The sequence below is a fragment of the Chrysemys picta genome, chromosome 17 (assembly GCF_011386835.1).
Source record: "Chrysemys picta bellii isolate R12L10 chromosome 17, ASM1138683v2, whole genome shotgun sequence".
NCBI classification, from domain to species: domain Eukaryota; kingdom Metazoa; phylum Chordata; order Testudines; family Emydidae; genus Chrysemys; species Chrysemys picta.
The window spans coordinates 7,566,649-7,707,254 of NC_088807.1; the positions used below are offsets into that span (position 1 = coordinate 7,566,649).

At 53.1% G+C, this 140,606-nt stretch overlaps 3 protein-coding genes across 14 annotated transcripts in view; 2 read left to right on the plus strand and 1 right to left on the minus strand.

Moving 5' to 3' along the window:
• Positions 1-1,062: 1,062 nt before the first annotated feature.
• On the minus strand, positions 1,063-42,720 carry CLPTM1 (CLPTM1 regulator of GABA type A receptor forward trafficking). Of its 2 annotated transcripts, none has more exons than XM_005295691.4 (14): positions 42,564-42,720; positions 41,925-42,040; positions 35,462-35,585; positions 30,014-30,172; positions 27,931-28,048; positions 18,726-18,811; positions 16,254-16,374; positions 14,423-14,667; positions 10,885-10,978; positions 9,843-10,033; positions 7,984-8,079; positions 6,495-6,630; positions 2,276-2,443; positions 1,063-1,759 (listed from the first exon to the last, which is right to left on the minus strand). In XM_005295691.4, exons 1-14 carry the CDS (start codon positions 42,612-42,614, stop codon positions 1,470-1,472), a joined length of 1,995 nt encoding a protein of 664 aa, XP_005295748.2. In that variant the 5' UTR covers positions 42,615-42,720; the 3' UTR covers positions 1,063-1,469. The 2 variants fall into 2 exon arrangements, with proteins under 2 accessions (XP_005295748.2, XP_042700404.2); XM_042844470.2 differs by having other exon boundaries at positions 41,925-42,037; positions 42,564-42,695.
• Positions 42,721-55,564: 12,844 nt separating this feature from the next.
• RELB (RELB proto-oncogene, NF-kB subunit) lies at positions 55,565-87,310 on the plus strand. Of its 2 annotated transcripts, none has more exons than XM_042844473.2 (12): positions 55,565-55,822; positions 57,293-57,373; positions 58,301-58,790; positions 61,048-61,562; positions 62,213-62,370; positions 69,871-69,962; positions 72,594-72,725; positions 74,769-74,873; positions 75,650-75,865; positions 77,717-77,785; positions 83,805-83,882; positions 85,934-87,310. In XM_042844473.2, the coding sequence occupies exons 3-12, from the start codon at positions 58,562-58,564 to the stop codon at positions 86,248-86,250; spliced, it is 1,911 nt and encodes a 636-aa protein (XP_042700407.2). In that variant the 5' UTR covers positions 55,565-55,822; positions 57,293-57,373; positions 58,301-58,561; the 3' UTR covers positions 86,251-87,310. The 2 variants fall into 2 exon arrangements, with proteins under 2 accessions (XP_042700407.2, XP_065426771.1); XM_065570699.1 differs by lacking the exon at positions 55,565-55,822 and adding an exon at positions 56,403-56,697.
• Positions 87,311-97,285: 9,975 nt separating this feature from the next.
• CLASRP (CLK4 associating serine/arginine rich protein) overlaps positions 97,286-140,606 on the plus strand; it is a 45,033-nt gene continuing 1,712 nt past the window's right edge. For 2 of the 10 annotated variants that reach the window (XM_005295694.4, XM_065570696.1), the window contains exons 1-21: positions 97,286-97,359; positions 106,443-106,523; positions 107,024-107,100; positions 108,779-108,892; positions 110,424-110,521; positions 114,318-114,419; positions 116,604-116,683; positions 117,293-117,377; positions 118,154-118,299; positions 119,102-119,198; positions 120,155-120,233; positions 120,606-120,679; positions 124,232-124,273; positions 124,624-124,851; positions 127,075-127,329; positions 127,728-127,907; positions 128,202-128,241; positions 131,770-131,830; positions 131,924-131,982; positions 132,374-132,420; positions 132,501-132,583. In XM_005295694.4, coding sequence (XP_005295751.1) covers positions 108,794-108,892; positions 110,424-110,521; positions 114,318-114,419; positions 116,604-116,683; positions 117,293-117,377; positions 118,154-118,299; positions 119,102-119,198; positions 120,155-120,233; positions 120,606-120,679; positions 124,232-124,273; positions 124,624-124,851; positions 127,075-127,329; positions 127,728-127,907; positions 128,202-128,241; positions 131,770-131,830; positions 131,924-131,982; positions 132,374-132,420; positions 132,501-132,583 — 1,855 coding nt within the window. In that variant the 5' untranslated portion in view covers positions 97,286-97,359; positions 106,443-106,523; positions 107,024-107,100; positions 108,779-108,793. Of the gene's footprint in view, positions 97,383-106,442; positions 106,539-107,023; positions 107,101-108,778; positions 108,893-110,423; positions 110,522-114,317; positions 114,420-116,603; positions 116,684-117,292; positions 117,378-118,153; positions 118,300-119,101; positions 119,199-120,154; positions 120,234-120,605; positions 120,680-124,231; positions 124,274-124,623; positions 124,852-127,074; positions 127,330-127,727; positions 127,908-128,201; positions 128,246-130,700; positions 131,831-131,923; positions 131,983-132,373; positions 132,421-132,500; positions 132,584-140,606 lie in introns of all 10 variants that reach the window. The other 8 variants (XR_010593355.1, XR_255873.4, XR_010593356.1 and 5 more) reach the window with 8 other exon arrangements.

Below are 140,606 nucleotides of genomic sequence, written 5' to 3' on the forward strand. Positions count from 1 at the left end.
CTCAGGCAGCACATCTGCTGACTGAACTGCCCTGGACTCCTGCCAGCCCTGCAGAGCCAACACAACAAACCAGCAAAGCCAGCGTGGCTCTCGGAGGGCAGGCTGGGTTGGCACGGCTGCAGTTGGCACCTCTGCCCTGGCATCACCTTCACCCAGCTAGCAGGGGGCTCCCGAAACTCAGCCTGTTCAGACAGAACTGCATGCGCAAGGTGATTTTTGAAAACAGGGTTCTGGGTGCTGAAGTTAAAAATGTCGTTCCTGACACTGATAACATGCCAGTCACCTGGCTTGACCTATTTCTGGGAGATGCTCAGATGGGGGAGGTCTGAGAACATTAGCTAATTCTGGCTTGCATAAGGAATGGGACAGCTTTAAAATGTTCTCTGTATTGTTTATCTTACCATAACTCAGTGGCGCGACCTAATTTGGACGCTGTGTGATCATCCCATTTTAGAGGACAGTGCAGAACTAGTGGGGAACTGAGAATGATCAAGGCCTGGAGAACTCTCAAATGAAGATACGAAAACAAACAAAAAAACCCAACAACCCAGATTGTAACCTTGGAGGAGACAAGATAAATGTCTATAAAACAGTGACAGGTCCCGGCGAAGGTGCTTCTGTTCTTTCTGCCTCCTAACACAAGAACAAAGACCTTCCATTGAATTACAAGGCGGCGCATTCAAAACCGACACAAGGAAATAATTTTTCACACGATGTGTAATTAAACTGTGAAAGTCATTGCCACAGGAAACCACTGAGGCTAAGAACTTAAGATTCAAAAAGGGACTGGACATTTATGGGAATTAACCAAAAAAAACCCCATACATGTGGGTGGGATATTAAACCTTGGCTTCAGAGTTGAGACCCCAGGATGAGACCTGATGAGGAGAGGAGATTATTTCACCTCTCTTACTAGGGGTTCTTACACCTTTCTCTGAAGCAGCTGGTGCTGGTGGCTGGGCTAGATGGGGCTCAGTTCTGATCCAGTCTGGCAATTCCTATGTTCCTAGAGGAGCCTGCATCCAGGGCAGATGTGCAGAGAGATGAAAGAAGAGGGCAAGGTTTAACTTAACACCCATATGAATTTATTCAATCCAGAGTCCATAGTAGAGTGCAATGATGAGAAATGGGACTTGTTCGGATAATCAGCTCTCTTTATGAAACAGAGACACAACTCTGAGAAACTCCTTAATGTCCTAAACACCTGCACAATGGAACGGCGCTCACAATGATTACTGGATGAGTTTGACTTTAAATACAGAGATACGGGGGTTCTCTCCCATGGATACAGCACATCACATGAATGCCACCAAATTCTCAATCCCTACCCGCCCCAAAGTTACTGGAATAGAAAATAAAAAGCTTTGGAGCCAGAGGACCATAGCAGCTTCCCCCCTTCGCTTTCTGTCCAGTATCCAAGGGGGAGAGTGGAAAGTTAGGCTTTTTTTAAAAATTAAAGTTAGAGCAGGTTAGTCCTTTTTCTTGTCCTCTACTGTTTTCTCCGTCTGGGCCCCAGGGGAGCCATCGGCCACGTTCTCTGTCACTGGGGCAGGGGAGCCATCAGCCAGGCCCTCCTTTATCACCCCCTGGGTGCTTGTTGCCTCCCCATCGGGTAGCAGTGCAGGGGCACAGTCCACTGGAGTGGTACCTTGTGTTAGCTGAGGGACTTGGCCCTCCCCACTTATCCCGAATTCGTTGACGCGTGTCAGATCCACCCGGTAGATCCAGCGCTGATACAGGTAAATGAAGAAGACGACATCTGTGGGAAGAGAGCAGAGCGAGCGTAAACAGCAGGCAAATCCCAGGCCAGATGCCCAGTTCTCTGAACTGCCCAGTTCTCAGTCCCCCATGGCCTATAAGTGCCTCGTGAGCTGCTTGGCAAGAGACCCCCAGGCATGAGTGACAGCATAGCTCAGCTGCAGCCCACAAGGGAGATGCTGAGGCCCTGGGGCAGAAAGGAGGAGGAAAGCTCTCTTTTCTCATGCTGCATGGGGAACTCACAGGCCAGCCCATGGAGCCATCACTGGACTCCTGGAAGGCTCAGTGGGAGAAGGGCCATGCAGCTGCAATATGCCGAAAGAAGTGGGGTCTTGAGTGCTGGGATCAGACACTGGTAGGGTCCCAGCTAAGCCTGGGCGATCCCCACACTGGCTGGGGAGAGACAGACATGCTACACCCCCATCCCCAAGTAGCACGGCATGCTCCAGGCCTGTACGACACATTTGTAAAGACGACGCATTGGCAGGGGATGGGAGGCTGGCACTGAGCCCCTTACCGTCTCGGAGGCAGCCTATCCTGTACATCATGGGCATTTTGATCACAAAGGCAAAGAGGTCATCGATGAAGGTGTTGAGTGCTTTGTAGGTGAGCATCCTCCAGGGCAGGTGGGCTACTGACTTCAGTTTGTAGTTTATGAACAGCTGCGGAGTCATTGTAATAAAACCTGGGGAGAAAGAGGGAGAAGTCAGGCGGTGGGCCCCTAGGCTAACTCCAGCCAAGGAACGTACAGCGTGCGTCTGGGGCAGGCTGGATGCCAACAGAGCTGGCCCGGGCCATGGAGTTATATCCTGGCAGAAATAAGGGCAAACCTTGCGCACAGCTGCTCTGCCATAAAGCAGGCCCCAATCTCTACGGAGCTCACCACACTCAGAGTCCCAAGAATAAATTGCTAAGGCAGAGGCGGGGAGGAGAGACCGTCTCAGCTATCTGAAATGGCAGTCACATTTTTTGCAGCGAGGCCAATCAGCCACGGAACCAGCTACTGAAGGATGGGGGGACATTCCTCATGATGTGAACCCAAGCCGATGTGCAAGTTGCTGGGCTGGACAGGATTCTCTGGCCTGTGCTGGGCAGGTGATCAGACTGGATGTGCAGAGTGGTTCCTTATGGCCTTAAAATCTATTAAATACAAGAAGGCTGCTCAAAACAGCAGGCACTGCAAGGAAGAAGGTTCCTGAGCCAGTAGTGGTGAGATTACATGAAGGGCCCGAGGCAGCCGATGCTAAGAGCAGGACAGTGGGAGGCAGAGAGGAGGAGGAGGCAGGCTGCCACAAGCCCAGGGAGTGCTTTAAAACAAAGACCAGTTGGCCTGGAATCCGAAAGGAACAGGGAGCCATAGCTTTGGGAGGCTGGTCAGCAGCCAAGCAAGTGAAAACAACGGGAGTTTGGTTTTCAATGCAGGTCGGGTGTTCTGTGGGTAAATTGCAACACGTTAGCGAAGGGAGGTCATGGCAGCCTTGCAGAGATCAGGAGACTGCAGGTCAGGGTGGACTGATTTAAATCACCTATCAGGAAACCTTGATTTAAATCACTGATTTTAATCTTGCTTTGCATTGGCACTGTTTAGTTCTTTTCCTAAAGAAAGGTGAATTCTCACTGGTTGGTAACAATTAAAACATGCTGATTTGCAACTAACTATACAGCCTTTACATTCCATCAGTGTTTCTATTGGCTAGCCTGGAGGATACACTATATTTATACATATTTTAACCAGTGATATAGCTTAACATACATTTATTCAGATTCTTAATTTTTATTTTATTATCTGAGAAAATGGTGAATGATGTTTCTTATTTACTACAGGATTAATTTTTACTTGTGATTTATCTCAAGCTGCATTTGCATGGAAAAAAATGCAAAGAAAAAAAAATCAAAGCATTTAAAAATTGTTCCAGTAGTTAAATAAAACGACCTTAAGTGTACTGGATATATAAGGGGGGGAAATAATTTTTACCAAACGTGTTATGCATTTAAAACTGATTTACTGAAGAAAGGAAGTATTATCTGTAGCTAGTAAATTGAACCAATTGTTTCTAGTCACTATGGCCTTCAAGACTTTAGAACTAATAGATCTCATCCTCTCACCTCTGTTTTATTCATCGATTGGAAGAGGAAAACAAGTTTTCCTGCTTTTCAACTCCCAATCGGTTTCTCAGCTCTGAATTAACCAGTTGAATAAATGGGGACAAAGGAAAACTCTCTGCACTTGCAGAGGTGACCACTGCTGTCAAAATCACTTTGGTAAACTCAGGGTCCAGACGCTTAGCCAGAGACTTCCACCATTTCAGTGGCTTGACTTTCTTTAAAACTTTGGCAGCACACACAAACTGCTTAATATTATTAAAATCACTACAATTAAATTAAAAATAGAGTGTAGATTTAGTCCTTAATACAGGCTGTCATAACTGCACATTGAATTTTAAATAATGTTGGTTTTAAGAAGAAAGATGTATTGTATTTAAATTAAAAAAAATCTAATTGAAAATCTGATTAAAAAAACAAAACAACTGTTAGCCCCTGCTGCAGGTGGGACAGCCAGAGGCCCCCTCACGGGCTCCATCTGAAACAAGCAGCAGTCACGGACTGCGAAAGCTCCAAGGTGGCAGCATAATGGGGAATGTGCGGGGCCTAGTGACAAATGCAGACATGGCCTTAGTGTGAATGCTCTGCTCTGGAGGAGAAAACGAACAGCTAAAGTCACTGGAAGAGAAAGGAAACAACTGGATACAGCAGGTTCTTTCAAGTGTTCAGGGAACTTCGCCCAATGGGAACAACCCACACATTGCCCAGAGGGGGGAGATGGGAGAAGATGGCATCAAGGAAAACAAGAAGATGTGGGAAAAATCAATCGGGAACTTTAATCTTCCTTTCCCATTTCCTCCCCCCGCAGACAGTCTCTATCCTAGACACAGAAGGAAAACGCTGAGGACTTATCTACATGTCAAGCCAGGACATGCATCTACAGCCCACCAGCTTTCCACATAGTAAACTCACCACATTGTCACTGCTACAGTTGCTTCGGAGTGCAGTGTGCGAAGCTGCACTCCGGCACTTTCACTGTGCTATGGTAGTGATCACATGGGACTCTAGTGTGCAGCAAGCTGGTGCCTTGCAGACAGGGCCGGTGCAAGGAAGTTTTGCGCCCTAGACGAAACTTCCACCTTGCGCCCCCCCCCGCCCCAGCCCTGCGGCAGCTCCCCGCAGTGTAGACTAAGCCTATGTGAGGAGGAGACACTGCAAACTTGGGAACAGCCTCTATGATCACAGCCTGCTTGGATTTCATCAGTTCATTTAGGCAGAAGAGGTTCCACCCGAGTTCACACTAGCAAGGCTGGATATTGACCCACACAGAAAAGGCAGTTGCCCAGCAATTCACCAGCATGCACTGTCAATACGCGGGATACGGCAGGAAACAGAACCTCTCTAAACAGAAGCTGATGATTAACAGTCTGAAGTTGCTACAGTAGCTTCCCCAAGAGCAGGGAGTATGGCCAGGAACAGACTAGAAGTGTGACTAAGTGAGGGACAGTGAAACCTAATCACTGCAGCCGAAACCCATGGGGAATGTCAATACCCAGAGTCTGAAAGGAGATTGGAAGTGCCTACACAATACCGCAGGGCACGCTTCCAAGTTGGGGTTAGGAGACAGGAACGAAGAAACAAGGAGACTGCAGCCACCTGCTCTGGATCGTGAGACAGAACACGAGAGTGAGACATGAGAACATAGAACATAAGGGCCATACTGGGTCAGACCAAAGCTCCATCTAGCCCAGTATCCGGTCTTCTGACCAGTGGCCAATGCCAGGTACCGCAGAGGGAATGAACAGAACAGGGAATCATCAACTGTTCCATCCTGTTGCCCATTCCCAGCTTCTGGCAAACAGAGGCTAGGGACGCCATCCCTGCCCACCCTGGGATAGACCTATCCTCCATGAATTTATCTAGGTCTTTTTTGAACTGTTACACTCTTGGCCTTCACAACATCCTCTGGCAAAGAGTTCCACAAGTTGACTGTGCATATTTTCTGTGAAGAAATATTTCTTTTTGTTTGTTTTAAACCTGCTGCCTATTAATTTCATCTGGTGACCCCCTAGTTCTTGCGTTACAAGGAATAAATAACACTTCTTTATTTACTGTCTCCGCACCCGTCATGATTTTATAGATCTCTATCATATCCCCCTTAATCGTTTCTTTTCCAAGCTGAAAACTCCCAGTCTTATTAATCTTGCCTCATGTGGAAGCTGTTCCATACCCCTAATTTTTGTTGCCCTTTTCTGTACACCTTTTGTAATTCCAATTAATCTTTTTTGAGACGGGGCGACCACATCTGCATGCAGTATTCAAGATGTGGGTGTACCATGGATTTATATAGAGGCAATATGATATTTTCTGTCTTATTATCTATCCCTTTCTTAATGATTCCCGAACAGCAGATGTGAAGCCAGACCCTATGCATGCAATATCAGGAGCTGGAGGCCTCCTTACTAGTACGTGCAATTCAGTATCTCTTCTCCCTGCTGAAAGCTCATCCCAATTGCAGCCATACATATGACCAGCCTCTAACAGGTGCAGAGCACTATTCATGGCCTCCCCCGAGTGTGGGTGGACCCCGAAGCTGGGCGCGAGAGGCCTGGAGGGGGTCAGGAGGCCTCGGATGGGGCCCAGCGACTCCAGCAAACTCAGGCACCTAGAACGCTGCCTTGTGCACTACTCACCGAATGTCAGAAGGAAGCCATAGAGCATGCTCAGGACCCACGAGTACCAGCCCTTGTGCTCCATGTACAGCAAGCTGTACACGGCGTAGCAGCCGAGCAAGGGGAAGAGAATCCACGAGAGATACCGGAATGCCATCTGGGGAGGCAATATTCAAAGGTGACCAGTCAGCTGGGAGCTGCACAGAATCCTGCTCAGGATGGGGGGGGTGGAGGGGAGGGAGAGCTAAGGGTACTGGGGCCCGCTAGTCACATACCCACCTCTTTGCAGGCCTGCTGCCTTGCTGGCTCTCCAGCCCTGGCTTCACAGTGGGGGACTCTGGTTAGAAGGGGGTTTCTGAACAGCACCTTCTGTGCATGGGGTCACAAGGTGCTGGACACATCCTTTCTCACTCACTTGCTAGCGCATCACAGCAGGGCTGGAAGCAGGGTCGCAATCCTTGTTCCCTTCTGCCACCACAGCCACCAAGGAGTGAGTGTGCTCCATGCCCCTTGAACACCGGTCGCTCCCGGGGCTCCACCTCTCAAAGACAGAGGAGGGGGCCAGTAGAGCTATTAGAGGTTCTCAAACTGGGGTCATGACCCCTCAGGGGGTCACAAGATAACCACTGACAGCCCTTAGCCCCCATTAAATTACGCACCCCCCATTTTTAATAAGGGGGAGAATCACCTTCAGAGACTTGCTGTGTGAAAGGGGTCACCAATACAAAAAGTTTGAAAGCCACTGAGCTACACCCATACACCGCCTCCCTGGCTCTGGGGATCAGACCAGCAGAGCGGCCAAGAGACGCATCTTGGGCACCCTTTAGCAGTTCATGACTATGATGTTTTGCTGAGATTTCCAGCTGCGTGAGGGTGGGACTGCACCATCACACACATGTGGCTTAATGACAACTATGCCTCAACACCTGCAGCCATGCCAGAAGGAAAAAGATAGAAGGGTGCAACTTGGGGCAGCAAGGCCTAGTGTGGGCACTGGGCCACACACTGAGCTGATGGAGGGGATAACGTGGCTGCAGACAGGCACATGGAGGGCATGCATCACTCAAGCAGCTGCCAGGAGTCAGAGGTGAGATAGACCAAGGGGAGTAGCGAACTGGAGACATGAAGACCCACGCGTCCATCCAGCAGAGAGGAGAGGAGGAACAGAACTCAGGACAAACAAGCCAACAACTAGAACGTGCTGTGGGTTCAGCTCTCTTGCAGGCCCCAGTGTAGCCCAGCTTAGCTAGGGAGCTGCTGTCCTGCTGGGAGAGCAGCAGCTTCCCAAGGAATAACCTAGAAGGGATGACCAGGGAAACGCTATCCAGGGCACCTCTCCTCTTTCGGGAGCAGGATCCTAATGCAGGGTACACCTGGGTCCCCTCTTCCTGGTCAAGGGGTCCCATGTCCAATGGCGTAGGAAGCTAACCCATACTATCCTGGGCCCCCACCTCCCAGAGGGATCCTACCATGCGCTGAAGGAAATCCCTCTGCCAGGCATTGGACTTACATCATCGTAGACTTTAGTAGACGATTCTATATATGTTGATTTATCTTTGAAGGTTAAACGTGGAAAAATCCCAGCGACTTTGTTGTCTCGATCCAGCTGTTTATCGACAAGAGCAGAAGTTACAGGGGAGGCAGTACATAATAAAGGCCACCAACCTGTCCCCAAGGGGGACCCTCCTGAGAAGACAGCCTAGCTGGGAGGTGAGCTCCACATGATCACTAAGGACTAGTGTCTATTGTCCACATAGCAGATTATGTAGCTCCCTCCCCCCACAAGCCTCGTGTATCAAGGCCTACTAAGAGGGCAAATTATCAAGCAATGGAATGGCTCCAGCATGACCTAGCGCATCCTGTATCAGGCCTGGATGGGTCTTGGAGGATGGACACACCAGTTGTGTGAGAAATACCCTGCGTTCATGAATCAATCCTTTCGGTAATCAAATGCTCATGTGCAGAGACCAGATGCACCACCTGCCTTGTGCAAGTGAAGTGTACACAAGGATCAGTGTGTCTAGCAGTGATGCCCTAGACAGAGACAACACTGAAGAGAACTACTTTGATGAATAAATGTTTTCAGTCCTACATGTCAAGATTAACTTCCCTAGGATTATCAAAGATCAGTGTCTTTTTATGGAAGCAACACATCCCCGTATTAATTAAAACACACTGATTTTTAAGCATTTTCTTGAATCTCTCTCTACAAAAGTGTTCACGGTTTGTCATGTTTGGCACCACCAGGTTCGTGGGAGAACGGGCTTTTGAATGATACTCAGCTCAACCCATTTCCGATGACACTATTATCAACATTTCCACTGACCATAGGACCTGAGCTGGGAGGCAGCAAGTCCCCCGGCCAAGCGGCAGGGTGACACCACTGAAATGATGATCCTGTAGATTTTTATCTCCCAGACCTTTCTATCACTAGCTTGCCCTTGGGATGCGGTTTTACTACTCCCAGACTAAACAGGAGATGAAGGCAGGCCTGCTGCTTTGAATAACTATCGTTTGTGTCATGTCTGCAATCCACTGGCAGTTTTTATCAGCACACACTTGTTCCAGATAGACCCCCATCTCTCCAGCTTGCAGGGTCACCATAGTGAATAAGTCACCAGGAGTGAACAGAACAGTCACACTGTGAGCAGAGCATGGAACAGAACCTGAGTTGCCACAGTCCCACTGCAGCGCTGGGGTGAAATCTATTCATGCAATCCCTCAGCTACGATCCTTGGACGCAGGATGCCTATTGGAACCCAGAGAGATTCCTCAGGCAGTGGAGCCCTCTCAACAGCAGACCGAGGCTCCGGCACACTCCCAGAGCAGATCAACCGACGACCCTCTCCACCTTCAAGTCATGCAGCAATACTCACCTCTTCTCCACATCATTTCCCAAAGGGCTACAAAGGAAGCAACTGCAATGGGCCACTCAGAAATCGCAGCCCGGAGCAAACCGGGATGGATCTCACACTCACTAGCTTTCTGCTTACACTGGCAAGGTGGAGAATTGGGTCTTCTACACAGGGCACCCCTTCAGTCTGAGCATATGCGGCCCACAGTGTATTACCTGGGCCGCAGGGGCCGGGTGGCAGGGGAACGGCAGCACTGTACCTCCAATCCCGTGGGGCCCACACGGCTGCCCCGGACCCTCAACCCTGCGCAGCTGCCCCAACCCTGGACTCCCACATGGGGTTGGCCGGCGGCCCCAACCCCTCCCCACGAGGAAGCGGGGAACCCGGCGGACCCTTGGAATATGGACCGGCCTTTAGCACACAGCTGAGTCGGGTCGCAGCTGTGTGCTAATTGGGCCAAATGCGGCCTGCAGGCTGAGAACTGCTGGTCTAGTGCAACGAGCCACGTGCTTACCCTGACATCCATGACTTTTGTGATTTTCCAGAGGTCTATGAGGAGCCCGATGAAGACGCTGACTTGAACCACAAAGTTAGTTTCGTTGTCCAGGATGTAGAGAAGAACCACAAGTGACTGAAATACCCCGAAGAACACAGAGCGGACGGAGAGCCCCTCCAGAGACTGCCTGCTGTTCCAGAACTGGATATCTAGGAGCCAGAGAGAAGAGCATAGAGGGAGAACTTCCTGAGCATAGGGGGGCCCTTCGGGGGCAGCTAGAGCCCCACTGCAGGGAGGAGTTTCCAGCTTTCTCCTTTACCCTATGAAAGGAGCAGAGCACAGGTCTACTTGCAAATGCCTTTCACTTCCATGAGTGGGAGTGAGTTGTGTTTCCCAGCTGCATGAAGAAGAAAATGGTCAGGCCAGCTCTGTGGGCCATGAAGGTGGTTCAGAAGAACCTGGCTAGAAAACCATCCAGTGTTGGCAGCACACTGACTTTGCCCTCTCCATTACGTTGTGGATACAGACTCTCCTGTGGCCGGTAGGTGTGTGGCTAGTGTGTGATCATTGTGGGGTCATTATACCGACTAAACTCCCAGCAGTGCCAGAGGCATGCCGCTTGCTGCCCACAGACTTTGTAAGGGAAGCACTTGAAGTTTGCAAGCCCCACAACAGCTGAGGAGTCTTATGAAACTGGTGGTTGGCAGAATGGAGAGAGTGCTCCTCCTGCCCTAAAGCACATTGGGGGGAATGGCAAGGAGCAGAGTGCAGAGAGTTAGGGCAGGTAGCAGAGGGACAGGTCAGCTGAGTCAGCCCTGTGGGGCCTCAGCAATTCATCACTGGAGAACCTGGGCCCAAGTGACAGCAACTATGTTTTCCATTTAGTCACATCCGTGCTCTTCACCTGCCCCAGGTGTTCTTCCTCTTACATTCATATTGCCACTAAGAGGGGCACTGAATAACTCTGCAAGGCCAATGCAGACCCAGGTTAAAAACCCTTCCTAAGAGGAGTGAGGACTGGCGCCAGAAGAGGAGATCTTCACTGCACTGCAGAACTTACCATTTTTGAAGGCAAGAAACTCAAATATGCTGTGAACGATGGAAACGACAATGGTCAAAGCCAGCAGATATGGATTGGTCTCCAAAAGAGCAACCTGGAAAAGAAAACAAAGATGTGAAGAGCCTATCCTGCCCCTCCAGCCAGGCCCCACCCAAAGGGACCCAGAGAAGGCAATCCAGACAGAACTGAGGGTTTCAGGTGGACAAACAGGAGCCAGAACGTGTGTGGAAAAATAACCCAACCCAGAGATGCTTTAGTAGGAACAACTGGGAGAAGCAGAAATGACAACAGATTTCAGAGTCACAGGAAACAGGAAGTTACATTACATCTAAGTGTGTGGGGTACTGTGGATACACTCCCAGGGACTGAGCAAAGCCCCCTGTGTCTGGCTTGCACTCCAGCCACGGTGATGGAGCGAGGATAGGCCCTAAGACGGACAGCTCAGAATAAAACTGCAGTGAGTGGCACAATCGAACTGTTATTGCCTGCGCCAGTCTCAGAACTTATTTCTGTAAGAAGGGATACGGCATTAATAGGATTAATTTCTAAACTAAAGGGAAAAGCTTTTAAAATAAACAAGGCACTTACATCAAAAGGTACACATGTAATTTTAATGGAAGCCTTTTGTAAAACTGCATATACCGAACACTGTCTCTTGAAAACACTGTTAAAGGGGACCAGCACTGCCCTGGTTCCTCATGCCCTTCCAGAATGAGGGAGGCCAATTCCTTACACTCGGACACTGCTAGATTAGGAAACGCAGATCCCTGCCCCCATGGGCCCCTTGGGGAAAGCACAGTACCCGTCTCAGACCTCACCAACTGACTGCAAACACTGCCCAGATTAACAGTGCTGCCCAGAGCACAGGGAGATTCGATACGAGCAGCAGTGCGGATCTGAACCCCTGCTGGGCACAGAGAAAGTGGTAGGCTTTGTTAGGGAGGGCTGAGGTCCTGCTACAGGCCCAGATCCTGCTGCCAGCCTCACAACGGAAGAGCTACGGGAGTTTGGGGGATGACGCCCCACATTAACGGCAATGCCCCAGGCAGCTGTTGATGGAGGGGGGGATGGGTTGCAGTGGCAGAGCCAGAATTTAAAGCCGAAAGGGAACAGTCTGACCTCCTGTCAGTCACAGACCACCATCCCCCACACCAGAACCCGCACACTAGCCCAGAAACCAAAAGGAGACCAAAGCATCACAACCCACAGGCGACTGGACAGGTTGAGAACAGGAGGGACCGAGGGGCACAGTGCCCGAGGCCCCCCGCAGTGGCAGGGAAACAATCAAGTGAGATACACCCAGCTAATCTTGACAAGTGACCAGCACCCACACACAACAGAAGGCAGAAAACACTCCCTCTCCCAACGTCCCTGCCAATCTGACCTGGGGCAAAAATTCCTTCCTGACCCCACATACAGCCATCCGTTCAACCCTGAGCACATGAGCCAGAACCAACCAGCCAATTACCTGACCGAGAGAATGCTCGGTACCACCTCAGAGATCTGGCCACCCCCACAATGTCCTATCTTCAGCTATGGCCACCTCTGATGCTTCAAAGGAGACAAAACCCTCCCAGAATACATTGAGGGGCGGGGGAATAAATCTCTGTCTGACGGCCAACTGAAACCCTGTAGGACAAACCCCCAGGTTGCTGAGCCCTGCCCCCCACCATCCCAAACAACCCCCATCAGATATTTGCTCTCAAATTTGTTCAGCTTTCTCTCAAAAATAATTTGTTAGTCTCTAAGGTGCCACAAGTACTCCTGTTCTTTTTTCAAAAATAATTGTTTGCTCCAGCAACTCCGAACCTCACCCCTCTGATGTTTAGAAACCTTCTTCTAACTACCAGCCTGAATTTGTTCCTGGCCAACTTATATCTACTTGTTCTTGTGCCAACACTGTCCTTTAGCTTAAAGAGCTCATCACCCTCCCGGTGTTTACCCCCTTGCTGTATTTACAGGGAGCAATCACATCCCCTCTCAGCCTTCTTTTTACTAGGCTAACAAACCAAGCTCTTCTGGTCTCCTCTCAGAAGGCAGGCCCTGCGTTCCCCTGAGCAGCCTGGTAGCTCTTCTCGGCACCTGTCCAGTTTGAATTAATCTTTCTTGAACATGGATGACCAGAATTGCACACAGCCGTCCAAGTGAGGTCTAAACAGTACCTTGTACAATGGCATTAGTACTTCTCTGGACGTACTGGAAATGCCTCGCCTATTATCCTAGCATCGCATTTGCCTTTTTCACAGCCACGTCACACTGGTTGGTGACTCAGCCATCCTGCAATCAACCCACACCCGCAAGCCTCTCCGCGGCCGCCCCGCTCCCCAGTCGCTTCTAACTGACGCACCCCCAGCTTGCAGCACCGATTCTTATTATTAGACTAGAAGTGCACGACCTTGCACTTCATATTATTGAATTTCATCCCATTTCTGTCACTCTAGTCTTCAAGGTCATCCCACTGCCAGCTCCCCAGAGCCCCACTGATCTAACAGCTCCTGTCTTGAGCTACAGAGACAAGATCCAAGAGTAAATCCTGTGATGGTTGACACCATTTCCACAGAGCATTCTTCAGAGCAGTACAGCGCTGCCTACACTGGCCTCGGTTTCCTTGGCAAGAATATCCTGGGGCGTGTCCTGTTGTACCCAGTCACAGGAGGCACCGATACAGCTTAAGGCTGAAGCCCTTCATACGTCCCAGGCTGAGTTCACCCCGCCACACCGGAAGCACTGGCTGAGAACAGGAGCGCTCAAAGCTGCCCTCTCCAGGCAAGGAGTGCTCAAAGAAACATCTCTCTCAGTCCTTGGTGAGGCCAGTTCAAGACTGGGCCTATGCATACTTAAAACACTTCCTAAAGCCATGCAGTGGCTGATTCTCTCTCTCAGAAGAAGAAAGGTGGGTGTTGGGCAGAGAAGGCAGGAATCAAAGGAAGCCAAGGGGACCTGGGCAAGCCCACCAGTTGCAGGGCCAGAAGGGAAGTGCTGGATCTTCCAGATGTGTGCAGAATGCAGCAGCACGATCCAGACTCTGCTGGGGTTTGATAGAAAAAGGAAACTGAAAGGGATCCCAGATGGTGGTGATGTCTGGGCCAGAAGAGAGGGATCAGGAGGGGGTAGGTCATTTGGGAATGTTCTGAAAAGTGCCTGAATGACTTAGGGGCCTAAGATGCATTTTCAAAAGTGACTTTGCTATTTGGCATTCAGGCTCCTAAGTCACTTAGTCTTCTGAAACTCTTAGCCAAACCTGAGCTGCTGAGGCATGTTAATATTAAGTTGATCGTATGAAATGAGGAGCTGTTGGAAAGTCAGGCCAAGACGGGGCTGGATGGAGGGGGACAGGTCAGGAGTGGAGAGGTACATTTGGGAGTCATCCACACAGGAACAGCAGCTGAAGCTCTGCGAGTGGGTCAGAAAGGGTGGAGAGGTGCGAGTCTAGGACAGAGGTCTGTGGGACCCCCATGGAAAGTGGCAGAGAGAGGGACCCACCAAAAGCAAAGCTGGAGAAAACCCACCCAGAGGAGATTCGTCAAGGCTGTCTAACCTTTACAGAATCCTGCTCCTCATCCGATTGCTCGTACAAGTCCTCGCCCAGGAAGTTCCACGGGGACTTGGAGCTCTGTGCGGCATAGAGCTGCCAGCGCCACAGCGAGAGTGGGCAGAAGGAGAGGCGGAAAGGCAGCTGCTCCACTGTCTCATTGATGGGGAAGTAATCCTTCTGCAGGTTCCAGTAATCGTTGAAGTAGAGGATGGGGTAGTAGTCACCACTGACCGCATCGAACTTCACATCTGCAGCAATGGGAGAGAGCGCAGAGACAGGGATGGGATAGCACAAAGGAAGTGAGTGAAGGTAGCTAAGACAGACAATGGAGACCCACCTCATCCTGCAGCTACCGAAATCATCCTAGACCAGCACCAACAGGAACCCCAGGCCAGCAACTGCTTCTATACAGCGGGCTGCACACGGAGCCTGAGCCTCCCGGCCTTCCCTCGGGAGAAAGATGCCAGCTCCTGCCGCACACAGGGTACTCCCAGCACTAAACGACTGCCAGAGTGCGATGGAGGAGGTCTTGCTTTGCCACAGAGGGACGGGAGAGTATAGCACTGTTCTCTCGGTGCCCAGAACTCAAACCCCATTCCCTCTGTGTATTACTGACCAAGCTCAGACTCGGGTATTGAAAGCAGTCTGAACACCATCCAATTAAACCAGGCCATTTGCAAAATTCCAGTAGATCAAACTGACTTCCAGGGAGTTTATGGTGCCAGCTATTTTCTTCTAAAGAGCGTTTGTGATTTGAATCTCAAGCTGATGGACAGTGCCGGTCTAACGACCCTGGAGACGGATGTTCATTTAGCCACAGAACAGATAGTGCATGGGGCGCAGCAGGGAAAGTCTGCCACATACATCCTTCCCTGACAGCGTAACAGAGTCCTTACTTAGGGGGCCACGTGGTGAGAGTTTACGCTCCATGACCCATTCAGTCCTGGGCTGCCACTGAGACAGGCAACACAGGGGCCCAATTACAAGGGTGAATTGGTTTGTGTGGGTTTTTTTGGCGCTGTGGATGCCTGCCTCTTAGACGCTGCACTGAAGCCATTAACTCACTTCCCGTAAGCAGGCTTGGCAGAATTCAATTTGCTTTTTAAAAAATAATTTTGACAGCTATCAATGCTTATTTAAGTATTTATCCAATTTTTACCTATTTATTTTTTCACAGTTGCAAGATATTATGGAGGGGGGTGTCTGACAGACGTTGAGATTAAGAAAGTTAAAGGTCCCTAAAAAGGGGCAGTGCTCTAGCTCTGCTAATGCCGGCATTATAACACTCTCTTATGTACCTTACGGGCGGAGTCACATTTTCAAGCAGCATTTTTCTTACCTTGCCTACCTAACAATACCAATCAGCACTGATGGAAAAGTGTGTGTGTGTGTGGTGAAATCAGTGTTTACCAACATTTATTGCTAAAAATCCAATCCTTCCAAGCCTACTCACAAGGCAATGAATAGATGGTAATAATTTAGTTACTACCAATTTGGGAGAAATGTATACTACGGAACTAGAGGGAAAGTCTCCAGTATTCCATTCCCAAACCCCTCAACTGCCCAATCCACAAGCATGCTGAAGAAATTAAGCTGGTCCAAAGCAGACAAAACCAACTCCACTCGCATGCAATTACTACGTTCCAACAAATGCCCCAAACTGGGCAAATAACATAGGAAAACTCTGCAGAGAGCTGTGATGGGAGGAGATGGCAAGACCAGCTAGAAGAACCAGACAGATTTGCTGTGAAGAGATGAGTTCTTGGAGCAAAAGCACACATTCCAAAATGGCATCTCAGAGAATGGGAAGTGCTGGCATATCCGAAGTTCTTACATTGGTCCAGAGGCGGTGGCACGCTACCCTTCACCCAGGGAGTATGATCGTCCACTATGTTGATGGTGAGATTAGGGTGCCAATGTGAGATCACCTCCACAGGGCCAAAGTCTTCTGCTCTCTGCAACAAAACACAAAGTCACATTTGGTACAGAGTGTTGGGGAATTTCACTGTTCTAGCAATAGCAAGAGGGCGCCACAGACAAAAACAGCCAGTGCAGCTCATTAGATTTGGGAACTGTAGGTAATTTTGGATTTGGTCGTGGGGAAAGAGTGCATAGATAAAGGCACTGGACTTCCACAATGCAGCTAAAGACACCACCTGACAGGGATGGAAGGACCTGAGGGGTTTAGGACCATGAGGGAGGCAAAGGAGAAGACAGTGTCATCCAAATCTCGGCCAAACATGGGCAGATGTAGATCAATTAGAGGAGAAACTTACTCCTGGAGGAATTCTGTGCCATTACACAATGCAGAATTTCCTTCCCCCACCCTGCAGAAATGAGCTGCAATGCTAATAGCCACCACTAGGGGCCACTGGACTCTGCAGAGCCCAGCTCACACATAGAAGACACTGTTAGAGGGCAGGAGAGGGAGCTAGAGGGTTCCTGGCAGCTGCAGTTCCCAGCATGCCGTGGGAAGAAGAGGGCAGCACGTAGGAAGCATTGTACAAACCTGGGACCGAGCATCAGGCTGTTTCTCCCTCTGGATCCCTGGGCTTGGGGAGGCATGATTATGTAGTGTTATTTTGACAAATAAAATGTGTAGAATTTTAAAAGATTGTGTGCAGAATTTTTAGTTTTATACTAGGAGATTTTTTACAATTTAAAACCCATAAGAACTTGATTTGTTTTGCTAGGTTTTAGGTAGCAAGGGTCTTCGTAATGTTAGTTAGTAACCCTTCCAAAGGCGCCACTTTGACAGGGCAGCTCCAGCCCAAATTGAAAATTTCTGAACCAGGTCAGAGCAGGTGTCTGGGAGCTCACTTCATAGGCCTTTGGTTCCACGTCTTTCACTTCAGCCAGTCAACCCCTTCAAGTGTCCATCAGTTTTCCCCCTCCTATCGGCTTTTTTGTGTCTTGTGTTTTTGCCATCTTTGTTCTCCTCCAGCCAGGAGGGAGCGAGAGATTAACACAAGTGCATAAGAATGACTGGACTGGGACAGGCCAATGGTCCATAGCCCACTAGCGACCGGCAGCAGAGGGAGTGAACAGAACAGGGCTATTTATTGAGCAAACCATCCCAGCTTCTAGCAATCAGAGGTTTATGGACACCCAGAGCTTGGGGTTGTCAGCACCAGCCAGTCACAGACAGGAAACAAGGATTAGATCAGACCAGACCACAACCAGCAGGGTGGCCTCTAATAATGCTTTTCTGCCCCTCACAAGGCTGCATGAGGCTGTAAATCAGCATCACCTGTGATCCAGTCTGGCACCCCCCAGCAAATAGCGCTGGGTTGTCCTGGGCCCAGAGACCACTCAGAACAGGAACACGCATGCCTTAGGGGTGAGAGCGCCAGGGCATTACAAGGGCAGGAGGAAGCCTTCTGTAGCTGGTTTCTACTTCTCTATCAGATTTGTATCGATTTTCAACAGAGGGTTTAACTGGGCTCCCTTTCTGAGTTAGCCCTTAACAGAGTTCTGCCTGGGACCCTTCTCCTCCTCAGTCACAAACTGCTCTGTCACAGGACTAGAGAGCTGAGGCGAAGAGGGGAGTTCCACAGGAGAGGCAGAAGTGACAGAGCAGCAGCACACGTATAGGAGCAGGAAAAGGTAGTTGAAAGAGCCTGGGAGGTCACAGTCCCCCAGTGCGATCGTCTGATAAAGGGGTGAAGGAAAATCTTGTATCAATACATCAGAGGGAGAACCAGGTAACGGTTCATTAAAGAGATGGAGCAAAGAAGTACCCTGTGTAGGCAGGAGAGTTCCACAGAAACATCTCCGCAGTACCAAGGATCAAGGAGGGTGAACCAACATCCATCCAGGGAACATTTTGGATGTATTCACTGCTGAGTCTAAGTTCTACTTCCCACTGGTTGGGAAAAGCATTAACCCACAGCAAACAAAGGGATACAGAGATGATTTAATCAAAAATCTGATTTAATTTAAATCATCAATCCACTTGTCGCAAAGCAGCTATTCCCGGGGTAATGACACCTGGGATACGGCAAATTCTGCGGATGTCCAGGTTCTGCTAGGGAGTGAAGATGTACTTTGAAATGTCTTTACCATGTGTTTTACAAGTCAATTTGCTTCACAGCCTCTCTGCGAAATGCTGTAGGCCAATGTAATCGCTCCAACACCCCACCCCAGCAGAGATCCTGAGCATTCATCCTATTCTTTCGAAGTGGAAGTTAGTACCCAACTGCACCAAAGCCTAAACTTCTCTCCAAGCACAAAGACTCATCTGGGTGTGGAAGCAGAGGTGAGAGAAAAGCCAGGGCCTCGCTGAATGAGGAAAGCAGTTAGTTACCTTTATCATTTCTGGATCTGCTTCCGTCTCCCCCGTCAGAAGATTCTTGGTTTTCTGGAACCGTCGACGTTTATATTTATTTATCACTAGAAGGATAGAGACAGGCAGGCAGACGTGAGTAACGCTGAATTCTTCCACTTATCAGTAACACACTCTGCAGGAGGCAGCCGCCCAAAACAGATCCACTTCAAGCAGCATCTCCCTGCTTCTCCTGACCTCATGAATTGGGACATAAAGTGGACCACTGACCAGGTGAATGAAAAGCATCAGTTCTTGGCACTTCCTGAACATCCTTCGTTCAAACTGGACATCTCGTGACCCCCATGTAATAACCTTGTGACCTCCTGCGGGGTCATGACACCCAGTTTGAGAACACCTGCTTTAGATTTATACAAATATTAAAAAACCCTATTCAAAGCTCACAGTAAATTAATATAAGAAAAGCATCCAATGGGGACATAATACCTTCTTAAGAACATGAGAATGGGCATACTGCATCAGACTAAAGGTTCATCTAGACCAGAATCCTGTCTTCCAACAGTGGCCAATGCCAGGTGCCCAAGAGGAAATGAACAGAACAGGTAATCATCAAGTGACCCTGTCATCTATTCCCAGCTTCTGGCAAACAGAGGCTAGGGACACCATCCCCGCCCATCCTGGCTAATAGCCATTTGAACCGTGTTATAGTCCTGGCCTTCACAACATCCTCCAGGGAAGAGTTCCACAAACTGACCGTAGATTGTGTGAAAAAATACTTCCTTTTTTGTTTGTTTTAAACCTGCTGCCTATTAATTTCATTAGGTGACCCCTGTCTCTTGTGTTATGAGAAAGAGTAAATAACACTTCCTTATTTACTTTCTCCGCACCAATCATGATTTTATAGACCTGAATCATATCCCCCCTTAGTCGTCTCTTTTCCAAGCTGAAAAGTGCCAGTCTTATTAATCTCTCCTCATACGGAAATCCTCTGACTCCCTGTATTACACAGGACTTCACCTAGTTACTCCGGCATCGAGCCCAACGGTTTGTTTGGCTAAAGCAGACCATCCAGAAAGGCGGTCAGCTGGAGAATCTGCCCCTTCCCTTGGCAGTCTGCACCCATGGTTAAAAGTGTCTGGCTTTACGTCAGTAGCAGCCTTGCATATTTCAAAAGATAGTCTCTGCAAAAGCCACATTGGGGAGATTTCTCTAGACCTCACTGAGATTATGCTCAGATGACATTCTACCTAGCTTCATGTTACATGACAAAAGACAGCCACATTCCCATCCTACGCAGCACAACACACTCCCTTTCCAACACAAAATTGCACCCACTCACTTCTGATTCATAGCGCATCGCTTTTCGGTAATCCTCGAGGATCATCCCAACTTCTTGGAAATAAGTTTCACTTACCATTCTCCAGAAGCCAACTCCTAGATCTGTTGATGCCCATCTGTGTGTTCTTTTTTTTTTTTTTTTTTTAACACACAAACAGGTCCCTTTCCAAAGGGCATTTATTCAAATTTGTATAATAAAGATAGAGACTACGTTTAAAGCCAGAAAGGATCAATGATCTCTAGTCAGACCATAACAGGCCCTTGAATTAATTCCAATCTTGATTTTAAGAGAGTCAGTGATGGAGAATCCATGAAAACCTTGTGACTTAACTAAAAGTAACTGGGGGAAAGGGGGGGGGGAGGAGAGTGCACGGAGGAATGACCGCTGGAGCCCCATGGGGGAGCACCCCTCCACCACAGGGAGGCACAGAGCCCCTGCTCCAGCCCACAACCGTGGTGCACAGTCCTGGCTCCAACTCCAGCTGTAGCCATGGCAGGGGGTGGGAGGGAGGCACATGACCTGGATGCAGCCCTGGAGGGTGGGGGCACACACAACCTGGAGCACATAGCCGCGGCGGGGGGCCAGCAGGGCCACAGCCAATGGGGCGGGAGGCGCATGCCCCAGCTGTAGCCATGGCCTGGGGGTGGGGATGTGTGTGGTATGTGCACAGCCCCGGCAGGTGATGGGGTGGCATGTGCAGAGCCCCCGCTGCAGCCGGGGGTAGGGGAGGCCACAACCCCGGCAGGTGGGGGAGAGGGGTAATGCTGAGAGCTGAAGAGCCATGGAATCTGTGACCTCCATTACTAAATCATATCCTTACTTATAAACTGCGTTCAAGTCACCCATTAATCTTTGCTTCAAGCTCAACAACTCATTGACTATCCTGATGCTTAAATTAATGAAAACAATCACTAACCCAGTCAGTTTAATGGCTATCGATAGAGTAATGGCCGACAAGCAGGACACTTCCAGTGTGAGGGCATTACCAGTGGGGAGGCACATGACCAGTGGAAGCACCTACACAAAGAAGATTCCAGACCCCTCTGGTCCCATGGCAATAACCAGATGGAGCGAGTCATTCAGAGGAGAAGCAGATTGAGGAAAATGCAGGGTAGCTGGAACGGTGACCCCTTTGTGTGCATTCAGTCCATAGACAAGTACAAACAATTTGCAGATAGTTGTGTTCAACAGACCACAACAAAATGAAAGTGAACAGCCTATCTTACCAGCTGCGACCTTACGGGAATTCTGCAGTGACTCTTGTTGCAGGGATGATCTGACAACAAAAGATCAAGCGGGTGGTTTAAAATAGCAATTCTAGTTTTAAACTCCCTCTACCGAGAGAGAGAGACAGAGAGACTGATTCAGTCCTTTGCACCTCGATGAAAGGACAGAATCCCAATTATTTTATTGCCATTAATGAAGCAACCCATTTAAAAAGCATCTTAGGGCTTTTCTACATGGCAAGTCAGGGTGTGAGCCTACAGCTCACTAGTTTGTGACACAGTAACTCGAAGTGTGGGCCCTCTTAGAGGGCACTAAAAATTCCCCCATGTGCTTTAATGTGCTCCTGTTTAACAGCAGTATGCCATAGCGCACTATGGACCTTTCCGTGCAGGGCCAACCTGGCTTAGAGAGGAAGTGAAAGCAGCTATAAAAATATGGAAGAAAAGGGAACTCAATAGTAATGAACATAAATCAGAATCTAAGAATTGTAGAAAACGGATAAGGGAAGCAAAGGGACACAAGGAGAAATCTATGGTCAGTAGAGTTAAGGGCAATAAGAAGGAGCTTTTAAAAATTATCAAGACCAAAAAGAATCCTAACAATGGTACTGGTCCATTACTAGATGGAAATGGTAGAATTATCAATATAATGCAGAAAAGGCAGAAGTGTTCAATAAAGATTTCAGGCTTTTTCCCAAATAAAGAACAGATGTAGTTATGTTATATGATGACACTCTTTCCATTCCAATAGTAAATTATGAGGATGTTGAAAAAACAGTTACCTCCTTTTTCATAAAATGTTGTTCTTCGAGATGTGTTACTCATGTCCATTTCACGTCCAAGCTTGCAGCATCCAGCAGGCATAACTGGACACTGCAAGACTGAGGTTCCTAGGGTTGTGTCTGGGACAGGAGATATTGGCTAGTGTCATTCGGTTGCAAGTAACTGGGAGCAGCTTACATGCCAGAGGCTGTGCGTGAACAGCCCAGAAGTGGGGGTTCTCACAGCAAAGCAGGGGAAGGCTGGCTCCCAGAGTCAAGGATTGGAGTGGCCTAGCCGATCACCGGTCCAGATAACACCAGAGGGGAACGTCACAGTAGGTAACCATTTTTCTTTGAGTGCTTGCTCATGTTGATTCCATTCTAGGTGACTCACAAGCAGTATCCTTGGAGACAGGCTCGCAGTTCAGTCTTGCAGCTTGTAACACTGCTCTACTGAAGTCAGCATTGTCCTGGGCCACTCTGCCTTTCTCCACTAAGGCGGCGAACTCCTGGGCTCGGTCCCATGGAAGGGCATCCTTGAACTTGCTGATGGAGTCCCACAGACTGAAGTTGTACCTGCCTAGGAGGGCCGGATGGTTAGACACCCAAAATTGAAGGCTGGCTGTCCAATACATTTTCCTGCCAAACAAGTCCAGCCTCTTGGCGTCTAATTTTTGGTGTGCCATTGGGCTGGCAGCGAGTGTCCCGCTCAATTGATAGCGAACACGACCAACGATGCTGCTGGAGGGTGGGTGTACAGGTATTCAAATCCCTTTTCAGGGACCCAGTACTTCTTTTCTGCCTCTTCGGAGGTAGGCAGAATGGAAGAGGGAGTTTGCCATACTGATTTGGCAATTTTAAGGACCTCCGGGTAGACGGGCAGCACAACGCGAGCCGGGGTGATAGAAGATATAACGTTAAAGAGGTCATCAGACTCCTTCGCTAGCTCCCCGACCTCCGAGTTCAGATTGGCAGCTGCCCTTTTGAGGAGGGCCTGGTGCTCCTTGAAGTCGTCGGGGGTGTTGCTTGTTTGGGATGGGCCCACCACCATTTCATCCGGAGAGGACGACACTGCATCGCAGTGGGAGGGGCGGCTTCCCCTTCCTTGTCTGGGAAGGGCTCCTTGGGTGTTGGAGCCTGCTGTGTTGCCCCCACCTCAGATTCGGCACCATGCTCCAATTCCGGTGATGCCGGAGGCAGCTTGTCCGATGTGGCCAGGGAGGAACGGCGGGAGTACAGGACCGGCATACAAGTATGCCCCACAGGTTCCAGTACTGCCACTGAGCGGGCCACTCTCTTTGCTGCCACACCACCACTGCAGGAGCTGTGCCAGTCTTGTGGGTTGGTGGTGACTCACCTTTCCTTGGTGAGGGGCTGAACTCCCCCTCTAACTCAGACCGTTGCCCGACCAGAGCTGTAGAGGCTTTAGTCTGCTGACTGACCCTCGTTGGTGACCGGTAAGGAGAGGGCGAGGATCAGTGTCTGCTCGAAGAGCTGTACTAGGGAGTCTGAGAGCAGTGCCGCGATTGGGAACCGGAGGGGATCGATGCCCAGGAGACCACCTAGGCGATGGTGACGTGTGCCATGGTGATCTCTGGCGGGAAGTCCAACGATACCGTGGGTTTGGGGATCTGCACCTTAACTCAGGTGTCCCACGTCTCATAGGTGGAGATTGTGGCATGAGGAACCTGGGTCTTCTAAACGGGGACCGGGACTGTGGTGGTGAGATCCAAGGCCACGGCGATGGGGATTGGCACCTGCGGTCCAGGGACCAGAGATGTTCCACTGATTTAGAGGGCAGTCCCATACCCGGCTTGCCCTTGGATGCCGCAGGCCTTAGCCGGGCCCGTTGCCTGGCTTGGTGTCTGCAGTGCCAGCCGGCCTATTTGATCTGTGGCCACCAGGGCCGCTTTGGGCACCGAAGGTCCTACGAGGAGCTGGGGTCCCTTGCCGCTCCCAGGAAACGGATCCCTGGGTGGGCTGGGGGGGAGGGTCGGACCATAATGGAAGCTCCAGGGCGGGCACATGGCCTGACAGGTCCTTTTCCTGAAGCTCCCTTCCCCTCTGGTGCTGGCGGGCCCTTGGTCTGCGGCCGCTTCTTAGGCACCGGTGGGGGGGGGGGGGGGGGGGGGGGGGGGGGGGGGGGAACGGTGGTGGGCGGATTCCGGTGTCAGTGTTGCGCTCTGCATCGATATCAAGGTACTAGGCGTAGAGTCCAATTGGGAGGGCTCCGAGGCAGGACAAAGCGTAGCCTCCATGAGGAAGGGCCCTCAACTGGAGAGCCTGCTCCTTTTGAATCTGAGAGTGAAAGTTCTTGCAGATTCCTGCTCTTGTCCCCCAAACACTTTAAACAACTATTGTGGGGGTCGCTAATGGGCATTGGCCTGCCGCACAATGAACATGGCTTAGACTTGGAGCGGGGCATGTCCCGTTCCCCAGGCTCTAAGGCGAAGCCCCAGCCAGGACTCTTAACTACTAAACTATACTAACACTTAGACCATTAAGTTAAGTACACCTCTACCCCGATATAACGCGACCCGATATAACATGAACTCGGATATAACGCGGTAAAGCAGTGCTCCGGGGGGGCGGGGCTGCGCACTCCGGCGGATCAAAGCAAGTTCGATATACCACGGTTTCACCTATAACGCAGTAAGATTTTTTTGGCTCCCGAGGACAGCGTTATATCGGGGTAGAGGAGTACCTATAAACTAATACAAAGGAGACAGAACAATGGGTTGTAAGAACCTCTAACACTTACGCAATGCAAGACAAGGCACTCCGACCAGCTGTCACTAGCCGTAAGAAAGAAATGAGAGCGCGTAGGGCTGACAGCGCCTAAGATACCGATGCACGAGCACGGCACTCAAGCGGGTGCCACAGTTGACCCTACGGATACCACTAAGGCAAAAATCTTCGACACTGCATGTGGGCGCGCACACACACCCACCCACCCAGAATGGACATGAGCAAGAACTCACAGAAGAACAGCAGCTGATACGGGTTACTTGCATCCAAGAGTTTAAAAAGAGCTGGAGGAGAAGCTTACTGGACCATCAATACTCATTTTTCAATAAGTCCTGTAACTTCCACGGTGTTTCCAAAGAATGGAAGAAAGCAAATGTGCCAATATTTAAAAATGGTAAATGTGATGACCTTGGTAATTGTAGGCCTGACGCTGATCCTCGGCAAGATAATGGAATGCCTGATATGGGACTCGATTAAGAAAGAATAAAAGTAGAGTAATACTATTCATGCCAATCTACACAGGTTTATGGAAAATAGATCCTAACTTGATTGTTATGAGATTATCAGCAAAATTTGTAAAGATAATATTTGTAATATACTAAGACTTCTGTAAGGCATTTAATTTAGTATCGCACACCATTTTGATTAGAACCTAGGAAGATACTAAATTAACATGATACAATTACTTTGAGACCTATCAATTTAAAGTAAGGGGGGCCTCATCAAGCAGGTGTGTTTTTAGCAGGGCTCTGCAAGGGGCAAGTTGCTGATTTAAAGACCTGGATTGCTCGGTAAAGTGGGTGTCAGCAAACGGTATTATTTTAATACAGGTAAATGTATACACCTAGAGAAAAAAGAATGTAGGGCACAACTATAGGATGGGGGACTCTAGCCTGGGAAGCAGCAACTCTGAAAAAGATTAGGGGGTCATAGTGGATAATCAGCTGACCATGAGCTCCCAGTGTGATGCTGTGGCCAAAAGGACTAATGCGATTGATCCTGGGATGCACAAACAAGGGAAAGTACAAGTACAAGTAGAGAGGTTTTTACCTCTGTATTGGCACTGGTGCGACCGCTGCTGGAATAGTGTGTCCAGTTCTGGTGTCCACAATTCAAGAAGGACATTAATCATTTTCATGGCTCTTCTCTGACCTCTCTCCAAATTATCAAAGTATTAGAAAACCTGCCTTTTAGTGAGACTCAAGGAGCTCACTATTTAGCTTAATAAAGAAAAGGTTAAGGGATGACTGGATTACAGTACCTACCTGGGAAACAAATATTTGATAATGGGCTTTTCAGTCTAGCAGAGAACAGTTTAACATGATCCAATATCTGGAAGTTGAAGCTAGAAAAATTCGAATTGGAAAGAAGGTATACATTTTAACGGTGAGGATAATTATCCATTGGAACAACTAACAAAGGGTCATGGTAGATTCTCCATCACTGGGAATTTTTAAATCAAGGTTGAATTTGTTTAAACTAAGATGTTCTACTTCAAAAGGAATAATGTTGAGAAAGTTTTCTGGCCTGTACAGGACATAACAGTAGTGGTCCTACTACAGACAAAAAGAAGGGGGCGCGATCAATTAAGTTTGAGAGCCACTGCTGTAGAATCACACCATGGCTTGCCATCCACTAACTCACCATGTAGACAAGCCCTTAGTTAGAAAGCGCAAGACACACAAAGGGTACATGTCACCAACACAGCACTATGGTAGCCTCTCAGTTAGTTCTTCTAGTATTAGAACACTTCTGTACTATGACACCAGTTATCACACACCGCTCAAGCACTATATACCTAATCAGACAGTCATGGAGTTTAAGGCCAGAAGTAGGGTGACCAGATGTCTCGATTTGACAGGGACAGTCCCGATATTTGGGCTTTTTTCTTATATAGGCTCCTGTTACCCCCCACCCCATCCTGATTTTTCACACTTGCTATTTGGTCACCCTAGCCAGAAGGGAGCACCCGTATTCCCTGTAAGCTGCGCACTTGGGCGGCTGCACAGGAGAGATTCAAGTGCCGCCCAGCTGATTAGCAGAGTCCCCACAGCCAGCAGGATGTGTTCAGGTGCCACTCCCCCAACGTTGATTTCCCCAGCAGCCAGCTCACACAGTCTCTCTCTCTCTCTCTCACACACACACTCTCTCTCTCTCTCTCCCCCCCTCCCCATGTACCCCATCTCTGCAGAGCTGGGGAGGGGAGACAACAGGGCTCAGGACAGAGCAGGAGAGCTTTCCATGTGTGTCTTAAAGAGATAGTGCATGGTTTTCCCCAGCAGCCAACACACACACACACACCTCCCAACACATACTTGTATTATTGCTGCTGTTACTCCTTGGTACTTCCTGCAATGTACATATATTCTCTGTAATTTTATTCTTTCAAAGTGTGATATTTTAGTGTTTTGACTGGTTTATGCATTTCATAATTTTTATTTCTCTTTAAATTTGATTCTTTGAGTAGTGAGTTCTAAAATGCGTAGCCTGTCCCGGTGGAGTAACTATCCTTATGGCAACTTTTTAAAAATATATACAGATTGTCTCTAGGTTTTTTGTTTTTACTGGTGGTGCACAGCCGCACATACCTTGGTACACATAACGTTTATTCCGCACATGGATAGAAAAAGTTAGAGGGAACATTGGGGACCACCATCTCAGAGTCTGACCTCCTGTCTAACACAGGCCACCAACAGTACACAGTAAACTCAACAACCAACATTAGACCTAAGCATTACAGCTCACAGGAGCCTAGACTATTACGTGACACAGGCAGAGAACAGAAGGGACAGAGAGGCACCAGTGCCCAAGATCCCCACAATTGCACGGAAATGATTACGTGAGATACACCCAGATAATCTTGGCAAGTGACCAGCACCCACCGCTGCAGAGGAAGGAGAAAAATCCCAAGGTCCCTGCCACGCTGACCTGGGGGAAAATTCCTTCCCAACCCCATGTATGGCAACCAATTCAACCCTGAGCATGTGAGCAAAAACCAGCCAGCCCAGCACCTAAGAATGCTCGGTGCCACCTCAGAGCCCTGGCCCACCCCAGCCAATGTCCCATCTCTAGCCATGATCATCCCTGATGCTTCAGGAGAAGGAAAAAACACTGTTGAACCCCACCACTCATGCCTGCAGGAGCTGTCTTACTTCGTGATGTGTGAACCGTAGCAAGTCTTCTGTACAAGTTCTTCTGTTTGGGATCGGGATGGAAGCCACTCTTCGTAAAAAACACATGGACGTACATGGAGCCGTTATGCTGCACGCTCTGAAATCACACACACCAACAGGACGGTTAGCCAGCTCATTCCCTGCACTGGAAAACCAGGAATGACATTGCCTAGGCCATGCAGAGCAGTATGCATCAAGAAGTGTACTGTGCCTGTCATGATCACTTCAAGACACACTGCCTTCCTCTTCTGGATGCACTAATAGCATCCATTATGCTCCAGTGAGTCCACTGGCCAATCCAAAGTGATATGGCTATTCCCTGTGTAATGAAAAGGCTTAATACATAGAGCCTGTACGAGGGGAACATCACAACACTGGTTTTATAACTAGTTTTACAGATCTCTACAATTCTAAACAAAGCTTCATCACCACACGACCGTTGCTCTTTCCATGTAAGTACCACGCTTCCCTTATTTCAGTCTGATGTTTATTTATACTGCCATAGGGCCGAGGAGCCCCAGTCATGGACCAGGACCCTGTTGCGCAAGGTGCTGTACAAACCTGGAACAAAAGACAGCCTTGCCCATAAATTAGCTCTGTGCAGAATACGTATGAACAGTGGGAATGGTTGCTCTTGGAATGCTATTTGTCTAATCATGAATGGATAAAGAAGGTTTCCCACGCACCGTCTGGCCATAAGAAAGGCAGGAGCCCACTCTTAACCATACAGAGGCTGCCAAGTATTAAAGCTTTTGGGTTACTCAAGAGATGAACCCCTGTGACGGATGAATAAGGCTGCTCCAAAGACACTTTTTTATCACGGTAATACCATGGGGCCTGAGGGAGATGAAGCCCCATTGCGTGAGAGCCGTTCAGACATGGATGGTTTGGAAAAACGTGCAGCTTAATAGCAGACAAGACCAAGTGGGCATAAAAGAAAGAATGTGGGTGAGAAGTTGAGAACACCGATGGGATCATGTGGCCCCACCACCTCAATGGCTCCACTCGCAACCTGGCCCCACCCCATCTTATCTTTGGCTCTACCCACAGCCCAGCCCCCTCAGCGGCACCGAGTAACTTTTTTTTTTTTTTTTTAATGTTTATAAGATTAAAAACTAAAAGACAACCAAGCCAGGCCTCGGTAATCCCCAAGGGCCATCTGTCTGCCATTGCAGTGGTCAGTGTCCTGCAGCAGCAGATTTTCAGGAGGGGTTTGGAGAAAGCTTGGGTAGTGGCTTTACAGACCAATTTCGAGATGATGATCCATGCCTACTTACAGCCCAGAAGCAAGCACTAAGGGAGCTACAGGCAAGCAGGCTGTTGAGGGAGACACTGCAGGAGGAGTAGCAGGAGACCACTTGCTAGCAAACAGTAACAGCTAGGAGGAGGGCCCTGAAGAGTGATCGCATGCAGCTGAGGTCTGACCCAGGGGAAAGGGGGAGCTAGCGGAGCAAACGGAAGAGGGAGAGTACAGGAACACTATCTCAGCAGTGGCATTTTGAACAGGCCAGAGGTAGCAAGGAGCCAGAATCAGGATGGGACATGAGGGGCCTGGGTGAAAGTTTTAGTCATATGGGCAGCGAGAGATGGCTGGGTCTGAATAAAAGGAGATGTTCTAGACATCACCCTAACTGGCAGAGCAGCAGCTCGCCACCACCCGAAGACAACCCTCCTTTGCAAACAAAGAAAAGGGGCTGGTTTTGCAAGCTGACCAATGCCTTGTTCCGGGACTCCTGCTCTGGAACACAAGGCCAGAAAGGACATTGCAGGCAGGGCGGTTTATTGCTGGCCAAATCAGGAGAGAGAAACTCAGGCTTGCGATAGAATGCCAGCTACACCTTACTTATGGAAAGATCAGTCACTCCGCAAGATCCCTGAAGGCTGCAGAGGGAAAGCCTGCAATGCCTTAGCGTTTCATCTGAGGCTTTAAAAGGAGGAGGACACAGAGCAAAAAAAGGGAGAAAACAACTCATCTCCAAGTCAGTGCTCCATTCTATGGCCCATTATCCAGCGTCAGGAGAAAAACCACCTAGGAAGAGAGAAATCACAGTTATGTACTAACCTCAGGAACGTCTAACTCTGCATAGCGTTCATAGCACCCATCTGCATTCTCACCACTGGTCCAGTCACCATAGACAAGGTCCCGTTGCTCCCAAAACAGTGCTGATGTGACATTAAAATCTGTAAAGTGCTCATGCTCTGAGATATACACGTGAAGATCCTGCAGGGAGAAGAGAGGAGGGTTGCTTCTGGCAGACAGCTCAGCGTGATGGTGACATCAAAATACTGAAGGGAGGGTGGGTGAAAGGGGATACTCCCAGGAGCAGATAGCCACCCCTGGATGGAACTCCAACTGAAATGCTGTTTTACTTACTTGTGAAGTGCGGTTCTGCTCTGACAAGCGGCCCCTTTTGACTTAGCAGATGGCTCACAAGAGAACAGAGTTAGCACTGCTGGCTAATGTAAGTTTCTCCTGCTTTTGACTCCTGTTAACCATGCAGAGGCAACACAGGAATGAGAGGAGAACTGGGAGTCTGTTGTGGCTCATGTGTCATCAGGATCTTTAGCTGCATGCCAACTGCCAAGTCCTGCCCTCTGTCAGACATGTGATCCACGCAGGGCAACAGGGTTGCAAAAGTTTACATGACTGTACAATCTTTATTGCTGTGCCAGAAAGACCCCAGCTTGACTCTCAGATCCCATGATGGGTTTGCAAGGAAAACAGCTCTATATCTGTAAGCTGAGCAGGTTAGCTATGCAATCACTAAGGGCTTGTCTGCATGGGAAAGTTATACCAATATAAGCTAAGGTCTGAATCTAAACAGCTACAGTTATACCAGTATAACTCCCTGTGCAGACACATTCATATTCCCATAGAACAGGGCCTTTTAAAATTTAGCTTATGTTGCTTGGGAAGGGGGTTTAAACTAAACTGAAAAAACCCCACTCTTATTCCAGAATAAGAGTGTCTGCACAGGAGTTACACAGGTATACTTATACAGGTTTAATTATACCTGTACAACTGCAAACACTTTCCTATGTAGATAAGCCTTAAGGGCGTCTACGTAAAGCACTTCAGTGTAGACACTACCTTCACTGACAGGAGGGATTCCCCCATCGGTGTACGTAATCCACCTCCCCCCAAGAGATGGGATCTAGGCTAGAATTCTTCCATCGACCTGGCACTGTCTACACTGGGGTTAGGCTACGTCTACACAGCGCACCTTACAATGGCACAGCTGTGCTGCTGCAGCTGTGCCGTTGTCAGATGCACTGTGTGGCCGTTCTTTATCACCGTGAGAGCGCTCTCCTGGTGACAAAATAAAACCACCCCCAACGAGGGGCAGCAGTTTCGTCGCTGGGAATAGCGCTGTCCACACCAGCTCTTTTTGTCGTTAAAACTTTTGTTCTTTGGGGGTGTTTTTTCACAACCCGAGCAACAAAAGTTTTAGCAACAATGAGAGTGCCAGTGTAGACATAGCCTTATGTCGGTATAGCTATGCCTTTCAGGGTGTGGATTTTTTACACCCCCAAGACACACAGCCACACCGATGTAAAATTCTAGTGTAGACCAGGCCTAAGACAGAGAATGTGGAATAAGTTCTGTGATGTGACAAATCCATCTATGCTCTGAGGCCACAGAGCCACTCAGAAGAACTGCTGTAAATCTACATGCTTATGACACTGTCAAACAACAGACTTCAAAACGCGAGCAAGCCAACCTACAGCGGGAAATGCACTAGTGTTACCTGGTCCCTTTTAAAGTTAAGAAAACGGAGACAATGAATGAGCACCTTGCTTCAGCTGCACCATGGAGTAGAGGGTTAGGGGCAGGGCACCACATATTTGATATCAAACTGGGACAACCCCCATGGCATCCACCCCCCTTCAGGCAGAAGGGGACAGAGCTAGCTTCAGTGGCTCATCTCCCTGGGTCTCAGCTGCTGCACCATTCTCCAGACAGCCCTGGTCAACACCTGCACTTCCAGCTTCCCTGCTGCCAACTAGCCCCCAACTCTGGCACCTGACCCCTACAGCTTGGTTCCGTGGAGCAGTGCAGGGAACACGTGCTGGAATCCAACCAGCTCTCCACTCATGGGGAATGCTGCAGAGCAAGAGGTGGGTGCAGACAGGATCCAACAGGACAGGGAGACAAGACAAACATCAGCACTCAGCCACAGCAAAACACAACTGCACAACATCTTGGAAACATGCCAAGTTTGCAGCTGCAGAACCGTGGAGTCCACAGGGTCCTGACTGAATGGGGGTTCGCACCTTAGAGCTAATTTGTTGGCTCTCTGCAGCCTTGCACCAGCAGCACAGCGGCAGTTTCTGTTTGTCTCACAGTTTTAAGGTTATAGGACTAGAAACATACATTTAAAAAAAAATTGAGAGCTGAGATTCTGAGCCCAATTCTGCAGCAAGAGGCAAATACTTGGGGCCGTGGTTAGAGGTACAGGCCTAGGAGACCAAAGACTGCAGTTTGACACTGGTCTGCCACAAGTTTCCCACGTGACTTTTGACAAGTCCTCTTGATGTTTTGGTTACCCAGTGTGAAAATGGGGGAGGAGGGGATGATGTGTGGGCAGGAAGTGAGTGCAGCTGCACAAAACCGGGGTGACATGCATGGTCAGTCAGTGGAAGAGAACGGTGAACCTGCAGCGTCCCAGCCCCACAGCAGAGCCTGTTGGCGCGGACCCATCTGGGAAGCGCTGAGCCGTGAGAACCACGGAGCGGACAGGGAGCAAAGTCAGCTGGTGAACGCTTTACAAACTTCGCTGGACACGCTCAGCGTGTGATGTCCAAACCCAGTGTACTCTGGAAAGAGGCAAGACGCTGCTCCCTAGCAAGGGCTAGCCCAGCTTTCAAACCTCCACTAGTTCGGCTCCAGGGCTGCTCGAATAAAGGCCACAGGACACATGCTGGACAGTGGCAGGTTAGGGTTCATTTCCCAGAATTCTATTTTCACTTCCCTCCCCCTCAAGCTGCTCAAACTTCAGAGCTCGAGCCCCCAAGTCTCCTAACCAGCACCTGGCTGACTGCTGGGGGAAGAATGTTTCCCTACCACATCCTTCTCTGCGTCCCACCATGGATGGGAACTGGAAAGAACTCTTTCAGACTCCTATCCTTTAATGGAAGGAAGTTATTTCAGAGCTCAAAACCACTAGCCAGGAAACCATGGTTTGGGGACCATGGTGTCCCTTGCACACACAGGACAAGATTTCTCCACTGGCTCCCATTAAACCTCTCACTCATTTCCCCCATCCCCACATGTTCTCACTCTTCCCCACCCGTCTCTTCTCATTCCCACTTTACTCCTGGGGGAATTCTGCGCCACTGCACATGTGCAAAATTCATGTCCCACAATGACTTGAATTCCCTTTGCTTTCTGACGGGGAGGCAAAGGGAATCCACAAGAGCGGTCATGCAACCCTCCCCAGCAGTATGTTTTGGGTGCCCAGGGCAGCCAGCAGAGGTAAATCACTGTGGGGCAGAGGGCAGGACTGGGGAAGACCCAGCTGGTGGCTCCCACCCTGTGCTGGGCTCAGCTTCTAGTCTCGGCTGGGCTGGGGAGGATGGGACTTCCTCTTCCCCGGCACAGCCTCCAGGGCGGGGTCAGACCCACCCCCAGATTTCTCCCCAGTCTTCAAGAAGCTCTGCAAACACCTCCCCCCCACCCTTTTTGCGCCCACCGCTCGTCAGCTACAGGAGGAGGGATCACTGTACAAGAAATCTGCTCCCCCATCCACCCAACCCCCATGCATCCAGACTCCCTCATACCCAGACCCTCCCTCCGAGCCTCACCCCCCCACACACACACCTAGATCCCCACCCCACTGAGCCGCACTCCCCCAGCATCTGGACACCCCACTGAACCCCTTACACCCAGATCCCCCTGCTGAGCTCTATTCCACACACACCCAGACCCCTCACCCCCACTGAGCTCCAACTACCTTCACCTGGACCCCCCTGCAGAGTCCCTTTACCCTTGCACCCAGATCTCCCACTGAGCTGCCCACACCCAGATTGCCCTACACAGAATCCTCTCAACCCACACCAGGATCCCTCCATGCTAAGCCCCTCCACACTTGGATCCTGCCGAGCTGAGCCTGCCTGCCCACACCTGGTACACCTGGCACAGAGGGGCAGGCATGGTCCTTGCGCTGTAACAGTCGGGTGCAGCCTCACCACTGAGTCCATGTCACGGTGGGAGCTGCAGAGTGATCGCCCACCTCTATGCAGCCAGTGGCCTGTGCTCCCCAATGCCATGCTGGAGCCGCCACATTTATTTGACAAATAAAATTTGCAGAATTTTAAAATACTGTGTGCAGAATTTTTTTTGGCACAGAATGCCCTCAGGAGTACCACTTCAATTCCCCATCTGAGAGCCAGGCCTGGGTTTTCCCAATCCCTAGCTGCTGCCTGCAAGTGCTGCTCCCTTCAACTCATCATTTAGCCCTGTGCAGCAGCTGCACTGCTTGCCCCGTTGGCTACCTGCCCACCTCTCAGGTGCATTGATACTCAAACTGCCCTGCCCTCACAGGGACGATCCCAGTAGTTGCAGCAGCTCCCACCTGGCCATGCCCAAGAGAGACAGGAAGGTATCTGGGCTAGTTTATATGCAGGAGAGGAAGAGGTTGCTAGCTTCCCTCTATGCCAACCTTCAGCACCAAGGAAAACGGCTGCTCAGGAAGGGGCCCTTGCCCCGGGAGAAGTCCAATACGGAGAGAGAGGAGCAATGACTATGTAGCAGGCTGGGAACTGGAGACACCCTTGGGAGCAGAAGAAAGGGAAATGAACTCCCCACCCCTAGATTCTATCTATGGCAAAATCCCAGTGGGACCTGGAACTAGGCCCACATAACTCAGCCCGAGTTCATCCAATCAGAATACACTGAAAAAAAATGCCCTTGCCTTTGGAATTCATCAGCTGCACAAAGTTAAATGTACCAAAGCATGACCTCCCCCCCTCCAAAAAAAACCTTCCCAGAAACAAACACTCTCCCTACCGTGTCCCCCTTCCCAGAATTAGTCCTCTCCTCTCCATTGCATCGTTCGCTTTTTCAAGGTTATTTTCACAACCACAAGCGCTAGAAATTTTTTTAAGGAAAGCTGAGATTCTGGAACAAGTCTATGATACAGGGTGGATTCTGCAATTCTGGGCAACATAAGAGACCCATGTTGCCCTTCTAGAGCATCTTGAGGATTTTGGCCTGTGTCATGAACACATTGACCCATTCAGTCCTCCCATCCCTGGGAGATGGTATCATTTTCCAAGGTCACACAGTGGCAGTGTAGGGTTCATTTCCCAGAGTCCTAGTCTCAGTGCGCTGCCCCAAGCACTAATTACTATCCTTCTGGGACAGGATGATACAGACACCTGGACCACAGGCCATATTTGCCCTACCTCTGAGACTGGCCGTCACAACTGTCTGATACCCATGCAGTTGCAGTGGCTACCCCTACTCAGAACCTGGGTCAGCTAACAGGCCTGCTCCTTTCATCATTACCATTAAAGTGTCTTTAGGGAAAAGGTTGCGGCTCGGAACGCGGGGTGCTCCGCCAGCGCTAATCTGATCCTGTGGTGCCGGCCCACGACGGAACCAACTGCTGATGGCCCAGATGATAAAGATCCTATGGAAGAAAGAGGGGGAGTGAATTAACACTGACATTTTACCCAATCCTTTCTGCCACAGCCACGTGCCCCCCATAATCACATAACAGAAGCCCCGTGCCCCAAGCCTTCAACTGAAGCGATGGCAGATGTGTTAAGACGACTGTGCTCGCTGTATGGCCAGGCAGCTCTGTAAGGAAGCAGCTTTCACTGGTTTCTCTCAGTCACATCGCTTTCCCAGACTTGCAGCCTGTGGTCATGAGGCCCAGCCAGGGCGAACTGGTTCTGTGCCAGTTCACGGTTACAGACTCCTGCTGAGCAACTCTATGAAAAACTGACTAGGTCTGTGCTGGAAACTAAAACCAGGTACGCTCAGTACGTGCCATCAAGCCAAAGAGCTGAGAGAACACCCAGGGAGATGAATGGGCCATTTCACACCCTTGCAAGCCTCATATAGGGGTCCATGTTCTGCACACCTATGTCAGGCTCCAATATGGGGTCCCAAGTGTCTCCTCCCACTCGTTGTCTCTAGCTGGTAGATGTACTCTTCATAGCCCCTCTACCACACCACCTTCCCTCCTCCCTCTGGCCCTTCTAGGTCTACCATGGAGAGGCTGGGCAGCGTTGGTAGCTGAGAAGCAGCAAGATGTGCCCAGCAGAAGGCTCCCATATGCCCCACCCTCGCAGGTGCCCCATAGTCATAGCCTCTTCACGGTCACCATCACTTCAAGATAAGACCAAGGGAAATTCACTGTAAAACAACTTAAAAGCTGAACAGTTTCCTCATGCCCTACAAGACCCTGAACGAGGGGCTACATTTGTAGCTCCTGGTTTTCAGAAGTTTTAAGTTTAGCTTTCCTCCACATTCTGGAAGGGTACAAGGCAGCATTCACCAGGCAACCTGAGCTCTGCGTTAACAAACCTCTTCGGCCGTCCAAATAGTCCATGAAAAAGCCACGTACGTGAGAGGTGCCCAAAGAATTCTCACACCGTTCGACAGGGCAAGGCGATAGAGTAAGTGAGAATTTACTGGGATACACAGACCACAGAAGTTGGCAGTGAAGTCAGCTTTGAGTTAAGTACCCCAAACCTAAATGCACCTATGGAAGGCTGTGCTGACGCTTGAAAATAAACCATAGCAATACCAGGGACTGAGAGAAGCCCTAATCACACAGCGAAACCTGCAGTACTGGATCCCCACATAGTAGATTCCCAGATTCCAAGGCCAGAGGAGACCAATGTGATCAACGAGTCTGACCTCCTGTATAACATAAGCCAGAGAATTGCCCCCAGATAATTCCTTTTGAACTACAGTCTATCAAACAAACGCTATTCAGCCCTTTGAGCTAAGAGAGGGCATGCCCAGGGCTGGCGCAACTCATTAGGCGACCTAGGTGGTCGCCTAGGGCACTGCAATTTGGGGGGGGGCGACCGCGGCGGTATTTCCACCGCCTCTGGGGGGGGGGGCGGCATTTCGGGGCGGAACCTTCTGCCGCCTATGGCGGCGGAAAAGATGGCGGCGCTCCTGGGCATGCCAAGTAGATATTACAATGGATTTTGTACATTTAACACGGAAACAGCTAACTATGTGTTGCACATTTCCAAGTGGACAGTTCTTACTGCCAGCCCTTCTGCAAGCTAATTTGCCTTAAGTTGAAAAGTTCAAAGTTCCAATCCTTTCAAGGTTCAGTACCGCAGAGGTATGCCAGTTACAATACTAAGTGCCATAGCCAATAGTTACACCGAAGACTACACAGGCAGGAATATTCTAGAGCAGTTAGCCACAAAAAACTTGTTAAAAATGTGTTAAGGACACAGAACCAAGAGCGGCAGGACATTTCAGGCACTGAAGATGCGTGCTGAAATCTGTGTCCTGCAAGTCTCGCATCTACACGGAGTGCCACATTCCAAGCTCAACTTCTTTATCTGACCAGCCCAAGTCAGCCCCCTCCGAGTCACTGGGCTGAATTCCCACATCTGCTCTGTTGAATATAAGCTTTCACCCTTGCCCCTCTAAGCCTCTGCTCTACTCTCACCTCACCTGCTGTCCCCACCCTCACTGCAACAGCGCAAGCCCCAGAGTACACCTCCACCCTGATAAAAAAAACAACACCACCAAGTCTCAGAGCTCAGGTCAGTGGGCTCAGGCTCATGGTCTCAGGCTGTGGGACTAAAAATAGTGTAGGTACACAGGCTGGAGCTTGGGCTCTGAGACCCTCTCCCCTTTTGGAGTTTTATAGCCCTGCAGCCCAAGTCCCTGAGCCTAAGTCAGCTGATGTGCCAGTGGAGGATGTGCCATGGGTCTTTTATTGCAGTGTAGACATACCCTCAGAGCCCTTACTGTTCCACATGCCAGCCTGGCCCATGCATGGAACAACCCTCCAGCTCTACTACCCCTGCGACTAGATAGGTTTGTTCGAACCCCGGGATTTTTCAGGAAAGCAAAGGGGCCAAAGTTTTAGTTCTCTCTCCTGGCTCAGTGAATCTTTTCCCTGGCCCACGGGCAGGAATCGGAGTTGTGATCACTCCCGAGAAGAGTCTGCCAGAGCGGACGAGAGTCAGAGCACCCCATGAAAGAGGAAGAACATGATCCTGTCAGGGCAAAAAATAAATTCCTCCTATTTGAGAAAGTGGCATGGGAAGATGGCTTATTTTGACGAGGCTGGGTGCTTTGTAGAGGGAAGGCCAGGGCATGAAGGGCCTATGAGACTAAAAAAGGATGAGGGTGGGGCAGATGGGGGAGAGCTCCTTAGAAAGTGGTGGGCAATGGAAGCCACAGGGGAGTTTGGATTCTGCCACCTCTGGTGGAGATCCTTAGTCTGCTGTCCACTATAGCCATGTCATAGTCACCTTAAGGTGGCTGAGAGGGGAGCATAACGCTGCCATGCGCTGGATATACAGAGACTCGAGGGCAGGGTGGAGAGCAAGTGAAGTCCTCAAGCCTGTGGGTTGTAGCAGGACAAGTCAAAGCACAAAGGAAATGCGTACAAGACGAAAAACAACAGCTGTGTCCACTCCTCATCCTGCTGATCAGAATTGTCTCTCTGGTCCCTCATGCTTCTCCATCAGTTTCTGGAATCCACCATGTTGTATCATGTCTGTCTTTGATTGTAACCTCTTTGGGGGCAGGAAGATGAATCGATTCCAAGGCCAGAAGGGACCATTGTGATCGTCCAGTCTGACCTTCTGTATACCACAGGCCAGAGAACTGCCCCAAAACCATTGCTAGAACAGAGTTTTTAGAAAAACATCCTGATTTTAAAATGGTCAGTGATGGAGATCCCCAACCCTTGGTAAATTGTTCCAATGGCTAATTACTCTCACTGGCCCAATCTGAAAGTGTCTAGCTTCAACTTCCGGTTATTGAATCACATTAGACCTTTCACTGATAAACTGAAGAGCCCATTATTAAATATTTGTTCCCCATGTAGGTATTTATAGACTAATCAAATTGCCCCTTAAGTCTCTCTTTATTAAGCTAAATAGATTCAGCTCGAGTCTCATTACAAGACACGTATTCTAATCCTTGAATCATTCTTATGGCTCTTCTCTGACCCCTCTGATTTATCAACATCCTTCTTGAATTATAGACAACAGAACTGGACACAGGGTTCCAGCAGCAGTCACACCAGTGTCAAATAGAGACATAAAAGAATCTCTACTCTGCTTGAGATTCCCATTTATGCATCCCAGGATTGCATTAGCTCTCCTGGACACAGTATCATACTAGGAGCTTACGGCAGCTGATTCTCCACAATCCCCAAACCTTTTTCAGAGTCAGCGCTTCCCAGGATTGAGTCCCCCATCCTGTAAGTATGGCCTAAGACTCAGTATCTTTTCCAATTCTAATATCTCTTTTTAGTGATGGGGCGACCAGATTGGCAAACAGTATTCAAAACATGGGCATACCATAGATTAATATAGAGGCATTATAATATTTTGTTTTATTTTCTATCCCTTTACTAATAGTTCCTAACATGGTTAATTTTTTTTGACTGCAGCCATACACTGAGCAGATGTTTTCAGAGAACCAGCCACAATATCGCCAAGATCTTTCTTGAATGGTAACAGCTAATTTAGATCCCATCATTTTGCATGTATAGTTGGGATTATATTTTCCAATGTGCATTACTTTGCACTTAACACTGAATTTTACCTGCCATTTTGTTGCCTGGTCATTCAGTTTAGTGAGAACCCTTTGTAACTCTTTGCAGTCTGCTTTGAACTGACGTATTTTGAGTAATTTTGTATCATCTGCAAATTTTACCACCTCACTGTTTACCCCTTTTTCCAGATCATTTATGAATATGTTGAACAGGACTGGTCGCTGTACAGACCCTGCAGGACATTGCTATTTACCACTCTCCATTCTCAAAACTGACCATTTATTCCTACCCTTTGTTTCCTATCTTTTAACCAGTTACTGATCCATTGGAGGACCTTCCCTCTTATCCCATGACAGCTTACTTTGCCTAAGAGCCTTTGGTGAGGTCTCTTGTCAAAGGCTTTCTGGAAGTCTAAATACACTGTATCCATCGGATCCCCCATATCAACATGTTTGTTGATCTCCCTCAAAGAATTCTAATAGATTAGTGAGGCATGATTTCCATTTATAAAAGCCATGTTGACTTTTCCCCCAACAAAGCACGTTCACCTATATGTCTGATAATTCTGGTTGAAACTATAGTGAAGAACAATCTGCCTGGTACAGAAGTTAGGTTTTACTGGCTGTAATTACCAGGATCGCCTCTCCAGCTTGGAGTTTAATTTAAGAAGACTGTTAGCCTGGGAACCTGTCTTAAATAGAGGCCAGTTCCAGTCTTGAATGAATGAAGTTAACTTAGAAGCATGGCAGGGGGCTACGCCAGCCTGGAAAGCTTGTCTAGTCTGTAAAAGACTTGTTCTAATTCTGGGGGCTGGGAGCTAAACAGCATCAAGCTGTATGGGAATCTTTAACCTAAGTTATTTCAGTTCCTATGGGACTTTTATTTTATTTTTTCCCTGTATTACCAATGCTCCTGACTCTCCACATCTTTCCTCTTCACAATATTAGAGCCCACGACTCTCAATTCACACCTATTAAACTGCTCTCATCACCATCACCACCACCAGTGGTAGAAATCTCATCTGAAGCTGATCATGTATGTCAATTTAAAAAAAAAAAAAAAAAAAATTTCACATGGGCCGTGCAAATGTTAAAGAAATTTTTTTTGACTCTACCACATCTGCAAAACCTCCACCAGCAATTTCTTTCGGGTTAACAATTAACTGATTAATCCACATTCTTTCCACACACTGGCTGCTGTGAAGCCTTCCTGTTGCCAAGAAAACTGAGCAGATTTAGCTAGATCTGTCTGCAGCCATAGAAGCAGGACAATCTCTGAAGGAAACGGACTCTTGGCTCTCTCCAGTCACATTTTGACCAGCGTTGTTCACTCAGATTCTGGATGTCCTGGGAGGACACTCTACTCAATCCATACTTTATCTCCTCCTTCAGTGCTGCTGAAGGCTAGTTGAGAACATTAACATCTACTTAGAGAAGAGCATGATGCTCACTGCTCTAGTGGAAGCATCTCTTCAAACTCTGCTCAAAAGCTCTCACTTGATGCTGATAGTCTCTCCAGTGATGAACTAATACCTACATTTCCATTTTTGGTTATGGCAATGGAAAAGCTGTGATGAGACATTCTGAAGTATCTCGATGCCTCGCACTTCCCACTGACAACCAGGGCTGTGATCTGGGTATGTCACAGAGACTAGGCTGACTATCTCCTTTCAGTAATGGATACAGATAAGGTGCCTGTGCCAATACTAGATCATGAGGCATTAGTCTCTCAACTGCAGTGCATGGTAGAGTGAAAAAGCTGAGCTCAGGTGGCTTTGTTCTTCTCCCTCCCACCTGGAGGAGTCCCAGAGGTTAGTGTTAGGCAATGCTCAATAGGTGACCCAAGAGATCTCGGATGTGGGGGACCGCAGCATTCTGTGTGATATGAGACTGGTGGCAGAGCTGATGGGTGAAGCGCTGAACTGTGGGTGAAGTGCTGTCAGTATGCAGATGACCCCAACTTTCTCTCTTTGTCTCAGCCCGGAACATGTCTTGCTCTTACAGCGGTGGCTGCGCTGTGGGGTTTCTCAGGAGAACAGAGGAGTGGGAGTTTTTAGATGTCAATGTTTCCTTGCTGAACGGCACTTTTTAATATAGGGTGGGATCTGTTGAGGTTTTGTTATTAAATGTATTTGTAATAACGGTCAGAGCACCTACAGCCAAGGGCAAGGGACTCAGAGGCCAAATTGAAATTAACATCAGGTTTTTAATACGTGATGAAAAGAGGGCAGCTGGGGAATCAGCCAGGGCTCACCTGAACAACACTCCTTTGATGACCTGCCAGGCATTGGGAGCTGGCTGCTGCGGCTGGTTCTGCTGCTGCGTCTCTGCAGTCGGGGCCCCTGCCACGGTTCCATTACTTGTTACCTGCTTTGGAGGGAGGAGCAGAGACGGGCTGGTAAGTAGTGCACAGGGCAGCAGGTTACCTGGTATTGCTGGTGGGAAATGGCCCCACGTTGGGCAGTGCCAGGTGGTTCCCCCAGCTGGCTACGCAGGACAAGCCCCCATCCAGGGCCGCTGGGGGAGCCCAGAGCCCCAGTCTGGAAATAACACGAGGGCTCCCATGGATCCCAGGACTGAAGGACCCGGGCCATACCAGAAGGGAGGGGGCAGTCCAGGGAGACGAGGCAGCCTGGCCCCGGCGAGGAAGGGGCCTGAGGGAGCGGAGCACGAGGGGAAAGGGAGGAGGCGGGGAGCTGAGCTGGGACCGGCCTAGGGACGAGTGAGGGTAAGGGGGGCCCGGCTGAGCGGAGCCGAGCGGCTCGGGAAGCCGAACCCGGCCAGGGCAGGGGAGCTGAGGCGGCCGGGGAGAGCAGTTGAGGGGCCGGGGAACCGACACCGGCCCAGGAAGGGGAGGCTCGAGGGTCCCCGCGACACGCCACAGCGCCGCTACCTGCTCCGGGCTGGAACCAGGAAGCGCCGCCTCCGTCTCCGGCGCCGCCATCTTGCTGCGCCGATAGCTGCGTTGCTCTCGCGAGAAGCGGCTCCCGGCCCCGCCCCTTTTGCGGGTCACATGATGCTCTGGTCATGTGACTGGCGCTCGCGGCAGGCGCCACGCCCACTTCCTGCCGCGGGCCTGAGCTGCGGCCGTGACGTAGGGGGGGGGAGGAGCCGAGCTGCGGGGAGTGCTGCTGAGCCAGAGGGGCAGCTGACGGGGGGGCATAGTGGATCCTCGGGGGACAGTTGAGCCGGGGGGAGTAGTGGGGGGAGCTGGAGCTGAGGGGGAGCTGAGCCGGGGGAGTAGTGGGGTGGGGGGAGCTGAGCCGGGGGGGGTAGTGGGGGGAGCTGGGGCTGATGGGGAGCTGAGCCGGGGGGAGTAGTGGGGTGGGGGGAGCTGGGGCTGAGGGGGAGCTGAGCCGGGGGGAGTGTAGTTAGTGGGGGAGCTGAGCCAGAGGGCGAGTAGTGGGGCTGGAGGGAGCTGAGCCGGGGGGAGTAGTGATGGGAGCTGGGGCTGGGGGGGAGCTGGGGCTGGGGGGGAGCTGAGCCGGGGGGAGTACTGGGGTGGTGGGAGCTGGGGCTGAGGGGGAGCTGAGCCGGGGGGAGTAGTGGGGTGGGGGGAGCTGAGCCGGGGGGAGTAGTGGGGCTGAGGGGGAGCTGAGCCAGAGGGGGAGTAGTGGGGTGGGGTGGGGGGAGCTGAGCCAGAGGGGGAGTAGTGGGGTGGGGTGGAGCTGAGGGGGAGCTGAGCTGGGGGGAGTAGTGGAGTGGGGGGAGCTGAGCCGGGGGGAGTAGTGGGGTGGGGGGAGCTGGGGCTGAGGGGGAGCTGAGCCGGGGGAGGGTAGTGGGGGGAGCTGGGGCTGAGGGGGAGCTGGGGCTGAGGGGGAGCTGAGCCAGGGGGAATAGTGGGGTGGGGGGAGCTGAGATGGGGGGAGTAGTGGGGGGAGCTGTGGCTGAGGGGGAGCTGAGCCGGGGGGAATAGTGGGGTGGGGGGAGCTGGGGGGAGTAGTGGGGTGGGGGGAGCTGGGGGGAGTAGTGGGGTGGGGGGAGCTGGGGCTGAGGGGGAGCTGAGCCGGGGGGAGTAGTGGGGTGGGGGGAGCTGGGGCTGAGGGGGAGCTGAGCCGGGGGAGTGTAGTTAGTGGGGGAGCTGAGCCAGAGGAGGCATAAAGGGGCAGGAGGGGTTGGGGAGCTGAACTAGTGGAGGGGGTGGTGAGGTGGGGGAGGAGAGAGTTTTAATCTCTTATTTTATGTGCCATTAAATGTGTCTCTGCTGCTACAGCTAAAACCTGCAGTGTGGGGCCCCTAATGCTGGATGCTCAATCCAGAGCATCCTGTTCACAGTCTCTGCACCTTGGATCCCCATCCCCACACTGTGGATATAGCACTTCCCTATCTCACAATGCCCTTGTGAGGCTCCATGCAGAGGTGCTGATATTATAGTGCTGTGGGTCAGATAAGGACCTTAGGTAAACAGGTTACATTGTTTTAAATCAAAGCCATTTAAATCACTGATTATAACCATGATTTACATCAGCAAGCAGGAAATCTTTATTTGAATAATCAATTTTAATCTTATTTTGCATTCATACTGTTCAGTTCTTTTCTTAAGGATAGGTTGAATCTCATAGGCTGCTAATCATTAAAACATGTTGATTTGCAACTAAGTATAGTTTTTACACTAAAATTGGTATTACTTGTTGCTTTCCAGGGAGATGTACTATATTACTCATAGACTTTAAGATACACATTTGTGCAATTAGATAGCTTAACATATATTTATTCCATTTCTTAATTTTTAAATTTTTGTTTTGTGAGAAAATGGTGAATGACACATTTTACTAGATTAGTTTTTTATTTGTGATATGTTTCCAGCTGCATGTGGATGGAAATTAGAATTAAATTCAAAAATCATAAAACAGCATTTTAAAAAGTTTAAGAATATAAGAACGGCAATACTGGTTCAGACCAAAGGTCCATCTAACCCAGTATCCTGTCTTCCGACAGTGGCCAATGCCAGGTGCCCCAGAGGGAATGAACAGAACAAGTAATCATCAAGTGATCCATCCTCTATCACCCATTCCTAGCTTCTGGCAAACAGAGGCTAGGGACGCCATTCCTGTTAATCCTGGCTAATAGCCATTGATGGACCTATCCTCCATGAATTTATCTAGTTCTTTTTTGAACCCTGTTCTAGTCTTGGCCTTCACAACATCTTCTGGCAAGGAGTTCCATAGGTTGACTGTGCATTTTGTGAAAAAATACTTCCTTTTGTTTGTTTTAAACCTGCTGCCTATTAATTTCATTTAGTGACCCCTAATTCTTGTTTTATGAGAAGGAGTAAATAACACTTCCTTATTTACTTTTTCCATATCAATCATGATTTTATAGACCGCTATTATATCTCCCTGTCATAGACTAAGGGTAGCATAAAATCCCTCTTTACCCTGTAAAGGTTAATTCCTCTTTTACCTGTAAAGGGTTAAGAAGCTCAGATAACCTGGGGGCACCTGACCAAAAGGACCAATAAGGGGAAAAGATACTTTCAAATCTGTGGGGGAAGGTTTTTTGTTTGTCTCTCTCAGAGCCAGCCAGGAAACAGGGCAGGGGAAAATACATCTCCCTAGCTATATCTGAACTAAGCAAAGAGGGAGGTTTGTTCCTGTTTTTGTAACTTTAAAGTTTTGCCTAGAGGGGAAATTCTCTGTGTTTTTGAGTCTTTTGTTATTCTGTAAAGTACTTACCATCCTGATTTTACAGAGGTGATTTTTGTTACCTTTTCTTTACTTAATTTTTTTTTAAGAACCCAATTGATTTTTCATTGTTCTTAAGATCCAATGGTTTGGGTCTGTGTTCACCTGTACCAATTGGTGAGGATATTATTCTCAAGCCTCCCCAGGAAAGGGGGTGTAGGGACTTGGGGGGAAATTTGGGGAATGTAGGGCTCCAAGTGGCCCTCCCTGAATGTTTGGTTAAATCACTTGGTGGTGGCAGCGATACTAAGGCAAGGAAGGAATTTGTGCTTTGGGGAAGTTTTAACCTAAGCTGGTAAAAATAAGCTTAGGGGGTCTTTCATGCGGGTCCCCACATCTGTACCCCAGCGTTCAGAGTGGGGAGGGAACCCTGACATGGTGGCAGCGCAGTGGGATCATTTCGAACCAAAAGCCCAGTAGGATTTTAAAAGGACAATTTTTTTTTCCTTTTTGGCTGCTTAGAAAGCAGAGAGGGTTTTTTTTTTTTTTTTAAAGCTGTGAGCAGCTGGAGATTTTTTTTTCTCTGCCTGAGGGCAGGGTAGTTAACTTCCTGCAAAGGAATTCACAAGTGTTTTTTTTTTTTTCTTTCTAACTCTCGCTAGGATGAAAGAAAGTGACGTCCAGAAAAAAATGGAATTAGCCAGATTTGAAGCTGAGGAAAGAATAAAAGAACATAATAAACAGGTGGCCAGGGAAGAAGCTGCTCATAAGAGAGCTATGGAGACCAAAAAAGTCAGGGAAGAAACTGCTCACAACAGAGCTGTGGAGGCAAAAAAAGCCAGGATGGAGGCAGAAAAAGCCAGGGAAGACACTGCCCACCAGAGGGCTATGGAGGCCCAGAGGGAGGCCCAAAAGCATGATTTTATAGATCTCTATTATATCCCCCCCTTAGTTGTCTTTTTTCCAAGCTGAAAAGTCCCAGTCTTATTAATCTCTCTTCATATGGCAGATGCTCCATACCCCTAATAATTTTTGTTGCCCTTTTCTGAACCTTTTCCAAGTCCAATATATCTTTTTTGAGATGGGGCGACCACATCTGCACGCAGTATTGAAGATGTGGGTGTACAATGGATTTATAGAGAGGCAATATGATATTTTCTGTTTTATTATCTATCCCTTTCTTAATGATTCCCAACATTCTGTTCGCTTTTTTGACTGCTGCTGCACATTGAGTGGATGTTTTCAGAGAACTATCCACAATGACTCCAAGATCTCTTTCTTGAGCGGTGTGACAGGGTCTGCTTACCCCGCACTAGCCCAGACAGGGTTAAGGCCATATTATTGATAGGGGAAGTCCCGCCTCCCTGGTGAGACTGGGCATGCGCCAAATGCTCTAGCAGTATAAAGGGAGGGAGCCCAGCTCATTCTGGGCTGGAGGCCGCAGGGGAAGGACCTGTCTAGGAAGCTCCTGTGGAGGGCCAGCCACAGTCCCTGACTGTGCCAGGAATCAGAGCCGCCCTGGGCCCCCCTACCGGGGCTGCTACACCCCTTAGTGGGTGCCCCAACTTCACAGACTTTGGCCGCTAGGCCATGCTGCCCTGCACCAAAGCATGGCTCTATAGACTCTGGCCGCTAGGCCACGCCGCCCTGCACCGAAGGGCTGCTTCATAGACTGTGACCGATAGGCCATGCTGCCCTGACCCTAGGGGCGTGGACCGTCACAAGTGGCAACAGCTAATTTAGACCCCATCATTTTATATGTATAGTTGGGATTATGTTTTCCAATGTGCCTTACTTTGAATTTATCAACACTGAATTTCATCTGCCATTTTGTTGCCCAGTCACCCAGTTTTGAGACATCCTTTTGTAGCTCTTTGCAGTCTGCATGGGACTTAACTATCTTGAGTAGTTTTGTATCATCTGCAAATTTGGCCATCTCACTGTTTACCTCTTTTTCCAGATCATTGATGAATATGTTGAATAGGACTAGAGCCAGTATACACCTCTGGGGGACACCACAATTTACCTCTCTCCATTCCGAAAACTGACCATTTATTCCTACCCTTTGTTTCCTATCTTTTAACCGGTTACCAATCCATGAGAGAACCTTCCCTCTTATCCCATGACTGTTTATTTTGCTTAAGAGCCTTTGGTGAGGGACCTTGTCAAAGGCTTTTTTTTAAATCTAAATACACTATATCCACTGGATCCCCCTTGTCCACATGCTTGTTGACCCCCTCAATTCTAGTAGATTGGTGAGGCATGATTTCCCTTTACAAAAGACATGTTGACTCTTATCCAACAAATTATGTTCATCTATGCGTCTGACAATTTTGTTCTTTACTGTAGTTTCAACCAGTTTTCCCAGTACTGAAGTCAGGCTTACCAGCCTGTAATTGCCAGGGTTACCTCTGGAGCCCTTTTTAAAAATTGGCATCCTCCAGTCAGTTGGTACAGAAGCTGATTTAAATGATAGGTTACAGACTACAGTTAGTCCTGCAATTTCACATTTGAGTTCCTTCAGAACTCTTGAGTGATACCATCTGGTCCTAGTGACTTATTACTGTTTAGTTTATCAATTTGTTTCAAAACCTCCTCTAATGACACCTCAATCTGGGACAGTTCCTCAGATTTGTCACCTAAAAAGAATGGCTCAGGTTTCAGAATCACATCCTCAACCACGAAGACGGATGCAAAGAATTCATTTAGTTTCTCTGCAATAGCCTTATCGTCCTTGAGTGCTCCTTTAGCATCTTGATCGTCCAGTGGCCCCACTAGCTGTTTAGCAGGCTTCCTGCTTCTGATGTACTTTAAAAAAAAATTGCTATTACTTTTTGAGTCTTTGGCTAGCTGTTCTTCAAATTCTTTTTTGGCCTTCCTAATGATATTTTTATACTTCACTTGCCAGAGTTCATGCTCCTTTCTGTTTTCTTCACTAGGATTTAACTTCCACTTTTTAAAGGATGCCTTTTTGCCTCTTACTGCTTCTTGTACTTTGGTGTTTAGCCACAGTGGTTCTTTTTTGGTTTTCTTACTGTGTTTTTTAATTTGGGGTAAGTTGAGTCATTTAAGTTAAGCCTCTATTATGATGTCTTTAAAAAGTTTCCATGCAGCTTGCAGAGATTTCACTTTTGCTGCTGTTCCTTTTAATTACTGTTTAACTAACCTCCTCATTTTTGTGTAGTTCCCCTTTCTGAAATTAAATGCTGCAGTGTTGGGCCACTGTGGTATTTTCCCCCACCACAGGGATGTTATATTTAATTATATTATGGTCACTATTACCAAGCGGTCCAGCTATATTCACCTTTTGGACCTGATCCTGTGCTCCACTTAGGACTAAATCAAGAATTGCCTCTCCTCTTGTGGGTTCCAGGATTAGCTTCTCCAAGAAGCAGTCACTTAAGGTGTCAAGAAACTTTATCTCTGCGTCCCATCCTGAGGTGATATGTACCCAGTCATTATGGGGATAGTTGAAATCCCCCATTATTATTGAGTTTTTTATTTTAATAGCCTCTCTAATCTCCCTGAGTGTTTCACAGCCACTATCACCATCCTGGTCAGGTACTCAGTAATATATCCCTACTGCTATATTCTTATTATTGGATGAATTAAATGTATTAATTAAATAAAACTGCCTTAAATGTTCTGGATACATAAGAAAAAAATAAATGTATCAAAACATGTCTTGCATTTAAAATTAACTGATTTATTCACCAGAGGAAGTATTATCTGTTGTTAGTGAATTGAACTGATTGTTTTTGGTCACCATGTCTTTCAAGATTTTAGATCTAGATTTCATCTCCTCATATCTCATTTTTATCTGGGAGAGGAAAACAAGCTTTCCTGTTTTTTTTAAGTCCCAGTCAGTTTCTCGACTTTGAATGAACTAGTCATTAAACTGAACTAGTTGAATAAAGTAAAGTGAGGAAAATATTCTCCGTGCACTGCAGAGGAGGCTACTGCTGTCCAAAGCTGGTTTAGCATATCAACAAACTTTGTTCCAAGTGTAGGCGCCAACTTTCCCAGCGCTGGTGGGTGCTCGCGCCACCCCTAGCCCCGCCCCCTTTCCCTGCCCCGCCCCATTCCAACCCCTTCCCCAAAGTCTCCACCCCTCCCTGCCCCTATTGGACCCCTTCCCCAAATCCCCGCCCCAGCCCCACCTCTTCCCCGAGCACGCAGTGTTCCTCCTCCTTCCCCTCCCCACTCCCTCCCAGCACTTGCCGCGCGAATCAGCTATTTTGCGGCACAAGCGCTGGGAGCCGGGGGAAAAAGCGGGCCCGCGGTGCGCCCAGGGGAGGAGGCGGAGGCAGAGATGAGGAGGAGGTGAGCTGGGACAGTGGGGCCAGGAGCTGCCAGTGGGTGCTAAGCACCCACCAATTTTTCCCCGTGGATGCTCCAGCGCCGTAGCACCCACAGAGTCGGCGCCTATGATTCCAAGTACTTAGCCAGGGACTCCCCCAGTTCAGTGACTAGACTGTCTTTAGGTCTTTGGCAGCAAACTTGTTGCTTGAGTGTTATTTTTTATTTAATTTAAATGATAATAGACCATAGAAAGTTTAGACCTTAATATAGGTTGTCATAATTTCATTTCAAATAGGTTTATTTTAAAAAAGAATAATGTAATTAAATAAAAATCCAATATTTTTCAAAATTTTATTTTTATCCACCCTGACAGATGGCAGTCACTAATTTTTACTAGCTTCTGAACACTACCAAGTCCCCAAAGGTTCCCGTGAGATTAGCAGGTGATTAGCCCCTCTGAATACGGTTCAGGTGCCTAGAGTCTGGTAATTACAGCCTGTGGCTGTGATTTTTGGAGGGGGTGAGGGCTGACGCACCCATTGATTCAAACCAACTGGGGGGTGCTCAGCACCTCTTAGGAAAAGACACAGGATCTGATGTCAGTTTTCACCATCATGTACCACTGCCTTACATAGCATTTTTGTGTGCTGCACGTGTGGGATCAACAAGCAGCCACCCGGGTAAGGCAGACAGTGATTCTCCCCACCGTCAGGCATGGTTGCAAGATGTTTTGGGTTAACCTACCTGCCTTTCAGCTCTGAACAAACAGGTATATACCGTGCAAATAAGAGTCTGAAAATCTGTCTCAAGACCAAAATTTGCAAAAGTGGCCCCCGAGTTTTGGTATTTTAATGTTCGGTGCGAAACTTGAGATGCTAGAATATGATTATAGTCAGGTGGTGGCACCATTATAGAGACTAGTGGAGACTAGTTCACCAGTCAGATTTTCTAAGTGCTCTAAGATTTAGATTTTCTTTACAAAACTTGACATCTTCAGGGGGATCTAGGGTAGCATTAATCAGAGGCGCCAACCCTTTGGCTGGAGCACCCATGGGGAAAAATTTATGGGTGCTCTGCACCCACCGGCAGCTCCCTGCCCCACCCAGCCCCAGCTCACCTCTGCCTCCTCCCCTGAGCTCTTGCCGCCCCGAAACAGCTGTTTCATGGTGGCAAGCAGTGGGAGGGAGGTGGAGGAGGGGGAATACAGCGCACTGGGGAAGAGGTGTGGCTGGGGCAGGAATTTGGGGAAGGAGTCCAATAGGGGCAGGGAGGGGGTGGAGTTGGGGCGGGGACTTTGGGGAAGGGGTTGGAATGGGGGCTGGGCAGGGGTGGAGTCGGGGCGGGGCCAGGGGGGCGCAAGCACTCACCGGCACCGGGAAAAGTTGGCACCTATGGCATTAATGGTCGAAACTTGAGGTAATTTGAGCCAGGGGTTCCTAACATATAGCACCCCTAAAATAATCATGTGACATAAAAATAGTACAGTTCTTATCACTTTTTCTTTGTCCGCACTTGAGGTTCAGGCTCCGGCTCTGATCCTTTGCAAATTGGAAAGTCTCCAATGGAGACTGATCTCAAATAATACACTGCATCTACTGCCCCTCTGAGGAAGCAACAGGCTAAAAGTTGGACTTCCATTGAGGCCCAAGCCATGCTGAGGAGCCAGTGAAAGTCATTTGCATGGGAACCAGAGGATGACGGGGGCTCTAAGCCAGAGGGTTCATGGGCAGTCTGACATCAGAATCAGTGAGCGACTGAAGGTGGCATGCTGTGGCCTTTGAACCTGCCCAGCACCCAGGCACTGTGTGAGTCCTGCCCATCACAGCTCTCTGAGGATGCGTGTTGTGCACATTAGTTGCTCTCTGCCTGTGTTCTGTAGGAGCTCATTTGCTCTGAGAGCAAAACTTCTGGGGTAAGAGATGATGTTTCAAAGTGCTCTAAAGTGCCCCACACACGCCCAGATTTTACATTACACGTTTGGCCAAGGCAAACAGCATTAATTAGAGGGGGGAGGAAAGATTCTAGGAAGCAGAAGCACTCGGGCTGTAATTATGCCTTGTGCGCCTTCCTCATTTCCTGAACAATGGGACTGAGTGTGATCAAAGAAAACCGAGTAGTTGCAGTTCATCAATGTTGGCATGATCACAGGGGTTGCTGAGCAACAGAAAATGTATCCAGAATAGAGAGTCCTATTGTAACGACTGACGCAAGGTCAACATTGACTAATGTGGCACCTGGGTACTCTCCTCAACCCAAAGAGTAACTTATGTTGGTCATGAAAAGTAAACACAACATAATTTGCAGCTTTCTATGATAATTCATCCAATCTACACAAACCAAAGGGTCATGCCTCTGCATGGCCCCTCAAAATGTTGGAGCTTCTGGGAAAAAGGGGAAGAAAGGAGTCTGGCTGTCTATGTTGCATGCAGGGCCCGAAACAAATGGCTGGGAGTGGGGAGAAGCTTTCTCTTGCAATGATTAGCCCAGGGGATGGGTCACTCAGCCAGGATAAAACCCAGTTCAAGTCTCCCCTCCTCCTGAGGTGGAGAAGGGGTTTGAACAAGGGTCTGACCACTAGGCTACAGAATGATTTTAACTCTCTGGCCCAGTTAATATTGATTTATTCAATTTAATTAAAGTGGAACAACTTCAATATGCAAGATTGAGAGAGACCCATATTGGACTACCCCGTAGAGCCGTGTGGGCACTCAGCTGAGGGGGCAGATCACTGCTCAAATCTTTTTGCTTCATCAGGAGCAGGGGGGACTTGCCCTAGGGCAGGGGTCGGCAACCTTTCAGAAGTGGTGTGCCGAGTCTTCATTTATTCACTCTAATTTAAGGTTTCGCGTGCCAGTAATACATTTTAACGTTTTTAGAAGGTCTCTTTCTAGAAGTCTATAATATATATATAACTAAACTATTGTTGTGTGTAAAGGAAATAAGGTTTTTAAAATGTTTAAGAAGCATAATTTAAAATTAAATAAAATGCAGAGCCCCCAGACCGGTGGCCAGGACCTGGGCAGTGTGAGTGCCACTGAAAATTTGCTCCCGTGCCGCCTTTGGCACCTGTGCCATAGGTTGCCTACCCCTGCCCTAGGGTCTTCCACGTGTAGGGTGAGTGTCCTAGCCATTAAGCTAAGGGTTATAAGGAAGGGCCTCCTACAGCAGCCTTGGCCTGCAACCTTAACTCTGCCCTTTCCCTATTAATGACCTTGTCATCACTAGATTTGACCTTGTGTTAGTTACCATGTAGCATTAGTGAACACGACATAAGAGCACCTCCTGTTACCTATATCTGGCCTGCCTGGCCTCGACCACTTCACACTCTGCGCCAAGCTGCCCCGTGTTACCACTCCTTGTCCTAAGGATCCCTCTGGAACATCTGCCCTTCAGTGCACTGGCATGGCTCCCACTGTTACAACACCCCTGGCCACAGACCATTGTGCTCCTCTCTTTGCACAACCCACATAGGTCAGCCCAAACCTGCAGAGGCCAGGCCTTTTGGGTGCAGATGTCCCTCTTCTCACATTGCAACATGGCCACCTGCTGCAGCCATCCCTAGTGCAGCAGGGGGCGTTTGGAACAGCTGCAGAGAGAATATGCTCAGGGCCCCCCACATCAAGGGCACATTTCCTCTGCCTTGTTACAGGGCAGTGCATGCAGAAGCCCACCTGCGGTACATTCCCTGTGGCTCAGAGCAAAATGAAGGTTGCAGGGCAGGGCTGATGTGACGAAGTTGGGGATTATTGTAGCGTTTTACATGAATAGTGTGTGCGTGCCTCGGTTTCCCTTTGTGCTGCATGTTTAACAAGGTGGTGGGAGAGGTTTTGTTGTTGCAGAGGAGGACCAGGTGTGACCTCATCTATCAGCTGGGACCCTGGCAGCCAGTTCTGGCCAGTGGGAAGACAATGGGCTGAGGAGAGAAGACCCTGGTGTCCTGACCAACCAGTTCCAGCCATTGGAGGAGAGAGGGCCCCAGCGACCTGTTTACCTGGGATGGAAGACAAAGGACAGGGGAGAAGCGGTTGGGGCCGGTGACATAGCATGCCTCAGCTCGGATGGAGGAGGCTTCTGGACTGGAGGCTGGACAGCCCTAGATGTACTGTGCTGAGCCTGAGGGTCCAGAGAGTTCCCTGTGCTGTGTTCAGACGTTCAATAAACCCTCCTGTTTTACGCTGGCTGAGAGTCACTCCGGTCTAGAGATCAGGGTTGCATTATTCCCTCTGGGTGTGGCAGCCCCGAGGGTTCAGAGCAAGTGGACTCCTTGAAGGGGCCCACGGCGAGAGACAGGCATGATTAGGGCTCAGAGAGGTGCGGTTCCAGGAGGTGGAAGGGCCTGCAGCTTAAGCCCTGAGACAGAGTGGACCCCTGAGAAGGGCTGTTGCTCTGAAGGGGGTTCCTCCCAGGGACCGTACGGAGCCGAGAGAGAGCACGAGTCTGTGACGCCAGGACTTAGTGTCCCCTGGGTTTCAGTGGGTTCAGGCTGGGTGCATGTGACATTCCAGACAGGTATGAGATGCTGCCAGACAACTCTAACTCTGCATTAATGAAGTTTGGGCCAGTGAATTTTCAGAGGTGCTGAGCACCCAGAGCTCCCATTGACTTCAGCTACTCAACACCTCCAAAAATCAGGCCCAAGATTTTTCAAGAGGGCTTGCAAAACCTGAGACGCAAACCCAGCAACCACATGTGTTGCCTAAGAAGGCGGAGCAGTCCAATTGTGCTCATTGTAACCACACAAGCCATTCCTGGACCTCTTCTCCCTCCATTTAGCATCTGCTCTAGTTCGAACAGAAATTCATTCAGGGGAGTTACGTGACCTGTGTGACGCAGGAGGTCAGACTATATGAGCACAGGGGTCCCTTCCGGGCATAGAATCTATTAATATTTTGTGCCTTGTTTTAGATGGTAATGAATGCTTCAGGGCAGGGACTGTGTCTTCTGTGTGCCTGTACATAGCCTAGCCCTGAGTTCTCTAATGCTTTCATACCATGGGCCATGTTTTAGTAGAGTCTCTCAGGGACCTCCCTGCCACGGCCCAGTCAGTGACTCCCTGTGGCAATGGAATGCTAGGAAAGTGCTTGCATATTTTTAGATTATTTTAATGCAAATTTGTAGCAGCTGGAAACAAAATAGAAAGTTGTGGCAGAACTGTGCCACCTGCCTCCTCCCCTGGCCAGTCTGTGCCACCTGCCACCTCCCCTGGCCAGATCCCCAGGCCAGACTGTGCCACTTGCCTCCTCCCCTGACCGGACTGAGTCACCTGCCTCCTCCCCTGGCCGGACCGTGTCACCTGCCACCTCCCCTGGCCAGATCCCCAGCCCAGACTGTGCCACTTGCCTCCTCCCCTGACCGGACTGAGTCACCTGCCTCCTCCCCTGGCCGGACCATGCCACCTACCACCTCCCCTGGCCAGTCCATGCCACCTGCCACCACCCCAGGCCAGACTGTGCCACTTGCCTCCTCCCCTGACCGGACTGAGTCACCTGCCTCCTCTCCCTGGCCGGACCGTGCCACCTGCCACCTCCCCTGGCTGGACTGTGCCACCTCCTCTGGCCAGTCTGTGCCACCTCCCCTGGCCGGACCGTGCCACCTGCCTCCTCCCCGGCCGGACCGTGTCACCTGCCACCTCCCCTGGACTAGCAGCAAGTGCTAAACTGACAACGTGTCCTCTGCAGGACGGAGCCACTGACCTAGCACCTACTCAAAGCCAGTGAAAGGAATAAGGCTGGGCCTCTGGGCCCTTCCAGTAACTCACCAATGGGCTCCCCCAGGACAATGAGATCAGAAAAGCCTAGCAGGGACTGAGACACAAACGGCGGGTGCTGCACGGTCCTGGGCATGGAACTGCTCTGGGTGCTCGCTACACTCACTGCCACCTCCCTGGCCCTTCTGCCAGCCCGGGCCCCCTGTCCCCGGCCCGGACCACCTCCGTTGGCCGCCCCCACTCCGGCCCGGGGCCCCTGCGCTCCTGGCCTTGGCACCACGTGTCTGTCCCTTCTGGCCAAGACGCTCTCTGCCGAGCAGCGGCCCCAGCTTCCGGAGCCCGGGGAAGAGCTGTCGGGTGTGGGGGAGTCGGCGCCCCCCGCCCGGCCCTTCCCTGCCTCTGCAGGTGGCCGGGGGCCCGGAAGCGCTGCCGAGCAGGGAGGCGAGATGCAGGCGGCTTAGGGGGCGACCCCAGCGTGAGGGCCGCGGAGAGAGGCCACTTGGCCGGCGAGAGCGCTGGGTAAGGCCAGGTTCGGCCTGAGCTTCCTCCAGCCCGGGGGGCGCTAGTCCCACAGCAGGGGGCGCTGGGCTGACGGGGCGCGGGCAGGGGGCAGGAGGCGCTGCAGGGCGCGGGCTAGCGGAGCGCAGGCAGGGGGCAGGAGGCGCTGCATGGGGCTCGGGGCTGGCGGGGCGCGGGCAGGGGGCGCTGGGCTAGCGGGGCGCAGGCAGGGGGCAGGAGGCGCTGCAAGGGGCTCGAGGCTGGCTGGCTGGGCGCGGGCAGGGGGCGCTGGGCTAGCGGAGCGCAGGCAGGTGGCAGGAGGCGCTGCATGGGGCTCGGGGCTAGCGGGGCGCGGGCAGGGGGCGCTGCATGGGGCTCGGGGCTAGCGGGGCGCGGGCAGGGGGCGCTGCATGGGGCTCGGGGCTGGCGGGGCGCGGGCAGGGGGCGCTGCATGGGGCTCGGGGCTAGCGGGGCGCGGGCAGGGGGCGCTGCATGGGGCTCGGGGCTGGCGGGGCGCGGGCAGGGGGCGCTGCATGGGGCTCGAGGCTGGCTGGGCGCGGGCAGGGGGCTCGGGGTGCAGGATGCGGGCTCGGGGCTGGAGGGGCGGAGGTGCCCGGGCACTGGCCGGCCAGCTGCGCCAAGCCCAGCCGGAGCGGGCCGCCTTCCCCAGAGCGGGGCTTTCCCGTTTTACGGGGATGAGCTCACCGGGGCCTGTAGCCAATGAGGTGGCGGCAGCCGGCGGAGCTGGGGAATTCCAGAGCCGTCGCCTCCGCGCTGCCTCCCTTGAGCGGGGCTTTGGGGGAACGAGCCCAGCGCCGGGAGCCGAGCGCCAGGCCCCGCCATGCGGGATACCAGGGGACGGCAGCCGCGGCCGGAGGAGCTGGCTCTCCCGCGGGGTGAGGGGATGAGGGGTCGGCGCTGCTGCCAGCTCGGCGGGGCGGGGCGGGGCAGGGCGGGAGGGGCGGCTCCTGCCAGCCTTGGGGAGGGTCAGTGGGGATTGCAGCTTGGCCCAGGGGGACCCTTAGGCCTGGGGGGGGGCGACCCCTGTGAGCGGCGGGGCGTCCGGGAGGCGCCCCGGGGAAGGTGCGGGGGCGACCCCCGGGGGATCGGCTTTGCTGTTCACGCAGCCTCCCTCGTATGAGCATCTGGGACCCTTCAGTTGCTGCTTGGTGCCACCAGGCTGGCTCAGCCCCTTGCCCGCTGTGCCCGGCGCCCGGGACCCAGTAGCACTGGGCTCTCTGAGTCAGTGCTTGGCTGGGGTGAGGTTTCTCCTTGCTGTCTCTGCTCACAGCTGGAGCCTGGGGGGGTGTTGCCTCCTTCTGGGCCAGGCGCTTGCGGGACTCAATCTTTCTGGGATCTCCCTAAGCACCTGCCACAGCCACCGGGAGCCACCTGCTGATTCCTGCCAGGTGCTGTGTCCGGTGGCAGTGGGTGGGGCACAAGGCTGGTTGCTGTTGATTGATGGGGTAACAATGTGTCCTGTCTTTTTAGGTGCTGCTCTTCCAGACCCCGGCCTGGTCATGGCGCATACAGCGCAGGCCTCTGGTAAGGGAGCTGCGATCTCAGATGAAGGTAATCCCCTTCCCCGCTAAAGCTGATAATGCTTCTGCCTTGGCTAGCGCTGTCCATGGTCCGAGCATGGAGCAGGAACAAGACCATGAATCTGTCCAGGAGCCCCATCGCTTGGGCAGCACCATTCCCCCCCATTTTACAGATGGGTAAACTGAGGCACAGAGAGAGGCCAGGCCATGTGGTGGGGGGGGGGGGGGGGGGGCGCGGTGGCAAAGCCGAGTTAGAAGCCAGGAGTCCAGGCTCCTGGGCCTGTGCTCATTTATGCCAACTGTACAGCCTCCCCGCTCCCATGTCTGTAGTCTCTTTCCGCCATGCCTGGCTCAGGCCTCTTGGTGCTGCTTCCCCCTCCCTTGGCAGCAGGGTCTCACTCCCCACCTTGATCTCCCAAGGGGGCTTGTGGAAAACGTGCATTTCAGTCGTGCCCCTACATTTCGTCCCACTCCCCCACAGCGGGGAGAATCTTGCACAGCTGCAGGAGTGCTGGACTTCAGCTGTCCCTTGTGCCGCTCTCTGGCTAAGGCAGAATCTCTGCAGTGTGGCATGGACCCCCCCCGCCCCCGTACCTCTCATCTGCGTCAGCACCTGTTCCTCAGCCCTCTGTCTCCTGGGGGAAGGGGCAGCTCTTGCTGGTTAAAGGCTCAGTTTGTACTTTTACTGCAGGCTGAGCGGTGCCCGCAATCCCACGGGGCTGAAACTGCTACATTGCTCCCTGGAGCAGTCTGGTGCCCCTTGAAATAGGAGCGTCCCCCGGCATAGGGACCACCACAGTGCTCATGCACTTTCTCTGGGCTCTGCTGTTGTATTGTCTCCAGCTGAGTGGGTGGAAGCCTTTACTCAGCCCCTCTAATGTGGGGGGCGGGCTGGTTTGAGACGTAAACGTTTAAACATCTGAATCAGAAACACTCTTGCTTTGTTTTTCCTTTGCAGATGAATTAGGTGAGTGGACTCTGGGGAATGGGGGTACAGCAACCTCAGGTAAGTGCAAGTGCTCTAGGCCCATGCGAGTGCAGACTCAGTGCATGGAACCCTGGCTGGAGCAACGGGGGCAGATATCATGTAAGTGTGGTCTGCAGTGGGAGGGGCAATGCAAGACACAGCCTGCTGTCCTTCCTCATGCACCCTCCCCATGAAGTCAATTCCAGGGCTTCAGCATTGGGCCCAAAGAGCAGGTAAGGGAATACCTGGGAAATGGGACCACATACAAGCCAACAGCTCGCAGGCATGCCTCCTGCAGCATTCCAGGAATCCACCTGCACGCTTTCCAAACCACCGAGGGACCTGGCAGCCAGGAGAACCGCGAGGGTGCTACAAAGCTCACACACGCTGAGAAGAGTGATCTCATCAGTTACCATTCCATACAGCCAACATCTACCACTAGGAAAACAATGGGACGTCCTGGAATATGAGAGGCAAAGAAGTACGTTAGGAATGCTTGGCCTTCACCTCCGCGCCTGGCTCCTCAGCCAGCTTTAAATTGTTATTTTTTTTAAATTAATGGAGATATCCTATCTCCTAGAACTGGAAGGGACCTTGAAAGGTCATCGAGTCCAGCTCCCTGCCTTCACTAGCAGGACCAAGTACTGATTTTGCCCCAGATCCCTAAGTGGCCCCCTCAAGGATTGACCTCACAACCCTGGGTTTAGCAGGCCAATGCTCAAACCACTGAGCTATCCCTCCCCCCCTTTCTGGCCATGGGATGATGTTTGTAGCCAAAAAGCCACTGCCCTAAGCAAATACCAGCTTCGTGCCCATGAGAGAGAAGAGGCAGTTCTTACCCTGGCACAGGCTGTCTCTTTAAGGCGGGACCCACAATTAAGGGGGCTCTGTCAGAAACTGGGTTAGGACTTAAAAAAAATTAATTGGTTAGTTTCAAAAAAAGGAAATTAATGTCCCTTGAATGGAGGCTCTGACCTAGCGGTAAAGCAGAGTGGAAGCTCTAGCGTTGTTCTCTCCTTACACTCTCTTAGGCTGATGCTTCTCAGTATGGCCTGGTCCGTACGCAGGGTTGCACCGGTTTAGCTGAAGACATGCCACAAAGTGCAGTGTTTGTGTGGGGACACTGATGTTAGGTTCCGCCTGGTTTAGCTCGCACTGATGCCGGCCGTGTTGAGACTGAGGGTGGAAGAGGGTCTGCACGCAGAGTTGCACTGATGTCTCCAACCTGCTACAGCGTCACACCTTTACCTGAACTGGTGCGACAGGGGCCTTTTTCATAGATTCCAAGCGCAGAAGGAACCATTGAGATCATGTAATCTGACCTCCTGTATACCACAGGCCAGAGGCTGCAAGGCGCCCGGGGTGCTAGGGCTGCAGAGAGGTTGGGCGGGCTGTTCTAGTGGGGGTGGTGCCTGAGTGTTAGGACCATGGGGTGGGCAGGTGGGCAGGCCAGCCGATTGGGTGAGGGACCTGGGTGCTAGGGCTGCGGGCTGGCAGGCCTAGTTGGTAAGGCATCTGGGCGATAGGGCTGTGGGGAGGGTGGGCCGATCAGGTGAGGCACCTGGACACCAGGGCTGCGGGGAGGGTGGGCTGATCAGGTGAGATGCCTGTGAGCTAGGGCTGTGGGGAGGGTGGTCCCACTGGGCGAGGTGCCTGAGTGCTAGGACTGCAGGGAGGGTGGGCCCATCAGGCAAAGGGCCTGAGCACCAGGGCTGGGGGTGGGAGGTGGGCCCATCAGGCAAGGTGCCTGAGTGACATGGCTGCTGGGAGGACGGGCTGATCAGGTGTGGCGCCCAGGCCCCAGGGCTGCGGGGAGGGCGAGGTGCTTTGGCCCCGGAGGGTGGGCCAATTGGGTGAGGCACCTGCATGCTAGGGCTGCAGGGAGGGCAAGGCACCTGGGTGCCAAGGCTGCGGGGAGGGCAGGCTGATCGGTGAGGTGCCCACATGTTAGGGCTGCGGGGAGGGCAAGGCCCATCGGGTGAGGCACCTGGGCATCAGGGCTATGGGTAGGGCGGGCCGACCTAATGCATGAGGTGAGTGAGCGAGGGGCAGGGATGCTTAGGCAAGTGCTGTGAAGCATCTTGGCTAGATTCCCTGCTGCTTGGCGCGTGAGCAGTCGCTGACTTCAGCGTAAAGTGGCCAAGTGTTATTCTTCAGTCAGGACTGGGGTGTTTCTGAGAGACCTGCTCTAGCTCGAACAGGAATGAATTCAGGGAAGCCCTGTGGCCCGTGTTACATGGGAGGTCAGACTGGATGTGCAGGATGGTCCCTTCTGGCCTCACACTCTTGGTCTCTGTGAAGGCAGGTGTGAAACGCTCTCCGAGCGGAGCAGGAGCACTCTGCTCTGGTGTGGCTGGCGCAGGCCCTGCAGGGCAGCGACGAATCGGGCCCATTGCTTTTTGGTATCACCCGTGTATGTCCACTCACTCGCGCACGCACAGAGTGAGCGCAGTACAAAGCTCTGAACCCTGGGGATCTGTTGCCTTGTTTGCCGGGGCTGGCCCAGTGGTGGCCCTGCAGCGGTGCATGGCTCCTCTCGGAGGGTCCCTCTTCCTGCGTGTGCACATGGAGGCAGGGCATTCAGAACAAGATCAGTTTAGGCCTGCCCTTTCCCCGGGTCTTGCTAGGGCAGTAGTGAGGGTGGAGGTTGGCCCATCATGGCTCTCCTCCAGCCCGTTCCTAGCAGGAGGCCAGCCCGTCCTCCTGTCTCACTCTCTGGTTCTGTCCCCGTCCTGCAGAAATCATCGAAGAGTTAATTAAGGAGGATGGATTCCAGCCACAAGCCCCGCCCTTCCTCTCCAAGGCGTCTCCCAAGGGCACGGCCAAGCTGGTGCCCAGGGGCTCAAACCCAGCCGGACCCACTCGGATGCTGAGGCTAATGGAGCCGACAGGACCTAGCCCACTGCCAGGCGGCTTGGCCTCCTTTGGCAGCTCCCATCCCGCCGCGGCTCACGCCCTGCCCCTGGACTCTCAACCTCCCCTGCTCTCGCAGAGCCTCAGTAGCCTGCAACTGACGCCCAGGCTGGTGCCCCGGGGGACGACTCCGCCCCCTGCCAGCCGGCCCCACTGGGCTTCGCCCATGCGCTCGCCAAAGGAGCAGTTGGAAGACATGCTGGAGCCTCCCAGGCTGGTGATCACTGAGCAGCCGAAGCAGCGGGGGATGCGTTTCCGCTATGAGTGCGAAGGCAGGTCAGCCGGCAGCATCCTGGGCGAGAGCAGCACGGAGGCCAGCAAGACCCTGCCAGCCATCGAGGTGAGTGTGGGGGAGGAGCAGGGGCCAGTCTCCTCACAGCGGGGAAGGGGGCTGGGGGAGGGCCAGGGCCAGCCTTGGGCTGCCTGTGCCTCATGTGTCCCTTAGTGCCCCCCTCACAGGAGAGGCAGGGACCGGGGACTTGCCCCACTCCCCTCGCTCTCTCCCTGGTTCTTGGCGCCCCACTGAGGTTGGGGGGCGAGGGATGGGAGGGATACCAAGGGCGCTGGCTGCCAAACCCAGGGATGGGAGGGATACCTGTGGGCTTGGAAGGGCCCTGTGGCTGCCAAACCCTGCCTCTCTCTGCACCGTCCTGGCCAACCTAGCATCGCTGCTGGTGGTGGCCATCCGGGGTCCTTCGCCCCCAGTGGCCAGGCTCTGCCCTCGGATGATCTCTGTGGGGTTTGTTGCCATTTCACGCTGTGGCAGCCAGGATCCCTGGCTGGAAAGTGGAGCTGGGCAGCCCAGCGGGTGCAGGGTCGCTTGCAGGCTCTGAGCCGCCGTGCCTTGAGCTCTGCCCCCTGTGGAGAGGGGCGGGCAATTTACTGGGCAGGTTAATTACACATTGAACCCAGAGCCTGGTCTCTCACCCCCTTGGCGTGGCGGGGGACTCCCAGCGTGGCCTGGGCTCTGATCTTGTGCTCTTTCCCCAGCTGCTGAACTGCCAGAAGATCCCTGAGGTGAAGGTGATTGCGTGCCTGGTGTGGAAGGACTGGCCCTACCGCATCCACCCTCACAGTCTCGTGGGGAAAGACTGCAACAACGGGCTCTGCGAGGTCACCCTGAGGCCCCAGGTCAACCCCAAACACAGGTACCAGCTCCCCGCTCGGCACAGGAACTCCAGGCTGTGAGCTGGTGCTGACAGAGCTCCCGTGGGGACAGGGCCTGCCGCTCGCAGCTGGACGCTGCGCTCCCCCTCGCCCTCTCTGCGAGGCTGAAGGGCTTTGAGGAACGCCCACACTGGTGGTTTCAGGGTAGCGGTTACTCCCCAGAGGGCTCCCCGCATGATCTCCCCCTCCCCCACCATGTGATCAGCACCCAGTGTCCCCTTGGGGCAGAGTGGGACATCTCAGGCCACATCAACTGAGCCGCTCCAAACCTCTCAGTTACTAAGAACGGCCATACTGGGTCAGGTCAAAGGTCCATCTGTGACAGAGTCACAGGTCTGGTGCTCTGGCACTGCTGTGTATAAAGTCAGACAGGACTCTGGGTAGCGTGACTCCCCTCAGGGCACGCTGTCCGGGGCAAGGAGCCTCTTCGGCTACGGCCTTCCTGGTCTGACCTTGGACCATTCAGTATCCCTGTTCACACCATACACTTCCCCTTGGTGGGTCCATCTGGACGGGACCCCTGGGGAAGCCAGAGGGTCCTGCTCCCCCACTCCACAGTCAGCAGTGACTCTCAACCAGCATTGTAAAACAGGTTTATTAGTCGACAGGAACACAGCATAGAACAGAGCTTGTTAGCACAGAAATCAGAGACTTTCAGCAAAGTCCATCTTGGGGGGACCCCAGGCTGGACGTCCTGGACTCCCCACTCCCGAGTCCCAAACAGGAGACTGCCCAGCTTCCAGAGACCCGACCTCCAACATGCCCGTTGCCCCTCCTTCGGTCTTTGTCTCACTTCCCGGGCAAAGTGTCACCTGATCGCATCCTCCGCCTGGGTCTCAGGTCACGAAGGGCATCGGCCATCTCTTATGTACAGGCAGCTGGAGCCTCTTCACCTGGCCCCGAGGGTCTCAGCAAAAGTCACCCACCCTTATTCCCACCACCTAGGCATTGGTGCAATACACAGGGAAACTGAGGCACACGCAGTATTCATGCAAAACAGTAAGACTCAGATAGGCTCGCGTGCAACATAATAAGGAAAAAAACTCCACTTTGTCACATCTCTCCCCCCCTTGAGACCGAACTGAGCGGGATCACTCTAGCTAGTGACCTGGGGAAGTTCAGGCCTCCCTCGCTGGGACAAAGCATCGGCTATAACATTCGCACTCCCCTTAACATGGGCCACCCCCGTCTCATAATCCTGGAGGGACAGACTCCACCTCAGGAGCTTGGCATTGGCCCTCTTCATCTGGTTCAGCCACAGCAGGGGCAAGTGGTCAGTGGACACAGTGAAGTGACGCCCAAATAGATCCGGCTGCTGACTTTTAAGAGCCCACCCCATGGCCAGGCATTCCTTCTCTATGGCCGAATAGCTCTGCTCCCAGGGCAGCCGCTTCTTGCTCTGGTACATGATGGGGAGTTTTTCCTCCTTCGCATCAGCTTGCATTGGCACCAAGCCCAGCCCGATGTCTGAGGCGTTGGTGAACACCATAAAGGGCTTGTCAAAGTCTGGGTTTACCCGCACCATGCCCTTGACCAGATCCTCCTCCAGCACGCAGAGAGCCCTCTGGCACTGCTTGGTCCAGACAATCTTGTCTGGCTTATCCTTCTTGCATAGATCAGTGATGGGAGCTGACACAGAGCTAAGTGGGGCACAAACCTCCGGTAGTGCCCCGCCATCCCAATAAAGGCCTGGACCTGTTTCTTAGTCTGGGGCACAGGGCAATCTCTGATCACCTCCACCTTGGCTGGCTCTGGCTTTAGGCAGTTGCTCCCCACCTTGTGGCCCAGGTACGGCACCTCTGCCATCCCCACCTTGCATTTTCTGGCCTCTATACTCAGTCCTGCCTCCTAGAGGCGACCCAACCCCCTCTTCACCTGGGACACATGGTCCTCCCAGGTCTGGCCAAAGACACAGATATCATCAATATATGCTAGGGTAAAATTTTCCATCCCCCTCAGTAACTGTTCCCCCAGATGCTGGCAGGTGACCAACGCCTCCTTGAGGCCGAAAGGTAGGACCAGGGATTTGTATATTCCCAAAGAGGTGACAAAAGGAGGTTTCAGCCTGGAATCTGGATCCAAAGGCACCTGCCAGTAGCCTTTGGTGAGATCATTGGTAGTGGGGTAGACCCCCACAACTTGTCTAGGATCTGTCAGACCTAGGCATGGGCAGGCACCAGACATGGTGATGGCATTGAACTTCCGATAGTCCACACAGAATCAGATCGACCCATCTTTCCTGGGGACCAGCACCACGGGTGAGTCCTGGGGCTGGATCACCCCTAAAGCCAGCATGTCTCTGGCTTCTCTCTCCAGGGCCTGGGCTGTGTTCCCAGTGACTCTGAATGGGAAACATCTGATGGGAAGATTGGCTCCTGTCCCCACACAGTGGACAGCTAGGTTAATGAGTCCAGACCAGTTGGAGAACAGCTGTGGGTAGATACACAGCACCTCTCTGATCTCTGCCTGCTGGGCAGGGGTTAGCTGGGTAGAGAGGGGAATTGATTCTAGTGGGTCCTGTCTCAGGGAACAGACCCACTAGGGCATCCTCCCCCTTCTCCTCTAACTGCCCACACACGGCCAGTACAGACTTTTCCTTGTCCCAGTACGGCTTCATCATGTTGACATGGTCCCCTCGGCGGCTGTGAGCCCAGTTGGGCAGTTCTACCATATAGTTCACCTCATTCAGCTGGGTGATGACTTTAAAAGGCCTATCCCAGGCAGCTTGTAGTTTATTCTTCCGCACCGGGATGAGAAACATCACCTGGTCCCCAGTAGCATAGGAGTGGGCACGTGCCGTGCAGTCCTACTATAACCTTCTGCCTCCCTTGGGCCCTGGCTAGGTTCCCCCTGGCCAGACCCATGAGCTCAACGAACTTTTCCCGAAAATTTAGTGTTCACTCCACCACTGATTCTTCATCGGGAGAGGCCTTCCCCTCACCAAGTCCAGGGGTCCCCTCACTCTCCTCCCTTACAGCAACTGCAAAGGAGAGAACCCATGGGTTCCTGGGCCACTTCCCTGCACGCGAGCAGCAGGTGGGGTAAATACTTGTCCCAGTCCTGCAGATGCTGGTCCATGAAAGTCTTCAGCATCATCTTCAAGGTCCTGTTAAACCTCTCCGCCAGCCAATTGGATTGAGGGTGTGCCAGACCCCACACTTCTCCCACAAGCACTGGAGCGGGGCTGACATGAAATTGGACCCCTGGTCTGTAAGGACCTCCTGGGTTAACCCACCTCTGCTGAAGATGGTCAGCAGCACAGTAACCCACCAGAATGTATTTCTTCCCTGACCGGGTCGGCTTGCTGAGGGGCCCCACTATGTCCATGGCCACCTTCTGAAAAGGCTGCTCTATGACAGGCAGGTGTCTCAAGGCTGCTTAACCTTGTCCCGGGCCTTCTCCACCCTCTGGCAGCAGTCGCAGGACCTGCAGTACTGCTGGACTGCGTCAAAGGCTCCAGGCCAGTAAAAGTTCTGTAGCAGCCTCTGCCTGGTGTGCTGGATTTCCAGGTGTCCCAAAAGAGGGACATTGTGGGCCAGTTACAGAAGCCTGTGGTGGTACTTCTGGGGCACCACCAGCTGCCTCCTGATCCCCTACAGTTCCATTTCCCCTGGATGGTACAGGAATCCCTTTTCCCACAGGAGTCTTTCCCTGCAGCCTTCCTAAAGGGGTTTCGCCGTGCTGTGGCCAGCAAGTTCCCTCAGCTTCTCTAAGGAGGGGTCCTTCTGCAGCTCAGCCTGGAATTCAGCGGCTGGAGAGAGAAGTGAAACCAGTTCCCTCTCACTGCCTGCAGTCACAGCCCTCCAGACTGGAGCACTGGGATTTGGGCTCTCTTGGTGAAGAGCCCCCATCTTGATCTTGGCCACCCTCTGACCAGGCGTCTGTCACCAGCAGCGCCCTTTTAGCTGCTTCCCCCTGCCCTGGGGCCTCTTGCATCTCTGGACAAGGCAGCCCTGGTTGGCAGCCATCCCACCCTGGCTGTGGTTCCCCACACTCAGCTGGGGTCTCTGATCCCCCCCCGGGCTCAGCTTTGCCCCTGCTGTCCCAGCGGGGCAGGCAGCGAGCCCACTGCTTTGCTCACAGCATCAGAGCCAGCATGAGCCACCTCCCCCTTGTGCAGGGGGGCGGGGAGCATCTCTCTGTCCCACTCAGCTTCAGTTTCAGCCGATTGGTTCTCTGAATTCAAACTCGTATCCTTGGCTGTTACAGGAGCAGGGCCTGGATCCTGTCCCAAAGAGAGACAGTCATCCCCCAACAGGATGTCACAGCTGATATCTTGGAGAACCCCAGCTACCAGCCAGCCCGACCCCTCCTGTGTCTGCACAGGGATCTGAGCCATATCAGGGCAAGGGGCTTCATCCCGGGGACCTTCACCCAGGTCACACAGCCCCTCAGCATCTGTGGCTGCACCACCCGTGGCCTGACAACAGTTCTCTCTGCCCCAGGATCTTGCCACCCCAGGAGTGTCTCCTCATTGACCACCACCTTCTGCTCCCACTGGCGGACTGAGGGGCCTGAGCCCAGGAGAGTGCAAGCAGATATACACACTGGGGCTGGGAATGGGAGCCAGTCTGCCACACCGCCCATCTGGCTAAACAGCTCTATGGGGACTCAGAAAGGGGCTAGACACTGGTGCCTTTCCGCAGGGTCAGCCTGGTTTCAATTGCAAGACTTCCCAAAGGCTGCGAGACAGGCATCTATATCCCCCCCCCCAATTTAGTATTGAGGCAGTTCCTTGCGGAATTGGCACCCTGGGGTCCATCCCCACTCACCCCTGGACGGTGCCTCTCAGCTCCACCAGCGCCAGTTCATGCTGCCGCTGTCTCTCCTGCTGTTCTGCTTCATGCCTTCCCTGTCTCCCACAGTCCTCTGACTCCTTCAATCTCAGTTCCAATTCCATCCGTCTCAGATCCACCGACGGGGAACCCGGTGGAGACTCCCGGCTGGTCCGGAGACACAAGTCTCTGGCTGCTCCCATTCTCTTTGGTGGCTCCAGCTGGGTCCAGAACCGGTGCGGGCTCTGGGGCTACCTGGCAGCTCCCAAGTTGTCACGGACTCTCAGGCCTGAGCTTTCTCAGCTCCCCATGGTCCCTGGGAGGAATCCCCTTCAGTGTGACAGTCCTTCTTGGGGGTCACAACCTCTCTCGGGGGTTAAGCCGTAGGCTTCTCTGTCTCCTGGAACTGCACCTCTCTGAGCCTTCAGCATGCCTGTCTCTGTCTCTCGCTAATCCCCGTCCTTTTACTGCTCCCCAGTTACTTATTGCAGGATGCTCTGTCCAGGGGGTGCAGTTGATCACACCGCTGCCACCAGTTGTGATGGGGTCACAGGTCTGATGCTCTGGAACTGCTCTGTATGAAGTCAGCCAGGACGCTGGGTAGCGTCACTCCCCTCAGGCATGCTGTCCAGGGCCCTCGGCTACGGCCTTCCTGGTCTGACTTCGGACCATTCAGCATCCCTGTTCGCACCGTACACTTCCCCTTGGCGGGTCCACCTGGATGGGACCCCTGGGGAAGCCAGAGGGCCCTGCACCCCCACTCCACAGCCAGTGACTCTCAACCAGCGTTGTAAAACAGAAGGTTTATTAGTCGACAGGAACACAGAGTAGAACAGAGCTTGGTAGCACAGAAATCAGTGACTTTCAGGAAAGTCCATCTTGAGGAACCCCCAGGCCAGACGTTTTGGACTCCCTCCTCCAAGTCCTAAACAGGAGACTACCCAGCTTCCAGAGACCCGATGTGCCCGTTGCCCCTCCTTCGGTCTTTGTCTCGCTTTCCGGACAAAGTGTCACCCCCGCCTGGGTCTGAGGTTACGAAGGGCATCGGCCATCACTTACGTGCAGACAGCTGGAGCCTCTTCACCTGGCCCCGAGGGTCTCAGCAAAAGTCACCCACCCTTATTCCCACCACCTAGGCATTGGTGCAGCAAACAGGGAAACTGAGGCACACACAGTATTCATGCAAAACAGGAAGACTCACATAGGCTCACTTGCAACATAATAAGGAGGAAAAACCCACTTTGTCACACCATCTATCCCAGTGTCCTGTCTTCCAACAGTGGCCAATGCCAGTGCCCCAGAGGGAATGAACAGACCAGGTAATCATCAAGTGATCCATCCCCTGTCGCCCATTCCCAGCTTCTGGCAAACAGAGGCCAGGGACACCATCCCAGCCCATCTTGGCTAATAGCCATTGATGGACCTATCCTCCATGAATAGACACTGGTGCCCCTAAGCAGCTCGTTAACCTGATTGCGGCCAATGGGGCAGCTGAGGTGAGATCTCCCCACTCTGGGGCTTCTGCCATTGTCCTGGTCTGGTGACAGAACAGTCCTCTCCCTGTCCCAGAAGCACTGCCTGGGCTGGAGCCCACCACATTGCCCAGCCCTCACCAGATGGGAAAAGCTGACCCCTAGCACAGCGGGTCTCAGCCAGGGGCCCGGGAGCCTCTGGGGGACCGTGAGCAGGTTTCAGGGGGTCCGCCAAGCAGGGCCAGTGTTAGACTTGTTCGGGCCCAGGGCAGAGAGCCAAAGCCTCGCCCCATGGGGCTGAAGCCTGGGGCAGAAACTGAATCTTCAGCAACGTAGCTTCGTAGGGGCCCCTGTGGTAGGGGGCTCCAGGCAACTGCGCTGCTTGTATCCCCTAACGCCGGTTCTGACTTTTATATGTAGAAAACCAGTTGTTGTGGCACAGGTGGGCCATGGAGTTTTTATAGCATGTTGGGGTGGGGCCTCAGAAAGAAAAAGGTTGAGAACTCCTGCTCTAGCCAACTGCCCCGGAGCTGGGGGGGTGGGAGGGGGATTTCCTTCAGTTCAGAGGAAGTTAATTAGGCATCTGTTCAAGCTAAGCCAAAGTGAGGTACCCTGACATGACACCAGAGAATCCGCATGAGGACTGCTCAGATCTCAGTGACCCATGTTCCCACGAGAGCACTGGGAGCACCATTGGCACTGCCATGCAGGCATGTCCCTCCCTGGCGTGGATGCCCTGATTCTGGGACAAGAGCGGCCTTGTCCTAGGGCAGCCACACCCAGAGCACCCCCTTGTGGCAGGCCATGGCACAAGGGCACCTGCTTCAGTTTCCCCTCTCAGGTAATCCAATAACTTCACTTCAGGCTTTTCTCGCTCAATAATACTCCTCCTTGGGGCTGATTTATTACAAAAATCCCAACAGAAGTTTTATATTCCATTTCCCATACACAGGGAGATGTGGGAGGGGGGCACAGACATCCGCATGTTTCTGTCTCTGTTAAGGTGCAGGCCACTCCCTGGCAGGCTCTGGGCACCATAAGTGAAAGCCTAAGAGACGCAGCGTCATGCCAATCTCCTGACTCCGATGGAAGGGTTGCTTTGGCTGAAAGGGGGGTGATGCCCAGGCCCTCCCGGGGCTGTGGTCCCAGGTGGTGGCACTTCCTGTGCGGAGGTGGGGTTCCTCTCGCATGGCCCCCAGCTTCTCCAACACATCTCCCCTTTGGTTCCCGGCAGTTTTAACAACCTTGGCATCCAGTGCGTGAAGAAGAAGGAGATCGAGGCAGCCATAGAGAAGAAGCTGCAGCTGGGGATCGATCCATTTAAAGGTGCGTGGCCCCAAGGAGCCCTGCCTGCCAGGCAACTCCATCATGGAGTTAGATGGGTCAGGTACTGGATCAGGGTGTGACGGGTTGTCAGTTTGGGAGCCGCGGGAACCATTGCACCCCTTTAACCTCCCAGCTTGGTCAGGGAGAGTACTTGGTCCTGCTAGTGAAGGCAGGGGACTGGACTCAATGACCTTTCAGGGTCCCTTCCAATTCTGTGAGATTGGTATATCTCCATATATTTTATTTTAAAAATGATACATGCATACCAATAGAATAATCATATTCAGCACATCATAACTTCTCCAATGACACCTGACATGACCCAACTCGTACAAAATGCATCATAATTATGCCATAAGGAAGGATCCTTCTGCAGCTCAGTCTGAAATTCAGCTGCTGAGGAAGGGAGTGGAACCTGACTCCACCTGCTGGCTGGGGCTGGGGACACAGTCCTCGCTGGCTGTGCCTCAGTTTCCCCACTTTGGGACTAAGCTCTTTCCCCAGTTGGAGGCTACTGAGACCCTTGCTGGGTAGTCTGCCTGGCACCAGGGCAGGGTGGCCCTCTCTGGGTAAGGACCAGGGCACTCTGGGTGCTGCCCGACCAGTCCTCCAAATCATTCCCCATCAGCACCTCCAATCGTTCCCACATCAGATCCCAGACAGCTAGGTGTTAGTCACACCTGGATCTCTGGGACTCTGCAAAGAATAAACAGCCTTCCCCGCCACCCCAGTTAACCATGCAGCACATAGGGGAAACTGAGACACACACAGTAGTCATACAAAACATGAACAATTCCCACTTTGTCACAAATACATTTCAGAACAAAGAACTCAAGCCACACTTACAGGATGGGGGACTCTATCCTGGGAAGCAGCGACTCTGAAAAAGATTTGGGGGTCATGGTGGAGAATCAACTGACCATGAGCTCCCAGTGCAATGCTATGGCCAAAAGGGCTAATGCGATCCCGAGATGCGTAAACAGGGCATATCGAGTAGGAGGAGAGAGGTGATTTTACATCTGTATTTGGCACTTGTGTGAATGCTGCTGGAATCCTGTGTCCAGTTCTGGTGCCCACAGTTCAAGAAGGATGTTGATAAATTGGAGAGGGGTCAGGGAAGAACCACAAGAATGATTAAAGGATTAGAAAACCTGTCTTAGAGTGATAGACTCAAGTTGTTCAACCTGTTTAGCTTAACAAAGAGATGGTTAAGCGGTGACTTGATCACAGTCTATAAGTACCTACATGGGGAACAAATAGTTAATAATGGGTTCTTCAGTCTAGCAGAGGAAGGTCTAACACGATCTGATGGCTAGAAGTTGAAGCTAGACAAATTCAGACTGGAAATAAGGGTACTTTTTTTCACAGTCTGGGTAATTAACCATTGGAACAACATACCAAAGGGCGTGGTGGATTCTCTGTCACTGGCCATATTTAAATCGAGATTTGATGTTTTTCTGAATAATCTGCCCTAGGAATTACTTTGGGGCAGTTCTCTGGCCTCCTTTGTACAGGAGGTTGGACTCAATGATCGTGATGGTCCCTTCTGGCCTTGGAATCTAGGACTCTGACTCTGAGAGGTGGGACTTTAAACCCCTCCCCCCCCCGCCCAATCTCACAAGAGTTGGCAGCACTGTTTTTGCCCCTCCTCATTGGCTATCACATGGGGTGGGAGCTGTGGGGGAGGAGTCCGCTGGCCAGTGGGAATGCATCATTGGACAACACTAGGCTAAAGATTGGTGTCATTTGGTTCTACCTCCCCTGTGGTGAGAGGGTGGCTGGAGGAGAGAGACTCCAGTCCCTAGCTGGCCTGGCTGTTTGTTTGTTCTTTGTTCTCCCATAATGCCAAGGGGTCCCAGTCATACACCAAGAACCAGAAGGTCCTGCCCCAAGGACCTTACAGTCTAAGTACAAGCCAAGAGGCAGCCTGTGGATACAGACAGACGGGGGAGCACAAGGAAATGGGGGTCTCTGCACACACCCGCAGCCTAACTGGTGTCAGTTGTCTGTAGGCATCACGCAGAGGAGGGATTTGCAGGAGGACAGTGAAGGAGCTTTGGGGATGTGTACAGGGAGCTGCTCCCACGTGTGAGGGCAGCAGGCGAGAGAGTAGGAAGGGATTTGTCTGAAGATGTCACCAGTGGGGGATGGAGGCTGGCATCATGGGCCAGTAGGAGATGAGCATCGACAGCTCAGCTGTGAATGAGGGATGATAGTTGAGGGGGGACAGGCTGGGAAAGGCCTTGGTGAAGACGAGCAGCGTGTGGGATGCCGTAGAGCAGGGGCAGCCGGTGGAGGGATGCCAAGAGAGGGGTGACGGGGGCAAAGCAATGGCCTGGGAGAATGAGCTTTCTGCACGGCACGGAGCAGCATTCTGCACGGCACGGAGCAGAGCGAGGATGCACCTGTCAAGGCCGGAGAGAAGGATGTTGAGGTGTTCAGGACGCGAGATGCTGAGAGCCTGGAGGAGCTTTAGCTCTGGAGAGATGGGAAAGGCCGGATCTTCGAGATGTTCTGCAGAAGGAATTGGCAAGACTTGGATGCTTCCTGGCTTGGGTCAGCTTGGGGCATAGCCCTGAGATGGCTTTCCAAACTCTGTAAGGGCGCTCTCCTCCTGTTCTCTCTCTGCAGCTGGCTCCCTGAAGAATCACCAGGAGGTGGACATGAACGTGGTGAGGATCTGCTTCCAGGCCTCGTACCAGGAGCCCTCAGGGCAGATCCGGCACCTCAGCCCCGTCCTTTCCGAGCCCATCTTTGACAAGAGTAAGTAGCTGGGTTGTGGCAGGGGAGGGCGGGGCGGAGTGGAGCGATGCAGGGGGCCATGGTGATGCCAGAGGAGGGAACGTGGCCGAGCCCACTTGCCCTAGGATGACAGAGTGCTGGGCAGAGGGCAGGGTCAGCACTGCAGCCATGTCCCGGCACGTCTGGACACCCGGCCTGGGCGGGGGACTGCGGGATGGTGGAGTGTTTCAGAGGGAAATTGAGGAAAAGGAAACTCACTGCAATAGCTCAGCCTGCCCTGGCTGAGTGAGGGAAGTGTCACTAGGCCGGAACCTGCCAGGGCCCTGGCTGAGAAAACCGGGCTGGGCAGCCGAGTGCTGCGCGGGCTGTTTGTATTGCTGTGGTGTGTGTGTTCGGGGCATGGTTTCTATTGCAGCGGTGCCAGGGTGGGGCTGGGCAGCCCTGTGCCGGACGGGCTGTTTGGGGCAGGGCTGGTATTGCAGCAGTGCCATGCAGGGGGTGAGCAGCTCTGTGCCGGACGGGCTGTTTGGGGCAGGGCTGGTATTGCAGCGGTGCCATGCAGGGGGTGAGCAGCCCTGTGCCGGACGGGCTGTTTGGGGCAGGGCTGGTATTGCAGCGGTGCCATGCAGGGGGTGAGCAGCTCGGTGCCGGACTGGCTGTTTGGGGCATGGCTGATATTGCAGCGGTGCCATGCAGGGGGTGAGCAGCTCTGTGCCAGACGGGCTGTTTGGGGCAGGGCTGGTATTGCAGCGGTGCCATGCAGGGGGTGAGCAGCCCTGTGCCGGACGGGCTGTTTGGGGCAGGGCTGGTATTGCAGCGGTGCCATGCAGGGGGTGAGCAGCTCTGTGCCGGACGGGCTGTTTGGGGCACGGCTGGTATTGCAGCGGTGCCATGCAGGGGGTGAGCAGCCCTGTGCCATACGGGCTGTTTGGGGCAGGGTTTCTATTGCAGCGGTGCCATGCAGGGGGTGAGCAGCCCTGTGCCGGACGGGCTGTTTGGGGCAGGGCTGGTATTGCAGCGGTGCCATGCAGGGGGTGAGCAGCTCTGTGCCGGAAGGGCTGTTTGGGGCAGGGCTGGTATTGCAGCGGTGCCATGCTTGATGCTATATGGACCAGTAGGAAGCTATGGTGTCTGCACTTGAGAGCTCACACTAGGGATGGGACATGTGGAGGAGCTGGGGGTGATTGTTAGTGCCATGTTTTACCCGGTGTATGGGATCTTTTCCCGGTGGCCCGTGGACCTGGCCATCTCCCGCCCCCATGGCAGATGGGGACTCCTGGGGGGATCTGAACGGGGAGAAGGGAGTGGTTTACAGGCCAATTCGTGGGCAGCCGCTGGCCTATCCACTGGTGTGCATTAATGCACTCTGCTTGGAGGAATGGCAGCCCGCCTCCTGTGTGTCATGGGCCCTGCACTGCCAATGGCTGAGGGAGGCTCTTGTGGGCATTCGGAGCCGGCTGCCAGCGCCGCGAGGCTCTGGGTGACTGTGGGGGGCAACACAGTGACCCTGTGAAGTCTGAGATGGCTGCAGATTTGTGAAAGGCCCAACCTAGTGCTTGCCCGGCAGCAGGACCACGTCTGTTCCCTGGCACAGGGCACCCCCACCTGGCCCCAGAGCTGACGCCACCCAGGTCAGGCAAATAACCAGAATGAATTTTTAAAAGTGTCAGCACAGCCCCATTGGCCTTTTCAGAGGCTGCGGATCCCCCGTGCCAGCCACTCAGCCCTGCATGGTGGGGCGGGGGCAGGGATGGAGGGGGGATGCCCCGTGCCTGCCGGCCAGCCCTGCATGGTGGGGCAGGAGCAGGGATGGAGGGGGGATGCCCCGTGCCTGCTGGCCAGCTCTGCATTGTGGGGAGGAGTAGAGGGGGATCCCCCGTGTCTGGCCAGCCCTGTGTGGCAGGGGAGGGATAGGAGGGTCCCTCGTGCCAGCCAGCCAGCCCTGCATGGTGGGGGGTAGGACAGGCTGGCTCCCTGATGCCAGCTGGCCCCATGTGGCCGGGGAAGGCCGGAGCAGGGCGGGGAGATCTGTGCAGTGGCTGAACTGAGTGTTGGCGTTTGCAGAATCCACAAACACATCAGAGCTGAGGATCTGCCGGATGAACAAGGAGTGCGGGCCCTGCACGGGCGGGGAGGAGCTCTACCTGCTCTGCGACAAAGTCCAGAAAGGTAACGGAGGGGAAGGGGGTTGGCGCTGCAGCTCCATAGGACTGGGGAGGAGGGAGTGGGTCAGCTAGAATGGGGGGGTGGGAGGAGGCATGGAGCTCTGGTAGAAGGGGAAGGGGTTGGGGGGTCAGATGGGCTAGTTCTGGAGCCCTGCTAGACCGAGAGGCGAGGGGAGGTGATGGTGTGGGGCCTGTGGAGGGCACGTGCTCACTCAGAATTCTGTAGAGCTCAAGGCCAGGAGGACCCATTAGATTAGCCAGTCTGACCCAGCATCGCACAGGCCATTGCATTGCTCGGAACTGCCCTGAGCTGAGCCCAAGGACATAGTTACACCAAAGGGTTTCAGTCCTCGGACACTGAGCTGCTGAGAGCCACGGGCAGAGGACTGGAGAGACCCAGGTGCCCCCAGTGGCCTGGCCCCTGCCACAGCAGAGAGTTGATTAGATGAGACATGGCCAGCTGATCTACAGCCGTCAGCCGGGAAAGGTGAAATGCCCCAAGGTCCCATCAGTCTGACCTGGGGGGAGGATTCCTGCCCTGCTCCAAACCTGGAGGTCAGCGTGACCCTGAGCAAGTGCATGAGACCCAGCAGCCAGACAAGTAGGCAGGGAATTCTCTGTGCTACCATACTGTGTGGGCCTGGGGTCTCCCCCTGTTGCAGCTGGATCTGGGTCCCAATCTGTCCCCAGCTCCTCCCACCCAACCCAGTCTTCTGGGGCACCCCCTTGCCTGCCAGTCACCCAGTCAGCTCCCCAACCCTCACCCCACGTCCCCCGCAGAGGACATTGCTGTGGTCTTCCGGAGGGACGCATGGGAGAGCAAGGCGGACTTCTCGCAGGCCGACGTGCACCGGCAGATAGCCATCGTCTTCAAGACACCCCCGTACCAGCACCTGGACATCCTGGAGCCGGTGGAGGTGGAGGTGTATTTGCAGCGCCTGACAGACAGTGTCTGCAGCGAGCCTTTTCACTTCACCTACCTGCCCAAGGACCATGGTAACCGCCACCCCACAAAGCCCTTCACAGCCCCTTGGGGAAAGGGGAGGTCAGGGCAGGGCCCAGAGCAGCCCCTCAGGGGAAGGGGGGTCTGGGGAGCCCAGAGCAGTCCCCGCCAGACACAGCCCTTCATGGGTAGAGGGGTCGGGGGGCCCAGTGAAGCCCCTGCCAGTCACAGCTCCTGGGGGGGGAGGGGGAGGACTCAGAGCAGCCCCCACTGGTCACAGTCCCTTGGGGAGAGGGGAGGGCCCAGAGCAGCTCCCACCAGTCATAGCCCCTCGGGGGTAGGGAGGGTCAGAGAGGCCCAGCACAGCCCTTGCCAATCACAAAACTGGGTGACTGGGCAACAAAATGGCAGATGAAATTGAATGTTGATAAATGCAAAGTAATGCACATTGGAGAGCATAATCCCAACTATACATATACAATGATGGGCTCTAAATTAGCTGTTACCACTCAAGAAAGAGATCTTGGAGTCATTGTGGATGGTTCTCTGAAATCATCCACTCAGTGTGCAGCGGTGGTCAAAAAAACAAACAATGTTGGGAATCATCAAGAAAGGGATAGATAATAAGACAGAAAATATCACGTTGCCTCTATATAAATCCATGGTACGCCCACACCTTGAATACTGCATGCAGATGTGGTCGCTCCATCTCAAAAGAGATGTACAGTATTGGAATTGGAAAAGGTTCTGAAAAGGGCAACAAAAATGATTAGGGGTATAGAATGGCTTCTGTATGAGGAGAGATTAATAAGACTGGGACTTTTCAGCTTGGAAAAGAGGTGACTAAGGAGGGATATGATAGAGATCTATAAAATCATGAGTGGTATAGAGAATGTAAATAAGGAAGTATCAGAGGGGTAGCCGTGTTAGTCTGAATCTGTAAAAAGCAACAGAGGGTCCTGTGGCACCTTTAAGACTAACAGAATAAGGAAGTGTTATTTACTCATTCTCATAATACAAGAACAAGGGGCCACCAAATGAAATTAATAGGTAGCAGGTTTAAAACAAATACAAGAAAGTATTTTGTTCATGCAATGCACTGTCAACCTCTGGAACTCCTTACCAGAGGGTGTTATGAAGGCCAATACTATAACAGGGTTCAAAAGAGAGCTAGATAGATTCATGGAGGATAGGTCCATCAATGGCTATTAGCCAGGATGGGCAGGAATGGTGTCCCTAGCCTCTGTTTGCCCGAAGCTGGGATTGGGTGACAGGGCATGGATCACTTGATGATTACCTGTCTGTTCATTCCCTTTGGGGCACCTGCCATTGGCCACTGTCAGAGGACAGGATACTGGGCTTGATCGACCTTTGGTCAGACCCAGTATGGCCGTTCTTATGTTCTTATAGCCCTGTTGGTGGGGAAAGGGGGTCATGGGACCCCAGAGCAGCTTCTGCTGGTCACAGCCCCTAGGGGGGGACGGACACCAGAGCAGCCCCCACCAATCACAGCCTTGTTGGGAGGGAGGGGGAACATGAGGACCCAGAGCAACCACCGCCAGTCACAGCCCCGTTGCGGGGGAGGGGGGTCACGGGGGCCAGAGTAGCCCCTGACGCACACAGCCCCTCAGGGAAAAGTGGTCAGGGCCCCCCAGAGCAGCCGTTTCTGGTTATAGCCCTCTGGAGAGGGTCGGGGGGGCCCAGAGCATCCCCCACTGGTCACAGCTCCTCAGAGAAAGGGAGGCCAGGGGGGCCCAGAGCAGACCCTACTGGTCACAGCCCCACAGGGTGCAGCAGGGCACGTGCCCAGCTGGTGCCAGGCAGGTTTTGGGAGCCCTTGGGCAGAGGTCTGTGGCAATTTCCCATGCTTCAGGCCGTGCCCTCCTCTGCCTCAATCTCTGCAGACGCGTATGGGGTGCATGTGAAGAGGAAGCGGGGGATGCCGGACGTCCTGGAGGAGCTCTCAGCGTCAGGTGAGTGTGAAGGCCTCACACCAGGGCAGGCTGGGGGGCTACGAGGATCGGGCTGGCCTGGCCATGGCCCTTGCAAGAAGCTCTTGGCTCCTGGGCCGGTTCTGCCCATGCCAGGGATGACTGATGACTCCAGCCGGGGCGCTGGAGTTTCTGGTGGGATGGGATGAGAGGCTAGATTCCCAGCTCTGCCTCTGGCCGGCACGGGAGTCACTCCCCTCGGTGTGCTCCCATCTGCAGAACGGCACCAGCGATCTGACTCCTTGGCAGAACACTTGAAAAGGTGGGTTTTATTGCCTGCCACGCAATGAGCGGATCAGTGAGGGTGGCTGCTGCCCCCACCCCCACTCAGTATGAAGTCCTGATCCCCCACATACACCCCTACTTGATGTGTAGGCCTGATCCCCCCACTCAGTGTGATGGCCGATCCACCCCATCCAGACAGCCCAGCATAACAGCTGATCTCCTCCCATCCACACCGCTCAGCGTGACGCCCTGATCCCCCCCATCCACACCGCTCAGCGTGACGGCCAATCCCCCCCATCCACATCGCTCAGCGTGACGCCCTGATCCCCCCTCATCCACACCGCTCAGCGTGACGCCCTGATCCCCACCCCCATCCACACCGCTCAGTGTGACGGCCGATCCCCACCCCCCATCCACACCGCTCAGTGTGACGGCCGATCCCCCCCATCCACACCGCTCAGCGTGACGCCCTGATCCCCCCCATCCACACCGCTCAGCGTGACGCCCTGATCCCCCCCATCCACACCGCTCAGCGTGACGCCCTGATCCCCCCCATCCACACCGCTCAGCGTGACGACCTGATCCCCCCCATCCACACCGCTCAGCGTGACGCCCTGATCCCCACCCCCATCCACACCGCTCAGCGTGACAGCTGATCTCCCCCTATCCACACTGCTCAGCGTGACGCCCTGATCCCCCCCTATCCACACCGCTCAGCGTGACAGCTGATCCCCCCTCATCCACACCGCTCAGCGTGACGCCCTGATCCCCCCCGTCCACACCGCTCAGCGTGACGGCCAATCCCCCCCTATCCACACCGCTCAGCGTGACGCCCTGATCCCCCCCATCCACACCGCTCAGCGTGACGGCCAATCCCCCCCTATCCACACCGCTCAGCATGACGCCCTGATCACCCCCGTCCACACCGCTCAGCGTGACGACCTGATCCCCCCCATCCACACCGCTCAGCGTGACGACCTGATTCCCCCCCCGCACACCACTCAGCGTGACAGTCTGATCACCCCCCATCCACACCACTCAGCGTGACAGTCTGATCACCCCCCATCCACACCACTCAGCGTGACAGTCTGATCACCCCCCCATCCACACCACTCAGCGTGACAGTCTGATCACCCCCCCATCCACACCGCTCAGCGTGACGCCCTGATCCCCCCCGTCCACACCACTCATCATGACGGTCTGATCACCCCCCCCCCGTCCACACCGCTCAGCGTGACGACCTGATCCCCCGCATATCCACACCACTCAGCGTGACGGCCTGATCCTCCCCCCCACACATCCACACCGCTCAGCGTGAGGGCCAATCCCCCCCATCCACACCGCTCAGCGTGACGGCCAATCCCCCCCATCCACACCGCTCAGCATGACGCCCTGATCCCCCCCATCCACACCGCTCAGCGTGACGGCCGATCCCCCCCATCCACACCGCTCAGCGTGACAGCTGATCCCCCCTCATCCACACTGCTCAGCGTGACGCCCTGATCCCCCCCGTCCACACCGCTCAGCGTGACGGCCAATCCCCCCCATCCACACCGCTCAGCGTGACGCCCTGATCCCCACCGTCCACACCGCTCAGCGTGATGGCCAATCCCCCCCTATCCACACCGCTCAGCATGACGCCCTGATCCCCCCCATCCACACCGCTCAGCGTGACGGCCAATCCCCCCCTATCCACACCGCTCAGCGTGACAGCTGATCCCCCCCATCCACACCGCTCAGCGTGACGGCCAATCCCCCCCATCCACACCGCTCAGCGTGACAGCTGATCCCCCCTCATCCACACCGCTCAGCGTGACGCCCTGATCACCCCCGTCCACACTACTCAGCGTGACAGTCTGATCACCCCCCATCCACACCACTCAGCGTGACAGTCTGATCACCCCCCGTCCACACCACCTAGCATGACGGTCTGATCTCCCCCCCGTCCACACCACTCAGCATGACGGTCTGATCCCCCCCCCCACATCCACACCGCTCAGCGTGAGGGCCAATCCCCCCCCTATCCACACCACTCAGCATGACGCCCTGATCCCCCCCATCCACACCGCTCAGCGTGACGGCCAATCCCCCCCATCCACACCGCTCAGCATGACGCCCTGATCACCCCCGTCCACACCGCTCAGCGTGACGCCCTGATCCCCCCCGTCCACACCGCTCAGCGTGACGGCCAATCCCCCCCATCCACACCGCTCAGCGTGACGCCCTGATCCCCCCCGTCCACACCACTCAGCGTGACGGCCAATCCCCCCCCATCCACACCGCTCAGCGTGACGGCCAATCCCCCCCTATCCACACCGCTCAGCATGACGGTCTGATCTCCCCCCCATCCACACCGCTCAGCGTGACGCCCTGATCCCCCCCGTCCACACCACTCAGCATGACGGTCTGATCTCCCCCCCGTCCACACCACTCATCATGACGGTCTGATCACCCCCCCCGTCCACACCGCTCAGCGTGACGACCTGATCCCCCGCATATCCACACCACTCAGCGTGACGGCCTGATCCTCCCCCCCACACATCCACACCGCTCAGCGTGAGGGCCAATCCCCCCTATCCACACCGCTCAGCATGACGCCCTGATCCCCCCCATCCACACCGCTCAGCGTGACGGCCAATCCCCCCCATCCACACCGCTCAGCATGACCCCCTGATACCCCCCATCCACACCGCTCAGCGTGACGGCCAATCCCCCCCATCCACACCGCTCAGCGTGACAGCTGATCCCCCCTCATCCACACCGCTCAGCGTGACGCCCTGATCCCCCCCGTCCACACCGCTCAGCGTGACGGCCAATCCCCCCCATCCACACCGCTCAGCGTGACGCCCTGATCCCCCCCGTCCACACCGCTCAGCGTGATGGCCAATCCCCCCCTATCCACACCGCTCAGCATGACGCCCTGATCCCCCCCATCCACACCGCTCAGCGTGACGGCCAATCCCCCCCATCCACACCGCTCAACGTGACAGCTGATCCCCCCCATCCACACTGCTCAGCGTGACGGCCAATCCCCCCCATCCACACCGCTCAGCGTGACAGCTGATCCCCCCTCATCCACACCGCTCAGCGTGACGGCCAATCCCCCCCATCCACACCGCTCAGCGTGACGCCCTGATCACCCCCGTCCACACCACTCAGTGTGACGACCTGATCCCCCCCATCCACACCGCTCAGCGTGACGACCTGATCCCCCCCCCGCACACCACTCAGCGTGACAGTCTGATCACCCCCCATCCACACCACTCAGCGTGACAGTCTGATCACCCCCCATCCACACCACTCAGCGTGACAGTCTGATCACCCCCCGTCCACACCACTCAGCATGACGGTCTGATCTCCCCCCCGTCCACACCACTCAGCATGACGGTCTGATCTCCCCCCCGTCCACACCACTCAGCATGACGCCCTGATCCCCCCCATCCACACCGCTCAGCGTGACGGCCAATCCCCCCCATCCACACCGCTCAGCGTGACAGCTGATCCCCCCTCATCCACACCGCTCAGCGTGACGCCCTGATCCCCCCCGTCCACACCGCTCAGCGTGACGGCCAATCCCCCCCATCCACACCGCTCAGCGTGACGCCCTGATCCCCCCCGTCCACACCGCTCAGCGTGATGGCCAATCCCCCCCTATCCACACCGCTCAGCATGACGCCCTGATCCCCCCCATCCACACCGCTCAGCGTGACGGCCAATCCCCCCCATCCACACCGCTCAACGTGACAGCTGATCCCCCCCATCCACACTGCTCAGCGTGACGGCCAATCCCCCCCATCCACACCGCTCAGCGTGACAGCTGATCCCCCCTCATCCACACCGCTCAGCGTGACGGCCAATCCCCCCCATCCACACCGCTCAGCGTGACGCCCTGATCACCCCCGTCCACACCACTCAGTGTGACGACCTGATCCCCCCCATCCACACCGCTCAGCGTGACGACCTGATCCCCCCCCCGCACACCACTCAGCGTGACAGTCTGATCACCCCCCATCCACACCACTCAGCGTGACAGTCTGATCACCCCCCATCCACACCACTCAGCGTGACAGTCTGATCACCCCCCGTCCACACCACTCAGCATGACGGTCTGATCTCCCCCCCGTCCACACCACTCAGCATGACGGTCTGATCTCCCCCCCGTCCACACCACTCAGCATGACGCCCTGATCCCCCCCATCCACACCGCTCAGCGTGACGGCCAATCCCCCCCATCCACACCGCTCAGCATGACGCCCTGATCCCCCCCGTCCACACCGCTCAGCGTGACGCCCTGATCCCCCCCGTCCACACCGCTCAGCGTGACGGCCAATCCCCCCCATCCACACCGCTCAGCGTGACGCCCTGATCCCCCCCGTCCACACCGCTCAGCGTGACGGCCAATCCCCCCCTATCCACACCGCTCAGCGTGACGGCCAATCCCCCCCTATCCACACCGCTCAGCATGACGGTCTGATCTCCCCCCCGTCCACACCGCTCAGCGTGACGACCTGATCCCCCGCATATCCACACCACTCAGCGTGATGGCCTGATCCCCCCCCCCCCCCACATCCACACCGCTCAGCGTGACAGCCAATCCGCCCCTATCCACACCACTCAGCGTGACGCCCTGATCCCCCCCGTCCACACCGCTCAGCGTGACGGCCAATCCCCCCCTATCCACACCGCTCAGCGTGACGCCCTGATCCCCCCCGTCCACACCGCTCAGCGTGACGGCCAATCCCCCCCATCCACACCGCTCAGCATGACGCCCTGATCCCCCCCATCCACACCGCTCAGCGTGACGGCCAATCCCCCCCTATCCACACCGCTCAGCATGACGCCCTGATCACCCCCCCGTCCACACCACTCAGCATGACGGTCTGATCTCCCCCCCCGTCCACACCGCTCAGCGTGACGACCTGATCCCCCCGCATATCCACACCACTCAGCGTGATGGCCTGATCCCCCCCCCCCACATCCACACCGCTCAGCGTGACGGCCAATCCCCCCCTATCCACACCGCTCAGCATGACGCCCTGATCCCCCCCATCCACACCGCTCAGCGTGACGGCCAATCCCCCCCTATCCACACCGCTCAGCGTGACGCCCTGATCCCCCCCGTCCACACCACTCAGCATGACGGTCTGATCTCCCCCCCGTCCACACCACTCAGCATGACGGTCTGATCTCACCCCGTCCACACCGCTCAGCGTGACGACCTGATCCCCCCGCATATCCACACCACACAGCGTGATGGCCTGATCTCTCTCCCCCCTCCCCCCCCCACATCCACACCGCTCAGCGTGACGGCCAATCCCCCCCGCACATCCACAACACTCAGCGTGACAGTCTGATCCCCCCGTGACCGTCCGATCCCCCCCGCACATCCACACCGCTCAGCGTGACAGTCTGATCCCCCCCATTCACACCACTCAGCGTGACAGTCTGATCCCCCCACACATCCACACCACTCAGCGTGATGGCCTGATCCCCGCTATCCACACCGCTCAGTGTGACAGTCTGATCCCCCCGCACATCCACACCTTTCAGCTTGATAGCTGATCCCCCCCCATCCCCTGTTCAGAGTGACGGGTCGATGGAGTGCAGCCTTCAGGCACCTGCCGTCTGAGGGGACGGGGGAAGCCCGCAGGGGCTGCTCCCACCAGGCTTGCTGCCGCAGTCATAGGCGGCTTTTGGCTCCTTCGGGTGCCCATTGTGGGGCCAGGCTGTGCCAATGCTCGGGCGCTGTGAGGTGCCTTCTCTTCTTCTCCCTTAGACCCTCACGGGATTGAAGCCAAGAAGAGGAAGAAGAAGCCAGGTTACATGGACCATTTCCTCGTGCCCCAGGCAGCAGGTCAGTTGTCTTGTGTCAGGACGTGGATTGGCATGTCGCTGGCTGGTGCCCCTGTGCAGTGACCACCACCCCCGTATGGTGTATTTGTCTGGGGGGGGGGTGCAGTGTTCCCTTCCTACACATGGGAGGGGAGCAGGCAGGGGCCCAGGGGCACTATGACCCCCTCCACACTGGGCGGGGGGAAGGTGGGGGCATCCAGGGGTCACAGTGACCCCCTCCACATGGCAGGGCAGGTTGGGGCATCTGGAGTTGGCATAAGGACCTTCTCCACATGGGGGAAGATAGGTGGGAGCCTGAGGGGACACACTGATCCCCCACGTGGGGACCTGGGGGGCACAATGATTCCAACACATAGGGGGCAGTGGGGCTCTGGGGAGCCCCTTTTCATGGTGGCAACGATGTCAGGGCCTCAGCTCCCAACTCCCAGTGGAACCAATGTGAGCTGGGGTGTTCTGCCCCCCTGAGAATTAGCCCAAAGGCGTCCTGAGCTGGGCTCCCACTGCTGGAGCCCCCAAGGCATTGCCCTCTGCCTCCCCAGGCAGGCAGCACTGCAACCCTGCCGGCCAGGTCCATCCCCAGGAGCCCTCCAGTGATTGCACTCCCCTCGCTGGGGTAACTCCCCACTGTGACGGGATCCCTGGGGTGCAGCCTGGGACTGTGGGACCGCCGTGGCCTCTTATCTCTCCAGCCTGGGCTGTCTCTCACAATGCTTTGCTAGTGACAAGCAGCAAACCCCTCCAGGCGCTGTGATCACTCAGCACAACCGCATGTGGAGCCCCCACACCCAGCTAGATTGCATGAATGTTCCCAGAGCCACTCATGAATCACACTGAGAAAGGTACCAGCCAAATCCCCCCAGCTCCTGGCACTGTACCTCAGGAATATACCGTCTTGCACTGCTCAAGACGCTTTCTTGAGCAATGCAAGTGTGTTAATTGGTTCACCACTTCATCAATGGAAAGGGGATATACACCAGCCTTTGTAAGTCTGAGCAGATTTACCGAACACTTCAGGCAACCTCACTGGTAAATATAAACAGTAAAACAAGTTTATGACTACAAAAGAGAGATTTTAAGTGATTATAAGTGACAGGCAAAAAGTCAGTTAGTTACCAAAATAACATAAAATATAAGCACACAGTCTACACTCTCAGCCCTATTAGCCTGCACAACATCTACATTAAGCAGTTTTTGTCACCCCACTGGATATTGCAGTTCATAGTACACAGATTTCACCCTTGAAGCCTGGGCCAGTCTCCTCTGTTGGAGTCTTCAGTCTTCTGAGCGTCCTTGTTGCTTGCAGCATAGGTTGGGGGAGGAGAAAAGGCCCAGCATGGGGCCACCGTGTTCTGTTTTATACCCTTAGTCCATGTGCTTGGAGAACACAAGTCCAGGCATGTCTGATGGGCACTGCTGAGTCCCCAGGCAAGGTTGAGCAATTCTCCTGGTGTGGCCTTGTGTAAGTGAGTCATTGCATTGTAGCTCCCTTGCTGGACAATGGCTGGTGATGTGTGTTCAGCACCCACCCGGGCGTTGGTTACCTCCCTTGTCATTGTCTCTGGAGAGCTAGTATCTGGATGCTTCCCAAACCCACAACATATTTTAGTGAAAACCTTACAAGATAATTCTTACAATTTTATATGCATTAATGATACACGCATTTCAGCTGATCATAGCCTTTCCCATGATACCTCACATGGCCTGCTTTATATGAAATATCACAATTATATACAAATGATGAATATGAGGGTTACAGGGTACGCCCCCGAGATATAGAAGTGTCACACCCATCACGTCCCTGCCTTGGGCCAACCACTGGTATTGCCTCGCTCCAGCCCAGACTGGCGACTGGACACGCTGGCAAGGTGCAGGCTGTTCCCTTTGGGGGCCTGTCTGGCCACATCCCCACTGCCCGCCCTCTGCATGGCACCCCAGCCACCCAGGAGGATGCCCGTCGCCCTTCCCTGTCGTCCCAAGGCAGCCTGGGCACCACGCTGCATTCCTGGGGGAGCAGGGCTCTCTAGCTAACTGAGCCATTCCTGTTGATTGCAGAGGAAGGCTTTGCCCTCCACCCCAGCCTGGAGCACATCACGGTGCCTGAGCCCTTCGATTTCTGCCTGGGCCCGGACTACGCCTCCTACAGCTGCCTGAACCAGAGGGACATGCTGCCCGCCGCCTGCTCTCCCATAGAGCTGCCAGGCTGCCTTGGCCCAGAGTTCCTCTTGGACACCTACAGCCCCGTGCAGAGCAACCCTGCCCCATTCCTGGCACCTGGGGACAGCTCTGCGGGGGACATTGAGGGTACGGCCAGTCTGGTTGGAAGTAACATGTTTCCCAGTCAGTACAAGGAGGCCTACGAGCGGGCATAGCTGTACACGAGGTTGGGAGACGTGTGAGGAGCAGTCGAGCCTCGTTTCAGACCTGCCCCGGCAGGGAGCCCCTTGTTCTGGCTGGGCAGGGCCTGGAGATGGGAGGACTGGGCCACTTGGCTTGTTGGCAGATCTTCCCAGGCCTCCTGGCAGCGAGCACAGAAGAGACTGCTTGTCACTGCAGGGCCTACCTCCAGGAGACCAGCTGAGACCAAGGGGCGTGGAGAGAGAATGACAGCACGGCCCTCCCCTAAGACTGCGGGCCGTGAGGAGTGTGGCTGCCTGCGAATGTTCCACCTGGAACTGGAGGGGTTCCACATCCCAGCTTGTCCAATTCCACCTCCTAGCAGCCTCCTCGCTGTCAGCATAGTCACGCTGCAGTTCCCCTTGCTGAACTCCCTCCATGGGCTGAGGGACTGGCTCGCTGGAGCAGGGCCTGGCCAGAGGGGCTCTGCAGGGGCATTGTGCCCAGGGTTTGACTGCAAGGGCTGCTGCAGGGGTTCACGCTTTGCACTATATTTATAGGGGTTAGTCGTAGGCACCACTTCCCTGCCATAAATGAGACCACCTCAGAGCAAAGGGGGGGCAAACAGTCACTGTCTGGCCCCCAAATCCTGGCCGATCAGGGCTGAAGAAATGTAAGGTCTGCTCCTGCTCCTGTTGTAACCAATGGCCAGGCTCCCCTGGCCAGAGCCAGGACAGCTGGGCCATTGGCCTTGCTATTGATAAGGGGATGGTTCCAAGATCTTCCTGAAGGCCATGTCTTGTGCAGGCTGGATACCCCCTCCGCAGCAGTCCCTGCACCTGCTGATCTGAGGAGGGTGGGACTAGAGCCCAGCCTCACACCTGGCGGTGCTGAGATGCCAGCTGGAACAGAGCCGCTGGGGAACTGGGCGCCAGGACTCCTGGGGCCTCTCCCCAGCTCCACTGACTCACTCTGTGGCCCTGGGTAGGTCATTCACCTCTCTGTGCCTGTTTCCCAAGTTGTAAAATGAGGGTGACGCTGCTCACCCACCACCCAGGTGCGTTGTGATGGATGGTAATAAAAACAATACAAATACTTCTCTGCTGTCTCATCCTGAACCACTTTACAAGCCCATATACTACCTCTAGCCGGGGCGGGGGCTGGGGGGCACGTCACTATCGCTACAGTGCGCCCAGCTCTAGGGTGCAATTCAGCAGACATCTCATAGCAACAGCATGCCGCAACTGAGGGCAGGACGCGAGATAACTGTGGGGTGGGGAGATGTGGGGAGATATAGGGAGACTGAACAGAATTACCCAGGCTCTGGGCATTAATATTACTCATCTTACACGTTCTCCACCCAAGCAGCACTGGTACAATACTAACACAGAGGGCAGAGTGCCCCCCATATAGCAATAAGGCCTGAGGCCGCTCAGCCTGTGAATGCTGAGACGCTGGCAGCACCAGGTGCTAAGGCAGCAGGTTAAGTGCCTGGAGACCCTATTGTAGCCCGGGCTAACACTGGCTCTGTCCCCCCATAGCAGCTAGCTCACATATAGAGATTTGTGCTGCTGCTGCCTGGGTGCTCACAGAGCAGCTCCTATCAGAGCTCTTCCTGCAGGCTGCTAAGTTGCATCATTGCCAGCTGGGTGCATCATTCTGCTTGACATTAGCTGAGTGTCCTACTGTTAACCCTAAGTTAACTCTAGGTGGCTCTCCCCAGTCAGAGCCATTAGAGGGCCTGCTCCCCATGTCCTGGGGAAACCCGTGCCCACAGCTACCCTCTGGGATGCCTGCAGGGAGCCTGTGACCACCCACACTTCTCAATGGCTCTCTGGCTGTTGCCTCACTGCTCAGGAGGTGTCTAGGGGCCCCCTGGCCTCTCCAGCTGCCATCCCATCACCCCCTTCTTGGGGTGCTGTTTATTCTTGCTGCCTCGACTTCCTCCCCAATCCCTCCTGGTCCCGTGCAGCCTGGAGGTCTTTTGTGTCTTTGTCCATGTGGATCTCACTGATGGTGCACATGTCTCAGCTTTGACCAGCGTCTAATGGGGCAGCGCTGGCCCCCTGCATCCACTCCTACCCTCCACCCACGGGCAGAGTGGCTCTGCTCACCTCTCACTTCCCTTTCCGGCTGTGGCAGTGAGATGTAGCACCAGGGTGCCCTTTCACCCAAGTGGCTGGTAGGTCTCAGTAGTGGCTAACGGTCTGCCTGCTGGAGCAGTCCATCCTCTGGCTCGGTCTCTAGGGCCACTCCATGATCCCATGGTATCTGGGATACTTGCTACCAGAGAAGGGTGGGTTGTGGGCTTCCCACTGACAAAGCATCTAGAACCACAGTTACTGTACAGTAAGTACTTGCTCTTTACTGGAGTCCCTGTCCATGTGGAGCCCACTCCAGTGACTAGCTAGTAGCTCCCAGACGAACCGGAGGAAGGTGTGAGGAGTCCTGGCTAGAGCTGACTAAATAAGGATTGCAGAGCTGCTCTCCCAAATCTGGCATCACAACTAGTAATCAACCCCCGGTGTAATGCGCGATGAAGGTGTGGGCTGTGCTCCATCGGGCTGCCCTCGAGATCTCTGAGAGGAATACGTCTGAGAAGGTTGCCTAGTTGAGAGGGCCGTGCAGCCTGAGGCCAGGGGCACCTCTGGTAGCTGGTTACAGATTGCAACTGATGGAGCGAGCTCTGAGAAAAATTAATGAAGATATCCCATCTCCTAGAACTGGAAGGGACCTTGAAAGGTCATCGAGTCCAGCCCCCTGCCTTCACTAGCAGGACTAAGTACTGAGTTTGCCCCAGATCCCTAAGTGGCCCCCTCAAGGATTGACCTCACAACCCTGGGTTTAGCAGGCTAATGCTCAAACTACTGAGCTATCCCTCCCCAAGAGGGAGAAGAGACGGCGGGATTAACCCACCGCCGGGCCCTAGACAAACGCACACTTCTGGGCCCCTGCTTTCTAATATGAACGCCAACAAACAGCCCTACAGGACACTCTGCAGCCAAACTCGCCCTGCTGCGGATCTGCCGGGCCCGGTTGCTCATCTCGCTGCTCTGGGCGCTGCTCACCAGGATGGAGGCGTAGCCTGGCCAAACCTGAGTGGTGCTACAACCCCGTCGGCCAGGTCACAATGCCACTCACTCAGGTTTGGCCCAGCCACCCCGCTGTCATGGTGAGCCTCGCCCCCAGAAGCAGCAGGATGAGCAGCTGGTCCCAATGGATCCACAGCAAGGCCAGACTGGCCATGGGCAGCATCCTGTATAGCTGTTTGTTGGGCCATCCCCTCCACAGCCCCTACCTGCCTGAGTCCCAGGCACACGTCTAGTTTGTCTATGTGTTAATCCGGCCCTGAGAAGAGATGGCCTGACCTTCCGCAATGCTAAAAAATAAACAGGGTGATTTCCTGAATGGCTCCATGCTGCCTAGAGCCCTCCTTGATTCCTTGAAACCAGGAGCTTGGATTCTCCCAGGTTCAAGTGCAGCTTGGGGAAGAAAATGGTGAGGTTGATGGTTTGGTTTAAATGAAAAATCAGACACCACCTCGATGAGGTGCTTACAGTGGGGCCTCAGCCCCATCTTCTCCCTGTGGATGACAGTATAATGGAGCTGCTATTAGTACTTGGCTCTCGCAAAGCTTCCTAGCTGGGGTGACAGCCACCAGGAAGAGTGAGATGGTGGCGATGGTATCCAGATAAGGGTCAAAGGGGGTTCCTACCAGGTTCCTACAAGAACAACATTAAGGGTCCAGGAAAGAGGGGCTCACAGACCAGGGTTAGGTGCGGACCAGTCCTTTTAGAATGAAACAACCGGACAGGAGAATACCACACAGATTCGCACTGGAGCATGGCTAATGGTGAGGCTCAATAGCTTGAGGTGAAGGATGTAGTCCAAAATCTTGGCATCTAATGGGCTGACACTGTATTGTAAAGGAAGCCCAGATAGAAAATCTTTCCCACTACACGATCAATCTATGGGTCAGAGTGCTTCCTCCTCTCTATAAGGATTTTTTGGTCTTCTCTAAAGCACACCCTGGCTGTAGTGCACAACCAGCCAATTTTCAAGCCATGAGATGTAAAGAGGCTGGATTTGGAAGGAGAATTTGCCTCTGCTCTGAGAGAATACGTCTGGCAGACTGGAGCCTTGCGGACAGTGCAGTAGGTCTGTGAGGCAACACTGATGCTACAAGTATTACTGTGGTCACATCCTACTTGATCTTTTTTATGACCCCAGAGAGCAGGGAAACGGGAGGAAAGGCATAAAGAAGGCCTTGAGACCAGGATATGGGGGGAGCATTCGGGAGGGAGCCTGGGCTGGTAACTGCTCTGGAGCAGAAGAGAGGACATTTGCTGTTCGTGTAAGTGGCAAACAGGTCTACCATGGGGAAGCCCCCTCTGTGGAACACAGGCTTGAAAACAGAGACCACCGGTGGCTGGCGGAGTACTGTCATTCAGGTAATCCACCAGACTGTTATTTGCTCCTGGTTGCTGAAGGGCCATAGAAGTTTCCACAGTTTGAGTCCCTCCTCACAGAGCCTCCCCTGCCTGTTGATATAATACATTGCAGCGGTGGTGTCTGTCAGGATCTGTACTGTGGTCCCTTCCAGCACAGTATTTCTTGTGGTCTCAAGTGGGCTGATGCAACTGCCAGGCATTTTGTGAATACTCCTGGGGTATAAACAGGCTGGACAGTCGTACCCAGTATCGGTAGCTGTTGTGACCCACTGGAAACTGGAGATATTTTCTGTGGGCTGAATGAATCACTGTGTGAAACAAGCATCCTGAAGGCTGAGGTGGTAGAGACTCTCTGTCCTCTATGCCCTAGCGTGGGGGACACATGGACATGCAGGGCCCAGGCATGGACCCAATGGACACTACTGGTCAAAAGATTCCAACCTCATGCACGCGAGATGCATGTGCACCATAATGGATCCAACTGGACCAAATATCTAGAAGAACCCCACTTCCTGCAAAGGACAATAGAACCTTGATTTTACAAACACCAGCCTTGGGAATGACCAGTTTCATGAACCCCTTTTCCTGGCCAGGAAAAAAATCCTCACATAACAAAAGTGATGTCGATGAAGACTAAGTCAACATCCCGTCACATTCTGATGCCTTCAGTGCACTGGAAATTGCTCTGCAGTGGCATGAAGGACTGGAAGAAAGCAATGTAGTGCCTTACATCACAGATCCACAGGGTCTGGTCTAAGCCCCAACCTGTAATCAGTCCCGTGAAGTGACCCTTTTAGTGTGCTGGGCCCCCACTCACTTCCACAGGGGTAGGCCCGTGGACTCCATAACTGAAACTGGGCCTTTGGGTACCAGCGATCCCTGTGGTTCCCAGCTGCAAGTCCAGACTCTTGTGGGAGGCTTGTACGGTGCCCCTTCAGGACACAATACTCCCTGTAAGCATTTACAATGACACCAGGCAGCCTTTTCAAAAGAAGGTAATCTATTAGTCAACTGGCCTACAGAATCTGACAGTCCTTAGAGGAAGCAAAGGTCAGGACAGAGTTCAGCCTGGCCAACATCAGGGCTCTACCCCAACAAGCTCCTGTAAGATCCATTTTGGCCCTGTCTCTGTCCCTTTGTGTTTGGTTCCACGTGTGTGTGTGTGCTGTAGGTATCTGTGAGCTCAGCTTTTAACATGGCCACCAACCACTTTTCCCCTTTGTTCTCCTGCTCAGAGCCCTTGCTTGGCTTCCCTGCAGAGAGGTGGGGGGAAATCTCCTTCCCCTTGCCAGTTGGACACTCGCTAGGTGGAAATGTCTTGGCCATTGGGGTTTCCATTTGTAACCCTTCTGCCCATCTAAGTTGGCAGCAACAAGGGCCGGGTTCTGTATCTAGGGGTTCCGTTTCAATAACACAATGCAAAACCGGCTCGAGCCCCCACCCAGTGACCTGGGACAATTACATACCACCCCCTGGGCACCTCTAAGAGGCAATACTTCCCCTCTCACAAGCACGGAGTCTGAGTGTAACAGAAAATGTTTAATAACATGAGGTAAACAACATCAGCATTAAATTGGAAAAACACCACAAACAGGCTTCATGAGCAAAAAAAAAACAACCCACCCCAGCAAATTGGGCTGTGTCCTTTCCCTCTGGTTCTTGAAACCAGCAACCCAAGAATCACCAAAGTCCCAAAAGTCCAACAACCCCAAAGTCTCTTGGGTCCAGCAACACAAGGATCACCAAAGTCCCAAAAGTCCAACAACCCCCCCAAAGTCTCTTGGGTCCAGCAACCCAAGGATCACCAAAGTCCCTAAAGTCCAACAACCCCCCAAAGTCTCTGTCCCTGGTCAGTGCAGCCCCAGAGTTCAAGCGGGGGGGGGGGGGGGGGAGGCACGCAGGGTGTTAAGGGGCACCTTACGTGATCCGAGGCCGACCGGCTGCCTCTCCGTGGGGTTCCGCCGCAGCCTTCTCTACGAGCCACTCCACTCCACCAGCTGTCCCGTGAGCCGCTCCCGCCGTCCACGAACTGCTCTGGCAGCTGCTCCGCTCTGCTCACCAACCTGTGAGCCCCTCAGCTCTGCTCCACTTCAGCTGTTCCTTGGGCCGCTCCCACAAGGCTCCGCTCGCTGCTTCTCCAGCCACTCCACCCTGCTCACCGACCTGTGAGTCGCTCAGCTCCAACCATCCCATGAGGCTCCACTCTGCTAGCAGCTCCGCCAGCCACTTAGCAATATAGACTCATAGACTCATAGACTTTAAGGTCAGAAGGGACCATTATGATCATCTGGTCTGACCCCCTGCATGCTGCAGGCCATAAAACCGTCCCTACCCCTTCCCTGGACTCTGCTGTTGAAGTCCCCAATCCTGTTTTTAGTGACTGCAATCGGCAGAGACCCTCCTGCTAGAGATCCCTGCCCCATGCTGCGGAGGAAGGCGAAAAACCTCCAGAGGCTCAGCCAATCTGCCCTGGAGGAAAATTCCTTCCCGACCCCAAACGTGGCGATCGGTAAGACCCCGAGCATATAGGCAAGAGTCTCCAGCCTGACCCCGTTAGCCATTATACTATTTACCCACCATTGCTTGGCTTTCCTTGACTACTATGTTTTACCATTAAACCATTCCCTCCATAAACTTATCTAACTTTATCTTAAAACCAGACAGGTCCGTCGCCCCCACCGTTTCCCTCGGTAGGCCGTTCCAATATTTCACCCCTCTGACGGTCAGAAACCTTCAAGTCTGAACTTCCCCACGGCCAGTTTGTATCCATTCGTTCTGGTATCCACGTTAGTACTAAGCTGGAATAATTCTTCTCCCTCCCTTGTATTAATCCCTCTAATATATTTAAAGATAGCAATCATATCCCCTCTCAGCCTTCGCTTTGTCAGACTAAACAACCCAAGCTCCTCTAGTCTCCTTTCGTATGACAGCTTTTCCATTCCTCTGATCATCCTAGTGGCCCTTCTCTGCACCCGTTCCAGTTTGAGTTCATCTTTTTTAAACATGGGAGACCAGAACTGCACACAGTACTCCAAATGAGGTCTCACCAGCGCCTTGTACAACGGAAGCAGGACCTCCTTATCCCTACTAGATATACCTCGCCTAATGCATCCCAAGACAGCATTGGCTTTTTTCACCGCCACGTCACATTGTCGACTCATAGTCATCCTGCGGTCTACAAGAACCCCTAGGTCCTTCTCCTCTTCCGTTACTTCTAACCAATGCGTCCCCATCTTGTAACTAAAATTGTTATTAGTCATCCCCAAATGCATCACCTTACACTTTTCACTATTAAATTTCATCTTATTTCTGATACTCCAATTCACAAGCTCATTCAAGTCTCCCTGCAGGATATCCCTGTCCTCCTCCGAATTTACAACGCCTCCCACCTTCGTATCATCTGCAAATTTTATCAGCCCACTCCTGCAATCGGTTCCGAGGTCAGTTATAAATAGATTAAATAAAATGGGTCCCAAAACCGAACCTTGAGGCACTCCACTAGTAACCTCCCTCCAACCCGACAGTTCACCCTTTAATACAACCCGCTGCATTCTCCCCAGTAACCAATTCCTTATCCACTTCTGGATTTTCATATCGATCCCCATGTTTTTCAGTTTAACCAATAATTCCTCATGGGGTACAGTATCAAACGCTTTACTGAAATCCAGGTATATTAGGTCCACCGCATTTCCCTTATCTAATAAATCCGTTACTTTCTCAAAGAAGGAGATCAGATTCGTTTGGCACGATCTGCCCTTCGTAAAACCATGTTGTAATTTATCTGCCCTTCGTAAAACCATGTTGTAATTTATCGCAATTGCCACTACCCTCCAGGTCCTCAACTAGTTTCTCTTTCAGAATTTTCTCTAACACCTTGCACACTACAGATGTTAGACTAACAGGCCTGTAGTTACCCGGATCACTTTTTTTCCCTTTCTTGAAATATAGCTTCAGGCTCCCCCACTAGTTAACACAGTCTCAGTGATCTCAGCTCTTAATAACTTTAGCTCTTTTGTGATTTCAGCTCTTAGCAATTTCAGCTCATAGTAGGGGAGCCCCAGTGCTAGTGCACCATTGGCCCAAAGTGAATTCAGCTCAGCAGCCTGTAAATAGACTCCTAATGGAATCAAAGTTAGCTCTGACATTCAGCAGTGGAGAGAGGAGGTAGTGCAATTGGTGTTTCAAACCCTCAAAGAGGGCCCATACTATCAGATATAACTTAGAGAATTTTTTCACTTCAAGGTCCCAGAAGCAATGGCAAGGTTTTCATCCCGAGGCCAAAAGACCAAAAACATCAAGACACTTGATCATGGCCTTGGATAGACCAAGAGGCTACTAACACTTGGACCACAGCTCATAGAGAGCCGAGAAACAAATACCTGTTCACATCCTCTCTCCCTTCACTGTGTTTGGTAACCCATGCCCCTTGTCAAGCAAGTGCTACTTAGGTAATGGTGAAGGACTCACTCAGTCCTTCTGTCATACAACAGTTCCACTGGCCTTGATTCACAGAATCAGGGTAACAAAACTTTATTCTTCCTGCCCCAATAACAGAGAAGCTGGGGATCCCACACCAGCCAAAGTAACCACTTTGAGTTGCTGTTGTTTCATGCCAGGCGAGTGGGTGTGCCTATGCAAACAAGATCAGCCCCTGGAGTTCTTTTCCACACTCGCCATAATTCACCACCAGATGTCAGGGTAGAGCTCATCCTGACTCTGCTTACACATTGTCTCTTTGGCTCTTTCATTCACACATGTAGACTTTATTCCGTTTATTATTGACTCTGGTTTCCAACCAGGCTGCTGAATCAACACCTCATCCCTTCTCTTTACACTCAGTGCAAGGCAGTGTAAAGCCCAAGGGGAAACTGAGACGCACATAGGTATCATAAAAATATTACCCAAATTCCCACATTTGTCACACCACACTCATGCACCAGACCGACTCTTTTTGAGATGTTCAATTTTAGGAACTTCTCAATCCTCGATTAGTTTATAAGAACGGCCAAACTGAGTCAGACCAAAGGTCCATCTAGCCCAATATCCTGTTTTCTGACAGTAGCCAATGCCAGGTGCCCCAGAGGGAATGAACAGAACAGATAATCATCAAGTGATCCATCCCCCATTCCCAGCTTCTGGCAAACAGAGGCTAGGGACACCATCCCTGCCCATCCTGGCTAATAGTTCTTTTTTGAATCCTGTTATAGTCTTGACTTTCACAACATCCTCTGGCAAAGAGTTCCACAGGTTGACTGTGCATTGTGTGAAGAAATACTTCCTTTTGTTTTAAACCTGCTGCCTATTAATTTGGTGGCCCCTAGTTCTTGTGTTATGAGTAAATAACACTTCCTTATTTACTTTCTACACACCAGTCATGATTTTATAGATCTCTATCACATCCCCCTTAGTTGTCTCTTTTCCAAGTTGAAAAGTCCCAATCTTACTAATCTCTCCTCATACAGAAGCTGTTCCATACCCCTAATCATTTTTGTTGCCCTTTTCCAATTCCAATATATCTTTTTTGAGATGGTGCGGCCACATCTGCACGCAGTGTTCAAGATATGGGTATACCATGGATTTATATAGAGGCAATATGATATTTTCTGTTTTATTATCTATCCCTTTCTTAATGATTTCCAACATTCCGTTCCCTTTTTTGACTGCTGCTATACATTGAGCAGATGTTTTTAAAGAGCTATCCAAGATCTCAGGGGTTTGAGCACTGGCCTGCTAAACCAAGGGTTGTGAGTTCAATCCTTGAGGGGGCCATTTGGGGAATTGGAGCAAAAATCTGTTTGGGGATTAGTCCTGCTTTGAGCAGGGGGTTGGACTAAATGACCTCCTGAGGTCCCTTCCAACCCTGATAGTCTATGATTTTATATGTATACATAGTACGGACTGTTTTCCAATGTGCATTACTTTGCATTTGTCAACATTGAATTTCATCTGCCAGTTTGTCGCCCAGTCACCCAGTTTTGAGAGATCCTTTTTAGCTCTTCGCCGTCTGCCTGGGACTTAACTATCTGGAGTAGTTTTGTATCATGTGCAAATGTTGCCACTTCACCGTTTCCCCCTTTTTCCAGACCATTGATGAATAGGTTGAAGACGACAGGTCCCAGTACAGACCCCTGGCGGCCACCACTATTTACCGCTGTCCATTCTGAGCATGGACCAATGATCCCTACCCTTTGTTTCCTGTCTTTTAACCAGTTACCAACCCAGGGGAGGCCCTTCCCTCCTATCCCAGGGCAGCCCACTGGCCTGCTGTGACCACACTGTCTGCACCGCTCACTGCACCAAAATGGGCCGTGCCAAGGTCACCAAGCGCCTGGGGGCCAGGAGCTGGGGCAGCCCCTGCCCCAGCTTCATCCCCCCCCCGGGGAGTTGTGCTTTGGGTCCTTCTGCACCGGCCCCTCCCTTCTCCCAGGTTCCCAGGGCGACCGCCCCGTTCCCGCCTAGCCCTCCACAGGGCACCGGCGCGAGGCCCCGAGAGCTTCTGCGCCTGCGCCTGCGCCGCCGCCGCCGCCCAGCAGGCGGCAGAAACCAGCAACCTCTGCCCCGCCAGCTTAGCCCAGCCCGGCCCCACCCCGGGGGGCGGGGCCCAGCGGGGGAACGGCAGCCATTGGCGGAGGAGATTGAATCACGTGATCGCTCCCTGTTCCGGTTCCGGGTCAATTACCGCGGCCCTCGCTGGTGAGTGGTGGATGGCGGCGCTGGTAGGAAGTGTCCGTGCGGGGCCGGTGCGGGGCGGGGGGGTGATGGGAGCTGGGCACGTTCCCCCCCATCTCCCTAGGGCGGGGGGGGGGGGTGATGGGAGGTGGGCACGTCCCCCCCCCATCTCCCTAGGGCGGGGGGGGTGATGGGAGCTGGGCACGTTCCCCCCCCCCCCATCTCCCCAGGGCGAGGGGGGGTGATGGGTGCTGGGCACGTTTCCCCCCCCCATCTCCCCAGGGCGGGGGGGGGTGATGGGAGCCGGGCACGTTCCCCCCCCCTCATCTCCCCAGGGCGGGGGGGTGATGGGAGCCGGGCACGTTCCCCCCCCCCTCATCTCCCCAGGGCGGGGGGGTGATGGGAGCCGGGCACGTTCCCCCCCCCTCATCTCCCCAGGGCGGGGGGGGTGATGGGAGCCGGGCACGTTCCCCCCCCCTCATCTCCCCAGGGCGGGGGGGTGATGGGAGCCGGGCACGTTCCCCCCCCCTCATCTCCCCAGGGCGGGGGGGTGATGGGAGCCGGGCACGTTCCCCCCCCCCTCATCTCCCCAGGGCGGGGGGGTGATGGGAGCCGGGCACGTTCCCCCCCCCTCATCTCCCCAGGGCGGGGGGGTGATGGGAGCCGGGCACGTTCCCCCCCCCTCATCTCCCCAGGGCGGGGGGTTGATGGGAGCCGGGCACGTTCCCCCCCCCTCATCTCCCCAGGGCGGGGGGTTGATGGGAGCCGGGCACGTTCCCCTCCCCCCCATCTCCCCGGGGCGGTGATGGGAGCCGGGCACGTTCCCCCCCCCCCCCATCTCCCCAGGGCGGGGGGGTGATGGGAGCCGGGCACGTTCCCCCCCATCTCTCCAGGGCGGGGGTGGGGGCCGGGTATGACGGTAGCTGGGCACGTTCACACCCCTACCGCTCCAGTGCGGGGGGTGGGGGCCAGTGTTGATGGTAGCTGGGCATGGTTCTCCCCCCCCCCCCCCTTGCAGGCTCTGGGGGTAATGGTACCTGGATATGTGCCCCCCTCCCTTAGTGTGGGGCGAGCAGAGGATGGAGCGATCAGTAGCTGGGTATAATTATATAAATTGGGTTCTCAACCTTTTTCTTTCTGAGTCTGCGTGCCTCCCCCCCACCTATAAAAACTTCACTGCTCACCTGTGCCACAACTGCTTTTCTGCATATAAAAGCCAGGCTGGCATTAGGGGGTAGCAAGCAGGGCAGTTGCCCAGGATCCCAAAGCAATTGCTCAGGCTTTGGCTTCAGCTTTCTGCCCTGGGCCCCAGTGAGTATAATGCTTGCACTGCTCGGTGGATCCACTGAAACCTGCTCGTGCCCTCTGCCGCCCCCCCCCCCCCCCCCGGGAGCCTCAGACCCCCTGGTTGAGAACTGGTGATATAAATAAAAGAATAAGGAAGGCTGAGTGGGTTTGGGCCATTGTGTGATGTGAATGGGGAGAAGGCTGAAGGTAATCTAGGTACGAGGGGGGATTTGATAGCAGCCTTCAACTACCTGAAGGAGGGTTCCAAAGAGGATGGAGCTCGGCTGTTCTCAGTGGTGGCAGATGACAGAACAAGAAGTAATGATCTCAAATTGCAGTGGGGGAGGTGTAGGTTGGATATTAGGAAAAAACTATTTCACTAGGAGCGTGGTGAAGCACTGGAATGGGTTACCTAGGGAGGTGGTGGAATCTCCATCCTTAGAGGTTTTTAAGGCCCATCTTGACAAAGCCCTGGCTGGGATGATTTATCAGGGGGTTGGACTAGATGACCTCCTGAGGTCTCTTCCAACCCATATTTTCTATGTTCCTAAAATGTAAATGAATGTTTTGCTTCAGTTTTCAGTAAGGATTGTACCATGGAACATGTGCAGGAATGTGCCTGGGAGACTGTCCTGGAAAGCACTTACCCCTGAAAAACATTTGGGTGTTGTGGGAGCTAATCAACTGAACATGACCTCACAATGTGATGTTATGGCCAAAAGAGCTATTGCATCCCAGGACTATATAGATGGGGGATTCTCAAGTAGGAGTAGAGAAGTATTTTTTACCTCTGTGTTTGGTACTGGTGTGACCATTGTTGTAATTCTGTGTCCGGGTCTGGTGCCCAAAATTGAAGGATGTTGATAAATTGGCGAGGGGTCAGAGAAGTGCCACAAGAACGATTGAAGGATTAGAAAATATACCTTATAGTGATAGGCTCAAGGAGCACAATTGATTTAGCATAACAAGGGGAAGGTTAAGGGGTGACTTGATCAGTCTATAAGTGCTTACTTGGGGAATGAATATTTAATATTGGGCTCTTCAGTCTAGCAGACAAAGATATAACATCCAGTGCCTGGAAGTTGAAGCTAGATACATTGAGACTAGAAATAAGGCTTAAATTTTTTAGTGAGCGTAATTAGCCAATGGAACAATTTATCAAGGGTTGTGGATCTCCATCACTGACAGTTATTAAATCAAGAGTGGCTGTTTTTCTAAAAGATCTGCTCTGGGAATTATTTTGGGGAAGTTCTCTGGCCTTTGTTATATAGGATGTCAGATTAGATGGTCACAGTGGTCCTTTCTGTTGTTGGAATTTATGAATTAATAAAGATATTGAATAACATTGGTCCCAAGACCAATTTTTGAGGAACTCAACTAATAACCTTTCAGTTCATCTTTCAGCACAAGCCATTGTCTTCTCCCCTTAAGTCAGTTCCTTATCTACCTTACAATGCTTATACTGATCTTCCCTAATTTAACTAATAATTTCCCATGTGGTACTGTATCATATGCTTAACTGAAGCCCAGGTATATTAAATCTACTGAACTTCTCTTATCTAAAAAATTGCTTATTCTGTCAGTGAAGGTTATCTGATTAGTCTGGTGTGATCTACCTTTGGAAACCCGTATTGCATTACATCCCCATCACTGTTTACCTCTAGGAATTTAATTATTATTTACTTCACAATTCAAAGCCTTGCATTCTGTTGAGGTCAGATTAACAGGTCTATAATTGCCCAGGTGTCGTGTCCGTCCCCCCTCCCCCCCCCCCCCCAAATATACACACAATGTTAGCTGTTCTCTAGTCATATGGTTCAACTCCTACGTACATATATTTATTAAAAATTCTTGCCACCAGATTAACTAGCTCATATGCCAGTTCTTTTTACACTATTCTGGGAGGGAAATTATCCGGTTCCACTGATTTGAGAGCATTAAGTGCTTTTAAGTTTTTGTTCCACCTCAGATGTGATAATTTGCATTTCTAGACACTCATTTCCATCAGCTATGCTGCCTTCAGGCACATGTTCCATGTTATCCTCACTGAAAACCCAGGCAAGTATACATTTAGTTTTTGCGCCATACCTAGATTCTTTAGTCTTCTTCCCATCTGCACTGCATAGTGGCCCAACCTAATCCTTTCCTTATTTTCTTTTTATTTGTATAACTAAGAAACCACTACTTAGCTACTGCCAAAGAAACTAAATAATTCAGCTTGACTTTCAGTAAGCCTCACTTTATTCCTATGTTTTCTAACCTCCATGATGTAGCTTTCTTTGCTTATCAACCCCTTTTTCCATTCCCTAAAAGTTCTCTGCTTACTCCTAGTAACCTTTTTAAGGTGGCTATTTATCCTGCTGGCTCTGGAGTCTTTCCCTACAAATTTTCCCCCTTGTGATGCATGTTTCAGATAGTTTTCGTATAGGTGATTTGAAAAAAATTCCAAGCCTCCTTCACATTTAAGTCCTTGAACTCCTCAGTCCAGTTGACTTCTTTAACTAATTCCTTTAATTGCTCAAAAGTCTGCCCTTTTGAAATAAAAAATCATAGCTGATGACCTGGTTTTGATGACCTTTCCATTTAATTTTAACTCAGTCAACTCATGATCACTTGTTTAACGTTATTTCTCACAACCAGTTCTTCTATGATGATCTCACTGCTTACCAAAAACAAGTCTAAAGCTAGGTCTGCACTGGGGGGTCGACCTAAGATACACAACTTCAGCTACGCGAATAGCCGGCGTATCTAAGGTTGATTTACCTGGCTGTGAGGACGGCGGCGAGTCAACCGCTGGCGCTCCCCCATCGACTGCTTCCGCCACTATCTGGCGGGTAGTATAGACGTACCCTAAAATTGCATCACCTCTTGTTGGTTCAGAGATGATTTGATGAAGAAAACTGTCGTTATCACATCCAGCAATAAGTGGGCCTAACCAGTAGCTTTTATTCTGTAATCTACAGTAGAACCTCAAAGGTATGAACACCAGAGTTACAGACTTACCGGACAACCTTGGAACCGGAAGTAATCAGTCAGGCAACAGTGGAGACAAAGAGCAAAAAAACAAACAAATACTGTTCTGCCTTAGGGTTTAGCCCTGGGGCTCAGGGCTTTAGCCAGGTGGGGTGGGGGGGCTCAGGGCTTCTGCCTCATGAGAACACTGAGGTGCAGAGCTTTAGGGTGGGGAGCATTGGGGCTCGGGGCTTTAGCTACAAGATGAGAGCTGGTTTCAACCCCAGTGTTCCCCATGTAAAGCCCCGAGCCCCGGCGTCCCCCATGCTGAAACTGGGAGCAGAGCCACAGGACTGAAGCCCCCAGCCCTAGCGCTCCCCCCAGGTCTAAGGCCCTGAGCCCTGGTGCTCCCCCAGGGCAGAAGCCTGGAGCCATGATCCCCCCTGCCTGGAGCACTGACCCCGCCCCCCACCGTGGCTGAAGTCTGTAACATTTTGTTCAGAGTTATGGAACATTTCAGAGGAAGACCAAGGACAGGGTAGGCATGTTAATCTATGAGGCGGGAAAAACAATAACAGAAAATGTGGAAATGGCAGAAGTGCTAAATAACTTTTTTGTTTCTGTTATTGCCAAAATGTTTGGTAGTAATTGGACATCTAACTTAATGAATGCCAGTGAAAATGAGGTAAGATCAGAGGCTAGAATAGGGAAGGACCCAGTTAAAATTTATGTAGACAAGTTAGATGTCTTCAAGTCACCAGGGCCTGATGAAATACATCTAGAATACTCAAAGAGCTGACTGAGGAGATATCTTAGCTTTTGGTGATTATCTTTGAAAAGTCATGGAAGACTGGAGAGATTGCAGAGGAGTGGAAGAGGGCAAATACGGTGCCAAACTATAAAAAGGGGAATAAGGACAACCCACGGAATTGCAGACCAGTCAACTTAACTTCAGTAAGAGAGTGGAGCAAATAATTAAGTAATCGATTTGAAGACACCTAGAAGCTAATAAGGTGATAAGTAACAGTCAGCATGGATTTGTAAAGAACAAATTGTGTCAAGCCAACCTAAAAGCTTTCTTTGACAGGGTAACAAGCCTTGTGCATGGGGTGAGGAGAGCAGTAGCTGTGATACATCTGGACTTTAGTAAGGCTTTTGATACTGTCTTGTATGACCTTCTCATAAACTAGGGAATTACAACCTAAATGGAGCTACTATAAGGTGGTTGCACAACTGGTTGGAAAACCATTCCCGGAGAGTAATTAGCAGTGGTTCACAGTCAAGCTGGAAGGGCATAATGAGTGGGGACCCGCAGGGATCACTTCTGGGTCCAGTTCTGTTCAGTATCTTCATCAATGATTTAGATAATGGCATAGAGAGTACGCTTATAAAGTTTGCGGACGATACCAAGCTGGGAGGGGTTGCAAGTGCTTTGGAGGATAGGAATAAAATTTTAAATGAGCTGGACAAACTGAAGAAATGGTCTGAAGTAAATAGGATGAAATTCAGTAAGGACAAATGCGAAGTGCTCCACCTAGGAAGGAACAATCAGTTGCGCACACACAAAATGGCAAATGACTGCTTAGGAAGGAGTACTGCGGAAAGGGATTTAGGGGGTCATAGGGGACCATAAGCTAAATATGAGTGAACAGTATAACACTGTTGCAAAACAAGAAAATGTCATTCTAGGATGTATTAGCAGGAGTGTTGTAAGCAAGACACAAGAAGTAGTAATTCTGCTTTACTCTGTGCTGATTAGGCCTCAGCTGGAGTATTGTGTCCAGTTGGGGGCGCCACATTTCAGGAGAGATGTGAACAAATTGGAGAAAGTCCAGAGAAGAGCAACAAAAATGATTAAAGTTCTAGAAAACATGACCTGTGAGGGAAGAATGAAAAAATTGGGTTTGTTTAGTCTGGAGAAGAGAATGCTGAGAGGGGACATAACAGTTTTCAAGTACACCTCTACCTCAATATAACGCTGTCCTCGGGAGCCAAAAAATCTTACCGTGTTATAGGTGAAACCGTGTTATATTGAACTTGCTTTGATCCACCGGAGTGCGCAGCCCCGCCCCTCCGGAGCACTGCTTTACCGCGTTGTATCCAAATTCATGTTATATTGGGTCACATTATATCGAGGTAGTGGTGTATTTAAAAGGTTACAAGGAGGAGGGAGAAAAATTGTTCTCATTAATCTCTGAGGATAGGAAAAGAAGCAATGGGTTTAAATTGCAGCAAGGGCAGTTTAGGTTGGACATTAGTAGAGCCCTACGCAGATACGAAATTTATATCCACAAGCGACTCGCATGTTCCCGGACAGGAGTCCCTTCCATGCAGCGGTGCGTGTTTCGTGTCTGGGAGCACTTGCACACACAAAGCGTGGACAGACAGCTGCCGGTGAGCCTGGTGACCACCCCAGTGGGCGGGGCTGGGGGCAGTACTGCCACAATGGAGGAGCTGCCTGCACTGGGCACTGCTTCCTGCGAGCGGCAGCCCAACCTGCTCCTGCTGTCACCGCTGCGGTTCCTGGTAGAGCCCTGCAGCTCCACAGATATGTTTTATATCCGCATCCACAGATAGAAATTTTGTATCTACACGGGGCTCTAGACCAGCGTTTCTCAAATGATGCCACCGTGGCCACAGGCCACAGTATCGTGTGCAGGGATGCGGGGGGATGGTGGCCACAAGGAGGGGTTGGGCCGGGCCCTTAACTCCCTCTTGAGCCACAAATGCTGAATGAGCAGACAGCCGGTGTGCGTTCTCCACCTTTCCGGGGGTGGTGGGGTTCAGGCTTCCAGCTTCAACACTGGTGTGGCAGGCGGCAGGTTCTGGCTGAGCGGCAGCGGGCTCCGGCCACGGGCTCTGAGCGTGGGCCTTTGTCTGCACAGCAGCAGGCTCCATCCCCCAGCGGCTGGGCTTCAGGCTCATCCCGTCCTTATCACCCCTGGCCCCTCGCCCATCTGGGCTGAGTAAGTCTGCTGTGAAAAGTGATATTTGTATGTTTAATGTCACTTTTCACTGTCTCCCAGCTAGCTAACAAGTCTGCTGCTGAGAAAAGTGATTTTAACAAACATACAAAGCAGACTTACTAGGTAGCAAGTCTAAAAAAACCCCCAAACACAACCAAAAAGGCAAAGGAAACAACAACAAAGACAAGAACGTGCAAAGCACCCTATTTGGATTTCTACTCTGTAAAGAATAGAGACGTGTGTGTGTTGTTGTTGAATCTGCAAAAAAAAACAAAAAAACAACCCTACATAAATAAATTACAATGATTTGGACATGGACATGTGCATATTTGTTTGTTTTTTTCCTAAAGTCAAAGCGGCCACCAGCAAGAGTTGGTGGCTGCACTCTGAGGCCACCAAAAAATGTGGTGTGAGAACCCCTGCAACACATTAGGAAAAACTTCCTGTCAGCACTGGAATAAATTGCCGAGGGAGGTTGTGGAATCTCCATCATTGGAGATTTTTAAGAGCAGGTGAGACAAACACCTGTCAGGGATGGTTTATATTAGTGGTTCTCAACCTGTTTACCATTATGGGCCACAGATGCAATACTGCCTGTATGGCCCTGAGGATATCTCAGTGGTTTGAATATTGGCCTGCTAAACCCAGGGCTGTGAGTTCAATCCTTAAGGGGGCCATTTAGGGATCTGGGGCAAAAATATGTCTGGGTATTGGCCCTGCTTTGAGCAGGGGGTTGGATTAGATGACCTCCTGAGGTCCCTTCCAACCCTGATATTCTATGATCTGTGTCACATGGGCTGCAGCTGTGTGCTGATTGGGCCAGGTTGAGAACCACTGGATAATACATAATCCTCGCTTCCAGTCGTACGGTTCTCTGAAATTTGAGTGTGATTGTATGATGGGGTTGCTTATGATCGGGTAGGGGAAAGGGATCAGCAGCCCTGGTGCTCTCTTCTGATTTATGTATCATGTTCCTAAAAACTTATGCAGCAGGGCTTTAGCCAGCTGCCTGCTGGGGTCAGGAAAGGATTTTTTTTTCTTCAAAGTATTCTGGGCTTTTTTTGGGGCTCCTTCCTTTAATGCCTCAGGCATGGCTCTAGGTGGAGGGGGTATTGGGTGAGGATGGCACTGAGCGCTCTCTCTCTCTCTCTCTCTCTCTCAAGTGCTTGGCTGGCTGGTTCTTGCTCACAGGCTTGGGGTCTCACTGGTTGCCATATGTGGGGGTGGAGGAGGAATTTTCTCCCAGGTCAGAGTGGCAGGAACCTTGTGGGTTTTTCATCTTCCTCTGCAGCGTGTGGGTGCTGGTCGCTTGCCAGGATTATCAGGGTGTATCTCATGTAATCATTTCCCTGCCATTGTGGGGGCCCCTCAGTCCCTCCTGTTCTCTGCCTGTGGCACGTAATAGTCTCGTCTCCTGTGGGCTGCAATGCTTAGGTTTAATTTCGGTTCTTGGGTTTTGTGGTGTTGGTGGCCTGTGACACACAGGAGGTCAGACTAGATCATCTGGTGGTCCCTTCTGATCTTAAACTCTATGGGTGCTGCTGCCCCACTCCCACCAGTGTGGTGGGGGATGCAGGGTGCTGATGTCTGGGCACTGTCTCCCTGAGTGGGGTGGGGTGGGGCATTGGGGGTTGTCAGTGTGTGGGTACTGCCCCCCCATGTGGGGCAGGGAATGGGGGGTGCTGGTGTCTGGGTGCTGCCCCCCATGTGGGGCAGGGAATGGGGGGTGCTGGTGTCTGGGCGCTGCCCCCCCATGTGGGGCAGGGAATGGGGGGTGCTGGTGTCTGGGCGCTGCCCCCCATGTGGGGCAGGGAATGGGGGGTGCTGGTGTCTGGGCGCTGCCCCCCCATGTGGTGAAAGCTCAGCTTTAACTTTTGCCCATCCTATGCTCTTTCCATGCAGGAGCTTGTCAACTTCTTCAAAGAGAAGATCAGCAAGACGTGATGTAGCCACTGCCTCTCTTGGGTTGGGAATATTCCTTCAGTAGGTCCATTAACAGTGAGGAGACCCTTCTGCCCTTAACCCTCAGGCTAGAGATGGCAAACTTGGAGCTGACAGAGCTGGGCTCCTCGCGGGGGGGTTCCCTAGTAAGCTTGGGGTAGAAGCAGCAGCAAAGACTGCTCAACCAAAGGAGCTCCTGGCCAGCCGGACTCTCCTCATGTCTTGGCTGTGGTATTGAGTGTGAATGTGTGGGCCGGGGCCCATAGCGGAGACCTTTCCCTGCAGAGCAGGAAGAACTCCTGGCCCATTTCTGCAGCCCCCAGGTTGGGGGCAGCCCAGCTCCTGTTCTGTGCTGCGGTCAGTGAGGTGATTCTAGTGAACCTGTGCTGAGGACGGAGCTGCTCCTGCACACAGCGTGTGTCCCCTTGAGGGCGGGACCCCCATTCCCCCCACACCGAGAGACCCGTGGCCTTCGCTCTGTTTGTTGTAGCCCTGCGGTGTGCCTTCCCAGGCCACTAACCTGCAGTGTGCTCTTTGTTTAGGCGCCTCTTCCCTTGGCTCATGGGCTGTGCTGAGTGAGTACGCGACTGCTGCTCCCAAGTCTCCACGCTGCTCTTCTGTGAGTATCGCCCTCCTCCATCCAGCTTGTGACCTCTCTTGAGATTAGCCCCCTTCCCCCCCTCCTCCGGCTGGGCACTCAGAGTGTCTCTGCGGAAGGGCTGGTAACTGTTCCGGGGGAGGGGGGGGATTTGTGGGCGTGGAAAGGCCTGAGAGTGAGGTGTGAAGTGGACTGGAAGGGAGCTAATGGGGCTTTTCAGTCCCTTGACTCCAGCCAAGGGCTCTTGGGGCTTGTCCTGATGTGAGCGCAGCCCATGTCTGCAGGGTGTCTTTGGGATGCTCACGATGCAAGCACCTGTCTGGCTTGCTCTCAGCCTTCGAAGGAAGAATGGTCCGGTGGGAACCCTGGGGTCAATTCCTGCCCCATCACAAACATCCTGTGTGATTCTGGGCAAGTCACTTAGTCTCTCTGGGCCTCAATTCCCATCTGTGCAATGGGGGTGATAGTCCTGCCCTGCCTCACTCGGGCATGGGGATAAGTACATGAAAGACTGACGCGCTCAGATGTCATGGTGATGGGAGTGTGGGGGCAGAGAGGTACCCTGGCCGAGTAGGTGTTCCTGCTGTCCCGCTCACTCCCTCTTGTGGTGTATTTCCTTTGGATTAGCTGTCCCTGTGCTAAAATGTTTTTCTCCTTTCATTTCCCACCTGTCTCTCTAAACTCTATGCATTGTCTCACACCAGTAACCTTACTACTGTAATATCCTTCCAGCCTGGCTGGCCAGCCTTGAAGCCAAGAGGCTGTTTTCCACCTGCTCAGAGAGAGACCAAATAGACCCCTCGCTGCAGTTACTGTCAGAAGCTGGGACTGGACGACAGGGGATGGATCACTCCATAATTCTGTTCTGTGCATTCCCTCTGAAACGCTGGCATTGGCCACTCTCGGAAGACAGGATACTGGGCTAGATGGACCATTGGTCTGACCCAGTCTGGCTAGTCTTATGTTCAGCCCACTTCTCCGGGATGCTCTGACTCTCCTATTCACGGCCCTTGCCTGATGCTCTCCTCTGTACCCTTCTGCCTAAGACTTTGTGCTCTTGGAGTCTCTCAGGATGGGTGCCATGTAGCAGATTTTTCCTTTTGATTATGATCTCTTACAGCCTCTCCTTCCTGGTCCTGGAATGAGGAGGGGAGCCTGATGCTTTTCTACCCTAGAATACGTAGCCTGGTCTACACTACAAACTTACATTGGTATAACTGTGTTGCTCTGGAGTGTGGAAAATCCACATCCCTGAGTGACGCAGTTATACTGACCAACCTTCTGGTGTAGACAGCTTCTCCTGTCAACATAGGAGGGCTTCTCCTATCAACATAGCTACTGCCTCTTGGGGAGGTGTAGGTAGTATCTTCACTAAGTGCTTCAGCAGCACAGCTGCACCTGTGTAAGTGTAGACAATGTCTTGATCCCTGTGACTGGCTCCCTGAGGCTGAGGCTTGGGGGAGTGTTTGATTGCAGCCGTTGGCGATGGCCGTGGCATCCACCGCAGCGCTCTGCAACCATGTTTGTTCCTGGCTTAAACCGTAACGCTCAGTCACTGAGCTTGCTGGTGTCTGTGTGCAGAGTGGAGTCTGCGTTTCTCTCCTCGGCTGTGTGCACACATCCTAGAGTGCACCCCAGGCTCTGGGAGTGCTGAGAGGTTGTTGGTTTTACTCAGTTCTGTATTCCCTCTCTTTGACAGCTTGCGGACAGCAGGATGTGGCACGAAGCCCGGAAACATGAGCGCAAGCTCCGTGGGATGATGGTCGATTATAAGAAACGAGCCGAGCGTCGGAGAGAATACTATGAAAAAATAGTGAGTGTCCTTGGCCCCGGCCCTGGCCCCGCCATCCCGATCTGTGGCCCTTGCTCTCGGGTTGGGTAGTGCGCCCCTTGTTTTCTGTTCCCATGTCTGGCTTTATGCAGCTTTATATATTGCTGTTCAGTTGCAAAGCACACACAGGAAGCGTCCAAGGTGCGTGTCCACTACTGCTGGGACCTTCGGCCCTTCCTCATTTCGGTGACTTTACTCTTGCATTAAGTTTTTGCCTTTAACGGTCGTTAGGCCTGGACAGATAGTGCCAAGCCTGTTTGTCTCAGGCTAGAAACACCTCTGTGCTGTGGGGTTTTGCTGTAGATCAGGTGGCTACAAACCACATTATTGTGTCTCGCAGGGAAAAATTACACAGTTGAGTTTCTGAAAGTATCGGCTTTCCCTGTGCACAGTGCGGGCCTGCAATATTCATTGTGCCTCCCTCCAAAGCCGAGGAAGGAGAAATGGAACGAGGCCCTGTGGCAACCACTCCTATTGCTTTGGAGGCTCAGTCCTCCCCTGAGAGCTGCAGTCCCCTCTGCCTAAGTGAATTGATGCGTGTGGAATCCCATACCAACGTCTGCTTCAGCAGGCAGAACTGTCCCAGAGGTGCTGTGACCGCAGAGCAGCGTGCTGGGCTGCTCCAAGGAGAGGGATGCAGGGTTGTGGTGCTGACTGGCGGGCTGTGTGGTTATCATGGTTTGTTGGCCTGCTATGCTCTTGTGAGGCATTATGCAGAATTGAATTCTTGCAGGTTCAGTTTCCTTTCTGGAAGAACAGAGCAGGATTACAGGAAACATTCCACGTGCCGGAGTGCCTGATCCGCAGCACGACTCTTGGATCAGCTCTTTGGCCTGCTTCCCTGGCGTGTGTCCCTCTCTAAAATGCAGTCCTGCTCCGAGCCATGGTTAACGCCATAGCAAGTCTGCCCAGTTTACGAGTAAAATGGTTTTTTCCCTAGCTGCCAGCATCACAGAATTCACCGGGGATCTGTGAGCAAACCTCGATTCTTTTGTTGCACAGCAACGCCAGTAACAAAGGTTCTGCAGGCCAAGCCGGGTCTGCTGTACCGCTTGTGCAGCCCCTTAGCCTTTCTTGAATGTGCTCAAGTGCAACTACCTGCCGTGTAGGAAGCAAACTGGGTGACACATACGAAGGAATCGAATCCAGCTCCTTCCGTCTCAGCTGTGCTGGCTCTGCAGGGCTAAGAGCAGTGACAGTTGTTGTCACTGCTTGCCCCGATAAGCACGTGAAGCAGATTCGAGTAAGCAGGGGCTGCTTCGTCAGTGGAGCTCGGCACTTTAACTGTTGCTGCCCGAGCTCCCCAGGATGTGTTTAACACCCCCCTGCACATGGTACTGTCAGACGCTCTGCTCTGAAGGGATTTCACTTGTAGCTCTAATGAATGCGCAAACCCCTTACAGTGGCTTTGGACTCAGCCATTCAGCATCTGCATAACTTGGTGCCTTGCTCAAACTGACCAGATCCCGTAAAATGCCAGCTTTATACACCTCGGTGTTTGTGCTTCTTCCAGAAAAAGGACCCAGCTCAGTTCCTCCAAGTGCATGGCCGGGCGTGTAAGGTCCACTTGGATTCTGCCGTTGCTCTTGCAGCTGAAAGTCCTGTCAACATGTGAGTAGCTTGAGCGGGCCCTGCCTGCTAGCTCTGCACTGACAGGCTGGGAGCATAGTGAAGCAGGTGGGGATTGTGGCTGGAAGGTCCTCGAAGGGGCACCATCAACTTGCTCTCTCTTTGGTGTAGCTGTTATATTACTAGTGGGATCCCCTGAGGTGACCGAGTGAAGGAGAAGAGGGGGAAGGTCTGGAGTGTTCCTGTTTGCTTTTGTGTGTTGTCCATGATGCTGGGTCCCTTCTGTGGTCAGTTCCTTCCTCTCATGTTCACACGGCACTGTAGAAATCTCTTTAAAAGGTGGGAAGAAGTGGCTGTAAACCCCCCAGAATTGGTGGGAGGCTTGGGGCCCGTTGCACCTGAAGCTCCTTTGCTGTCTGCACTTCAGGCTGACTGTCCCTTGAGCATGCTGTTGGCCGGCACGTCGGCTTGGCGGGAGCACGCCATCTTGTGAGTACAGTTCTGTACCCTAGGGATTGACACCTCCCTCCCCCTCCCCCCATCCTCAGGGCATATGATCAGCAACTCAGCACAGGGACCTTGGGTCCAATCCCCAGAAACAGTGGAGACGGCTAGTTCTCCTTGTAATAAGTCAAGGTACATGAGTAGGGCCCTACCAAATTCACAGCTGTGAAAAACGTGTCACGGACTGTGAAATCTGGTCTCCCCTGTGAAATCTGGTCTTTTGTGTACTTCTACCCTATGTTATACAGATTTCACAGGGGAGACCAGCGTTTCTCAAAGTGGGGGTCCCGACCCAAAATGTGGTTGTGGGGGGGTTGCAAGGTTATTCTAAGGGGGTGGCAGTATCACAACCCTTACTTCTGCGCTGCCTTCAGAGCTGGGTGGAAAGAAGCGGCGGCTGCTGGCCAGGCGCCCAGCTCTGAAGGCAGCACCGCCAGCAGCAGCGCAGAAGTAAGGGTGGCAATGGGTGGCCGGAGAGTGGCAGCTGCTGGCTGAGGGCCCAGCTCTGAAGGCAGCAGCTCAGAAGTAAGGGTAGCAATGCCATGCCATACCATACCATTCTCCCTTCTGCGCTGCTTCTGCCAGTGATGCGGCCCTCAGAGCTGGGCTCCTGGCCAGCAGCTGCCACGTTCTGGCTGCCCAGTTCTGAAGGCAGCGCCGCCAGCCGCAGCAGTGCAGAAGTAAGGGTGGCAATACCACAAACCCCCTACAGTAACCTTGCAATGCCCCCACTCCCCTCTTTTGGGTCAGGACCCCTACAGTTGCAGCATCATGAAATTTCAGATTTAAATATCTGAAATAATGATATTTGGTTTTAAAAAGCCTATGACCATGAAATTGACCGAAATGGACCGTGAATTTGGTAGGGCCCCATACGTGAGGCAGGCAAGGCCTTAGCCAGACCTCTCTGTGGAGCTGGGGTCCTGCTGCAGGTTTGTGTTGGGGGATGGGAGACCACAGGGAACTGTTCTCTCTAGCACAGGCTGACTGTGGGACAGTGGTTTGAGAGGAGACTGTCCAGGCTCAGACCCTCCCTCCTTCTGACTCTTTATCCTCCCTGAGGCAAGTTCAAAGATGTCCCCCATTCCCCACCCCTGGAGTGGGGCAAGTGCTGCATCCTGCTGGATAGAGGCACCTCCGAGACCATGCTCTGCCTGGTGTTTACCTTTAGAAGAAGCAGGAACGTCCAGTCGGCTCTTCCCCACTCTTGCGGGGCGCTCACTGATGGGTGGGCAGGCAGCTGGACTGGCGGCGTTCTCTGCTCCTCATTGGAGGGATGGGCGTGTTAGATCTTTCCGCCAGCTGCCAAGTCTGAGTGAAATATATGGGAACAAGGCGTTCTAAGGTGTCTGGCTCCGCCTCCTTCCCCTCCTGAGTGCTCAGTTTTCACTAGTGTTTTCCAGCAGAGAGAGCACGCTGTGTGGACGATTCCTAATGTTAATAATGAGCAGAGGCCCCTCCCCTGCACCTTTATTTTAAAGGACCCCACAAGCCCCAGGATTTCTCTTTGGCAGCACCTCTGAGGACATACCTGTTACACGTAACAAGGTCACTTGTCTTCCTCCCCACTGGGGGGTGAGTAAAGTTCGAAAGTCCAAGTGCACCAGTGTTTTTATGCTAGACTCCTTCGCCCTGCTGAGGTGAAGAACAAGACTCTCAAAGGGAGGGCGCTAAGGCTCAGGGTCACAGGTGGCTGCTTGTATTAATTTAGGTGGAATAAATTGGTCAAAGGTGGTCACATGACCTGGTCACAGCGTTAAACAAGGTTCAGGGTTTGGTATGCAGAGACCTCAGCCTCCTTAGTGCCATGGCAAACATACAATTAAAAATCCCTGTAGCCTTTTCTTACAGATACAGAAGAAGTAGAAACAATTGAAGTATTTGAAATGTAAAGTATTAAGGCTTTTATTGCAACAGCATCCCTTGTTCCCTTTCGCTGGAGACCATTTTTAGAAGGGGGAAAAAACCCCTTGTGTGATAGTCTATTAGATGAAATCAAATATAACTGTTCTTTTTGGGGAAAAGAGAAAAGACAGGCTGAAGCTGTTGTTAAGGTCTAATCCTGTTCCCTAGAAGACAAGACAAATACTGTTAGAAAAACACAGGCACACCACATCATCTTATCAGCCCCTTTAAGACCTGGCAAACTTGTACCAGCATCAGGCTGTTTAGGGCCTTGCCTTTAGTTGCCTGACTGATCACAGGCTTACAGCGGTGTTTGCAAAATGCACCTCTACCCCGATATAACGCGACCCAATATAACACGAATTTGGATATAACACGGTAAAGCAGCGTTCCGGGGGGGGGCGGGGCTGCACACTCCGGCAGATCAAAGCAAGTTCAATATAACGTGGTTTCACCTATAACACGGTAGGATTTTTTGGCTCCCGAGGACAGCGTTATATTGGGGTAGGGGTGTATACAGTCTTCACCTGCTAAGCCACACTCTTATTAAACAGAAGGCAAAGGGAGAGGGATAGGAGAGAGAAGAAATAAGGCAGCGAAGGACAAGAGTGCACAAGGAGGTGTGGGACAACAATCTCATATCCCAGATAGTGTTTGGGATTTAGCCGGTGGAGATGGCGCTGTCATCCGGGTCCCTCTCTTTGGCCTGGCCTGGTCTGGTCTAGGATTAGAATTCTCTTGGGATTAGAATGCCCCAAGGCTCAGCGGTGGTTTGGTGGATACCAATGTTTCAGGAGATGGTGGGGGTAGCAGCCATCACTCCTTCTCCTTGATTTAGTCACCCAGCATTGTTCTTGTTGATTCCCCCCCCCCCCCCATCATTCCTTTTGAGGACCCCAAAACGGAGTGATGGAAGGAATAGCACACCCCTTCGTTATCTTGTTCATCAGTTAGGCTTAGTTTTTGACACACCAGTTTGGGGTTATTGATTTCCGGCTCCACACATTTTTGTTTACCTGGCATGATGTCCATCTCACATACTTGAGTTATATCAGGAGGCCTTTCTGTTAGGCTCATTTCGTTTTTTCTGTCTCCCTTTGGCACCTTTTCCCCTTGACAGTTATTATTATAGATTATTGTGACATTTGATGAAGTTTTATCCACTTTCCCACAGTTAGGCTTCTACCTGGGGTAGGCCTACTAGACTCCGATTGTCACTACGCTCTGGCTGAGAGCGTGTCCCATTGTGTACCATACAGCAGAGCCAGTGCACAGATGTCACGGGACTGAACTGCATTGGGTCTAGACTGAGTGCCCCAGCACCTCTGGCTTCCTCTTCATAGCAGCTTGTCTCGCTGGCAGGTCTGTCATTTGTACCCAGTTGAGGTGCTAAATGACCTTAGTTTGTCTGTTGCTCTCTTGCCTGCAGGATGCCCTGGCAAGGGGATACGAACAACATGATCGACCGGTTTGATGTGCGAGCTCACCTGGACTACATTCCCATGTACACCCCACCACTGCTCAACCCAATGTAAGCCATTTCCATGGAGTACTGCTTGGGAGCTCTTCTCTGGAAGCCCCCAACCTCTTCCTTTCTAGCAGGGCATAGAGTGCTGGGTGATCAGTGCAGACCAATGGGATTTGGGAGCATTCTTTGTTGTTGCTGTTGGTATCCCTTAGGGCATAGGGTTGGTAAATGTAACCCGACCCCCGACTTTCCAGGCTGTCCAACACCAGTGGTGATGGGGAGCTGCAGTGGGTTCTCCAAGCGTGGATTTGCTTCACGTGGCTCTGAAAGGACCCTGTGGCACTGGGATTCCATGTTTCTGATCGGTTCTGGGTTAAATGTGCTTGGCTTCCAAGTAAAACGACTGTCTCCTCCTTCCTCCCACATCTACCAGCTCTGTAGACCTGACCCGGGCTCTGAGTCCTACAAGGGTCTCTTTTCACATGTCATTGCTATAATGTTCTGCCAAACAAATAAAGGGCCCAGGGCAGCTCCATGGGCTTGCCCAGGTATAACTGGTGGGAACAAAGCAAGCAGGACTGCTGTGGTTAAAGAAAGGATTGGATTCAGCTTCGTTAGCTCTATTGGCTCGGCCACACTAAGGAAAGCCAAAATCATTGATGGCGGGAGGCCTTAAAGCCAGCTGGGACTGGCTCACACATGGAGCAGAGTTAAATAAATAAATAAATAAATAAATTAAGGGAGATATCCCATCTCCTAGAACTGGAAGGGACCTTGAAAAGTCATCGAGTCCAGCCCCCTGCCTTCACTAGCAGGACCAAGTAGAAAGATCCGTTTACGGAGTCCATTTTGGAACAGAATAGGGGGAGGGATAGCTCAGTGGTTTGAGTATTGGCCTGCTAAACCCAGGGTTGTGAGTTCAATCCTTGAGGGGGCCACTTAGGGATCTGGGGCAAAAATCAGTACTTGGTCCTGCTAGTGAAGGCAGGGGGCTGGACTCGATGACCTTTCAAGGTCCCTTCCAGTTCTAGGAGATAGGATATCTCCATTAATTTAATTTAAAAATTTATTTTTTTTTTAATTTAAACTTCACTAAATGGGGTTTTCTCTGGTACTTTTCTCTGGTACTTCCAGCTCTGACCCCAGCATTAAAGGGGGCTGGGATCTACCTTAGTTTAAAAATTTGATAAGAGTTGCCAAGGCAGATGACTCTGGAGTCTGCCAGATGAAAGGAGCAGGCTCTGTCCCTGCACGACTCTGCCATGTGGCTCCCTGCTTCCCATCCTGGTGTAGAGAGAGCTGCACTGGGTGGACTGGGCTGGAGGTGGATTTATTGGGAAATGGCCAGTAGACTTCTAGATGGGTTTCCTTCCTGCCCATCCCCTCCATCTGCCGCTCCTCCCATCCAGATTCCAGACTCTGCAAAGTTTGTCCTGAGGCCTGCAGAAACAGCTTCAATAACTACATTTCACCAAGTATCAGAGGGGTAGCCGTGTTAGTCTGAATCTGTAAAAAGCAACAGAGGGTCCTGTGGCACCTTTAAGACTAACAGAAGTATTGGGAGCATAAGCTTTCGTGGGTAAGAACCTCACTTCTTCACATGTCTTGCATCCGAAGAAGTGAGGTTCTTACCCACGAAAGCTTATGCTCCCAGTACTTCTGTTAGTCTTAAAGGTGCCACAGGACCCTCTGTTGCTTTTTACATTTCACCACCCAGTTCTCCCCTCTCAGAGCTTGTCTTCACTGAACTTAATGTTTCTAAGCCAAGTCAGCTGTAAGTGGGGACGACCCTGCGTATCTCCCAAGCACCCCAGATTTCCCAGAACTCCAGGCACGTTGTCCCCCGTGAAACTTGAGGCCAACTGGGTTGCAGGGGAGGGAGAGTTGCACCAGGTTTGTAAAGGAGAGCTGGCTTCAGCCTTGCCTATGGAGACTCCCGGGTAGCCGTGCAGCCGTCCTGCTGAGCTCTATTAATAGCCATTGATGCACGGGGACAGCCACCGAGGGGTTAACGTCGCACTGTTTGAACAGTGGAGTTAGCAGAATGCAGCCACAATTGCTGTCGGGTCCAATTTCCAGAAGTGCTTTGCTGAGATGTGACGTGGGAGCCTGAAGCTCACAGCAAGTCACTTGTGGAAATGGGCCGTGGGCTGCTAAGTCACTGAGGTGCTTCTGAGCCGGTCACCTTTAGTTCTGTCCTGCCTGCCCAGTTGTCTCCTGGTGCCAGTGTGTGTTCTTCCTTCTCAGCTCTCCTGAGCAGGAGTCGGACGAGCGGAAGTGTAACTACGAGCGCTACAGGGGTCTGGTGCAGAACGACTTCGCTGGCAGTAAGTGTCTGTTGGAGACCACTGTCCACTGGGGCACGGAGACATCCCTGGGGGCGATGCTGTGAAGAGAAGCTGGCTCTGGTGAGAGGTATCAGCTGGCAACAGCAGGGCACGGTTCCTGACATCACTCTGTGAACTTCTGCTCTGCTGTGCTCTGCCAGGAGCCCCTCTGGAAGGGAGGGAGGGACCCTCCCTCCCCCTCCATGGCCCGTTCGGCTCTTGGGTTCTCTGCCAAGAATAACACTGAGGGGGCAGTTAGTGCACATTTGGTAACTTGCACATGTCACCCAGCCCTTCACCTAGGAGTCCTCAAGCAGTCGTCAGCTGGTAACCGCTTTCAGCCATTCCTGGGCCAGGCTGCGTTCCAACCAGTGACTTCTAGGATTCATGATCAGCAATCCGTCCCCGTTCCCCTGTGCTCTCCCGGCTCTTGAGACAGGGATCCTGCTCTGCCCATGTGGTTTGATGATGCATACAGGAGAGGCTCCCTCTTACCTGTGTCACCTCGAATGAGCCCCGACACTCAGCTGTTATCAAGGCCTGTTGGCATCGGTGTTTGCCCTCAAGCTGGCATGTAACTCCCTTGTCTGTCTGTCTGTCTGTCTGAAGTCTCGGAGGAGCAGTGTCTCTATCAGATCTATATTGATGAGCTCTATGGGGGACTCCAGAAGCCCAATGAGGATGAGAAAAAGAAGTGAGTATGGGGGAAAAGAGGCTCGGTGCTGGTCCCCAGTGACGTGCATGTTGAGCTGCCCCTCTAGGCATGCTTTGAAGGAGACAGAAGTGAATGTATTTGTGCCCCAAGTTGGATCAGAATGAACAGCCACTGCCCTCTGAGCCCCATCTCCCTGGGCCTGGGGGGCAACAGTCCTTCCTCTCTACCCTGCCTCGGAATTAGGCTTTCCAGGGAGTGTGGGAGTGGCTGATACCTGATGCGGCAGAGGAAGTCCTCCCCTCCTCTTCCTGAATAATAAAGCTGCTGGACGGGAGTAGCACTGGGGACAATTCCTCCCGGACCCTGCGGTGCTCAGCTCGTCCCGAAGCCTGAGACTGGGTTATTTCTGCCTCAGTGCCAGTATTCCGACTAGTCAGACTGCATGCGTAGCACCACCAACGTGGTGGCTGCTGGCCACAGCCCTGCGGGAGGGCCCTGCCCAGCGATTGGGAGAGCTGGAATGTGAAAAAAGGCAGCCCTTTTTCCTGGTGCCTCAGCACGGCTTCAGGGGAGGGCAAGGTGATGCGCTTATGTGTCTGGAGCGGGGGGAGGCCTTCGGTGCCCAGGGCTCTTTCTGTAGTGGTTCTCCATTAACTATGCTTTGGGTTCCAAACGTAACCGGGACAACGTGGGGGTCAACAGAGCAGCCCTTTGAGAGCAGGGGAGGCTGGTGCTGCAAGACTCCAGGGACCTCGGGTGGGTGCCCTGTGCCCTTGCCCTGGCAGCACACGTTCACAGACAGTGTTTGTGCCCAGGCTCGCGGAGAAGAAGGCATCGATTGGCTACACGTACGAGGACAGCACCGTGGCTGAGCTCGAGAACTCCTTGGAGAAGCGGGGAGATGAGGAGGACTCTGAGGAGGACAGCAACACGGATGAGGACGAAGTCATTCCGGATATCGGTGTGTCTCGCTTGCCCAGGCAGTCCTGCCTCGGGATATCGCCTGTCCAGGCTGTGCTTGGGCAGCCCCACCGCCCCGCCCCGCACGCACAGACCGGCTTTCCCAGGCCTTGTGCTTACGAGTTCATCCTTCAGGTGCCAACTCCCCAGTGTGTTGGGCACGTGCCTGTTCTACATGGTGCCTGGGTGTATCTCTAGGGGAGGGGTGTGGGGGAGCAGTGCGTTGCTGTGGGGAGTTCTGGCTAACATGGGGAACCCCGGCCAACCCTTCCCGGCCCCCTCCTCCCTCCATGCATCAGTGGGTGCTTGCAGGGGCCTTGGGTGCTGGCTGGGGTTGTCACTCTTCCCCCCACCCAACCTGTCCCTGCTGCTGCTTTGGGGCTTGTAAACAGCTCCTGGGGAATAGGAGTCTGGTGGCTGACCTCAGAGCCCTGGGTTGGGCGGGGGCTGCTGTCCCTGCTTCCCCAGCTGAGCTCCGGTAAAGCTGCTGCCATGTGTTCCAATGGGGAAGGCGAGAGGGGCTGCTCCCCAGCTCCACTCCCTCAAACCTGTGAGCAGTGGGTGGAGGACCATGCTGGGGCGGGGGCATGTTCACTGAGCTCAGCACCAGAATGGGCCTCCTGAGAGGCCCAAGGAAGTCCTGTGGCCCCCACGTTTCAAACCTCAGCTGCACTATGGTGCAGCAGATACTCCAGCAACACCTCAGGTGGCCCGGGGGCAACTGGAGAGCAGCCCAGCTTCGCTGTCGGCCCCAAGGGCTGGCGAGGTCTGCAGGCACACTGACACCAGGCCTCTGCTTGCAGATGTGGAAGTTGATGTGGATGAGTTAAATCAGGAGCAGGTGGCTGACCTGAATAAACAGGCGACCACGTACGGGATGGCTGAGGGGGACTTCGTCAGGTAAGGCCCACGTGTGAGTCAGGGCCCGGAGCCGAGCTCCAGGCGCACCACCTCATCTCAGAGAGCTTCAGGTGCTCTGGGGGGTTGGATTGCCGTAGTCACGAGCCACATAGCAGAGCTGTGTCTACCGCGGGATGTAGGGGGCAGATGTACCCACTGTGGCTTGGTGTGGGGGCTCCCGTGGCAGCAGGCCCTTGGCAGCCCTGGCTTAGGTGAAGCTGCTGCTGCCCCTCTGCCCACATGCACTGAGAAGGTTGCTTGGGGCAGATGTGTGCGGCTGTCTGGCTGCTGCACGTATCGGTGAGAGACTGGTGCAGCTTCAGGGCAGCTCCATGTGTTTGGCTGTCTGCCTGCTGCATCTCCTACCGTACATGTGAAGTGCCAGCCCTCGGTGGGGAGGAGCATCCAGCTCTGGCATCAGCACTGCTCCCGTCGAGGGGCAGAGCATCTGACCCAGGTGGCAGGAGAGCCAGGGAGAGGTGCAGGGTTAAATGCAGCTCCTCTCTTCACTGATGCACCTGGGGGAGCAGTGGCTGCTTAGTTAATTTTAGGGTAAGACCCTTTGGATGGCACCCGTCCTGCTTTCCAGGGGCAGCCCAGACGCTGCTGCTGCTGCATGGGCCGCTCCAACTTGGAGCTTCCTCCCTTGTGCCAGTGGCACCCTGGTACCGCTGGTACTGTTCAGTTGTAGGCCCAGCTTAGCCCTTGACTCTTCCATTGAAGGCCCAAGTGCTCTGGTAGCAGCCCCTGTGCTAGAGGCAGATGCTGGGGCTGCGTCAGGGTGGGGGCAGAGCGGAGGCTCTTGCTTGCCAGCACTTGTTGTGGTAGTGAAGTCCCTTTGTCACAGTGCACCCATGCCCCCGCGTTGTGTACCTCCATCCAGGGGCTGGGCAGGGCAGGCTCTGTGAGCGCTGGGAACAGCCACACTTAGTCAGCTCTCTTTCCTTTTCCGGAAGGATGCTGCGGAAGGACAAAGAGGAGGCAGAAGCCATTAAACACGCCAAAGCCCTCGAGGAGGAGAAAGCCATGTACTCGGTAAGGCGCAGCCCTGGGGAGGGCTGTCCCAGCCAGACCTCTTCCCAGCCCTGCTCTGATCTCTGCCTGTATTTCCCAAGCCTGGCGAAGCCGCTTTCCCCATGGGTCAGCAGTGCCCTCCGGAGAGCTGTTGTGCTTTCCAGGTAGGCCCTGCTTCTAGAGGGTTAGCAGAGGGACGCAGAGGAGGTTTTAAAAGACCTGGCCATGTTAGCCAGGACTCCCCATGGCTGGCCTGCACCCAGACTGGGGCAGCTCAGCCCAGAGGAGCTGGTTGGGACAGACTCATTTCCCACCTCCTAGTACTGGGGGAGAGCAATGGAAGTTCCTGGCAGGCTTTCCTCCGCCACTCAGTGCTGGGCCTTTCTCATCTAGGGCCGTCGTTCTCGCAGACAGAGGAGGGAGTTTAGAGAGAAGCGCTTAAAAGGAAGAAAAATCAGCCCTCCCAGGTAAGGCGGTGACGACGTAACGTCCCCCTGCAGCAAACTAGTCAGCCAGAGGGGCTGGCGAGCAACGGGGTGCTGGGGCGGGGCCTCTGGCACTGGCTGTCCTGGGCGCAAGGGCTCTTGTCTCCCGTGTCTGGCCCCTGCTGCACTGTCACGGCAGCTCCCCCGGCCCTGAATGCAGTGACTCCTTCTGGAATCGTGGTTATTTCAAACAACTGGCTCTGAAAAGGCTCCGTCCACATGGATTCTGCTAGTGCAAGCTCGCCAAGGGGCTGGGCAGTGTGATGCTTTCTTTGGCCAGGGGTCTGTGTGTAAGGTAGGGAGTCTTCTGCTCTCACATGAATTTATAAGCCAGTGATCTGGTAAATTCATTAGCTCTGTCGCTTAAGGCCTCGGGGCGGCTGGCTTAGCTCCAGATGTTTCATGTGCTTCCGTCCCTGCCTCTGCTTGTCTGGACTCCTCTCCTCTGAACTCCTTTAGCAGGGAGGCTGGTGTCCCCGTTCCTTCATGGGTCACTGCTGAGAAATAGGGCAGACAACCCAAAACTGGTGGTTATTCTCCTATAAGATATACCAAACCAGCAACAAAAGTAAACTTCCGTTTCAGCCCAAAATTGGTGCAGGAAGGGGTGTCCCAGACACTGCTGAATGCATCATAGGAGCTTCTCATTCTTGGTTCTATATTACTACAGCTTCTAACCCAGCATTAGAAGTATCCGTGTATAACAGAAATGGTTCATCAAAATCATGGTTGGCTAAAACAGGCTTTTTCTTTGTAAGGTTCATTCTGGAAGTAACAATATTATTGAATTCCTTTACAAACCAAGGTAAAACTTGGTTAGATAGTGGATTGGATCTGCTCTTGCATGTCTCATATGATCTTGCCATGAGCTAATGAAAATAGTTAATTTATCCATGCAAGCTCTGGCAAATGTTTGGAACCCAATTAACATCAAGCCAATGTAAATATTAATGTTCTCCGTAGTGTAGGAATCTTGGCATTTAGCCATGAAAGCAATAGGGTGGTGTGCCTTAGTTTCCCTTTTCATACAGCATATTAGGTCTATAATGCCTTCTCTGATGTGAAAAGTTTTAAGACTGGTTACAGGCACTAGCTATGAAATATCAGTATCCCAAGGCCTTTTAACATAAAGTGTGTTGTCATGTAAAGAAACAGTAACCCTTAAAAGCTTCTAGCACATAGCGGGTTCTTACGTACCACTCCCAACATGTTTAAGGGTTTTTCCGAAAGATCATGCACACCGTACATTTGTACAGTTTTTGGTATCAGCAACAAACTAGCCACAGCAGTTAATATTAGCAATAATATTAACATCAGATCTGTCACTTGTATATTTACAAGCATTTTTGTCATGCTGTGTCTCTGACTCAATACTGTTGAGGTTTTGGCATTTTAGGGTTAACTTGTGGCTTCCATTAGCAAGATGAAGTTTTTCCCCTTCCTCCCTGTCCTGAAGGGTCAAAATCTGAGCTCTTTTGTGTAACAGAATCCATTGATTGGCTATGTGTGTCCTCTTTGCTAAAAGCTATGGTGTGGGCAAGTCTTTCTCCTCCTCCTGCCCCCCCAAATCAGTCAGGTAATTTGCATCAACACAGACACTAGTTTGTTTGTTAGTTTTCAGATTCTTAACCATTACCAATTCTAAGGCTGGACTCTGTCTTAAAGAGATACCATCCATTTTCACTAGCATGTTAGACTCAAGGTTCTTTTGTCCTTCCATTACCAACCTCTGGTTCCACCTGGAATCAGATGTCAAGTCCACTAAGAGACTAAAAGTCATATCTGAAGTGTCTAGGGGTGAAAGTTTGCCTGCCATCCCCTGTATTCTCAAGAGATAACTGCACAGCTGTCCTGCTCTGTAGATTCAGTTACTCAGTCTTCTCTTTCAACCTGAGATACAGACTGTTCACTCACAGAATCAGTATCCGAGGGGTAGCCATGTTAATCTGGATCTGTAAAAAGCGACAAAGAGTCCTGTGGCACCTTATAGACTAACAGACAGTTAGCCTATAAGGTACCACAGGACTCTTTGTCACTTTTTACAGAATCCGTATGGAGACATTCATGTTCCAACAACGTCGTCTTCCCAACAAGCTGGTCAAGCACAGCCACTTGGTCGTCATCATAGGGCTGTTCAAATTCCCTGACAAATTTCATTCCATCTGACGCCTTCTCTAAGTTATTCACACTGGGGTCTTTCTAAAGCAAAGTCAGTGGATCCATTTTCAACAGAAAAATTCTGGCTGTTAGGAACTGAAACAAATCTCTCAACAAACCGTTGCCTTCTACAGACAGAAATTCATCCTGATCTACCTCAATTAATTCACTTCCACACCCCTCGGTTACAGCAAACTGCTTTGCAAAAACAACCATGAGGATTCTTCTCCTTAGGAGCTTCTTTAAGCAACCGTTCACGTTTATCTTGCTCCACAGAAGCATTGCTCTGCGGAGCCACAACCAAACTCCCTCTGAGTGTCACTTACACTCAATCACCTCTGGCCCATTAGGAGGATTTTTACACAGCCCCCTTTTAGGCAAGCTGCTGAACTCCATAGTTAAAGGCATTTTCCTTCCCTTCGCAGCTTTCCTCACTGGCAACACACAGGTCACCAGGCTCCGCGCACACTACCTTAGTTACAAGTTTCCACACTGTCAGTGGGTAACGCAGTTCAATCACTTTCCTGCTCTCCTTGTGCGCTGGCTGTGATATCGCCCTGATTAAACAGAGTTGTCCTATCTTTACTCGGCAACACACTAGCAACAGGCAAAATAGAAGCACCAGTATTGCCTGGTCCCTGGGACTAACTGGATGCAACCTAGTTGCAATGTCATTCTCCCTAGCAGACACGAACTTAGGAACATTCCCCCCTGGGCTTTAGTTAAATCCAGAACCGAATCTGATGCAACTGATAATTTTTTCAACCATCATAGGCTGACAGGCTTCTTCTGTCTGCGTCACAAAGAGTGAGAGGAGCAGTTCTCAACCTGCGGGAACGCATGCAGCCCAGTTAGTGCACAGCTGTGTGCTAAAGACCAGCCCGCATGCCGGGGGTCTGCTGGGTTCCCAGCTGCCCAGCGTGGAGAGGTCCAGCCGGGCTGCCCTGCGGGGCCAGGGCACCCAGCCCCACCCCTCACAAGCCCCGGGGCTGCTGCTGCCCTGGCACCCGGCCTCTGCAGCCCAGGTAACACATTGTGGGCTGCAGCTGGTATCTCCGTGTTCTCACCTCCATGTAGAGCCAGTACAGGCCGTGGGCACCAGGGTTACGTTCCCTCTCTGGGAGAGGCCTCTGCTCCATTCAGTAGATGAGGTCTGTGGGGGGCTGCGACACTAGTGGGGCGGGTTAAACCCAAGAGGAGTAGCTCTGCCCTGCTTCCTGCACGGAATGGGGCACTGGGGAGGGTGAGCAGCGTGGTTGTGCTGCCAGCTGGTCACTCCGCCGGGCGCCTGGCTGCTGGCCACAGGGCAGGCTGTGCTCCTTGGATCTCTCCATGGTCCTTGGCACAGGCTCTCCATAACGTGTTCTCTCTTTGCAGCTATGCGAGGAGAGACAGCCCCACGTACGATCCCTACAAACGGTGAGTGCCTGTAGCTGCTGGGCATGGCAGGAGTGGTTTGCGGCCCCTCCGCCCCTTCTGGGGGAGAGGCCACTGCAGCGACAGTCTCTGGGGATTCCTGTAGTTGACAAACTCCGACTGTTTCTGAGGGGCCCTTGGGCTGGGGGAAGGTCACCCCCTGCTGGAGCAGGTGCTACGGTACACGCTGGGTCTGCTGCAGCCCTAGGGAGGTCCAGCAGGGGTCCAGAAGCTGCATTCACCGCAGTGTGTGCCCCTCCCCCTCCCCCCCCCCCCCCCCCCGCCCCGGGAGCTTTTGGTAAATTCCACCTCCCGCAGTGAAGCAGCCCCTTCTGTTCTCCCTTCGTTCCCAGGTCGCCTTCAGAGTCCAGCTCCGAATCCCGCTCGCGCTCTCGCTCGCCTTCCCCGGGCCAAGAAGAGAAGATCACGTTCATCACTAGCTTCGGGGGCAGTGACGAGGAAGCCGCTGCTGCTGCTGCTCAAGCCGGAGGAGTCCCTGGGAAAGCCGTCTCCCTTGGCAAGCCGCGCTCCACCCAAGTGCATCAGGGCAGCGCTGCAGCAGGTCATAGCGCCTCCTCCCGGTCGGTAACTCCCCCGTCTGGCTTGCTTTCCCAAACCTTAACACCAGAGACTCAGCAGGGGCTAACGGCCCATCTACGTGATCGGCCTGCACCCTCTGTGCCCCCGATGGGCACCAAGCCAAGCTGCCCCTGCTTGGAGACCCTGTCCAGTGAGAGCTCTTGGCATCCAGTCCTTTCCAGCTGCCATTTCGTTGTCAACCCTGCCCACGGGCTGGCCAGGTGCTGTGTGGGGTGGCCAGTTGGGGGCACTCTCCAGCAGACTGAGCGAGAGGCCTGTTTGGGTAGACAGTGCCTGGAAGGCCCTGAATAGCCAGACCCTCGACTTATGAGGGGGAACTCCGGGGGGCAGCTCGTCCTGGGGCCTAGGGAAGGGACCTGGCATGTCAGTGAGGGGGAGAGATTCTAGGACATGGGGGATCTGGCAGCTGGAAAGGGGCAGCTCTCCTGCTTGCCCACAATATCCCTTCCTCTCCTCTCCTTGCGTTCCCTGCCCCCCTTCCTTCGCCCCCCCGCCCCCCCGGAGTTGCTGTACTTCCTGGCCCTGTTCTCAGCGCACTGGCCTGTCCCAGCTCCCTCTCCAGACGAGCAGGGCACTTGAGCGCAGGCTGAGAGCTCACAGGGTTGTAAAGTGCCTCGTATGCACCATATAGACCAAGCTAGTGCCTGGCCTCGGAGCTGTGGCTGCATCGTTGCCATTGTGTGTCTGTGGCTAACTAGTGTGAGCTGGAGGCTCCACCTGCACCCCGTTGCACAGCGCTTGGCCAAGGCTGTGTAGGGAGACGGAGCTGCAGACGCTCTGCAGAGCCCCTGGGTGGTGCCCTCAAGTGGAACTGCATGTCCTGGCGTCTGGGCTGGCACTGCCTAACGTTACTGCCCCTCTCAGTGCCCCGTTGCAGCATTGCCAGAATCCCAGTTTGCCCCGGTAGCTCTGCCCCATGGGAGAGTCGTCGCACATTGGAGCCTTCCCATGGCCCACGTTGCAGGATGGTGGTGATCCACTCCCCCAGCCCTCAGGACATGCTGGGAGTGTGGGGGGGGCTGCAAAGCCACTTGTCTGTCTTAGGCAGTGAGGCCATGGGAGGGGGCTATGAGAAGAGCCCAGCGTTCCCATCGGTCTTTCTCAGAACCACGTCCCTCCTAACTCACTGAGCCCGGTGTGGCGCCTGTACCTTGCTGGAGGCCTCGTTGGAGGACCCGGGCAGGGGCTCAGCCCTTAAGGGGAGGGGCGTGATAAGACTTCAGGCTTTTCCCCAGCATTGTGGTAGGATGGTGTAACCAGCCCTGGCTCAATGCAGGTTTGAACAGCCTGTACCATCGCAATTGGGCTTCCCCTGCGTGCTCTGGGACTATGGACGTCGCTGCTAGCCCTGTCCTCCGTAGGGTCTTCTGGGGCAGACTGGCAAGACCAGAACGGACTTGCTAGCCTAACAAGCCTGCATGAAGGCCTGGGCCCCCCGTTCTCCCTGCAGCCTACCTTTGAGGGTCCCCAGTGGGGAATGGAAGATGAAGGATTCTGGTACCGGAAGGACAGACATGAGTTTCTGAGCCCCTAGCCTCTCCTGTTGGGGCGGGGGGGCTCCCCCTGTCAGTGGGCCCTGGACACCCCCAGATGCTCTCACGCTGTGCACAAGGGAATTGGGCAGCAGGCAGTTGCGTTGCAGCCACTGACGTGCAAGCCTTGCCCCTGGGGACTGGAGCAGAGCTGCTAGCCACCGGGGGGTGATGGTGCAGAATAGGTGGGGCTGGTCCACAGGGTTCTCTCCGCAGCTGAAGCATAAGGACACTGCTGGGGGAGCAGGGGACACTGAACATGCTGGGAGTCATTTGGGGCACTGCTGTCCGTTTCTTAGCCCTCTCCTGGGCCAGCGTGCAGGGATCCTGGCGGCAGTGAGGGGGAGGTTTTCTGATGCCTTCGTGTGGCCCCACTTGCCGTTGTCTCCTGGCTCTGAAGAGCTGCTGTATTTGAGAGTGTCTCGGAGCTGGACTGGGGGAAGAACTGGTAACAACCATCACAACATGCTTGTTCCTCCTTCATGCCAAGCCCTGCTTCTTCACTCTGGCTGTGCTAGCCGGGGGCAGAGGCCAGGGGCTGAGTCTGTCCAGTGCTACTTAGGGGAAGGGCAGGGATCTTGGCGTGCCGTGGTGCTCCAGTTCTTTGGCACCCCCTGTGTCACATCTCTGCCCTCTGCGTGAATGGCTTGCGTTGTCTCTGTCACTCTGTAGGAGACGCTCCTCCTCCTCGTCCTCATCCCCGTCCTCCTCGTCCTCTTCGAGTTCCCGCTCCAGCTCCCGCTCCCACCGAGCCGGTGGGCACCACCACCGGTCCAGCCGGTACCGCCGCTCCCACAGCCGACGGTATTCCCGCTCCCGCAGCAGGAGCCGGCGCTACTCCGGAGGGGGCTCACGGGATGGCCGCCGCCGCTCCAGATCACACTCGGCCGATCGGAGCCGCCGGTACAGCTCCCGTCGCAGGTCCAGGTACGTCCTGCCCGGAGCTGTGCAGTGAGCCGAGTGGGGGGTTGCAGGAATTTCCAGGCATGGCTTGTTCACCCTGCAATGGGGCCATGTGCTGCTGCAGCCTGCAGTGAGGCAGAGGTAGGGACAGGGCTGGGTGGGGGTGAGATGGCAGCTTTACACCTTGGGTTCCTCCTCCCTTCTCTGTACTTCGAGGAACCGCTCCAGCCCTGGCCGGAGGCCACTCCCCCTCTGGATGGGGCTATGGGAGACAACATCACTTCCCGCAGTTATCCGCAGCTGTGGGATTGGCAACCCTAATGCCATGCTACTGCTCCACTTCCAGGGCATGTGGAGGGAGGGAGGCTGGCACGCTCTGTGGCGTAGGGAAGGCTTGGAGGCTATGTCCTGTGCGTTTTTAGGAGCCATTCCCGGTCCGGGGAGCGCTATCGCCGGAGCGGCCGAGCGGGGAGACACTGGAGTAGCAGTCGGAGCAGCAGGAGTCCTAGCGATTCACGAAGCCGCAGCAGATCAGCTTCTCCAGCAAGAGAGAAACTGCTGAGGCCTGCAGCTTCCCCAGCCGTGGGGGAGAAACTGAAAAAGTGAGCGAGGGAAGGCCTCCCTGTTCTAGCGCTTCCCCTGGCCTCCCTTCCGCATGCTGTGTTTGGCCTTGAGCCCTGCAACAGAAGGGGCTTCTCCTGCCCCTGCCCTGGGGAGCGCTGGCACCCGGCGGCGTGGGTACGGGAAGGAGACGAATGCCGAGCTCTGTGGGAGCTGCCGGGTCTGCCCGCGTCTGAGGGGGGAGGTTAGTGCTGGGCCTCTCCCTCTCCCAGACAAGGACATTGCGTCTCCTCCGCTCCACAGTGCTTCTGATCACAGCTCTTTTCCCCCTCTAGGGCTGACACTGCTGGTGGTAAAGAGACAGGAGCTGCCAAAGTCAGTAAGAATTTAACCTCACCTGTTTAATTCACATCACTGCAGAACAAACTAAGGGACCCTGTAGTTCACGGGAGTGAGGAGATGCAGGGACTTGTCTGAATGAAAGGCTCCTTGACTGCGTTTGAAACCCAAGTCCCCTGTCCCTGGGCTGGAAATCCTGAGCCCTCTCCTCAAGGGGCAGGCCCGCCACGCCCAGTAGCTCCTTAGAACTGAGAATGGACGGCAGCCGGCATAGGCAAGTGCCAGCACCCCTGCCTCCGGGCGAGCAGTCTCAGCTCTGAGTGACTGACAGGTGGGGATGGGTTTCGGGTCACTGTCCCTTTCGCTGAATTCCTGGGAACAGAAGACCTCTTCCCTTCTCCTGGCTCCACAAAGACCCCAGTCCGCTGGGTAGTAGCCAGTCCATAGTGTGGGGGGTGGGGCTGGCCTGTAAGGGGGCTAACCCAGATCCCCCACCTTCAGTGACCCCTGTAAGCAGATGAACCTATATCCTCTATTGCACTGACTAAGCTAGAATGCAAGGGTGCCAAGCTTTGGGACTATTGCCATCCCTGAAAACCAGCCTGGTGCGTCAGTCCCCCTGGCGGCTTCACACCCACCCCTCCCTCGCCAGCTGCGCTCTCCAGACCCTGTTGGTCTGGGGCGTGGGCTGCTCTGCAGCGAGTTCCTTGTGACTGTGCTCCCGCTTGCCTGCCTGGGTGCAGGTGCACCAAGCAGTAAACAAAGCGCCGCAAAGAGGAGCTTTGGGAGACTCGTTGAGGGGAGAAGGTGCTTTGAGCTGCCAAGGGGGCTGGGGCCAGGACACACCCTCCCTTCCCAGCTGTTCGGTTCCTGGAACAAACCTCCTGGGGGCTTTCGGACTCCGGGCCTCGCAGCTGTGGGATCCCTACATCATTCTGGGGCCTGCTGTCTGTTCCTGGGCAGCAGGTTGGAGCGGCTTGACCCAGGGTTAGGTTCCTGATCCTCCCAGCCTGCATGGCCCTGACTCCAGATGGAGCCCCTGGGAAGGAGTTCCAGACATGGAGGGAGAGGTGCTGGATTGGAAGCAGGGGGCCCTGCTGTACTCTGCAAGGCCATTTCATGGCCAAGTCAGCCCGCAATGCAGAGAGGCGCTCTGTGTTCTGTTGACCCTTGTGTCCTTGAGATCCCGAAGAGGAAGGGAAAGCAGGCTCGCTGCATTCCTACCTGAGATCCAGGTGCGCACTGGCTCTCCAGGAATGGGCAGCAGGGTGTTGGCTTCCCTCCATGTGTCTGGGAAGGAGTAGCACCCAATGAACTCCTGATGGTCTAGATCCCAAGGCTGGGCCCCTAGGGAAGCAAGGTGCCTGTGTGGGGGTGTGCAGTGGGATCCTCTGCAGAGCAAGGGAGGGAGTGCCCTTGGGTTTACCCTGGCATCCCTCTGCCTGCCGCTCTGCAGGTCATCTCCAAGCCACCACCACCATGGGGAGCCTTTGTGTGACCCTTAAGGCTCAGGCTGTCAGATGGATGCTGTCTGTCAGAAAGGAGCAAGCCACGGGTGTATATAGGCCAGGTGCCTTCTTGGTATGATTTGAATGTGGGGAGCTGGCTCTAGCCCCAAGGCAATTGTCAAACATGTTTTCTTGTCTGCTTAATACACTGGGCTAATCGATCAAATTTGCTAAAGCACTGGGGAAATGTCAATCAACATGACTGACAGCCAACAGCAGCAATCCACACTAACTTCTCGCATTCAGAGAATCGGACTCTGGGACGAGCTTCTGCACTTCCGCCAGTGGGCTAATGGAGGTGAAGCCCTGGCCAGCCTGGCCCTCCATGAATGGAGCTGGGCTAGGGTGCCCAGGGCTCCCCAGCCCTGCAGGTGTTAGGCACATTCTTACTTGGCTAGAATCCCTGCGAGAGATCCATGCTGTCCCCAGAGACGTGGAGCTGGGTTCTCTCTGAGCCTACCTGTATTGAAAGGCCCCTGGAGTATTGCTGGTGCTGGTCTCCTCCCGGCTGCATGAACAGGCATGGCTGGCTGGGCTGAGTTCCTCCAGTCCCCAAGCCCTTCCTGTGGCTGTTAGAGGAGCAGCAGCCTTTGCCCAGCTCCCATCTATGCTAGAACCAACTGGAGAGTGGCCCTTGGCCCCTCCTTTGGGTGCCCCTGCGTGCCTGTGAGTGGGTCCCTGCTGGCCTAAGTAGAGTTGCGTATTCTCACCAGTGAAGCCTCTTGTTTCTGGCTGCCTGTCCACAGGGCAGCTCCCCAGAGCTGAGAGGCCCAGCTTGGCACACAGCCTGAGAGTGCTCCCAGAAAAAGTCAGAAAAGTACGTTTTCCTCCCCCTCGCCCACCTTGGAGTGATGTAAATGCATTGGTCACCCCATCTCACACAGGATACCCTAGAACAGGAGGTTCAGAGGAGGGGGGGGGGCTTGATCACAGTCTACAAGTACCTGTGTGGGGAACAAATATTTAATAACTGGCTCTTCCATCTAGCGGCGAAAGGTCTAACACGATCCGATGGCTGGAGGTTGAAGCTAGACAAAGTCAGACTGGAACAGTGAGAGTCATTATCCATTGGAACAACTTACCAGCGGTCATAGTGGATTCTCCATCCCTGGCAACTTTTAAATCAAGATTGAATGGTTTTCCAAAAGCTCTGCCCTAGGAATTATTTTTGGGCCGTTCCCTGGCCTGGGTTACACACAATGGTCCCTTCTGGCCTTGGAATCTACAAATCTGAAACAATGGTCAAAGGCCTAGAAAAACTCTTGGCTGGAGGGAGTGAAAAGATTTGGCTTTTTTCCCTTAGGGTATGTCTACACTGCAGTTGGAAGTGGGATTGCAGCATGTGCAGATATGCCTGAGGTAGATTTGATCTAGCTACCTTGGACCCTAGGAGCAGCTGGCCTATGCCTCCACCCCTTCTGCTGTGACTTCAATGCTATTGTTACTCAAGCTAGTTTTGATCAAGTTCAATCAAAGCTATCTCGAGTATGTCTACAATCTTACCTCCTGGCTGTAGGGTAGACACTCCTCTAGAGGAGGTGAATAAGAGGCAACAGGAGAAAGTCTATGAATGACTGACTGGTCGAGAAGGGCGATTGGGAGCGTTCCCCTGCCTCACAGCATGAGAAGGGAACATTCCAAACGGATGAAGACATCCACAGACTGACTCTCATATTTTATTCAAAAGGAACTCATTGACATAGGATATTGCTGAGGCCAAAAACTTGGCGAGATGCAATGAGGGACTGGCCGTTTCTGTGGCTACAAGAATATCCCGAGTTACTCTAGTCAACGCAACACAGAACATTGGAAGTGGGGGGAGAATCTCCTTCTTCAAGGCCTAACCCAGTCTCTAGGTGTCAAGGATCAGGATGAGACCTGCCGGGGCAGGTTGCTCCCCCATCTGTCTGCTGCAGGGTTTCCTGTCTTTTCCTCTGAGGCATCTGGTGTAGGAGATGCCCTCCTCGGCAAGAGTGCCTCCGGATCTGGTCCTGTCTGGCAGTGCCGATGTCCCTGGGCCTTCCCTTAACACGTCTCTGTTTAACTTTCCTTGTAGCCAAAGCTGACTCCGCAGGAGAAGCTGAAGTTGCGAATGCAGAAGGCTCTCAACAGGCAGTGTAAGCAGAACCCGGTTTCATCATGCAATTCACTTGCCGCTCTGGCCTGGCCTTGTGGCAGCTGCTTAAAATCTCTCTCTCTGTCTCTCTCAGTTAAAGCTGACAAAAAGGCAGCACAAGAGAAGATGATGCAACAGGAACATGAAAGGCAGGTATGTGACCCAGCTGCACCCTGACATGGGTCCGTCTCTAACCACTGGGCTGCGCCACTACTACCCCTGGGTGAAGTGTCTGGCCGTTTGGAATGGCCTCTCTCTGCAGACCCCTCTGCCTGGTTAGGAGTGCTCAGGGATGTGTTACCAGAGAGCAGAGCTAGCATCCACAGCGGTGGTCCAGGGGTGGGGAGTGAAGTCACGGGAGCACTGCTGTGCTGAAGGGAGTGTGTGTGTTTTGGGGTTCACACTGAGCTTGGGCGGCTATGCCTCAGCCGAGCTCTGAAGGGCTCTGCCCACAGAATGAACGTGTAGCAGCTGCCTCTTGAGGGCACCTCGCTGCCTGTGCATGACCCGTGGCCCTTGGCTGATCCGTGCCTCTCTCTTTCAGGAGCGAGAAGACGAGCTGCGAGCCATGGCCCGGAAGATCCGCATGAAGTAAACTCTCTTGCTTCCCCTGTTGTTCTCTGGGCGTGCTCTCTGCAGGTTGTGCGCTAAGCCCTCTTGTTTCTCTGCAGGGAGAGAGAGCGGCGAGAGAAGGAGCGGGAAGAATGGGAAAGGCAGTACAGCAGGCAGAGCCGCTCCCCGTCCCCACGATACAGTGAGTAACCACCGCTTGGCACCGCCCTGGCAAGTGACTCCTGTGCTGTCAGAGAGTGGGAGCAGACACAGACTGGGGGGCAGGGAGTGTGATGGGTTCGGTCACAAAGACCCCCTTGGGACTGTCACCTGATTTGCTGAAATTACCTCTGAGCCCATTTTCCCTGCCAGCTTGGGTCTCCAGAACCCTGCCTTGTTGAGCCAGACACGCTAGCCTGCTGCAACACAGACCCAGGGTCTGGACCACACCCCCAAAGCTGCAGGCTTTAAGTGAAAACCACTCAGCAGGTTGCTTGTCTCTAGCACCCAGACACCCAGCTCCCAATGGGATCCAAACCCCAAATAAATCCGTTTTACTCTGTATAAAGCTTATACAGGGTAAACTCATAAATTGTCCACCCTCTATATCACTGATAGAGAGATATGCACAGCTGTTTGCTCCCCCAGGTATTCATCACTTACTCTGGGTTTACTAATAAACTTGGTTTTATTAATTATAAAAAGTAGGATTCAAGTGGTTTCAAGTAATAACAGACAGAACAAAGTAAGCCACCAAGCAAAATAAAGCAAAAACAAGAAGTCTAAACCTAATACATTAAGAAACTGATTACAGGTAAATCTCACCCTCAGAGATGTTCCAATAAGCTTCTTTCACAGACTAGACTCCTTCCTAGTCTGGGCCCAATCCTTTTCCCGGTACTGTCCTTGTTAGTTCCAGCAGGCATCTCAGGTGGTAACTAAGGGTTTTCTCATGACTGGCCTCTTTTGTTCTGCTACGCCCCCTTTCATAGCATTGGCACAAGGTGGGAATCTTTTGTCTCTCTGGGTCCCCACCCCTCCTTCTAAATGGAAAAGTACCAGTTTTAAGATGGATTTTAGTATCATGTGACATGGTCACATGTCCTGTGAGACCCCAGCCTCCATTCTTCCTGGGCTGGCCCACACATACACAGGAAGGTTTGCAAGTAAACAGAGCCATTTACAGGTCATTGACTCTGAAGTACCCTTAATGGCTTCCACTTAATATGTTTACATCAGTAATACAAGTTTATATCTTATTCTCCTAACTCCAGACATAGAAATAATACATGCAAACAAATAGGATGAACACACCCAGTAGATAAGCTTTTTAACCATACCTTACAAGAGACCTCTTGCATAAAGCATATGCCAGTTGCATCATATTCACACTCATAAGCATATTTTCATAAAGCATATGGAGTCCAGCCTCACAGGGAGCAGCTGCTGTTTGGGAGCTCGCTGTCTGCAGAACTGGGGAGAGAGCTGCTCCTTGCTCCAGCATTCACTGTGATGGTGCTGCAGTGGTCGTGGGCTAGGCTGGGAGGCGACTCAGTGCTACATGTGTCCAGCAGATGTCGCTCTTCGTCCTCAGCATGTGCTTTGGATACGGGCTGGGTTCGCAGAGATTAGGGCCTAAATCTTCAGAAGTGGCCAGTGATTTTGAGGCCAGTGGGAGACACTCTTCCCCCCCCCCCCCCCCCCAGTATCCTCGAGATCAGTCTCCTGCAGTCCCTCATAGCAGCCTCTTCAGGGGTCCAGGTGTGTGTGAGGGGGAAGCATTGTGTGTGTGTGTGTGTTTCTGGGGAACAGTGCCATTCAGGTAGCGTCCAGCCTCACTAATGGCTCATGCCCCTGGAGGGCCTGCACCCCAGTGGGAGCTGGCTGTACCCAGGGCTTCCCTTTTCGCCAGAGGTTAAGAACATAAGAACGGCTATACTGGGTCAGACCAAAGATCCATCTATCCCAGTATCCTGTCTTCCGACAGTGGCCAATGCCAGGTGCCCCAGAGGGCAAAGCTAAATTAAGATTAATAAGAATCAGTATTTTTGATTCTTATGTGAAAGTTTAAAAGTGTAATTGGCTTGTTCTGTTTCTATCTGACTAGTAGGACTGCAAGAGTCCGGTTACCCTCCCCTGCTTGCAGGGTCAGGCATGTACCATTCAGTAGGTCCTTTCCCCAGAGCAGTTGACTGATCTCCTTATCAGCCAGCTGCTTCCCGCTTAGTCTCCAATTGCTGAACTGGATGGCTCATGCTGGACTCTGCCGTTTGCTAACTGGTAAGAGACTTTCAGAGCGTACATAGCATTTTGTCTTCTAAGATGCTTCATTCTAAAAATGACAGGTTTCAGAGTAGCAGCCGTGTTAGTCTGTATCTGCAAAAAGAACAGGAGTACTTGTGGCACCTTAGAGACTAACAGATCTATTAGAGCATAAGAAGAAGTGGGCTGTAGTCCACGAAAGCTTATGCTCTAATAAATCTGTTAGTCTCTAAGGTGCCACAAGTACTCCTGTTCTTAAAATGCTCATCTCTTCTGAGAGACACGAGTCCAGGGCGTCGTTAACATCCGTTCTGAAGTCACGTGGGAGCTTCTGGGAATCCCACCCTGAGATGCCTAAATATAGGCTGAAGGGTCTCACTTTAGGCTTCTACTTCTGAAAATACTGGCCTGTGTATTTAAAAAAACACAAAACAAAACACTTCTTCGAGATGTGTTGCTAATGTCCAGTCTAATTAGGTGCGTGCACGGCAGCCGGAAGATTTTTCCCCTAGGGGTGTCCGTCGGGTTGGCCTGGGCGCCCCCTGCAGTTGCACCTTTATGGCGCTTAATATCGGGCCCTGCAGACCTGCAATCCCCTAAGTTCCTTCTTACTGCCAGTGCCGGTTAGCCGGAACGTCTCTATCTCTTGCTTTGGCAAGCGCCTCCACTCTTGCCATGTCTTTTGTAAATTGTGTATATAGTTATCATAGTTAGGTGGTTTCTTCGCTAAGTTTCATTTTGGGGGGACACCTCCCCCCCCCAACGTTTTCCGAGCACTAGGGCATGCCTCGGCCCCTGGGTTGTAAAGCCTGCAAGGACTGTGGCAAGTCTATGCCCAGGAGCAACTCGCACACTTTCTCCGAAGTGTTTGGGGGAGAGCCATCAGAAGGAGCGCTGCAAGATTTGCAGGGGGTTTCGCCCCAGAACCCTTGAAGACCGGGACCAGTGTCTCAAGAGCCTCATGATGGAGGCTGCGCTCCACCCTCAATCGGACCCTGGCTTGGCAGAGCCGACCCCGAGCACCTTCTCATCGGTGCGGAGTGCACCAGCGCCGAGGAAGGACTCTTTGAGAGACCCTCTGCACCACCCTGGCTCCGCCCACAAGGCCTCGACACAGGCAGGCACCGATCTCAGTCTCCGGTGCCCCAAAGAAGAGGAGGCCGGAGAGGAGCCGCTCTCCTCCAGCTAAGCCCAAGGAGCAGTTGGCTGTGAGACCCATGTCGGGCCACGCCTCCTTGGCTTCACCGCCAACCCGGGTCACACCAACTCCTTCCCCCACGGGGATCCAGTCGAGTCCGGACCCTCATCGCTTACCGGCCAGTCACAGCCGAGAGCTACAGCTCCCCTCCACACCAGAGGTGTTTGAGGCGGCAAGGGACCTGCTGGAACTTACAGCGTCGTTCTCCCCTCCAAGGAGGGACAAATCACCAGGGCCAGTTCGACCCTCAGTGCTGTTGAGGGGCAAGCCGGCGACAATGGGGCAGCAATCACCATTTCCTGCGTATTGTTCCCCGGCACCAGCTACCCATGCAGGGGAAACCGCGCTGGTCCCCCGGCACCAATCACTGACACCAATGGGCCCCACTCCTCTGTGGTCCTCCTATATGGAGTCCTCGGAGGCGGAGTTGTATCGCTCCAGCAGGAGCAGAAGGTCCTGGCGCCATCGGCAGCTCTACCCACCACCGTAGCCGGGTCAGTGGCGGGCTCCGCTCCAATGGCCATTCTGGACTCCCTGAGCATTCCTCAGAGCCAGGGGTCGCATTCCAGGTCATCGTCAGTGGCCTCGGTGTCAATTGTGCCATCATTGATGCTGTCGGCACTGGGGGCATTGGCTGTAGTGACCACTGCAGTCAGCTGCCACGGCTCCGACGTCGGTGGCTCCGGTATATGTGGCGCCGGCGGTCTCGGCACCATCAGTTGTGGCCGCACCGTTCTTCCCATCAGGGACTGCACTGGGACACCGGACACCACAAGACCCCCTCGGCGCCAAGGGCAGGGAGCACGACCCACTGCCAGCCAGACTTTTGTCTTTGTCCTCGCTGGTGATGGGCACATCAACGGCCCCAGCCCTGGAAGACAGCAGGGTTTTGCAACAACTGCTTAGGAGGGTGGCACAGAACCTGGGGATCTAGGTGGTCAACTTTCTTGCCCCCTCTGTGCCCTCCTGCATTGCCCTGCCACTTATTAAAACTATCAGTGAGACCACTAAGAGCTTGTGGCAGACCCCGGCCTCTTTGTCTCCCACGGTGAAGAGGAATGAACAAAGGCACTCTGTTCCCTCAAAGGGAAATGAGCACCTTTATGTGCACCCTCCGCCAGATTCTCTGGTAGGGGACGCGGCTACCAGCATGAGTGCTAGGGCTATCAGGGGCCCTCCCCAAAAAACCAGCAGGTGAAGAAATTAGATCTGTTTGGGAGGAAGGTCTATTTGATGGGGGGGGTTGCAGCTCTGCATTTCAAGTCAACAGGCCATCGTCAGTAGATACAGCTACAACACCTGCGGAGCAATGGCCAAATTTGAGGAGCTGCTGCCACAGGACTTCTGCGCAGAGTTTTCTGCGCTGGTTGAGGAGGGCAAGCTCATTGCCCCAGCCACCCGCACCATGGCAACGGGGGTAGCCATGATGAGGAGCTCCTGGCTGCAGTCTCTGGCCTCCCCTAGGAGGTCCAGCAGACTATCCAGGACCTCCCCTTTGAAGGCTCGGCCCTCTTTTCAGAAAAGACAGACGCAAGGCTCCATAGCCTGAAGGACTCGAGGGCCACACTCCAGTCCTTTGGCCTGCATACCCCCACTACACAGCAGAAACATTTCAAGCCGCAACCTCCATCGTGGTTCTACCAGCCACAGAGCAGACAGGATGGTTCTTGGTGGAGGAATAGGAATGTCAGGAAAAGGCCCCACTCTTCCTCACACCAGGGCTATGGCCAGTCGAAGCCGTCTTCAGGCCAGAAGCAGACCTTTTGAAGGCGCGCTCAAGGATGGCGCACCAGCACGGACACTGGATCCACCCCACCTTACCTTCCTGAACAGATTGTCCCCTTTCTACCCTGCGTGGACCCATATTACATTGGGCCTCTGGGGCTCCGCATGATAGAAAGGGGATACTCTCTCCAATTCTTGGCCCTTCCACCCCCCTTCCTTGTCCCTCTTCAGGGACCCTTCTCACAAGCAACTCCTCATACAGGAGGTGCATTCGCTCCTACTGCTGGGGGCAGTGGAAGAGGTTCCTCAGGAGCTCAAGGGCAAGGGCTTCTATTCCTGGTATTTCCTAATACCAAAAGCCAAAGGCGGCCTCAGGACCACCCTAGACCTGCGAGAGCTCAACAGATTCATGGGAAAAACTGAAGTTTCGCATGGTCTCCATTATCGCTTCATTGGATCCAGGGGACTGGTATGCCACCCTCAACTTGAAGGACGCATACTTTCACATCGTGTAATCACCGTCCCACAGAAGGTACCTCAGGTTTGTGGTGAACCACAATCACTACCAGTTCACATTCCTCCACTTCGGCCTCTCAGCAGCTCCTTGAGTGTTTACCGAGTGCATGGCAGTTGTGGCCATGTTCCTGCACAGGCGACAGGTACAGGTGTTTCCGTACCTCAACAACTGTCTGATCAAGGGCTGGTCCAGAGAGCAAGTGGAGGCGCAAGTCGGGTTCATAACAGCAGCTTTCGACGAACTGGGCCTTCTCCTGAATGTGCAAAAGTCAGCGCTGTCCCCGGTCCAGCGGATAGAGTTCATAGGGGTGGTATTGGACTCCGTGCAGGCCAGGGCATACCTCCCGGAATTGCAGTTCCAGGCCCTGGGCAGCAACATTTGAAATCTCAGGCAGTTCCCTACCACAACTGCAAGGAATTGCCTGAAGCTTCTGGGACACGTGGCTGCTTGTACCTATGTGGTACAGCACGCCAGGCTCAGACTCCGGCCGCTCCAATCGTGGCTGGCCTCAGGATATCAGCCAGTTCGGGACAATCTGGACAAGGTCGTCACCCTGCCTCACCCTTGACTCCCTCCTGTGGTGGTTTGACCCACAGGTGGTATGTGTGGGAGTTCCCTTCACCAGACCTCAGCCATCCCTCTCATTGGTGACAGATGCGTCAGCCTTGGGGTGGGGTGCACATCTGGGAGAGCTCGGGACACACTCTGGTCTCAGGCGGAGCTTGCTCTCCACGTTGTCAGAGAGCTGAGAGCGGTCTGCCTAGCATGCCAGACATTCCAAGTTTATCTGGAAGGGAAATGTGTCTCGATTATGATGGACAGCACCACAGCAATGTTTTATATAAACAAACGGGTGCACGCTCCTTTCCCCTTTGCCAGGAAGCCCTCAAGCTGTGGGACTTCTGCGTAGCTCATTCGATACAGCTGGAAGCATTGTACCGCCCTGGTGTACAGAACGAGTCAGCGGACTATCTCAGCAGGTTATTCCACAGCCACAAGTGATCCTTGCGCCTGGATGTTCCGAACTCCATCTTTCAACAGCGGGGGTTTCCCCACATAGACCTGTTCGCCACATGATGCAACAAGAAATGTCAGCAGTTTTTGCTCCTCCATGAACCACAGCCCGGGCTCCATTGTGGACACATCCCTCCTTTCCTGGGATGGCCACCTCTTGTACGCGTTCCCTCCCATCCCTCTTGTTCACAAGATGCTCTTCAAAGTTCAGCGGGACGGGGCCTCAGCGATATTGATAAGCTCCAGCCTGGCCCCATCAACACTGATACACATCTCTCCTGGAAATGTCTGCCAATCACCTTGCCGCTCTTCCCGGATTTGATAACTCAGGATCCAGGTCGTCTCCAGCACCTGAACCTTGAATTGCTGCATCTCATGGTGTGGAAGCTCCATGGCTGAATCCAATGGAGCTCGCTTGTTTGGACCTGGTCAGACAAGTCCTCCTTGGCAGTAGAAAACCTTCCACAAGGGCTACCTACCTGGCCAAGTGGAAGAAATTTTCAATCTGGTCGGTGCAACCCTGCAAGTCTCCAACACTCGTGTCCATCCCCCTCATACTGGACTATCTGCTCCACCTCAAACAACAGGGGCTGTCCATGTCGTCAGTAAAGGTTCACTTGGCTGCCATTTCTGCCTTCCATCCAGGTGCAGAGGGTCAGTCTGTCTTTGCCAACCCCATGGTCAGTTGTTTCCTGAAAGGTCTCGACAGGCTATATCTGCACATCTGACAGCCGGTCCCGGCCTGGTCCTCAGTCTGGTCCTCTCCAGACTAATGGGGCCACCTTTTGAATCGCTGGCGACATGTTCTCTGCTGTACCTCTCATACAAGGTGGCGTTTCAGGTAGCAATAACATCAGCCAGGAGGGTGTCTGAACTTAGGAGGCTCTGATGTTAAGGCCTTGTGTTCTATAGGGACAAGGTTCAGCTCAGGCCGCATCCGGGTTTCCTTCCCAAGGTTGTCTCCCAGTGTCACGTCAACCAGGACATCTTTCTCCCAGTTTTCTATCCTAAGCCACACTCAAGCAGCAGGAAGCAGAAACTTCACTTGCTGGACGTTTGCTGGACATTGGCATTTTATGTTGAGCGAATGAAACTGTTCCGGCAGTCCATTCAGCTGTTTGTCGCTGTAGCGGACAGAATGAATGGGCTTCCAGTCTTCTCCCAGGGGAACTTGTCATGGATCACGTCCAGGCATCCGGGAGTGCTATGGCCTGGCGAAGGTACCTGCCCCTCTGCTTACAGCACACTCCACCAGGGCACAGGCCTCGTCGGTGGCGTTCCTGGTACATGTTGCAGAGCAGTGACGTGGTCATCAGTACACACTTTCACCTCGCATTATGCAGTTACCCAGCAGGTCAGAGACGATGCCGCCTTTGGTAGATCGGCGCTTCAGTCAGCGAAACTTTGAGCTCCAACCCCGCCTCCAAAACTTTGGCTTGGGATTCACCTAATTGGAATTGACATGAGCAATCACTCAAAGAAAAAATGGTTACTAACCTTCTCGTAACT

Bases quoted from the DNA above. Each gene is read 5' to 3' on its own strand.
- CLPTM1 (XM_005295691.4), bottom strand. From the start codon at position 42,614: ATGGCGGCGCCGGAGACGGAGGCGGCGCTTCCTGGTTCCAGCCCGGAG. The intron at 30,173-35,461 runs GTAATGATGAAA...TTCTCCCTGCAG, and splicing joins TCCCTAAAGACACTTTAATG to GATCTTCACGTGTATATCTC. The intron at 16,375-18,725 runs GTAACTAACTGC...GTTTTGTTGCAG, and splicing joins CAGATCCAGAAATGATAAAG to AGAGCAGAAGACTTTGGCCC.
- RELB (XM_042844473.2), top strand. From the start codon at position 58,562: ATGGGACCACATACAAGCCAACAGCTCGCAGGCATGCCTCCTGCAGCA. The intron at 61,563-62,212 runs GTGAGTGTGGGG...CTCTTTCCCCAG, and splicing joins AGACCCTGCCAGCCATCGAG to CTGCTGAACTGCCAGAAGAT. The intron at 77,786-83,804 runs GTGAGTGTGAAG...CTTCTCCCTTAG, and splicing joins GGAGGAGCTCTCAGCGTCAG to ACCCTCACGGGATTGAAGCC.